The 144,179-nt window shown below is 44.5% G+C and overlaps 1 protein-coding gene and 1 long non-coding RNA gene across 4 annotated transcripts; one reads left to right on the top strand and one right to left on the bottom strand.

Annotated features, from left to right (window-relative positions):
- Nucleotides 1-41,913: 41,913 nt before the first annotated feature.
- Nucleotides 41,914-85,538, bottom strand: LOC147032622 (uncharacterized). Its single transcript, XR_015055258.1, has 3 exons — nucleotides 85,406-85,538; nucleotides 84,679-84,776; nucleotides 41,914-45,341 (listed from the first exon to the last, which is right to left on the bottom strand). It is a non-coding gene; the product is annotated as an uncharacterized LOC147032622 (long non-coding RNA).
- LOC147032621 (sodium-coupled neutral amino acid symporter 2-like) lies at nucleotides 64,793-131,103 on the top strand. Of its 3 annotated transcripts, none has more exons than XM_085870390.1 (16): nucleotides 64,793-65,067; nucleotides 66,403-66,630; nucleotides 78,380-78,446; nucleotides 79,969-80,087; nucleotides 97,468-97,541; nucleotides 106,012-106,104; nucleotides 106,553-106,637; nucleotides 109,319-109,401; nucleotides 110,625-110,683; nucleotides 116,035-116,238; nucleotides 116,363-116,442; nucleotides 117,252-117,352; nucleotides 120,941-121,065; nucleotides 126,803-126,947; nucleotides 127,368-127,459; nucleotides 128,063-131,103. In XM_085870390.1, the coding sequence occupies exons 2-16, from the start codon at nucleotides 66,524-66,526 to the stop codon at nucleotides 128,153-128,155; spliced, it is 1,527 nt and encodes a 508-aa protein (XP_085726516.1). In that variant the 5' UTR covers nucleotides 64,793-65,067; nucleotides 66,403-66,523; the 3' UTR covers nucleotides 128,156-131,103. The 3 variants fall into 3 exon arrangements, with proteins under 3 accessions (XP_085726516.1, XP_085726515.1, XP_085726517.1); XM_085870389.1 differs by having other exon boundaries at nucleotides 64,802-65,200; XM_085870391.1 differs by lacking the exons at nucleotides 64,793-65,067; nucleotides 66,403-66,630 and adding an exon at nucleotides 69,697-69,847.
- The last annotated feature ends 13,076 nt before the right edge of the window (nucleotides 131,104-144,179 follow it).

Here is a 144,179-nt window from a genome sequence, read left to right as displayed (position 1 = left end):
GGGGGCAGAGCAAAATTGAACGGGGGCTGGTGAACAGGGGCAGTTGGCATGGCATGGCAAAGGCAGCAGGCAAACACAGCCCGCAGAAGAAGGCCGCTGCAGGCAAACCCAGCCGGCAGATGAACTGGCCGGCACAGGCCTTGAAGTACCACAGCTGCAGATGATCCGGCCGGCACAGGCCTTGCAGCAACACAACAGCTGCCGATGAAGTGGGCCGGCACAGGCCTTGAAGAAAAACAGCCAGCCGGCAGATGAAGTTGACCAGCCTTTGCCGTTCAGTGGAGGTTGGTGGAGGGAGTGCGGTGGTGCTGGCCACTCGGAAGGCGGGCTCGGACTTACCCTACGGTCTCCCTCCCAACCTATCGCCTTTGCCTGTCACTGTCTATACCCACTCCCTTATTTTGTCAAACCCCAAATTAGCCCCAACTTATTTTTTTTATATTTTTTATTTTTACTTCCCCACTATAAATCGTCCCCTAAACCCCTTTATCGTCCTTGTTCGGCTAACCTATCCTGTCACCTAGCCTACTCCCAACCCCTACGTTCCCTTCCCGGAGGGGAATAAGGGAGAGCTAACGTCCTGTGCCGAGGCCCAACGAAGCCTCAGAATGGCCTCCCCAGAGTTCAGCGATCTATAACCAAAGTGGGTCCAGCGGCCCACAACGAGAGCGAGGGGATGGATGGTGCGGAGGGGTACACTTCCTATTCTACCCTATCCATTTAACTGTTAAACTACCCCGGGGCTTTCAACAAGCGCCTCTCGCTTAAACTATTGGTTCTAACAACCCAGATTCCCGTCGCCTGTGTTGGTGTCCTCACAATTTCGGGCCTCGCCCCCCAATTTTCTCTCCGTGCCCTCACACGGTCTCATGGCTGGGACACGTGGCTCCCTTTGGCAGGCACGACCCTCTGCCGATTCTCCCGCTATGGCACCCCCGGGCACTACACTGCCTCCGAGCCTACCAGCTCCCTAACACCGGGGAGTGCCCCCCATGGCACCTCCCCTGAAACGCACACGTGGCAGGCTGGCTTCCCAGGCCCCTTTCCGAGGGTCACCCGTGCCCACAACACTGCCCACGCGGCTAATGGCGCCCCGGGCCCCCGCACCAAGCAGGCGCACCCGTGCCCACTACGCTATCCCGGCCCCCCATGGGCCCTTGGCCTACCACGGCCGACTAGCCTGGTGCCCGGGGTACCCGCTCAGCGATACTCACCTTTCGCAGCCACGCTCCCAGCCCGTCAACAGGGCTCCTGCACCCCTCCAAACGGGTTTCGAGCCTACATTCACACCAACAACAAAACGACCTCCATTTTTCAATTTGACTAACCCAGCTAACTCACTCTACACTGACCCCGGGGTCCCTTGGGCGGGAGTCACTCCTCCCCCCAGTCACTCATCGCACCATGCATTCCCCATTCGCTCCACACACACAGGCCCGCTGGCCTCACTCACTCATCATGTCACAACACAACTCACCAACTCTTCAACACACACACCGCTGAACTCTGCCATCCTCCTAACTACATCCCCTAACTAACTCGTGCTCCCACGTCGTCCCTTACACTAAAGCACGTTCCTTTTAACACTACGTAGCTAAGCTATGTCCCCGCTACACATCCACAAGTCTGTCACTGTCTCCAAATAATCCCATTAATCAATTTCCCAACCTAAATCTCGCTACAATCCCTCTAACTAAGCCATTCCACGGACTCCATGAGGACTTACCCCTGCCCCATGAAGTCGGTCTAACTATGCTAACCCTTCCCCCTAACTAGTTTCCATCCTGTGCCCTGGTAAGGGGGTCTTCCACCCCTTGCCCAGGAATCCTGTGCACCCGAAAGTGAGGCTTGCTTTTTTCTTTTTCTTTACATGCGCAGCACCTGCGCGGCAACTCACAGCTCGCGCACTTTGCACCTGCTCGTGACGTCATGCAACTGCACGTGTTCCTCGTCCCTCCTTGGACGGTACTATCCGGCAGGGATACCCCTCCTGCCGGATTCCAACCCCACGTACAGCCATGGCGTCACCGTGCGCATAAAAAAAACACAAGCCCCACGTCTCGAGGGGTTCCCCACGCGAACACATGTGCTTTGCCCATTGGAGCTTAACACACACGATCGCGTGGAGAACCCGTCCGGTCCAAATCCATAATCCTGCCTAAACTTTGTCCGTCCGCGGGATCGGCAAATCCACCGCTGGCGTTTCCGGACCGGGACTTCACTCTCGCAAGCGAGCACGTGGGGGCCTCGTGCGTTGCACAGCATGGACCTCGTGCTCACTGCTGGGTGAACCCGGCACGGTCCCCGAAACAACTACAGCCGCTACTCGGCTTTCGTTCTTCTGTCGCCGTCGTCGTCGCCATTCAACACACGCACACCTGCGTGTTACGACGCTCACACTCCATTCCATTACATTCACACCGGGAGACGCGGCTGCGTGCTCCCGCATGCCAACCGACATCTCCCTCACATACCGCTCTCTCACACACACACGGTCCCCCTTGCATAAACCATACCACTCACACGTGGTGCTCCATTCACTCGCGGTTCCTCATCCACACACCGTGCCTCACTCATACACTGTGCCTCACTCACACACGCGGGGGCACTCAACCGCGGTGTTTCATCCACACACCGTCCCTCACTCACACACGCGGGGGCACTCACCCGTGGTGCCTCATCCACACTGGCCGTTTCATCCACACACGGCATGCTGGGAAGCACGTACTCCGGCACCATCGCCACCACACCACTCACACACGGGGTCGCTTCCACACACGGGGACGCACTCACGCCTTGCACCACACACATAGGGACAACCACGCTGGGGATTCGGGTCCCCACAAGGGTCTCCGGGGCCTCTATACCCCCCAAGCTCTCCGTGCACCTGTCCACAGCACCCGTCCTCTCAACCTCGCAAAGCACGACCGAACCCACCTGGTCGTGACTCGCCTCAAGGGGGCATACTCCCTCCCCTCGTTCCTGGAGGAGGCCATCCTGCTGCTCGCACCGGGCCTCCACCCAGTCCACCAGCTCACCCTCATTATCCTCCACTACCTCCGTGTGTGTGTGTGCGTCACTTACCCCGTCTTCATCGTGCAGTCTTCCCTCTATCATTCCCATCTCCCGTGTCTCTGCCAACTCAGTCACCTCTTCACCCTTTACCTCCCTTGTCTCAACTATTATTTCCGTTGTCGTCACCTCGTGTCTCGTCTCGCACGTTTTGGTCTCCCCATTTAATTTTTCCCTTTCGGTCATCGTCACGACCCTCGCCCAACACGCCCCCCGAATTATTTTTTCACCCGCCTCCACCGCGGGCCTGTCAGCCGTTGCACCCCCTCCCAGCTCGTTCGTTCCTACACGTGGAGTCGCCATTTTAAGCTCCCTGCTAACGGCCTTCATGCCCGCCTGCAGGCATCGGCCCATGTTCTGCGTCTCACCCCGCAGCTCTTTCATTTCTTCCCTCATTTGCTTGTTCATTTGCTGTGTATTCGCATCCATCTTTTCGTTCATTCCTTTTATTTCGTTTTTCATTTCATTTGTGTTTGTATCCATCTTTTCGTTTATTTGTTTGTTCATGCCTTTCATTTCGTTTTTCATATCCGCATTTATCTTCGCTGTCATTTCCGCATTCATTTGTGCCAGCATGGTGAATAGCTGGGCCATGTCGGGTGCGCTTGGGTGAGTCGTTTCGGCAGGGGTTGGGGAAGGGTTTTGGTGGAGAGGGGGAGGGGAGGTGTCATACACCGCGGCCGCTGCCGCACCCATTTCGGGCTCTGGGTTCAGTTGGGCGAGTTCGTTTTCCTGTACAACCAACATTTCCTGCACCGGGATTTCATCCTGAGCCATGGATTCTACACATTCTACATCCATTTCTAATACCCCCGGCTCCCGCTCGCCTTGAGACGCCATCTTGCTTCTCTTAAAGGGTTAATTTCACTCGCTCGTAATTTGGGGGGAATCGGGGGTCGCTCCTCTCACCCCTGGACTGATTCCCGTGAATTTAATTGGAGACAGGAGAGCCCGTTTTCCCGTTCTCCGATACCAGTGCTGCGAGGAGGGCAATGGGTTTATATCGCACGACCTGACACCAGTGTTGGTATTCGCGCCCGCCGGCGTGCGAACGGCCACGTAACTCGAATCGCGGCACGTCGCCCACCGGACGGACAATCCAGTCGTGACCCTCTCGGACTAACGCCGGGAACTAGTCACGGGTGGACCTTTCGGTCTCACCACGATCGTGCCAATCGACCCCCGCGTGGGATAGGGTTGCTCGCCAAATTCGACCTACCTAAGTACTCACACGGAGGGTAGACCGGGCGATCGCACCTCGCCGCAGGTTGACTTCGGACACGGGCCACTTTAAGCGACCCGTTCCATACTATCGGGATAACCGAGCGGTGTTATTCGTCGGCCTCGACGGTTCGATTAATTATCGGGCGTTTTAGCCCACGACCAACCCTTTACGTGAAGCAAGATGGAGATTCAATAGAGGAAAAGACGAAGCGAAGCGGGAAAACAGTTCAACACAACTCACATTTATTTCGCGATGAACGGGAAGCACACATATACAATTACACCAAAAGCACATGTAAAAGGGAAACACAATATTACACAAAAAGCAAATATAAAAGAAGAAGACAATGCAGAGCTATCCGACTCCCGAGCACACGGCAACACTTATACAATTTTACTTCACAGACGGCGCCGACAACACGTATACCCAAAGCAAAAGAAAAAGAACCACCCTCCAGGATGAGGGGGGTAGACGGGCCTGGGGCCGAGACCGTGTCGGGCCTACCCGTCTGATGATGAGACGCGGAGCGGCGGTGGCGCCTCAACTCCGCGGGCCTCGCGGAGAGTGTCTGGTAGGGGGTGGGAAAGGGGCCCCCTTGTCGCACTATCTCAGCGCGGGGGGAAACAGGAGGGGGTTGTTGATGCTCGGGGGATGGCGGATATCACCCTGTCTCGGGTCCCGCGACGAGCGTCTCCTCCTCGACCTCGGTCGCGTTGCTGGCCTCTCCCTCTGCAGCTCCCGGCACCGACGCGAGCACCCCCTCGTCCGCCTTCGCCGCCGCCACCTCTCCGCAGCTCCGTCTAATCGCCCTCTCCGTCTCCTCTCTTGGCTCGTCCCAACTCTTCACTCTTGACTTCTCCCCTCCGAACTGACAACTGCCCACTCTTAGCTCCACCGACAACTCGTTCCAACGCACCACTCTCCACTTTTCACTCTTGACTTCTCCCCTCCGAACCCACAACTGCCAACTCCCAGCTCCACCGACAACTCGTTCCAACGCACCACTCTCCACTTCTTTTTACTGACGAACGCAGCCGTTTATATAAGCCCCGTGGCTTCGCTCCTTCACCTTTGACCCTCTGCCTCCGACCCTTCACCTCTCTAACTGGCTCCCCATTGGACCGAGGAAAAGTGGGCATGAATGCTTTTTGATCCATGAATTTGCATATAGCGTCCTCACTCCAACGCCCTGGAGGCGGGGCCAAATCGCCCCAGCTCGCCGATAGGACGGAACAGAAGTGGGCGTGAGTCGTTTTTGATCCGTTTTTCTTCGGAAAGTCTGTAATGTCTCTGAAGACACAGCTCGGTGCGCGCCCCGCAGGAGTCCAGCATCGGCGCCCACAAGTGGCGTGGGAATGACGGTGATGCGATGGTGGCGAGTTGTGACGGTAAAGGTCGTGGCTGTTGTTGTGAAGCGGCGTTGTGGTTGGTGGTTGTTGTTGTGAAGCGGCGTTGTGGTTGGTGGTTGTTGTTGTGATGGCTGTTGAGACGTGGTTGGTGGTGGTAGTAATGGCGGCTGGTCCAAAATAAAGATAGTAAAAGAAAAACGGCTATCCTGAAGAGTCGCAGCCCGACTGAATGACATTTATTCCCTCGAAACAACGGGTTTGGGCCTAACTACACATATACTTACAGAGATATCTCACCTAAGGGACCTGAATGGTGGTTTGCGAATTTGGTCAACCACAACAATATATATATATATATATATATATATATATATATATATATATATATATATATATATATATATATATATATATATATATATATATATATATATATATATATATCTATATATATTGTTACGGCTGTGGAAATTCGCATCCTATATTTATTTATATGAAACATCATATAAAATGATGAAATAACATCATTTTATAGACCCCGTGGTGCGGGGCAGGGGTGACGACCCGAAGCAATGTGTCGTCACCCGAATCGGGCACTCTGATTGGCATTGGGCGCATTGCGCGGCCTGGCCGTGATGGCGGGAAGCGGCTCTACTCCACTTCCAGCAAGATGGTTCAGGCTGCGGAATCATCTCGCTCCGAACCCCATAATATGAATTGCCTTGCACCGAACCCCGTGATATGAATCGCCTTGCACCGAACCCTGTGATATGAATCGCCCTGCACCGAACCCCTGATATGAATTGCCCTGCACCGAACCTCGTAATATGAATCGCCCTGCACCGAACTCTGTGATATTGTTGCGGGGCCGGGACGTCGGCCGCGGGCACGACCGCTGGATGGAGCCGCAACTCGGCTCAACCGATCGCCCGGAATTCAGATCGTAGCCCCGGATAAGTCTGGAGTCGACGGGTCCTCTATCGGACCGAAATTCGCCAATGGATAGACCACGTGGGGTAGGGTCGATTGCCAATTTCAATTTACCGAAATACCCACGTGGTCCACTACCGGGGAATTTCACCCTCAACCGAACTCGTACGAAAACGAGCCGCTTAGCACGCTCGTTCTGTGTGCGATTCTGAGCGGTTTAATCGCCGAGAACCGTCGGTCCAGATGTGCCCTTATGGCGGCACAACGGCCTTGCTAATTTTCCCTTGCACACGACACGCTCAGTCAATGAAAGAAGGGACATGAACGAACTGAAACATTTAACAATCGGGGTATTTATTCAACAATAATGGGGGGAATTAGCGAAGCACATAAGAAGCAGAATTAAACCGAATAAAGCAAGGCAATGATATCCAGCGAGAAAGCACTTATACAGTTCACTACTTACTGACTGGCGCAACAAACACACATACCCAAAAATGGTCGGACCAGGTGGTCTTTATTGAGACCTATCTTGGACCTGCCCGCCTCGTGCGGTCTTCAAGGACCAGGTTCTCAGGACCGAACTGGACCCCCAACACGATCCGGACGACCCAAGCGAGCAAAGTCGGCAAGGCGAAGGCTGGCGGGAGAAGACCCTCCATGCGCAGACACTTTCCAGAACAACCAGAGAACCAGCGGATAACGACAGGAGAACCGGCCACGAAGAACGACAGGAGAACCGGCCACGAAGAACGACAGGAGAACAACGTGCACACTGCGCCAAATCCTGAACAACTGAACGCGTAGACCGTGCCTATAATTATACCCCCGCTTTGGAAGGAGGGGTGGAACGCCTCCCCGCGACCCTCCCTCTCTCACTGGCTGGTTTTGGCGCGCAAAGTCACTCTTCCTCTCTCTCGCTGGCCAAAACGGGCGGCAAGCCCCTTGATTGGTCCGGGGGCATGGTGACGTCACGCGGAGCCCTTTCCTCCTGTTGCGGGCCCGGATTGGCTGAGTGGTGGTCACCCCACCTGATCGAGGGCCGCTGCGCGGCTCCTCCCCAAACTCCGCCTTCTTACAAAGGACCGCCCCTCACACAGTCGTGAAAGTTGAGCAACATGTTTCTGCAGGGGCTCTGCCCACCCCTGACGTCGGCCAGAGCGAGGTGAAGGTGAGGGTGATGCAGTGTCGTCGGCGTTGATGTCGGTGGTGTAAAAATAAACGAAAAGAAAAACTGGCTATTAAAATAACTCCACAGCGCAGGAACATTTAATTACCCATTAGACTAGGGTCAGGACCCTAACTGGCAACATGTACTTACCGATATAACTGATCTAAAGGACCTGTATGTTGTGTGCTCATGGCTTCCAGATTCGCACCAATATTAATCACCTTGCACCAAACCCCGTGCCGTGCCCCGGCGACCCGCGGTTGGCGCTGGTCAATGTGACTGCTCCGTGGTGTGCCACGCAGCCCGAGCGATCCGGCCGCACTAGATACCTCTGCCTGGTAGCAGCTGCATCGAGGAGGAGGTGCGGGAGGATGTCTGCCGTCCACGGGAGACATTTGTGGCCGTCGTGGTGAGCAAAGACCGACGGTAAGACATTATTGTAACCCCATACGCAGATCCAACCAAAGATGAGTGTTATTTGTGCCCTGCTCTGTACGATGATAAAGTATCACGGGCTGCGTGCGAGTCCACCATTGTACACGTGGTCAGCGTGTGGGTCCGCCCACCATCGAGCATGCTCCGTACGGTGCGCGCAGGCCCACCATTGTACACGTGGTCAGCACGCGTGTCCGCCTACCATCGAGCATGCCCCAGACAGTGCATACTGTATGCTAGCATTTGGTGTGTTGGTTATGCCTCTGATCGCCTGAACGGTGGGTGGGGGGGTCGTGGCTGTGGGGCACGTGTTCCATGCAGCGCTGGCGTTTATTGTTGGCTTCTACTGCTGCCCTTGTTCTTTTGTGAGGGCACATTCTCACGTGAAGTGCGCAGCTGTGGTTTTTACAGATGGTTCCTGAGTGTAGCGCCTGCTGGCTCACGTGAGGACCCCTTGTTTGGATTTATCTCAGGACTAGAGAAAAGGGCAGAGTAGGAATGAAGTTCAGAGATTTAATCGGACCTAACTATGAGATTTAAACAACACACTGTCCCATTCGACCCACTAGACAAGAAGGAAGGGACTATCAGAACCTACATTAATGAAATAACTGACTGGGGACCACTGAATGTTGGCTACTATTCGTGTTGGAGGGATGCGGTTTCCAGAACCACAATATATATATATATATATATATATATATATATATATATATATATATATATATATATATATATATATATATATATTTATATATTTCAGGTAACGTGTCTGTAATTAACACTTAAAAAAAATTTTTTTTAATTCTTTCTCGCACTCCTTTATGTTATGCCCAATTTTTATTATTCCAGAATTCACGTCTAACTCAAACGTGCACAGTGTGAGTGGTGGAAAAGAGATTTGTGGTTTATTTTGCCATGTCAAACTGGCAGAGCTTAAAATGCACTGGAACATTGGTGGTTTTGGCCAAACTCAACATATTCTTATTTTTCCATAGCTTCTCTTCTTGGCCTCATCACATTCATTCTGCCTGAGTCGTGGGTAAATGCGATAATTTTGATTATGCAGATAATTTTAAAGCATTTGTAATTAACAGATTGTGGATTTGCAAATGTCATACTCGTTGCGTATATAAAGATGGCAGGGATTTTATGCTAAAGCCCCAGGACCATTAGTATACAGTATATTGTGGGTGAGAAAGACTCTTTCATCAGTCATTAATATGTGGAATAGTTTGCCAAGAACACAAGGATACCTTATGAGTTTCATAAATGATTTTATGAACACCCGGAGAGAGTGAAGAGAGATAGATGCAGGTGGCTGAGCAGAGTGCGCATGTTCTGGTGCTGCATGTGCCTGCGTTTGTGCTTGGGTTGAGAAATGTGTGTCTTTCCCATATCTGTCCTCGGCTCTTTCAGTCCTGCATTTCCCTTCCCTCTTTCGTATGTGCCTTCACTGAGAATATTTGCTCTTAATCCTGAAATTTAGTTTCAAGATGTGATGTAGCATCTGTTGCAGCAGATGCTGCATGCTCAACACAGCAGCATGCTCGAGTGGTGGCAATTTCACAACGACGCATGTGCGGAAGATGGTAGAGAGTTGTGGGTCAATTGGAAGCAGTCCGACAAGATGGCGTCGCTCTCAATGGGTGTTCCAACTCAGGAGACACATTCACCATTCGCTGTCCCAGGTCGTCTTTGAAGTAGCAGGCTTCAATTATGCTTCTCGTTCAAACTATGCTTGCTACACTTGCCATAATCTCAAATGCTGCACTGGGATTATCTGCAACTATACCCATAACAAGTTCAGTGCCTCTATTTACTGGTCTTCTCAATGGTTCAGCGAGCTCGTTGCTTCGCAGATCCTAAAACTACAATCAGCACTTACCCATTCTTCTTGCAGCTAACTCGACACTCCCGCACTGCCAAGTGGTAAACACAACTCTGGCAAGCTGCGCAACCCATGATCTGCTTCCCATGCTTTACACACACAGTTTTTAATGCTGAATCGGTGGGACCATTGGAGTTCTTATCCAATGGACGAGTTGCCCACTTACCTCTTGTTCTTCCAAGCCAATCAGTAAGCTCATTGCCTATTCTCTCAGCATACCATGCATGAATCCACTATAGTACTTCCTGGATATCCAGGAGAAAATCCATTGCTATGGTAAATAGGTCGCATTTCCAATTAAATAGGAGATGCTTGCTGTTAATCCCCTCTGGATATTAATCTGGATGCATCCCAAATTAGTGAGATATGCTATTTTCTTTGTCATCTCTCTTCCTACTGTGCCATCTGGCACAGCAGCACCTGTTGTCGCTTCCTGCGGTGTGCACATCATTGTTATCCAAAACTATGTCTAATCTCTAAACGAAAAAATAATTTTCAGCTTTCGACTTGCTAAAATATTATCTCAATGACATCAATCGGTTTCTGCTAAACAGCGCAAACAATGTATGGTGATAAAAACCATATGAACTCAAGCAAGCCCCATTTTCAAGAACACAGCAAAACATTGTCGCATAATTAACGAGATTTTGACGTTAACGGGAACGTTTATGCTCCCCAGCCCTCTATCTTTCAGCTCTTCAATGCATCAACATGCTTGCATTCCAAGAATGGGCTGAAACTGTGACGTCATCAGGTGAATTAAACAACGTTCAATTTTCATGAAACCATTTATAAATGAAAATTAGTGTTATGAGCAATTTGGGAAAAAAAACAAACAAACTGGTTCCAGTTGGGAAGATCTGTATTTAAAAAATGAAAGCCCCAATAACGATGGCAGCTACATCCCCAGTGAGGCAAAGCCCAGGTCCGAAGCGTTGCCTTGCTCGACAGCTGTGCTACTTGGGCAGGGATCAAAATATCCGACACATTTACATACATAATATTATATCTGGCCAGGTAGGGATCATTATTTAAAAAAACTGGCAGTAAAAAATATATATCCCATGTGGATATAGAAAAGCCTCTTGTTGGTCAATGAGAAGCATCATTTTTGCAACAGAACAATATAATAGCCATCCTTTGTAAAGAAAGTCAATTCTCCTGCTTCATGGGTTTTCATGTTTAATTCTACCTCTCATATTTCATGCGGTTTGGCAAGATACCTTGTGGCGATGCACCACACCTGGCAGGATAGCCGAGAGGTACGCACTCTCACCTCTGAGCCCTCTAGCCTGGGTTTGAATCTCTGGTGGCATAACCAACACACCAAATCCAGTTATAAATTGTCACTCTGGTGTTTCACTTGCAGGACAACAATGTGTGTGCCATCCATCGGATGGACTTAAAGCCAGAGGTCCCGTCTACCAGCACTGGATGTTGGTGGATGCCAAAGATCCTTCTTCATTCAAATGTGGCATAATGGTGTTAGTAACACCATTGGTTGGGGGAACAGCTGTGCTGCTGATGCAACATCCCCTGCAAGTCAGGGAAGGAATTTGCAAGTTGGTCATGGTGCCAGCGACAGCTCGCCTATACTCTTGGCAAAGGACACGGTGGGGGTCTTTAACGTCCACCAACTAATGTCGGGAGATGAGATCCAATTTACATTGTGAATGACACCAGGATGTCAATTTTGTAGCAGGGCCGAGTTTCAAACCCAGGCTAGATGGTTCAGAGTTGATTGTGCGTACCTCTAGGGCCTAGGCAATCCTGCCAGCCCATTAAAGATCCCACAATGTATTGTGCAAAGAATAGGCTCGATAATTGCAGGTACCCTGGATGAATTACAAAAAATTCCTGCTGGGACTGACTGCGGGCAGGCAATGACAAACCACCCAGTATAACCAAACTACCGAGCATAACCACATCACCTTGAACTAGAGAATTCATAGAACACCTTACCCCGCACAATCTTGAGAAACGACGACTTGGGTAGGGTTTGCAAGCAGCGTAAAATGGCGTAACATATTGTCTAATTACTGCTAAACGGAAGGGTTTTGAAAGTGCCTAAAAGGCAATTTGTGTTGTCGTGTTCAAGTATATTATTCATTTGAAACTAGAACAGCACTCAGTAGAGTGCATACCTCCGCCGAGCTGAACGCTTTGTATCCCATTGATAGGACGGATCTGGATCCATACCTGAACCAAAATCCAATCGGCTTGTTCTTGTCACATACAAAACTCATCCACCAAGTTTTGTCATAATCTGTCCAAAAAAGTTTTGAAATATCATGGCACATATCGTTTTTGGCCGATCTCTCGATGGGAAGGACAGACAGACAGACAGACAGAGTAAACAAATTACCTCAATCCTTGCCACGCATGCGCGATTGGGACAAGCTCAGAGCCAAAGTACTGCTAAACTACAGGTTCGTTTTCCGATTCGTGTTCAAAATATAACATTCAGTTGACATCAAGTTGTTCCTCAATCAAACTGATGTTGTAGACAGAGAGACAGAGAAAGTGAACAGATTTGCTTAACCCTGCTTTTCCTTCACATGTATGGGGTAATAACCAAATCACCCAGCGTTACCAAAACCATCTGTAATAACCAAATTATCACGTATAACCTTTGTCAAGATACTGGTTTAGCAGCTTTGACCCTCTGTTAATAGCATGGTAGATTGATGATGCTAATATTTTACACTAAAATCCAGGAAACTTAGTATCCAAGGCCATCTCCACTCATGGCTCACAGACTTCCTCTCCTGTCGCAGTCACCGTGTGGCTCTAAATGGAGTTCTTTCATCCCCTCTTCCTGTCCAGGCTGGAGTTCCTCAAGGTAGCGTTCTGGGCCCTGTTCTTTTTTGGTTTTCATCAATGATCTCTCCGACTCTGGAAAATCATCTATATCTCTTTGCTGATGACTCCACCCTCTGCCAAACCATCTGTCATCCCTTAGACCGGCAAGCAGCAGCTTCTTCGCTCACTGCAGATTTGGATAAAATCACAAACTGGTCCAACATGTGGAACGTGTCTTTCAATCCAGACAAATCTCACACTCTCACTGTCTCTCCGAAAGGACCATTTAGAAAACCCCCCATCCACTTTCTCAACAATCCTCTGGAAGAAGTCCTTTCTTTCAAACTTCTGGGTCTCACTATCTACCATGACCTTTCCTGGGAAAGCCACATTTCAACCCTCGCCTCCAAAGCCAGTCGCCGACTGGGAATCCTCCGCCGTGCAAAGTCCTTCCTCGGCCCACCTGAGCTCCTGACCACTTACAAAGCTTTCGTCCGCAGCCTGATGGAGTATTGCTCTCCCCTCTGGGCTGGTGCTCCTGCCTCCCACCTTTCTCGGATTCACGCTGTGGAAACCAAGGCATTTCGGATCATTGGCATCTTCCGCAATGAAGCTGAGTCTTTGGGCCTCTCACTCTCTCACCGCTGGCTGGTCGGTGGTCTTTCTGTCTTCTACCGTCTCCTCTCCAGCTTCGCCCCCCTGCTTTCTCTGTGATTTCTCCCCACCACATTTCCGCAGGACTCTCAAGGTCCACCAACAACCCCCTTTGGTAAAACTACCAAAATCACGAATCACTGCTCACCTTCACTCTTTCATTCCTCTTTTTTCCCACCTTTGGAATAAACTCCCTCACTCTATTCATTCCCATTCTTCCCTCCAGGCCTTCAAAACAGCTGTTCACCACCACCTCTCATCATCCCCCATCCAAATCCACAATCTTTTCTACCCCTACTAATCCACCCCAAACCAACCTCCTTCAAATTCCCTGCTTTCCTTCCTGAAAGTCCCTGTAATGTCCATCTTGAATTCCCCAAGTTCCCCACCCCATCCCACTCCCTTCAACAGATCTCCTAATGTCTTTGTTCCCCACTGTTTTGTCCCTCCCACCCCCTCCCCTCTTGTCTCATGCCCCCCTTGCTGTGCGTTGTGTGTTAGCTCTCACACGAGCCTCGACAAGGTATACAAAAAATAAAAAAAATTGCTCCAGTTCTCATGGCAACCATCATTAATTTTCTTAATGAAAGAAATGCCCAAGAAAGTTTTGTGAGGTCTCGAAATTTGTAGTCATCAAAGTACGTATGAAGTCAGCTGGTGTTAATGTATGCATACAGCTTTAAAATCATTTTTATTAACACATGACTGGGAGCAAATGTTATGATAGAGTGGTCCGCAACAACAAGGTCAACTCGTCTCCGAACCCCATCTCTCTCCCAGAACTCTCCACTGTGTTCTCACACCACACAAAAGATCGTTTGAGAAAATAAATAGAACAGTTGAAATGTGATTCTGTGACCTGAGCTCAACAAGAAAATCTCTGCTCGCCTCTGAAAGTGACCTTTCTCAACGATGACCAACCATTGGCTCACATCAACAGTGCTTGCAAAAGCCTGGTTGCCACATCGCAGATTCATTTTCAGGGTCTGCTCGACACCATTTTCTTCGCACACGGAATAGATAACAGAAGGGAGTTCCAAAAAAGCCGCTTGGCAATAGTGTACTTGACATGAGGCCATCAAGGATGACCTTGGAGCATGCAAAAGACTTTGCTTATCAATTTTCCAAGTACTACGTCATATTTTTACTGAGCATCTATTCCGTACGCTTTTTATTGTCCACTCCTGTAAGAACCTTTCCCTCCTCATGTCCTTTGTCCTGGGCAAAAAGCTAGTCTTCTCCTCGTATTCCAAACTCTCCTTTTATTTTCTGTGCATTCCTCTTCACCCCTCCTCCTCAACCCCTTACCCACTCAATGCGCACACCTGACTCATTCACAGATTCATTTTGTTATCCTCATGACTTGCCTATCGTCCAACCCTCAGTCCATTACAGGTAAACAAATTAATCCTAAAAGTGATATTCAGTGTCTGGCCTGTCCATAATCGGGGTGGGGGGGGGGGTTGATCCACCAATTTCCATGAGAACAATCTTTTACAAATAATATACCATTGAGGGCTGGTGTCTTCTCTCCATCTTCCTCATCTTCGGCCTGCTAGGTTTGGTTTAATATTTGTGCCTGGTTTTAAGTTTGTAGAAAACCGTCTTTTTTTTGCTACTCAACTGTTACGAAGAATTTCAATGCAGGAGGAGGCCATTAGGCTCATCAAGCCTGTGCAAACATGACAATATCCAAGTATGATACTCCCTATCCTCACTGCTTCTGTATTTAACTGAACTCAAATTTAAAGCTATGTACTGTTTTTGTTGTCACGAACTTGGTGGCTCCGCCGAAGGGCTTCCAGGAGAGCTACTCGACAGTGATTTGGTTCACTTTTTAACAATCCTCCCGGGGCATAATGTACTGATCTCTTGATGTACTTGCAAAAGAATGAATTACATGAAAAAAAAACTTACCAGGGAGACTATTCTATGGAATTACTACTCGGAGTGAAAGATCCCTGCCTTCTGAACGTCCTAACTCTCCTCTTCTTTACTCTGGAACTGGGGTCCCTGGTCCTGTCCCCATCCATTCTGCTGAAAAAAAGTTAATCTACACTTATTTTGTTTATATCCTTCATTATCTTAATCATCTCCATCATGTCCCCTCGTAATCACCTCCTGTCTAATATATAAAGTCCTGTCTCTTTATTCTAGCCAGGCCCAGAATCAATCTCGGTGCTCTATGTTCTACCCTCTCTTGTTTTACTTCTTTGTTATTCTTGTTTGTCTGTCTGTGTGTCTCTCACCATTTTTTCTCAGAAATGGCTGAATCGATCTTTGTCAAGCTATCAGAGGTTAATCAGTGAGTGTCAGGGAGCGTTTTAGGCAAACCCCTCCCCCCCCCCCTTTTTTTGTAATTTTGAAAAAAACAAATTGGATTTTATTTATCGCTCTATGGTGCCTAACTAAGCCTTTGTAGCTATGTGAAAGATAGTATTAAATGATCCCTGACCCAATTCCTTAGTGGGTGCAGGGAAGTGTTTTATGCCCCACAAAAAAAATGCCAACAGGGTTAGAACAGCACTGGGCAATGCCAGGTACCCTTGCTGATTGTTGTTGTTGTTGTTGTTCTCCTCTTCTCTTTGCTAGTATCTAATAATTTTATTTCCTGCTCTTACTTGTAGCTTTAATCCTCCTTTCCTCTGGTAGCCTTTTATTATCATTGTTCTTATTGATTTTATTTTTGGTACATGCTTTATTTTTAGTTCTTATTGACTTGAGTGCAGCGGCTGCTGCCATTTTATATTCCCTTTGCCACTGCCATGCTGAGGGGGTTTTACTGGCACCTGTTGAAACGACGTGTGAGACGCTCGGTATATTTTACCAACTTTTGCCATCATCGCAGACACCGCAAACAAAGGCCTTTAGTCTGTTTTCCATTGTATCAGTTTTCTACTGGTTCAAACCAAATAAATCCAACTATTACCGGGATTCACGAGACAAAGTGCGTTGAACGTTCCACCCACACCATGGTCCATGCCAACCTTGCAATCGTGAAGCCCCCATTCGCTGGCTTATTCTCACACCCATGTGGCTCTTTTTAACGCAAATTCCCTTCATTAAAACTGACAAGTCTCTCACTTCATGAAGAAATTACCTTGCCTAACTCAAACTCAGCTGGCGGTGAAACAACGGCTGCTGATATAACTCCACATGGTTATAACTCTTAGCATTGCCCACGAGAGCGTGGCTGAAGAGGAGGCAAGTCGACTGTTTCAATTCCCATCGACCTCATTAACTCACGTTCATCCACCCAGTGCTTCTACATTTCTGCCGATTCACCTATAAGATAAAAAAAGAAAGATTGAAATCATTACCGAGACCCTAAACGACATACTCCACTTTGTTCCTTGATGATTTCTCAAATTTTGCTTATCTGTGTCCTGGAATTTTTCTGATTGGTGGAGATTTTAATACTCTATATGTGTTGATGACTTGCATGATCTGCTTTCAAAAGAAATCTCCAATTGTTGGATATTTTCGATCTGCAGCAACACATTTCTTGTCCCACCACATGTTCATGGTCAAATGAAGAACTAGTCTTGCTCATGAAGGACAGTGTCTGTCTGCATCAGCGGACAGGTATAACGATGGATGAAATGAACATGATGTTTATCGAGGTACTGTATGTTAACCGCTGTGGCAAGCAAAGAGAATCCGACGTTTCGGGTGTTAAACCATTGTCGAAAAAAAAAAAGCGATGAAAGGTTTTGCTCCGACGAAGGGTGAACGCCTGAAACTTCAGCTTCTCCTCATTTCCGATGGCGGTTAGCAGACCTCGGTCAAAGTTCAGTTGATTTCATACATTGTTCATGATCTTTGGATCACGTTTCATCCAGCAATATTGATCCGATGCGTGCCATTGATTTGAAGATGCTCCCTTTTTCTGACCATTGATTTAAAACTTTAATCTTTCTTTTGCTGAAATCTCTTATTCTCACGTGGAGTGAGAGACAGGTCTCTTATTAAGTTATTAAAGTTTAAAACCCTAAAATACAAAACTAACCCTAACAAATAAATTAAAAGACAGGACAGATTAAAAACTAATCTCTTATCACCATGCAGAGACAGGTCAGGTATGGGGGCATGCTCTGGTCGCCACGTCCACTCTCCGCCAGTACTCCAGCGGCCTCCATCTGACCCTTAACGTTTCTCCATAATGCTTCTTCTCATTGTTCCTCTTGGCTCTTATATCCCCCTAAGTTATGTTACTTTTATCCCCATTAAACCACACTTCCTTACCCTCTTATGAGTATATTTCTCCTATCATCCTTCTCTTCCTTTTCACATTTCTAACATTCACTTTTTACAACAGATTGGAGATAATATCTGCACAGGACAGCTTGGAGATGATGCTGTCGAAGTCCAGAAGCTTCAGAGACTAACTTTTCCCAATTCTGACCAGTGACCAGAGAAATAAATTGGAGGAATTCGCAGCTGATCTTTATCCAGGGACAGACTGAGAGTGTGAGACTTTCCTGCATTTAAAGATGTGTTCCAGGTAGATGACCAGTTGCATATTGAGGAACAGTTCTGCACCTGCCTGACAGAGAAGTGAGGAATAATCCTGCCTGCACAGGGTGGAATTGTCTGGAAGAGGATACAATGGATTTTTCAGTGATGAAGAGATCATTGAAGTAGAACAAGGACAGGAATTGTCCCGGTACATGAGCTTGAGTGACATTTTCAACTAGCAGTGATGGGTGATGAGGAATGCCATTCAATGCTCTGAGCATAGAGGAAATCTGATAGCCAGTCCAGGAAGGGACCTTGGATACCATTAGCTCACAGTTTGGAAAGCAGGGCAGGGTACCAAACAGTATAAAATAATGGGACATGTCAATGTATTTTATTTTACCCTCCAAGGGGACAATTGAGATGCTGCTGACCTTTTGTTTGTGAGTAAGGGCATACATATATTGTTTATGTAGTTGCAGCAGCATGCCCATGGTGTCATGATCTGGGTATGAAAAATATTGAATTTTTTTTGTCAAGGTTGTCCAGTTTGACCACATTTATGACATATTTATTGCAGCAATGATATAATATTTAAGCATTACTTAATTCATGTGAAAATTATGATGATCATCATAAGTTCTGTCAGTTTTGCTTTGCTGGAAATTACCCTTAATGAAAAAACATGACAAAGTGAGGAGACCTCTGATAATGCCAGAAAATAAAGTCTGTTCAGCGAGTTTCAGGTATCATCGACATGGCCAGTAACCCAAGCTACCTTCTAGGATTGCACTACTAGAATTGGCACACAAGGAAACAAGGCTTACGTTGTGGAGCTCATATTGTCCCCAGATGGTTCGAGTGGAATCCTCACTCCTCCTTATTCAACCCTATTGGATTCTGAAGGATATACGATGAAGTGACTAAAAACAAATCATTGTTGCTCACTCTTCCATGAGCCCAGGCTTTGTATCAAAAAAAAGAGTGAACTTGAGTGGAAAAGAAACTATTTGTTCTCCTGATGTCTTCTCTTTACTTAATTGGTTGGAGTAAGCAACATGACAAAAGTTGCATACATTAAATACGAATTATGTCACGTAACCCAAATGGAGAAGGGTTAACTGGCTTTATGTTCCCATTCGAAGGACAGTGTTTTCCAATGTGTGACCCTTGCCAGCACTACAAAAGGACAGCAGATTTTGTTGTTGTTGTTGTTGTTGTTGTTGTTGTTGTAGTCGACCCCACAGGGAAACAAATCCATGACCAAAAAACACAGACGTGACCATGCAACCAACTTTGTGTTCCTTCCATCACTCAGCCGACAACACCCAGCTTTCTATGTTATCTCCTAACCCCAACCAGGCTCTACTCTTCTTTGTGCCCTATATTTTACAGCATTGATCAGATTCAATAAGATAAGTCATGTACAAAATGGCGACTGTATTCTCTACAATATTCTTGGAAAGAATACTGTGGCATCGACAGTGTTGCTAACGCAAAGTACTTCGTGGATGGCCAAATTAAAAGAAACCATGCCTGAGTTGAGTGGAAACACAGTTTCTTCCCCCCGGACGAGATCTGTATCTTGGTGGTCTCTTAAAACGAGTTTATTTAAGCAGCTTATATCTCCCCAGGGACTTATCAATCTGGCCAGAACGATTTGCATGTGCGAGAAGGCATCACGGCTCTTAAGAAATACCACAGGTTTATGAAAAGACCCACAAGATAACACAAACAGAGAATCCCAGGACAATAGATATAAATAACAAATTAAAATAAAAAGACTGAAACAAACAAAATAAATATATTTACACTTATTCAGTAATTTGAGACGTCAGTATACACTTAATACAGAAACATAGAGACTGATGGCATCACATGCACTCATTCACTCATGGAAAAAGGGGAGAATCCAGGCAAGGGTTTGAAGTATGCGGGTTGGAGTCTCCAGAACAAAGCATGGGGAAAGACTACAGGAAGGCACAGGTCAGCCCTTCGGCAATCACGAAGACGAGCTCTCTGCACGCTGACGCTACCGACCCTGGACGGAGAGAGTCCCCGGCTCCAACCAACTCAAATCTCCCCGACTGCTTAGAGTGATTTGACATACCTGATTCCAGAGAGAGCAAGCACCCAACTCGTTGCCTCAACTTCAAAATGAAAGTGTATGTGTGCATACGTGTCTGGCCTTTTACCCCCTCCCCCATGGACGCCCCACACACGAGATAGTTCTTCGCCCATGCATCAGCGAATGAGGTGGCACATCGCTGCCACCATAGTGATGTCATGTCAATGGGGTGTTGCCACCTGCACTGCCCGAACCAATCATCTGACACGTTGCAGCTTTCCAAAGGCGTCACACCCTCAAGGTCCCTCTGATGGCTGGTGCCACGCCAAACTCATTGTACTCAGGGCACATGCGGCGAGGGGGTTTATCAGCTCACACATGAACCGCTGACACATCCAAGTCCACCCCTCTCTTTACCTTGCTTGGTGCCTTGCCTTGTTTTACAGAGAGGACTTGTACGAATTACACTTTCCTATCTAACCCATGTATCAACTTTGATGCCTCTCATGGCTTCCATTAAAAACAGGACAACTTCACTCTAATGGGTCCCTGGTTACAAAAAAATGTTCCAACATACACGAATATATAGACCACACAAACGTAACATACCAGCCAACACATACCTTCAACGTGACAATACATTGAAATATTTGAAAGCAATTTACATTTGCTAATTAATTAAATTATTAAATATTGTTTCATTCATACACTCAAAAACAGCTTGTTCATCCCCAATGTCCTCCTCCCCACCCTGTTGCTCCAATTCTTCCCCTAATCTACTCTTCCTCCAAGTGTCCCTCTATTCATCTACTGTATTGTGTCACCCTACACTGCTGTTGGTGTTGCTCTGTTATGTTCTATGTGTTATAGCTCTTCTAAGAGGTTTGATATTGTGTACAAACCTAAAAAAAAGAGGATACTTTCAGAATGAAAGCAAAAAAAACAAAATTCATTAATTACCTCCTTAACTGCATGTCAACACTATAACACTGACAGCTTTCAAACAAGACATGACATTTTTTTGCTTTCAATGAAATCATTGGAAAAGTTTTCAAAACAATATCTCAGATAAAAGCCGCAGTGTCTTCATTATTATGCTCACTTTCCTTCACCCTCATAGTCCTTGGGATTAAAAAAAAACCCATTTACATTATTCATCTTTCCAACTTTACATGATACGATTGCCTTATTCATTGTGGGCCATCGTCGATGCTGCCACAATTTACTAAAAATGGTGTAAAGGCAACTTAACACCTTTCATGAGCCTGGAAGGCATTTGGGGTTACAACCACATCATGTGCATACCTTCAAGGAACAGCCAACCATTTTACATCCCTGCATGTTGTTAGCTGTTAACTTAATCAAAGTTCCCAAAACATTTTTTTCAACATCTTTTGCAACAATAAAGTTCATAGAACACAATACCCCATGCAGTGTTCAGGTAAATACTTCAATTGTAATAAAATAATGATTTTAAATGTCATCAAAAAAAAAAATCCAGAAGTTTAGTGCTCCTAAAGCAGTCTTATACACTGTAATAAGATGACGTTGAGTCGCAGTTGAGGAGATGGAGGCTTTATTGATCACTATAGAGCGCAGCATCAATCTGCATCATACGTAGCCATTATCGGCGGCCTCTATTCACCCTGATACAGCACCCTCTCATTTGCCATGCCCACTTCCTAAGGGCTGCACTCGACTGCTCCTATTACACACACCACCCTGTAGAACACGTCCAAGAACTGCAAAACTGGAGGTTCTTGGAAGTATATTTTGAAGGTAATTTGTGTTCTACAGTGTTCAAGTATATCATTCAATTTAAATAAATGTTTAAAGAGGTTTAAAGGCATACCCATAAATAAATTTGGGGTTTTACCCAGTCTGTTACATCACCAATGTTACATTAGTTCTTTATGTGACTTCATGTTGCATTATCGTCCAACACGTTACATTAGTTCTTTGTGCCTGTTGTTTGTGTCCATTATAACATCCTTAAAAACAGTAAGTTTCCTGTTTGGAATTATTTTAAATTGTGTTTGACTGCCAGGTAACCAGACAGAGTAAAAATATTATCTCACTCCCCTCTGCACATGTAAGATCGGGACACATTCAGAGCCAAAGAACTGTAAAACGAGAAACTTGTCTTCCGATTTATGTTCCATTACCTGTTCAAAATATAACATTCAATTTAAATAAGTTGTTCCTCCATCATGAACTGACGATCATAAATGATAAGACAGACAGACAGACAGATGGACGGACGGACATGAACCAATTACTTAACCCCGCTTTTCGTTTCGCATGCACGGGGCAAATATCCCTCTGGTGATAATGATGTAGTTAAAGGTACAACATCCACCAAAAGTTGTGAGAATTCCCATAAATCTTTCTTTTGACAGATATTTTGACTTTTTAGTGCATTCATTGATCACGTTTCCAAGGAAATTCCAAAAAGAGGTCGAGATAAACTTGGACCATGTTCTGTTGTGTGCATGCATGGATACTGTTGGCAGTGAATTCAGCAGTACAGCAGTATTACTCGACTGATGTATTACTCCCTGTAACTGGAATCGAATGCAAGAGTGAGGCAGCTCGGATTTGTTCCAGAAGAAACAGCTAAAGTTTCAACGAATTTATTTTCCTCTGACATCCCGAGTCACAAAACTGAAAAACATGGCCTCATGAAACACAACCACAACACTATCTATATTCTAGCCTGCAATGACTGCTTTGATGTCAGTATCCCCCAACAAGGTACACAGTGGTGTTGTAATTAACACACTCGCTTTAAAGATCAGCACGAGTGATATACAGTGTTGCATAATGAATACTTGCTGTATGCCGAACCACATTATTAAATTTTTATTAAAGGAAATAACTTCTACCCATCAGGGCTGTAAACTATTTTATATCATAATGCATTGAGCCCTAGTTTACGATTAATTGACGTCTCGACTACAGACAAGTTGTTTCCTGAGTTTACAACTGAATTATGATGAAGAAAAGTATAACATAAGTTATCTATTTCCTAGAAGTCGTGGCCCACTTCTGGTAACATTCATGATCAGATTTTTCAAAACTTCCCAAACTAATCTGCAATGCTTCTCAAAGCTCTTCCTTATGGAATCCTCTGTGTAGCATCAAGGCGATGCAGCCATTAATAGTAATACGTGCCACCTGCTCCCAATGCTTCATGTGATCTTGACGGTGAGGTTAAAATGGGGGCAGTACACCTTGCCCAAGGGTGGCCCACAGGTTAATGAATGCAAAGGAAACCTCCTTTCAGAAAGATTGCTGCCTTTACCCAGTTACACCCTTCATCTTTAGTTTCAAAACCTGAACCACAAGGCAGCGACAGATTTGGAGTCAGAGTTTCCTTCTCTTAGATTAGTTGCCTACCTACTGAAATGGAAGACGAAGAAGGAACCCAAAGAAGCACGGAGCAAAGATGGAGTCATCAGGAGGAACCTGGATAGGATTCTGGTTTCAGCCGCGACTTCACAACCCTCAAACCCATTCAGGCGCAGCCAAGTGAGACTCACAGAAACTTTTCTGCAAGAATTCACTTCGAGAGAGAGAGAGAGAGAGAGAGAGAGAGAGAGAGAGAGAGAGAGAGAGAGATAGAGAGAGAGAGAGAGAGATATATATATATATATATATATATATATATATATATATATATATATATATATATATATATATATATATATATGAAAGGGAAGAAAAAGCAAGAATTAGAATGAATAAAGAGAATTGTGGAAAAAAATTAGAAATAAATGTGAAAGTAACAAAACAAAGATGTCGGGAAGAACCCAGAAAGATAGATTTCAGCAGTTACTCCCCAAGCTCAAACGCAGCAACATGTACAAGCTACCGGAGGTCCGTCAGTGGGGAAGTACAGTCCACACAGCATCAGGATATGGTACAAACATAATGAAATGGAAGACCAAGAAGTGCATACCTTTCCAAAATGTCCAGGTGAACTGCCCACCTTCCTTTCCTAAATAACATTACTACATTTCCTAAATGCCCAGAATTGAATGAAATTGCGATTTGGCAGTATTTCCACAGCTGTTCTCATGGGTACCATTTCATTCCATTGAAATTATAAAATATTGTCGGAGAATATCACATTATATGAATGCATGATGGGGGGCGGGGGGATCTCACTCTTGTTCTTGAAGGTACTCGTTCTTCATTCGTTGTTATTTGTATTCTTGTTGTAGAAGCAAAACCTGGACTGAAGATACCTTGATCTTGAGAAAACTTTGAATAGGTATCAAGATGTTTAGCAACTTGACCAGATGAGATCATGAACCATATTCTATAAAGAGTGTCGGTGCTACCGAAACAGTTTCTATGATGAGGGTTCCTGGTCGTGAGCACTGATCTAAATATAACTGGATCACTGGTTTGCTGAAATAACTGGTCACCAGCCGCCATCTTGGTACTCACCGCAACTGCAAGGGCGGCGTGCACAATATCAGCGTGCGTTGCATTTGGGTGCAATAACAAACTATTTTGGCTGTGGGAAGTCAGTTCACAGCTAATTACATGTATAACATACTCGCAGGGTGTGCTTACACATTGTGTAAGCATACGAACCATGCTTCCCCATTGTCTCGGGTCACTCACCTGCATTTTATTTTTCATTTATTTATTTTCATTAATTTTTCTCGTTTGTTTATATTTTCATTTACTGATGCTTTTCGACGGTTCTGTAATTTTTCCTGGTGTATCGGCTTCGATGTCCATCGACACACAAAATTACCATGCTTCCCCATTGTCTCAGGTCACTCACCTGCATTTTTTTTCATTTAATTGTATTTTCATTTATGGACGTTATCCGATGATTCTGTGAAATTTTCTCGTGTAGCAGCTTCGATGTCCATTGGCACGCAAAATTTCAACTTTCTACGTCACCTGGAAGGTACCAATCTTTAATATTAGTCAGTCAGTGAGTGAGTCAGTCTGGTTAGAAAGAGCCATATATATATTAGATAGCTGGAACCCCACAGGATGAGTCATAGGTCCCAGGACACGGTTTTAGCTGCTTTTCAAGATTTGCGTATACCATATCTTCCAGGGTGAGCCATAAGCCCCCTGGAGTAATAACATATTACATTAATTGTAGTCATAAACTAGAAGGGCACTTGGGAGAGCGCATACCTCCTCCACGCAATTCCTGATCTACGACAACATATCAGGCCCAATACAGTTTTGAAATATCATGCTGAATATCGTTTTTTGCCCCATCTCTCAATGGTGAAGAATCGCTTAAAAATGAATAAACTCCCGTCACCAGATCCAGATCTTCACCAAAATCTAATCAGTTCGTCCTTGTCACACACCCAGCCTGTGGACAAATTTCATCCAAATCTGACCACAACTTTTTGAGATATCCTGCAGACAGGCAAACAAACAGACAGCAGACAAGGCTGAATATCCTTCCCTTCCCCTCCCCTCCCCTGCACCAAAAGCCTCCTCAACTACGTCTTCCTTAACGGTGTGGACCTCAAACATCCGGGGCCTTCTCACCATCTATCTATAATTCCAGGTGTGTGTGTGTGTGTGTGTGTGTGTGTGTGTGTGTGTGTGTGTGTGTGTGTGTGTGTGTGTGTGTGTGTGTGTGTGTGTGTGTGTGTGTGTGTGTGTGTGTGTGTGTGTGTGTGTGTGTGGTGTGTGACCGCTATTTCTCGACAACCGCTGGCCCGATCTAATTGAAACTTGCCAGGTATATTGCTGGGGACCTGAGGATGTGCCTTTTCAAGGTTTGATATTAATCGGACAAGTGCTTCCCAAGTTATGGCCATTTATTTACCAAACCAATGACAAGACACGTTGTTGCGTGGGCGTGGCCGATGGGGAAGGGAAGCTCAGCCACGTTCCCCATTACGGGTTACAACGTACGGGCTTCCGGAGAGTGATGACTTCGTGTATTCTAATAATTTCTCGATTTCTTATGCGCATTTATAGATAAACACAATGCCCCAAGTTATGATCGTTTTCATATTAGATGGTGCATAAATTTCGGTAACATCAGAGTGCTGGTGTGCTCCGAACCAGGAAGTAATTTTTTTTCTCTCTTCTCTTCTCTTTTTGTTTTTCCTTGCGATGACATTGCGAAAAGGCAAAATACGTTGTCGCTAATTGAATAATTGGCCATTAAAACCTAAATTGCGAATCATCGTAACTGTGATATGCGAACTTCCGCGCCACGCACGTACGGGCACGCGAGAGCGAAGAAACGGCCTGTGTGGTTGTTGTTTGTTGCTCGCGGTTGGAATATTTATTTATTATTATTTTTTATTATTTTCTTTTTTTTACGGGCACCTACTCGTCTATCAATAATTCCAGCAATCTCTGTGTGTGTGTGTGTGTGTGTGTGTGTGTGTGTGTGTGTGTGTGTGTGTGTGTGTGTGTGTCTGTGTCTGTGTCTGTGTCTGTGTCTGTGGCTGTGTCTGTGTCTGTGTCTGTGTCTGTGTCTGTGTGTGTGTGTGTGTGTGTGTGTGTGTGTGTGTGTGTGTGTGTGTGTGTGTGTGTGTGTGTGTGTGTGTGTGTGTGTGTGTGTGTGTGTGTGTGTGTGTGTGTCTGTCTGTCTGTGTGTCTCTCTGTAACCGCTGTTTCTCAACAACCACCGGTCCGATCTAATTGAAACTTGCCAGGTATATTGCTGGGGACTTGAGGATGTGCCTTTGAAGGTTTGATATTAATCGGACAAGTGCTTCCCAAGTTATGGCCATTTATTTACCAACCAATGACATGACACGTTGCTGCGTAGGTCGGTGCGCGGCCGGCCGATGATGACGTCACAGGCCGTGCCGGTTACATGGCAGCGAATCTCATGGCAAGCAAAGACAGGATGGTAAACTTGATTTGAATTAACTCTGTGTGTTGAAATGTGGTTGTCGCGAGAACGCGAGAGCGGCCTGTGTGGTTGTCCTTTCTGGCTCGCGGTTTGTTTGTTTGTTTTTGTTTTTTATTTGCACGTGCGGCCACGCACCTACAGGAACGGCCTGTGTGGTTGTCGTTTCTGGCTCGCGGTTTGAGTTTTTTTTTTGTTTTTTTGCACGTGCGGCCACCCACGGGCACGTGAGAGCAAAGGAACGGCCTGTGTGGTTGTCGTTTCTGGCTCGCGGTTTGAGTTTTTTTTTTTTGTTTTTTTTGCACGTGCGGCCACCCACGGGCACGTGAGAGCAAAGGAACGGCCTGTGTGGCTGTCGTTTCTGGCTCGCGATTTGAAAGGTTTTTATCTTACCAAAACGAAGTTTTTGCAAGATATGTTAGTCAGCTTGTATGTTTTTTTTTTGTTTTTTTTTTGTTTGTTTGTTTGTCTGTAATCACGTATAAAAAATTCTGCAGAGCACAGTTATCATCGGAAATTTTTCTAACTTCGCATATCAGAGGCCTATAGAGGTCCCTTTCAGTGCACAAAGTTTTGAAGGTCAAGGTCAAAGGTCAAGGTCACTTTGGCGCAAACCAGGGGAGTCGACGAAACCCTTATTTTTTGAGTAATTTTGATTGAATCGTCTTCAAACTTCATGGGAATATAGTTAATGGTCTGGCGCTCAGCTGATTAATTTTTGGTGGCAATTGGCCTTGACCTTCATATGTTTTTTTTGTTTTTTGTTTTTTTGGTCTGTAATCACGTATAAATCACTCTGCAGAGCACAGTTATCATTGGAAATTTTTGTAACTTCGCATATCAGAGGCCTATAGAGGTCCTTTTCAGCGCATAAAATTTTGAAGGTCAAGGTCAAAGGTCAAGGTCACTTTGTCGCAAATCAGGGGAGTCGACGAAACCCTTATTTTTTGAGTAATTTTGATTGGATCGTCTTCAAACTTCATGGGAATATAGTTCATGGTCTGGCGCTCAGCTGATTAATTTTTGGTAGCGATTGGCCTTGACCTTCATGGTTAGCACCTGAGGTCAAACATATTTGACCCCAAGGTCAAATTTTCAAGTTTTAGGAACCATATCCTGTAGTACCTCAAATTGAACACCTCGATGAGTGCTTTCTAGATATGTCAAGCTTGAGACATTATGACGTCATTTGGCGACGTTATGAGGCAAAAGCATATTTTTCATGGTTACTCTGTAGAACGATTCTCATCGGAATCTCTCGTAGGCAGATATTCCTCAAGGAGTCACTCCTGGTGGATAGCAGCTCTGTTCATCTCAGTGTGACCTCAAAGAAGTCACACGTGGTCACCTTTTGGCAAGATACGGGTCAACCTGCGGGTGACATTGGTTTATTTTTTTGTTTGTTTGCACGTGCGGCCATGCACCTCCAGGCATGCACTAGTATGAAAAATTACGGTTCGGGTTCTTGAGCGATGGTGGCGGTTCCTCTTCAGGATCACTGCTGACATTCTCAAAGATAAGTTTTCCCTCTTGTTTTTGTTGCGTTTTTACTGTTATTTTGCTTTCTGTGTTTTTCTAGTTCAGTCTCGTGTTATAAAACTTGTGCTATTTGTTGAGTTTTTGTGGTCTTTTCAATCAGGTTTCTTTGAAGCCTACCCTTCTTCCTGTTTCCTTGAGGCCTACCCTTCTTCCTGTTTGTGTGTGGATCATGTTTATTGTATTTTCACCTTATTACCGTCAGTTTTTGTTTTCGCCACTTTTCCCTCCAGCCTCCTCCTTTCCCTCTGTTTCATGTCTTAAAATTTAAAATATTTTAAAAAACCCTTCTTCTCATCTTTACACCCCACGTAACCACGTGACTCCCTGTACCGACTCTTCTTCCTCCTGCGTTTGCCGATCCAAATTCACCAAACACCTCCACAATTTTTTTCTTCAACCTGTCCTTTACCTAATCTTATGTAATCTTAATCAAAAAAAGAAAAAAACGGTCTCTTAAAATGTTACAACTTCCTCTCACACGTTTGGTTCCCGATATTGTATCATAATTCATTTCTACTCTTCCTCTTTAAAAGACCATTTGCAATTCGACCTTTCCTTCCTTCATCCCGTGTCGAAATAGTCCGACTGTTACAACATTTCTTTTTTTCTATTCTCTTCATTCTCCTTGATTGCATCCCTCACATAATGTCTTTAATCACATCTCTGACTTCAAAAAATTTTTAATCCCAGTTTGCAATGTATATTCCTGTTCCATCAATTGTCCCTCGTTTCCAACTTCAGTGCCAATTCACCCCCACCTCCTTACATTTACCTCCTCCTAACCCCTCACGTGTTATACCCTCTCCTTACCCCTTCCATCTTGCCCCTCATCCTACCTCCATTCTTCACACCTCTTCACTGTCTTCTGCTTCAGTATCAGCTCCTCCTCTGTTGTCCCAAACTGTGTGGTGTTCTATCATCTGTGGGCTCCATTCTCACCTAACAGATACCTCACTCTCTCAATCAATACATTCCTCATCATCACAAACATGCGGTTCCTCATCACCTTCCTTCCTCTTGAAAAAAACTTTCGATTCTGGGTTTGGAGCGTCGACAGGTCTCCTTCGGTGCTCTCTGCTGACGATCTCAAAGTTAAGTTTCCGGTCGTTATCTGTCCCGTTTTGACTGTTTATTTTCTCAGCTACATGTTACTGTGTGTTCCTAGTTCGGTTTTGTTTCAAAATCGTGCTATTTTGTGAGATTTTGTCGACCTTGTCTTACCAGGTGTTTGAGGCCTACCGGTTCGCCTTTCTGTACGATCGTGTTTATTTGTTTTTTCTCCCCATTACCTTCAATTTCTATCTTCCCCACTTTCCTATCATCCCCCAACCTTTCATCCCAACGAATCACTCTATGTCTTATCTTAAATCAAATAAAAAAAAATGCTACCTTTCTCCTTGCACACTCACGAGTCTTGATTGTTATTCTTCTTCTTCTTCTTCTTCTTCCTCCTCCTCCACCTCTTCTTCTTCCTCGATTTTTTTTCTCTACAACACTTCCATGACCTAATCTGTTGAAAACTCTCTCAAACATCTTATGTATTATTTCCGAGTTTGTGGTTTCGTGTCGCGCTATCTTCGACTTTGTTCTGCGCTCGAGTAACGTGATATTCGGCTTGCATTATCTCAAAGACCATAAAAGGTACATGGTACAAAAAAAAGTAAATAAAATGGTTCTGAAACAGTGAAATCGTATTCCACTTACTGCATTAAAGTAAAATTACTACTGATACTCTGCATCAGTTCCTTTCTCAAACACACCCACCCCAACATGTCGCGCAGAGCGCGGGTTATGCGAGTTAATAATAATAACAAAAACTATCTCTTATAATGCTTCATCTTCCTCTTTCACACGTGTGGTACTCTTTACTGTATCATAATGCACTACTCTTCTGCTATTTAAACAGACTGCTCTCAATTGGACCTCTCCTTAATACCTTGCCTAAAAAAATCCAACTGTTACAGCGTTTCTTCTCTCCATTCTCTGAATTCGCCTTTATTGCATCCCTCAAGAAATGTGTTAAATCGCATCTCTGACCTAAAACTTTTTAAAACTACAGTTTGCTATGAATGTTCGCTTTCCATCAACCATTCTTTTTTTTTCCAACTTCAGTGCCAACTCACCCCTCTCACCCCTCACTCTCAAAGCAACCATCCCACTCTTCTCCCTCCAAGCCTCCCTCTCACCTCTCTCAAGAACTCCCCCTTCACCCTTCTCCCACCATTCATCCCCCTCACTCATCCTTCTGAAAGTTGCCCCCCCGCCTCTCATCCACAAAGCTGCCTCCTTCCACTGCCTTCTCACCTCCATCTCTTCACACCACTTCCTCAAATCCTCAACTGCCGTCTTCCCCCTCTCTTGTCCCCCCCTCTCTCCCAGCACCACAGAGCCTTTTCTCCTCCTCATTCGGCCCCCTCCCTAGATATTCTGTAATCCCTCACACTCTTTCAACAACCCTCCTTATCTACCCACCTCATCCCTTGCCCTACCCGCCCCCTCCCCCCACCCCTGCACCCAAAGCCTCCTCCCCTACCTCTTTATTAAAAGTGTGGACCTCAAATATCTGCGGCCTTTGCTTAAACCTTTCAGATCTTTCCATACAGGTTGCCACTGACAAACCAGAAATAATCTGCCTAACAGAAACTTTCCTCCCCCCAAGACGTGTCTGACTCCCAAGTATCTCTCCCTGGTTACTCCCTCCTCCGGTATGACAGACCTGAGCCTCGTCCTGGTGGAGGAGTTGCTCTCTTCATCAAAGACTCTATTCCTCACTCTCCATGCACTGCCCTCACTCCCCCACACCCCCAGGAATACCTCTGGCTACGGCTTCCCTCCACTCCCACCTCATGCTTATATGTGTATTGTATTGTCCACCTAACAGTGATGACTCCATTTACACCTCACTATCTGAAAACATGGACCAACTTCTATCTTCTCATCCAAACTCTCTCTTCCTCATATGTGGCGACTTCAATTGTCATCATGCCAGTTGGCTAGGTGTGGGTACCTCTCTCACCTGTCATGGTACCTCAGCAAAAGCTTTCTGTGACTCATTGGTACTGACTCAATCGGTCAACTTCCCGACCCGGATCTCAACCAATGGTTGGTTGGAACAAGTGTGTATCTACCCTGAGAAGAGCCAGAAAACAACATCTTTCTAATCTCAAGTCGAAACTCTCAAACCTCTCTCCCTCCTCAAAATCCTGGTGGCTTCTAATCAAATCTGTTTCTCGTGTATGTTCTCCCTCCATCCCCTCCCTTACCTCGAATGGCCGCACTGCTGATACCGCACGTGAAAAAGCTGAATGCCTAAACTCCGTGTGTGCAGCTAAATCTTGTGCAGCTAAATCTTGTGCAGCTAAATCTTGTGTCCAAAACCAATCACTTTCTCTACCCACCTTTCCCAGTCGCACCCAACTGTCCCTGGACTCTGTGTCCTTTTCTCCTGACAAGGTGGAGAGCTTGCTGTCAAACCTCGACTCAGATTCTGCAATCGGGCCAGACGGGATTAGCCCATGTGTTCTCAAAACGTGCTCTGCTGCTCTTACTCACCCTCTCTCTGTTCTATTCACCCTCTCATTCGCTCAAGGTCATCTGCCATCTGCTTGGAAATCAGCAAACATCACTGCCCTGCATAAAAAGGTGCAAAAACAGATCCCTGCAACTACAGACCAATCAGCCTTCTCCCATTCATCAGCAAGGTTATGGAATCAATCATCACTTCAGACAAATCCTTCCTCTTCTCCAATGGCTTGATTTCCGATCATCAATTTAGTTTCAGACCAGGTCACTCTACCCTGGATATGCTGCTTCTGCTCTCCCAACAATGGATGGAGGTCCTCAATGCCAGACAGGAAATCCGAGCGGTATCCCTGGACATATCACGGTGCTTTTGACACAGTCTGGCACCCTGCACTACTCACCAAACTCTCTTGTGATGGTATCCAAGGCCATCTCCACTCATGGCTCGCAGACTTCCTCTCCTGTCGCAGTCAACGTGTGGCCCTAAATGGAGTTCTTTCATCCCCTCTTCCTGTCCAGGCTGGAGTTCCTCAAGGTAGTGTTCTGGGCCCTGTTCTTTTTCTGGTTTTCATCAATGATCTCTCTGACTCTCTGGGAAATCCACTATATCTCTTTGCTGATGACTCCACCCTCTGCCGTACCATTGGTCATCCCTCAGACCGGCAAGCAGCAGCTTCTTCACTCACTGCAGATCTGGATAAAATCACAAACTGGTCCAACACGTGGAACATGTCTTTCAATCCAGACAAATCTCACACTCTCACTATGTCTCTTCAAAAGGACCATTTAGAACCCCCCCCCCCATCCACTTTCTCAACAATCCTCTGGAAGAAGTCCTTTCTTTCAAGCTTCTGGGTCTCACTATCTGCCATGACCTTTCCTGGGAAAGCAACATTTCAAACCTCGCCTCCAAAGCCAGTCTGGGAATCCTCCGCCGTGCAAAGTCCTTCCTCGGCCCACCTGAGCTCCTGACCACTTACAAAGCTTTTGTCCGCAGCCTGATGGAGTACCGCTCTCCCCTCTGGGCTGGTGCTCTTGCGTCCCACCTTTCCCAGCTTCACGCTGTAGAAACCAAGGCATTTCGGATCATTGGCATCTCCCACAATGAGGCTGAGTCTTTGGGATTCTCTCTCAATCACCGCAGGTTGGTCGATGGTCTTTCTGTCTTCTACCGTCTTCTCTCCAGCCTCGCCACCCCTGCTCTCTCTGTGATTTGTCCCCACCACATTTCCACTGGGTGCTCAAGGTCTGCTAATAACCACCTTCTGGTAAAACTCCCCAAATCACGAATCACTGCTCACCTTCACTCTTTCATTCCTCTTTTTTTCCCGCCTTTGGAATAAACTCCCTCACTCTATTCATTCCCATTCTTCCCTCCAGGCCTTCAAAACAGCTGTTCACCACCACCTCTTATCATCCCCCATCCAAATCCTCGATCTTTTCTACCCCCAATAATCCACCCAAGCCCACCTTCTTCAAATTCCCTGCTTTCCTTCCTGATAGTCCCTGTAATGTCCATCTTCTGTTCCCCATGTTCCCCCTATCATCCCTCTACCTTCCACAGAACTCCTAATGTCTCTGTTCCCCACTGTTTTGTCCTTCCCACTCCCTCCCCTCTTTTCTCATGCCCCCCTTGATGTGCATTGTGTTAGCTCTCACACGAGCCTCGACAAGGTATACAAAAAAAAAAAAACACCTCCACCTCTTCCCAACCCCTCAAATATTGTACCTCCTCCTGCCTGCTCCCTTCTTCACCATACCAGTTCCAAGTCTTATCCTTCCCATCTACCCACCTCTCCCATCACCCCCCTTCCTCTTGGACATGCCTGTCCTCATCGTCTCCCCTCCCTCTCAAAGCAACCTTCACAACCTTCCCCCTCCAAGCTTCCCTCTCACCTTCCTCAAAAACTCCTCCCTCACCTCTCCCCTCTCTCCCTTCTCCCTCTAATCTCCCCCCTCAACCCCCTTCACCAATTCGCCCCCTCTCGCATCCACAAAGCTGCCTCCTTCCCCTGCCCTCTCTCTTCCATCTCATCACTCCACCTCTTCCAATCTTCAACTTCCTTCTGCCCTCTCTCTTATTATTCCCCACAATGCCTCATCCCATCACCACCAAGCCTTTTCTCCTCCTCATCTAGCTCTCTCCCTGAGCTCTTCTGTAATCTCCCACACTCTGTCAACATCTCTCCCCCCCCCCCTCCTCTCCTCGTCCTACCTTCCCCCTCCCCTGCACCCAAAGCCTTCTCCCCTCCGTCTTCCTTAACAGTATGGACCTCAAACATCTGGGCCCTTCCCTCAAACCTGACAGATCTTTCCATACATGTTGCAACTGACAAACCAGACATCATCTGCTTAACAGAAATTTTCCTCCTTCAAGATGTCTCTGACTCCCTAGTATCTCTCCCGGGTTACTCCTTCCTCCGGTACGATAGACCTGAGCCTCGTCCTGGCTGCGAAGTTGCTCTCTTCATAAAAACTCTATTTCTCACTCTCCATGCACTGCCCTCACTTCCCCACACCCCCAGGAATACATCTGGCTACGGCTTCCCCTCCACTCCCACCTCATGTATAGGTGTGTGATGTGCCATCCACCAAACGGTGATGAATCCATATACACCTCATTCGCCAAAAATATAAACCAACTTCTATCCTCTCATCCGAGCCTGGTGTTGGCTTAGTGGTTAGGGTGGCGGCTTGGGATCCCAGTGTCCTGAGTTCAAGCCCCGTTGGCTGCTGAATTAACACCAGGGGGTTGACTCAGCCTGTCATCCTTCCGAGGTCGGCGAAATGAGTGCCAGTGTACTGGTCCCGGTGTATGCCCCGGTTAGAGTAGGTGTACCATATCCCTGTGTGTCGTAAGAGGCGACCAGGGTTGGCGTCAGGAAGGGCATCCGGCCATAAAACATTGCCTCAAGAAAAAGCCAAACCCCTGCACAGAAGGGAAAAATGGCTGTAAAAACGGTCATTATATATATTTATCCTCTCATCCCAACTCTCTCTTCCTCATATGTGGTGACTACAATTGCCAACTTGCCAGTTGGCTGGGTGTGGGTGGGTACCTCCCTCACATTGGGACTGACACAATCTGTCAACTTCCCGACCAGGATCTCAACCAGGATCTCAACTCCATCTCTTCTGGATCTGAAGTTGACCAATTTCACAGAAAACATCTGCTGTTCTTCCTCCGCTCCAATCAGTTTGTCTGACCACATGCTTATCAAAGTCGACATCTCTCTTGCTGTTATGAGAGAACCACCTCATCACCGTTGAGTCTGGAATTTCAATCAAGCAGAATGGCAGGGGCCTCAAGCAGCCATCAAACTTCTAGATTGGTCTTCCATCTCTACTTTATCTGACGTCAACACATCCTGGGATTTCCTTCAAAGAAACTTGCTCTCTCTCATGCACAGATTTATCCCATCTCGTCTTCAGTTGTCATACCCTTCCTCCTGCCCATGGTACACTGAAACTTGTGGCGAGGCAGTTGTCCTGAAGCAACTTGCCTTCGCCTGCCTCATGGAAGGCAAATCCAACTGAAAGCAATCTCAGTAACTTCGACGAAGCTCAGAACAAGTGTGTGTCGGCCATGACGAGAGCCAGGAAACATCTTTCTAATCTGAACTCTCAAACCTGTCTCCCTCCTCCAAATCATGGTGGCATCTAGTTAAGTCTGTTTCTGGTGTATGTTCCCCCTCCATCCCCTCCCTTTACTCAAATGGCCGCGCAGCTGACACTGCATGTGAAAAGGCTGAATGCCTAAACTGTGTTTGCTTCTAAATCTTGTGTCCTGACCACATACAAAGCTTTCATCCACAGCCTGATGGAGTACTGCTCTCACCTCTGGAAGAGTGCTCCTGCCTCTCACCTTTCTCGGCTTCACGCTGTGGAAACCAAGGCATTTAGGATCATTGGTATCTCCTGTGATGAGGCTGACACTTTGCGTCTCTCACTCTCTCACCGCAGGCAGGTCGGTGGTCTTTATGTCTTCTACCGTCTCTTCTTCAGCCTCACCCCCCCCCCCCCCGCTCTGTCTATCTCTACCACTCATATTTCCGCAGGGCACTCAAGGTCGCCAGCCACCCCCTTCTAGTAAAACTACCAAAATCAAGAATCACTGCTCACCTTCACTCTTTCATTCCTCATTTCCCCCACCTTTGGAACAAATTTATACACACTCATCAATCTCAATCTTCCCTCCAGGTCTTCAAAACAGCTGTTCACCACCATCTCTTATCTTCCCCCAGCCAAAACCACAATCTTTTCTTCCCCTACTAATCCACCCCAAACCAACCTCCTTCAATTTTCCTGCTTTCTTTGTTGAAAGTCCCTGTAGTGTCCATCTTGTTTACCCCATGTACCCTGCCCCATCCCGCTCCCTTCCACAGATCTCATGTGTCTCTTCCCCACTGTTTTCCACTTCCCTCTCCCATCCCTCCTGTCTCCTGTTCCTCTTGTTATGCGTTCTGTGTGTAAAGGCCCGGTCACACCTTGACGTTTTAGCCAGCGATGGCAACGTATTAAAATGTATGTAAAACGCTGGCTGACGTTGAACTTTTGATGTTTTCTTTTAAAGATTCGGACGTATTCATAGCGACTTGGTCTTATGTATAACGCATTGGTAACGGACACAGAACGTTTCGTTGTGTTATAGATAACTTATACCAACGAATGCTGAACCTGTTGTCGGCCTACACAACCGATGCCCAACGATAGTCTAACTTAGGCATAGCGCGTTGCACGCATCGCCGACGATGTCGTGACGTAGCCTATTAAAAGGCTGACGCACAACGATTCGAATCATAACTGCCGTAGAAATGGAAGTGACAACATCGTGGTCACACCTTGGCGATCTTGCCAGCGTATGCCGACCTAAGAAAAATGTATCTAAAACGTTGGGGCACGTCAAATACGGAATGAGTAAGTTTGGTATACGTGAGTAGAACGCTAAATACGCTATCATACGTCGTAGTAAGTAGAGTACGTCAAGAAATTTTAAACATGTTCAAAATTTTTGGTCGTACTCAGCGTATGACACACGTTCCGCATGCGATGGGGATAAGTTTTACACACGATATGTGGACGCATACACACGTCCACAAACGCTACTTATAAGCTACTCATAAGTCGAAACACGTCACGGTAATGTCTTTTTTACGCGAAACTTATTTCTAACTTATGTTTGACGTGCTTTGAACCAATTCTTTACGTAGTCCCAACACACATCGACGTATGTAGACGTATTCCAATGACGTCTTCCGGTCGACAAAAAAAAATAAATTAACGTGTTTCTAGGTTACAACTGCCATATAAAGATGTGTTCCCAGCGGTTTTGGGAATTGGTAAATAAAAATGGTGTTCATTAAAGGGGACCCAACAGTGTTTTCGAGTCCTTTTTGAGTCGATGTCCATGTCAGCAGTAACAGTATCAGTATCAGTATCAGTATTAGTATTAGTATTAGTAGTAGTTTGTTCATGTTGGCAGTAGTAGGTGAGTGTGAGGGGGAGGGTGTGGGTTATGATGGATCGTCCTTGCGTCCGCGTGTCCACGGGTAGGAGACATCTTTTCACCATTGTTCGAAGTTCTTCGCGGCTAATTTTTTATGGGGCTTTTTCAACAATGAGCTATAGCTTGTTTTTACGATTTAGGTCTATTCATAACAGGTTGGACAAATGCACAATGAACTAATAATGTGCATAGAGCACTTTGATTACTTATAGATACGATATACCAACGGATAATTATCGTGTAGCCGGCGTTCACAAACTATGCCCAACGATAGCCTAACTTATCCATATCGTGCGGCAGTTTATCTTTGCCGGTGACGTGGGGTTTGCTATTCATGGGCTGCCACTCAACGATTTAAATGGCTGCATCTCCACTATTGAAAGTAGACGCTTGCGCTCAACAATTGGATTTTTTTTACACTCAACGACTTTTAAACGGAACCACTCAACTATTTTCATTGTTTACAATGAACGATTTAAATTGCTATCACTCGCCTTTGTTTTTTGATGCTGGGGTTTTGAAATTTGAAGCGTTTCTTCTGAACGTGTTAAAATGCTCAAACTCGACTATTTTAAATAGACGCTGCCGATGGACAATTGGAATCATAGCCAAGCTAGACATCGAAGTGTGAACATCCTCGTCATGCCGAAGAAAAGTTTGAAGAATGCTGCAAATAAGTGTCCTGGCCGTGGCCATGGACGCTGACGCAAGGACGATCCATTATACCGACGTCTTTCAGCCTATGAGTAACTTAAAAGTAACGTCTGTCGATGTGTGGCAACGATCGCGCAACGTGCCAACAACACGTTAATCATAGGTTAGAAATAAGTTTCGGGTACGCTAAACATTACCTCGGCGTGTCTCAACTTATGATTAACTTACAAGTAGCATGTGTTGACGTCTGTCAACGATCGCAGACCGTGCATACAACTTGTGGCCAGCGTAGCGGAACGTGTGAGTCATACGCCGACATACGTCGTGAAATTTCAAGCATGAAAAAATTTGAGGACAACCAAAAAGTACAACGTTTAAAGCCAGCGTACAACGACGTATGGCAGTGTTTTTCAGCGTGCTCTCAATGTTATCAAAACTTACCCATAACGTATTCAACGTGTGCCAGCGTTTTAGAAAAAAAATTCAAAAATCGGCATACGTTGGCTAAAACGTCAAGGTGTGACCAGGCCATTTGCTCTTATGCGAGCCTTGACAATGTATTAAAAAAAGGGTGAAAACGTAACCTCCTTCCACCGTCTGTGACGGAGGTAATAATAACAGGAGTAATACCAAGATATTGCAAAAAAAAAAAACAACTACAATACCTCCTTACATATTTATTGCACCCATATGCAATTTTGTCTTGTTTGTGTTTGTCCTCTCATGGTTATACTGTTACGAATCTGGAAGCACACTGCACACAACAGCCAGGTCCTATAGATCAGTTATATCGGTATATGTTTCGAGGTAGGGTCCTGTCCTATGTTTAATGGGTGATTAATTGTACGTGCACTGTGGATTATTTTATAGTTAGGATTTTTACATCACTTACAACAACGACAACAACACCCATCTTTGCTTTCACAACAACAACACTGGTCGCGGCATTCTTCATGTGCTCGCCGGCGAGCGCGTGCTTGGGCAGAGTTTCAAGTGGGCACGGCCAGGGAATCGCGCGATTGGGTCTGACCAATCAGGAGGCAAGTGGCCAGGAGAAGAAGCGGCTCCCTCCTAAAGATGAGAGAGTGGTGGTCAGGACGAGCGTGGAGAGACGGAGATCGTGGCGATAGCGGTCTGCAGTCTTGGTGCTGGCAACGCCATGGTCGTGGGTTCGAGACTCACCGTGGAGGTTCGGGTCTGTGTGACCGCACGAGGCGGGACAGGTACCCCTGCCCGGTTCTACTGATTGAAGACCCACTGAGGTCCATTTTCTGGGTATTTGTGTGTGCGTGTGTGTTCCTGGGCCCTGTCTTCAAGTAGAATCGTATAAGTGCTTCATTTTGCTTGCTGTGCATTATTTACATTTCTTATTCAGATTCTCTGCTCTTTGTGTGTTCCCTTCCCCCCATTGTAAATTAATTCCCCTCTTGTTGAATGTCCCAGCTCATCCTTGTCCTTTCTATCATTGGTTTTCCGCGCTGCGAACGGGAATTAGGAGGCCTCATTGTTGCCGTAGTCGTGCAATTGGCCCGGCAGAGTCCTGGTACTCTCCGCTCGGGGTACAACTCGGATCCGGCTCGGTAACGGCCCGGATCGTGCAGATCCTGCCGAGGGTGAATTTCCCCGGTAGTTTGGACGATGTGGGTATTTAGGTATATTGAAATTGGCAATTGACCCTATCCCACGTGGTCGACCTCTTGGCGATCTTCGGTTCGATAAGGGACCCGTGACCTTTTGGATTTATCTGAAGGGTATGACCTAAATTCTGGGTGTTCGGTGGAGCCGACTCAACTGCTCCGCCTAGCGGTCGTGCTCGCCACCAAGACCCGGCCCCACAACACGACCACACCACTGCTACCAGCCTCTCTTCCACTGTAAATAGAATGGTGTCTGCCATCTTGGTTTAATGTATTATTTGTATTAGAAGCACCCGCTCCCTACGCGAGCCGTCAAGGGGGTCATGTTATTATATTTATGCCTATTTTACTCCAAGGAGTCCCAGGATTACACACCCAAAAAATGGTTGCGATCGGTTCAGCCGTTTTTGTGGTACCTAGGGACAGACAGATGGTAATTTATAGTTAGATAGTAAGATTATCTCAAAATAAAGAAAACAGGATAAATAAATGGTAGAAACAAATATTGTATAAGCAGCTAAAACCATGGCCTGGGACTTATGACTCACCCTGTAGATATGGTGTAGCTTTACTTTAGCCGCTGTCACACCTTGACGTTTTAGCCAGCGTATGGCAACGTATCAAAATGTATGTAAAACGCTGGCGTACGCTGAACTATTGATGTTTTTTTTCAGTTTTTGGCGTATTCATAACGAGTTGGACGTATGCATAACGTACACAGAACGTTTCGATAACAAATAGATAACTTATACCAACGAATGCTTAGCGTGTCGTTGGCGTTCACAACCTATGCCCAACGATGGTCTAACATATGCATAGCGCACGGCAGCGTATCGCCGACGATCACGTGGCGTAGCCTATTAAAAGGCTGCCGCTCGATGATTCAAATCATAACCGCACTAGACATCGAAGTGTCAACATCACCGTCATGCCCTGTCACACCTTGACGTTTTAGCCAGCATATGCCGATGTATGAAAAATTTGCCGAACCAAGCTGGCACACGTCGAATACGTTATGGGTAAGTTTTGTATACGTTAAGAGCACGCTGAAGCACGCTGGCATACGTCGTCGTATGCCGAGCACGTCGACAAGTTTTAAGCATGCTCAAAATTTTTCGACGTATGCCAGCGTATGACGCACACGTTTCGCATACGCTGGCCATAAGTTGTAGGCACGTTATGCGATCGTTGACATACGTCGACACACGTTACTTGTAAGTTACTCATAAGTCGAAACGCGTCGAGGTAATGTTTAGCGTATCCGAAACTTATTTGTAACCTCTGAGTAACGTGCTTTGAACCTATGTGTAACGTACCTCCAACGCATATTGACGTATGTAGACGTGTTTGATTGACGTCTTCTGGACGACCACAGAACTTACTGAACGTGTTTCTAACTTACAGCTACCGTATAATGGCGTTTTGGCAGCGTTTAGGGGAATTGGTATATAAAAATGGGGTTCACACAGGAGGAACCCGTCAGTGTTCCAGACTCCATGGTTTTTTTTTTAATTTATTTATTTATTTTTTCTTCGGTATGACGGTCATGTTGACACTTCGATTTCTAGTGCAGTTATGATTTAAATCATTGAGCGGCAGCCTATTAATTATATTATATTATAACCGCACTAGAAATCGAAGTGTCAACATCACCGTCATGCTGAAGAAAAAGAAAAAAAAAAAAAACCCCAAAAAACCATGGAGTCTGGAGCACTGACGCTAAACATTACCTCGACGTGTTTTGACTTATGAGTAACTTACAAGTAACGAGTGTCGACGTGTGTCAACGATCGCATAACGTGCCTACAACTTATGGCCAGCGTATGCGGAACGTGTGAGTCATACGCTGGCATACGTCAAAATTTTGAGCATGTTAAAATTTGTCGACTAGCTCGGCGTACTACAACGTATGCCAGCGTGCTTCAGCGTGCTCTTAACGTAAACAAAACTTACCGATAACTTATTCAACATGTGCCAGCGTTTTTTAGACAAATTTTTCATACGCTGGCTAAATCGTCAAGGTGTGACAGCGGCTTTAATTATAATATTGTGGAAATTTGGTTTGTGCGAATTGTTGGACTCTGTATGCTGTGATATTGTTGGACTCCTTTGCGTCGAGTCACTGCATTGTGCCGATGCCCAATGACGAACTCGTGAAACAATTGTGACGTCAGTTTATCGATAGTCATCGATTTAAATAAAAAAAAAATTATATATCAGAATCACGGTTATTATCGAATATTCTCGATGTGAAAAGCCGGGGAAAAGCCAACCAGCTCGGCAAAGTTAACAAGAACCAGAACGAGGCAGAATGTTAGTTTGGTTAAGTCAAAACCGAATGTTCAAACCAAGAGCAAGAAGTTCCCGAATCATTTGCTTTATGAAAACAATTAAATGATACGTGGATTTGCAAAGAGAATCCTGTTGTTGCTGGTTGCATATATGAAAAAAAGGCACCTTATCCTAAAAAATTGCTACAAAAGGTTTCTCAATGGTTTATTGCAGTATCAGGTGTGCTTAATAACATATCAAAAGTCGACCACAGTGTGACCACTGGAAAGGTCTAATTTTCAAGATGGCGTCCAAGATGGCCACCAAATCCTTAAAATACCCAACTCCTTCATTATTCATCCTAGGCAAGTAATTTTGGTCTGCAATGTTTTTTGCCTGGTCTTTCCGTTTGAATGAGATCCCAAAAACGGGTTTTCCAACCATTTTTTCAACGATCTCGCTCCCAACAGTCTCAAACTCATGCACCTTCACATCATCTTTGGCGACTATACCAGTAACGATGTTTCTCAGAGATGGGTTTGGAGAAAATGGCGTGCGAGTTGAAAGTTTTTCCTTGATCTTTTCCAGGTCAGAGTGATCTCGTTTCATCCTTGCTTCTGTTGATTCTCAGTGTTGCTCGTTGGTCTTGTCGGTGAGGTCATTGAATTCCTGCATGGCGTTGTTGTACTCAGATGTGATGGGTGTGGACATGGTCCACAACGCGTGCATTTCTTCGGTTATTCCACTTCCATGAGTCAAGCCTCCACTACTCTTCAAGGATCGCATCAATGTCTGCTCGATGACAAGGTCAGAGCTCAGGCCTGCCCAGAACTGCTTGCTGCAACAGATCACATGGAAACCCCTGGAAAATTTAACATGTACATCAGGATGTCTGGGCTCGAGTTGGCACATTTCTTGGATGTAGAAATATGCAGATTTCACATTTCAGATAGCCCAGCGGCAGCAAATATTGGCAGGCAGTCCGACACTGCGCTCAAGTGCATCATCCAAGATCCAGCGCGATCCGCTTTGATCACCGCTCGGGCAGTCTTCAGCATTCTCTGATAGTTTATCCACAGCTGACTGGTATTTTGACCTTGTACTAAGTTCTGCCTTCTTTTTGAAAATCTTTTCTTTGATTTGGATCAACATATCCGATGCTACAGCACTCTGCAAAGTCGTTTCTTTCGCCACCAAGGATGAGTACGTTTCTCCCGCATGGTCGACCAATGACTCGAACTGTGGGTTATCCTCCAGCAGATCCGACACAACCAGGTGATTGAGATCTGTCCACCAGCAAATGCCCACGGAAAGCTCTTTGCACTGATTTTCCAGTCATCATATGCTGGACGGCATTTCCACCATAGACAACTTCCATGATGTTCTCGAATCCTGTGCCTTCCATCACTGTGCCTATTGCACCAAGTAGGTTCATGAATGTGTGAAAACATCCAAGCATCAAGACAATGCTTTTCAAGTGGCTATTCTGTGGTGCACCCATGATGATCTCTGCAGCTCTCCAATACAGGGGTTGATCGAACGTAATAATGGGCGGCGCATGCTGTTTGATAGCGAGATCACAAACGAAATCAAGCGTGGACAGAATGCATGTCTTGTCCCCAGAGTGCAAGTCAATCATAGGCAAGAACACACTTGATGATTGGCCTTGGTGTTCTAATCCTTGATGAATGATATGCATCATTCCCTGCCACCCAGCGGTTTCCTCTTTGAAGTTTAGTGAGAGCTCCCACAGTACATCAATTGTCCTATCACAGTTGACCAATGTCGGGAGTTGTTCGAACACGATGGTTTGGCGCACGTGTTTAGCGAAGTGATGTTCGATGATTGGAATTTTACTTGGCACTGAAAAATCAAGGTTGGTAATGTTTCTCCTTGGACACGACATGATCCTTCTTTTGTCTTGGGGTAAGTGCTGCTGCGATCCCCATTCCGTGGAAGGTCCCCCTGCCATCTGTGGTAAGGATATTGTGGTCAACATTGTCCCCGGCGAAAATAAGTGCCATGTCCAGCAAATCAATGTCATCCGCTAACATATCTGGGGCAACTGAATCCGCTGTGTTCTTTTCAAAACGCATGACTTCTTTATAAGAAGAACTAAATCCCATTTCATGAAGGGTATCCACGAGGAATTGTGACCGATACAAATGATGTGCCTGCATTGCAAGGCCAACTTGTAATGGAGCTACAATGGCACGTGGTCGAACTGCCTGGACAATTGCGTGTCCTATTCCTGCAACCTTTCGTCTTGTCTCCTTACCCATGAAAAGACCATTCAACAATGTCCGCAGAGAGTGAGGAACAAATGAAAGGGCAGAATCAAGCTTGAGCGACTTTGCACGTCGATACTGATTTGTAAGGGACGGCACATTGGACTTGATTTCACTTTTAATGAGTCGCGCCGCTGTTTCTGTGATTCTTCATCCTTTGCTTGGGTGTTGAAATAAGATCTCAGGATCTGTGATGTCTCTTTCCCTCATTGTTACTATGTCATGGAGGCCTTCCCCTTTAGAAAAATGAACATTGTCCCCATACTGTTCCTTCAATTTTCCCTTGAGGTGCTGATTTCCAAATGGTACGGAATCTGTATTTGTCAGAAATTCCTTCATTTTATATCGTAAATGTGAAATTGTCAACTGTTCTTCATCATCATTCTCAAGGTAAGAGCAAACGTTCATGATTGCCTGCGCCTGATCTTCGTTTTTGGGCCGGCCAGACTTTCTGCGCTTTGCCTCTGGGACATTCTGGAACTGTAGTGGTGTGCGAAGCCCAGACCGGATATTACCACTGCATGAGTGATGGTAAATACAGTCCGCAGCATGTAGATCACAGCAGTAATATTCAATCCTGCCTTTCACAGTGAAGGCCCATTCATCTGAACGACTGTCGCAACACTCAAGAATGGTCTTCACGAACGTATCGGTCTTTACATAACTAAAGCCTGCACTTCCTGGTGTTACCGTAGTCCCACAGAAAAGGCAATCCGTTTGGCTGTTGAAAGGACCGGATGATACTCTGGCACTTCTCTTTGGTGGCTCACCCTTCTTTCCTTTTTGGCTTTCAATGTCTTTAGGATTGATGTACCTCTTTCGACATTTTGAGTGTACTTTTTCACCAGCTGAAACGACGACGTCATCCCCTCTTTGCACACACGCACTGTTGATTCCATCATCTCCCTTATGACGAACTTCAACCACATCAGAAGCATCTCTTAAGTCTTCACGGCAGATGGGGCAAGTCTCTTGGTTTACGATGCTAGCACTCATGGTCAGGCCTGAAAAGATGCAAAACAGAAGGTCATTAATAAAGTCAATAAATAAATAATGTGAATAAATGTTAACAAATCGTCACACAAAGCAAATTGTATCTTGCATTTCACAATTATGTAATCATGTCACTGCAACTGTCAACTGCAAGTCCGTCTTTTAAGTAGGAATTGTTTAAGTGTTTTTATTTGCATCGTTGTAAATATTCCTTGCTTATATATTCGCTTTTAGTCTCGCTTCTCTTGTCTTTTATTTTCTGTAAATAAAATAATTGTTTAAATGTACCAACTCGTTTCTGTGTTTCTTTCATTGGCTTAGCACGGTGCATGTTGAGCAATAGCGAAGCAGTAAATTGTTCATTTGGACCGACAGGCCTCGGTAACCATCCGCTCGGGTTGCACACGGTTTGAGCACAGTAACGGCTCGTTCCGCTCGAGGTCTGTCGAGGGTGTGAATTCCCCGATAAGCTTTGCCTCGTGGGTAATTAGGTATATTGAAGTTTGGCAATTAACCCTACCCCACGCGGTCGAATTATTGGTGATTCATGGTCCTGTAAGGGGCCCATGCCTTTCAGACTTATCCGAGGGTCACGACCTAAATTCCAGTGTGTTCGGTGGAGCCGACTCTACTGCTCCCCCTTGCGGTCGTGCTCGCCACCAAGACCCGGCACCACAACAATATTGCTCAGTGGTCACAGGTCACCATTCCGACACAGGAAGTCAGGGCAGGAATTTGTAATTTGGCCAGGACACTGTGGGGTCTTTAATGTCCACCACCTCTGTTTGGCAGGCAGAACGCCAGTTTAACGTCCATCTGAGGAACAACACACACATTGATAAAACACCGGGATGATAGTTTATAGCTGAGTCGGGATTCAAACCCAGGCTAGCCAGCTTAGAGGCGAGTGTGCATACCTCTAGGCCTCCGAACCATCCTGCCTTGGTGTTAATAACAACTTGGGAATGCAAAATATCAGAACAAAATTGGAATTGCCAGCATTGGACAACACATAACGTTAGAAAGGTTTATGTCTTAATAAAATACAACATAGAATGCGATTAACAAATTATCAGTCTATTTTTTTGTACAATAACTTGGTACAACCAAAGTGTTGAATAATTTTTTTGGTTTATCACAACAATGGAGTCATGGAGATGACAACTATTGTCGTGGTGCTTTGTCATCACAATTACATCAATGATTCTGTGTTAAAATGCATTTTAATACATTATTTGTGACTAAAAGAACAAGAGTAACTTATTTGTGAAATGTGTAGATCTTAGATTTTACATTGAAATAGCTGAGTAACTGATTAAAGAAATACAAATAAAATAATTAATGACTAAAGGTAAAACTTGTATAAAGAAATAATTAATGGTGGTATGTCAGCAATGGTGATGGTAAAGTGTACATCTATGCTTGTGTGTGTGTGTGTGTGTGTGTGTGTGTGTGTGTGTGTGTGTGTGTGTGTGTGTGTGTGTGTGTGTGTGTGTCCTCCATAACTCCAAAACCATGAAACCTCGTAGCCTGAAACTTTGCTTGCATACAAAGAAAACTCCAAAGACGTACATGACTGAAAATTGGGTGTTTGGGTTAATTAAAACGCCCCTTTTGAAGATAATTGACGGCTTTATTGAATTATATCCTTTATCAGGCATCATCCTTGGCCACCTCACTCTCTGGGGTCTAAAGGTGTATCCTGGGTTACCTCTCTGGGGTCTGAAGCCGTCATGTTTTTTTTGGCCTGCTCAAACATGCCTTGACTTGGAACAGGCCACAACAATTTCTTTATGATAAAGTTTTTTTTTTCACTTTCTTCACTCATATTATCGAATGTCTGTTCATCAGAGCTACGAATCGCTGTGTTCATCGCTTTTGTACTTGCTATTGTTTTCAAATTCGGAGCTTGGAGTGATTTCATGCATTATATGATGTAATGTTCCATGATCTCCTCTCACGGACTAATTAAAATATATCATCGAAATATGATTTCGGCTTTGTGGATCGGATATCGTCCGGACTAAATAAGTGTCAATGTGGAGTGAAATCTGACAATTTAAAGAAATGACGAGTCTTATAACTAAGCCGACATACCTATTTACTTTAAGCAAGTCCCTCCTTCTCCACACATACAAAATAAAATGTGAAATTTCCAAAGTAATAAACGTATATTTTGTGGTGTTTGCAGAATTGTACTGAGTGAACAAAATATTTAGAAATGTGCCAAAATTAACCAGCTTCATTGAGCTGGTTTCATTGAATGCAACAAAAATAATTAACCAGCGGGATCGACGCGAAGGTGGCCATGCCTGGTTTTTCCGTGGGGAATCTCTGGAGTTAGGAGAGTAAAACGACCCACTCGTTCAGGGTGACGGAGCACAAAACGACCCACTCGTTCAGGGTGACGGAGCACGACCCACTCGTTCAGGGTGACGGAGCACGACCCACTCGTTCAGGGTGACGGAGCACGACCCACTCGTTCAGGGTGACGGAGCACGACCCACTCGTTCAGGGTGACGGAGCACGACCCACTCGTTCAGGGTGACGGAGCACGACCCACTCGTTCAGGGTGACGGAGCACGACCCACTCGTTCAGGGTGACGGAGCACGACCCACTCGTTCAGGGTGACGGAGCACGACCCACTCGTTCAGGGTGACGGAGCACGACCCACTCGTTCAGGGTGATGGAGCACGACCCACTCGTTCAGGGTGACGGAGCACGACCCACTCGTTCAGGGTGACGGAGCACGGACCATTCGCTCAGGGTGATCGAGCATGACCCACTCGCTCAGTGTGACTGAGCACAAACCACTTAGTCAGGGGAACGGAGCATGAACCACTCACTCAGGGTGATGGAACACAAACCACTCGCTCAGGTTGACGGAGCGCAAAACACTCCCTCAGGGTGACGGGGCACGATGCACTCACTCAGGGTGATGGAGCACGAACCACTCTCTCAGGGTGACAGCACGAACCATCACTCAAGGCGATTGAGCACGAAACAGCTGGTTAGGGTGACGGAGCACGAACCACTCGCTCAGGGTGACAGAGGAATAACCACTCACTCAGGGTGACGGAACAAGAACCATTCACTCAGAGTGATGGAGCATAAACCATGTGCTCTGAATGACATGACGGGCAAAAGTGTCCGCAGTGATTGAACGATTTGCTCAGAAGGACGTAGCGTGGTACTGCTATCAATTGTCAGGTGTTCGGAAAGTGGCTTAAGCACTCATGCAAGCACTCCAATTAAATGGTTGATGAGGAACACAAACACAAACAACTGATGGAGGTTGAGGCCAGGCTGTCCCGGCATATCATATAGGATCCCTTTAACTTAATTCCGGTCTTCACCACACATGCAGCAATTAATGAAATAAAATGAATTTGTTCAAATAATGACTTTATCCACAAAGAATTTGCAGCTTAATGCAGAACAACCCTGGAGACATCGCAAAGTTCAATCGCCCGTGAAATAAACATTGCAGATAATCCGCCATCTTGCCTGCTCGTCTGTGCATGCCTCACGTGGTACATCGGTTCGGGGTCCACGCAAACGTTTTAACTTTTTTTAACTTCTCTTTTTTTACCAGATTTGCTTTGATTGCCTGTAGATCACCTCACAAAACCTCCGAAAATATTGACACAAATCTGGCAGACTCTATGGATCGACAGTCCCTCTGTCTCTCCCTCTGCGAGGTCTTGCAATGAATGCTCAATGAAGCTGGTTAATTTTGGCATGTTCCTTAATTTTTTGTTCACTTAATATAATTCTCCAAACAGTAGAAAAAAATAAAGTTGAATGCTTTGGAAATTTCACATTTTGTTGTGTGTATCTATCGTAAAGGAGAGAACATAAACTTGCTTGCTTAAAGTAGTGTTACAAATTTGGGAATTCGATTGCACACAACATACAGGTTCCTTTCGTCAGCTATGTCGATAAGTGCTTGTTCCCTAGATAGCTCACCTTTCATTGTTTAAATGTTCAGAAATTGATTAGATGTGCTGCGGATCGATTTAATAGTTAGGGAACGAACAATGGAGACATCCCTCCCCCTCTTCTGCGAAGAGGAAGAACCACCCTGCTGTCCCGTGACTCTTGATGTCAACAACTCCCTCCCACCCGTGGCTGAGCGGGGGATGGAGTACGAGGGCATGAGTCATGAGTCACGCCGGGAAGGGCGGGAGAAGGGTAAGAGGAGATCTTTTCTTTTGTTCGTGGGCAGAGTTGGAGTAGAGAGTAGCCATTCAGCAGACCTTCAGGTCCTGTTTGGCTTGGGTTAGGGTGGAGGCCTTCGGAAGCTTTTTGCTTCGGCTGGCTCAGTGAGCTACGGCTGCGGCCTGGCTCGAGAGGAGGCTTTTTGCTTTGATGGTTCCATGAGCTTTGGCTTCTGCTTGGCTCGGGAGAGCTTTTTGCTTCGAGCTGCTTTGCTTGGAAGGAAGTTGAGCCGGTCGCTCGGCTCGAGCTGTGAGTGGTGGCTTCTTCTTCTTCTTTGTCCTCCATTTTGGTTCTCGGCTTGGTGCGACTCATCGACCTCTTCTTGGAGGTGGTTCCTCGGGGAAGCGACGCATCGACGGGAAGGATCGGCGCCTCGTCTTACCAGCACGTGTTGAGAAGCGCGGGAGGATTCGCGGGAGCTTGGGAAGGATCGCAGCTCACGGCGATTGGATCCAGCTCGCTCTCGCTGGAGCCCGGGTCCGAACAACTTGAAGACCACACGAGGTGGAGAGGTTCGAGATAGGTTCTGGGTTTCAGCTCACCTGTCCTCCGAGCTGGAGCTCGTTATTAAAGGCCTCTGCCACCATTTCTTGGGTGTGTGTGTGCGTACGTGTGTCCGTGGGCCCGTCTAATAAGTAGGAACTGCTGTTAAGTGCAAGTGACTGTACATAATAAGTAGACGGTTGTAGTTCTTTTGTCGTGCTTTTGTTGCTTGTATAATTGCATACGTGTTTTGCCTTGTTTAATTGCAAACGTGCTTTATTATAATAAATGTCCTTGTGTGAATGTAAACCTGTTCGTTGCGTCCATTCCCTCATTGAACTGCCCCATCTTGCACTCGGGATATAGTTGGTTTTTAAATAGCCGGTAAAGTGATCGGGTCCAACGGAACTGCGCGATAATACCCCGCTCGGTTATCCCATAAGGAAGCTAGCTGCTTAAGCCGCTCGTTTCCAAGCGGTCCTGTTGAGGTACAATCTCTCGGTAACCTACCTGCGCAAATTATTAGGTAAATTGAAGATTTGGCGATCGGACCCTGTAGCGCGCGTAGAGTGCGGACAAGGTTGTGATGTGGTTAAAAACACACCCGTGGCTGGTTTCCGGCGTTGATCCGGAAAGCCGCGACTGGATTGTCCGTTCGGTGGGCGAAGCGGCCGCTATTGGTTAGACGCAGTCATTCGCACGCTGACGGGCGGGAAATTTACAACAGTATATAGGTATATCGGTTTAGTTTGAGACTCGTTATTTCTTTAAATTATTATCAGTTTTCACAAAAGATTTCGACACTTATTTAGTCCGGACAATCTGCCATCCTCAATTCCAAATAAGATTTCAATGATGTACTTTAATTAATCAGTGAGAGTAGATCATGGAAAATCCTATCATATAACGCATGAAATCGCTCCAAGCTCCTAGGTTGAAAACTGCAGGACTTACAAAAGTGATGTACCCTGTGATTCATAGCTGTGATGAACAAGAATTTGATAATATGAGTGAGGAAAGTGAAAAAAAAAAAAAACAAACTTTGTAGTTAAGAAGTCGTTGTGGCCTTTTCCAAGTCGGATGGTTGAGCAGGCCAAAAAACATGGCGGCTTCAGACCCCAGCGAGGTTACCCAGGAAACGCCTTAAGACACAGACAGTGAGGTGGACGCGGATCGCCTGATGAAGGATGTAATTAAATAAGGCCGTTATTTAACTATCCAAAACACCCAATTTTCAGTCAAGCACTTCCTTGGAGTTTTCTTAGTATGTTTGCAAATTTTCAGGCTGCTAATTTTTTTGTGGTTTTGGTTTTGGAGTTATGGAGACACACACACACACACACACACACACACACACACACACACACACACACACACACACACACACACACACACACACACACACACACACACACACACACACACACACACACACACACACACACACACACATTTATTCGCATAGGTAACACTTTCCCTAATCCATTCCTTTTCAGAATAAAATTCTGGAACAAATACTGCAGTGCATGTGGAAGTGTGGAGAAAAAAGGGCCATTTTCATGAAACTTAAGGCCCGGTCACACCTTGAAGTTTTAGCCAGCGATGGCAACGTATTAAAATGTATGTAAAACGCTGGCTTACGTTGAACTTTTGATGTTTTTTTATAAAGATTCGGACGTATTCTTAGCGACTTGGTCTTATGTATAACGCATTGGTAACGGACACAGAACGTTTCGTTGTGTTATAGATAACTTATACCAACGAATGCTGAACCTGTTGTCGGCCTACACAACCGATGCCCAACGATAGTCTAACTTAGGCATAGCGCGTTGCACGCATCGCCGACGATGTCGTGACGTAGCCTATTAAAAGGCTGACGCACAACGATTCGAATCATAACTGCCGTAGAAATGGAAGTGACAACATCGCGGTCACACCTTGGCGATCTTGCCAGCGTATGCCGACCTAAGAAAAATGTGTCTAAAACGTTGGGGCACGTCAAATACGGTATGAGTAAGTTTGGTATAGGTGAGTAGAACGCTAAAGCACGCTATCATACGTCGTAGTAAGTAGAATAGGTCAAGAAATTTTAAACATGTTCAAAATTTTTGGACGTACTCGGCGTATGACACACGTTCCGCATGCGATGGGGATAAGTTTTACACACGATATGCGGACGCTTACACACGTCCACAAAGGCTACTTATAAGCTACTCATAAGTCGAAACACGTCGCGGTAATGTCTTTTTTACGCGAAACTTATTTCTAACTTATGTTTGACGTGCTTTGAACCAATTATTTACGTAGTCCCAACACACATCGACGTATGTAGACGTATTCCAATGACGTCTTCTGGTCGACAAAAATAAATAAATTAACGTGTTTCGAGCTTACAACTGCCATATAAAGACGTGTTCCCAGCGGTTTTGGGAATTGGTATATAAAAATGGTGTTCATAAAAGGGGAACCCAGCAGTGTTTCCGAGTCCTTTTTGAGTCGATGTCCATGTCAGCAGTAACAGTATCAGTATCAGTATCAGTATTAGTATTAGTATTAGTTTGTTCATGTTGGCAGTAGTAGGTGAGTGTGAGGGGGAGGGTGTGGGTTATGATGGATCGTCCTTGCGTCCGCGTGTCCACGGGTAGGAGACATCTTTTCACCATTGTTCGAAGTTCTTCGCGGCTAATTTTTTATGGGGCTTTTTCAACAATGAGCTATAGCTTGTTTTTACGATTTAGGTCTATTCATAACAGGTTGGACAAATGCACAATGAACTAATAATGTGCATAGAGCACTTTGATTACTTATAGATACGGTATACCAACGAATAATTATCGTGTAGCCGGCGTTCACAAACTATGCCCAACGATAGCCTAACTTATCCATATCGTGCGGAAGTTTATCTTTGCCAGTGACGTGGGGTTTGCTATTCATAGGCTGCCACTCAACGATTTAAATGGCTGCAACTCCACTATTGAAAGTAGACACTTGCGCTCAACAATTGGATTTTTTTTACACTCAACGACTTTTAAACGGTACCACTCAGCTATTTTCATTGTTTACAATGAACGATTTAAATTGTGTCACTCGCCTTTGTTTTTTGACGCTGGGGTTTTGAAATTTGAAGCGTTTCTTCTGAACGTGTTAAAACGCTCAAACTCGACTATTTTAAATAGACGCTGCTGATGGACAATTGGAATCATAGCCAAGCTAGACATCGAAGTGTGAACATCCTCGTCATGCTGAAGAAAAGTTTGAAGAATGCTGCAAATAAGTGTCCTGGCCGTGGCCGTGGACGCTGACGCAAGGACGATCCGTTATACCGACGTCTTTCAGCCTATGAGTAACTTAAAAGTAACGTCTGTCGACGTGTGGCAACGATCGCGTAACGTGCCAACAACATGTTAATCATAGGTTAGAAATAAGTTTCGGGTATGCTAAACATTACCTCGGCATGTCTCAACTTATGATTAACTTACAAGTAGCATGTGTTGACGTCTATCAACGATCGCGTCACGTGCCAACAACACGTTAATCATAGGTTAGAAATAAGTTTCGGGTACGCTAAACATTACCTCGGCGTGTCTCAACTTATGATTAACTTACAAGTAGCATGTGTTGACGTTTGTCAACGATCGCAGACCGTGTATACAACTTGTGGCCAGCGTAGCGGAACGTGTGAGTCATACACCGGCATACGTCGTGAAATTTCAAGCATGAAAAAATTTGAGGACAACCAAAAAGTACAACGTTTAAAGCCAACGTACAACGACGTATGGCAGTGTTTTTCAGCGTGATCTCAATGTTATCAAAACTTACCCATAACGTATTCAACGTGTGCCAGCGTTTTAGAAAAAAAATTCAAAAATCGGCATACGTTGGCTAAAACGTCAAGGTGTGACCGGGCCTTTACCAAGAAATCAAGTCTTTCCAGTTTCTTTCACCATTATTACTATCGCCGGAGAGGGTATGAATTTGGGTCTGTTTGTTAGTTATCTTGCCAAAACGAAGTTTTTGCAAGATATGTTAGTCAGTTTGTATGTTTTTTTTTTTATTATTTTTTATTTTTATTTTTTGTTTGTCTGTAATCACGTATAAAAAATTCTGCAGAGCACAGTTATCATTGGAAATTTTTCTAACTTCCCATATCAGAGGCCTATAGAGGTCCCTTTCAGCACATAAAATTTTGAAGGTTAAGGTCAAGGTCACTTTGTCACAAATCAGGGGAGTCGACGAAACCCTTATTTTTTGAGTAATTTTGATCGGATTGTCTTCAAACTTCATGGGAATATAGTTCATGGTCTGGCGCTCAGCTGATTAATTTTTGGTGGCGATTGGTCTTGACCTTCATGGTTAGCACCTAAGGTCAAACATATTTGACCCCAAGGTCAAATTTTCAAGTTTTAGGAACCATATCGTGTAGTACCTCAAATTGAACACCTTGATGAGTGCTTTCTCGATATGTCAAGCTTGAGACGTTATGACGTCATTTGGTGATGTTATGAGGCAAAAGCATATTTTTCATGGTTACTCTGCAGAACGATTCTCATCGGAATCTCTCGTAGGCAGATATTCCTCAAGGAGTCGCTCCTGGTGGATAGCAGCTCTGTTCACCTTCATGTGACCTTAAAGAAGTCACACGTGGTCACCTTTTGGTAAGATACGGGTCACCCTGCGGGTGACATTGGTTTATTTGTCTGTCTGTCTGTGTTGTTACTTGTAAAATCGAAGATTTTTCAAGTATATTGGTTAGTCGATTTTGTTTTTCTGTCTGTTGGGTCGCCGAAATAGGTGACCCTTATTGTCAGTAATTCTGTCTGTTTGTTTGGATGTTTGTTCGTTTGTCATCAGCATAATTGGTATAGTCCGGGAGCCAACCGATCAAAATTAAAAAAAAATTGCCCGGTCTGCTATAAAATTTTTGTGTTGATTTTCATAAAGAGACACCCTTTGAGTATATGAAAACCAATGTTGGCAATGGTGAAACCCTTGCGCAACAACACAGTCAACACTTTTGCGAGCCCCCTCTGATAACAAAATGTTGGCAAAAGCGAAGATGTAGGATGGGGGTATGGGTAATTCATATTGTCCTAAAATCATAACCACTAAACCTATATACACAAATGACCCCTCATATTAAAGAGGAGTTCATTTCCTATATCACAATTGGTGTAGATTTAACCTAGCTACAATTGACAAGGTTATATGTCAAACAACAAAAGATTTATGCAACTCAGAAATGCTTGACTATCAATGGGGTCAGGAACAAGAACATACTTTTACATGCCATGGTTTTAAGGAAGATAAAATTAGAAATGGATTAACACAATATTGTGACATGAAACATCCTCTTCAGAGGAAGAGTCACTCTCTGAAACAACTCCACCACATGAACCTCTCTGACCAAGGCATATGCATGTCACTCAGCAAGGCACAGCAGCGTTTTTGCATGAACATCGTTTCAGACATTTGGATAATTTGCACATGCAAGACACCGTTTTGTCTATGTTTGGCTTGGCTGGCTTAGACATGAGAATTGGGACCAGTTTTCCATTGATAAGGGTTCTGCCAAATGTTGTGGCTGGGGGAAGTGCTCGGTCACTGAGATGTGCACGTCTATACAGAAGCAATTGATACAATGCTCTTAAAACAAGGAAGTAAAACGCATCTTCTGTTGCTGGCAGTGACCTAAGGTCTAATTTTGAAGAGACAAACATATGCTGCCTGAGGGTATCCAAACAGCTGAACCCTTTTTGGCCATGCAGAGCAGTCCAGTATACTCTGGCCTCATCAATGACACATTCTGTTGCTGCCATTTCACTATCTCTTCCAAAATCAACAAGGTGGGGAAGGTTTCCTATCAGTCCCAGAGAAACCTGTGCCGCTCTTCTTTTCACAGGAACACAGGCATCATCCCAACTGACTGGAAGAGGGGCCTTGTTGTCCCTCTCTGGAAAGGGAAGGGTGATCGCCAAGACTGCAACAACTACCGAGGGGTGACGCTGCTCTCAGTGCCGGGCAAGGTCTTTGCTCGGATAATTCTTGATAGGGTTCGCCACCATCTGCTTGAGCACCAGCGTCCAGAGCAGTCAGGCTTTACACCAAAGAGGTCAACGATTGACCGTATCCTTGCACTTCGTGTCCTCGCCGAACGCAGACGAGAGTTTTGGCAGGGGCTGCTTGCAGCCTATGTTGATCTCTGTAAAGCGTTCGATTCAGTGAATCGGGATGTCCTCTGGAGGATTCTTGGTCTTCGTGGGGTGCCACCGAAACTGATCGATCTGATGTCTGAACTCTACTCTGGTACTGAGAGTGCTGTGAAGTGTGGTGGTACCATCTCTGACTTATTTCCAGTTGTTACTGGAGTTCGTCAGGGATGTGTACTTGCCCCCACACTTTTCAGCACTTGTATGGACTGGATTTTAGGGAGGATGTCGGAGAGATCAAGTTGCGGTGCATCGTTTGGGAATGTCAAGATCTCAGACCTTGATTTTGCAGACGATGCAGTCATCTTTGCGGAGACTTTAGACATCCTCTTGGGGGCCCTCGATGTGCTGAATGAGGAGTCAGAGCCGTTGGGATTACGGATTTCTTGGGTCAAAACTAAGATCCAGGCTTTCGGTGACATCTTGGATGCTGCTGTCCTGTCTGTGTCTGTTTGTGGTGAGGATGTTGAGGTCGTGGATAGATTCACTTACCTTGGCAGTGATATTCATGTCTCCGCAGGTTGTGAGCCGGAGGTCAATAGACGTCTGGGTCGGGCCTGGGGAGTCATGGATTCACTGGATCATGGGGTGTGGCGCTGCCGGTACCTGTGCGGGAGGACGAAAGTCCGAGTCTTCAGGTCCTTGGTACTTCCAGTCTTGCTCTATGGGTGCGAGACTTGGACTTTGACCAAGGATCTGAGACGGAGACTTAATTCCTTTGGTACCAGGTCTCTTCGGAGAATCCTTGGCTATCGCTGGTCGGATTTTGTGTCCAACGAGCGGTTGCTGAGAGAGACTCGGATGAGATTTGTTACCTGCATAGTCCGTGAGCGTCAGCTGCGGCTGTATGGACATGTGGCTCGTTTTCCTGACGCTGATCCTGCTCACCAGATTCTCTCAGCGAGGGAGTCTCATGAGTGGGAGGCCAGTGGGCCGACCACGTGCCTCATGGTTGCAGCAGGTTGACCATCATCTCAAGGAGATGGGGATGGGCCTGGCATCTGCCTGGGGGATGGCCAGACGGAGGCCCCTGGAGTACCGGCGGAAAGTGGACGCAGCGACGCGCTGTTCTGGCACATGCTCCCATACCTGACCTGACCTCTTCTTTTCCCCTTCTGAATGGGTAGCTCACTGTGTCACATCCACACAACACATATGTGCACAGAAGTGTAGTGCGACATCAAGAGGATTTTCTGGTACTTCCTGCTCAACACTTCTACCAGCTCATGAATAGGTAGGTATTGATTCTGCCGTTGTATCCAGAGTTCTTGCAATGTGTTCAAGCAGCAGAAGTGATATATACACAGCATAATTATGTCTGTATCTGTTGCATGCACAACAGCTCGATGGTGATCAAGATATTCCACACAATATGCAAGATGAGCAATAATCCTTGTGTCTGCCTCTTCATGTTCTTCACAAGGTAAGTCCAGAACTGAACTTGATGCTGATGTGATGGAAAGAGTGTGACCTTTGTTTTCCATCATACCACCAATAATGATGGTCACTCCATCTGGAATAGCTTCAGGACTCTCACAAAGGGAAGTGCCAATGAAGTTCTGAAGATTTCCTTTATTTCTTGGATTCTTCATGAATAAATTCCAGTCCGGAATTTCTAGACTCTTGGATGGTGAGAATTGTCTTGCCTGGTCTGTCTGGTTTCTCCTCTGCTGCTCATCACCCTTCAAAGTATGGCTATCATCAAAATCATACTGATCACCAATGATGTTGACACAGTTGCACATTTCAGGTTTCAACTTCAGGATACACCTGCTTGCGAAGATACAGCTGGGGAAGTTCACCAAATGTTTTCGCACCCATTTTTTGGTATTTATTTACAAATGCCATTGTGTCTACCAGATAAACTGTGTATAGGTCACTCTGTGGTAATGATGGCAGCTGTAAAACAACATCCTGCTCAGCTTCAGCAATTAGCACTGCCACGAAATCAGACTTGTTGCCTTTGCGCATTACAACCCCCTGTGCTAAGCGTGGATCAACCTCAAACAGGGATGATGGATAGTCTGTCCACTCATGGGAAAATGCAATCTGTCTTGTGACTGGGTCGGCATCTCGATAGAAACACAGCACACGTGTAGTTGCAGTCTCATCTTGATAGATCCTGATTAAACTCTGTTTCCTTGATGGTTTTGATTTCTTCTGTGAGGAGAAAGTTACCAGCTTCAGTGGTTCAATCTTAATAGAGACCACCTCTTCTGCTTTCATAATGGCTTCCATGCCCTTAGCTTGAGCATGGACCAAGTCTTTTGAAGCAGCCTTCTCACTAGTTGCTCTATTGAGCATATCCACTTGGTTGTTACACTGGAATGGGTTTATCATCTGCTGGCATATCACTTTCTTGATCTCCTCAACATGCATATGTTCTTCTGTTGCCTGCTTCTGTGTTTCTCCATGATGAGTAGATTCCTGTTGGCCTAGATTAGCCATAGACTTTATGTTCTCTGATACAGCTGTGAGAAATGGTGCTGTTTTCACATATTTATCTCGAGCAGCTGGTGCCTGAGATATGCGTTTGAACAGCGATGTCTTCCCTTCATTGTTGTATGTCTGCTCCAGGGCCATGGCACTCCAAACACCATTGAATTTTCCTTTGGAAGAGTGAACTGTGAAGTACCCAACCTGGATCCAGCAAACCTTAACCGAACTGTGTTCAATAGAGTAAGAGGATTTTGGGGGTAGGGGTAACTTTGGTTGACAAAAATGTTAATTTTCTCTTTAAAAATTGATAGAACTCAATCAAATTTGCTGTTTTAATTAGCCATGGATACCATGTTCATATCACATTAAGAGAAATTAGTATTCTAATGCAGCATCTGCCTATGATAAGAAAAGTTCTAAAGGCCATCTTCAAAAAACGTTATTTTTAAGGCATTTTTCACAAAATTATGTACTTTTACGAGGTTTACTTTCACAAAGGCAATTTTTTTTTGTCATTTTACAATGCACTGATTGAATTCTTACATTTAGTTCACATTTATTTTTCATGAATGTGATTTTTTAATTTTTTTAGAAATTTTATTGACAATTGCTGTTTTATCAAATTTTTCAAATCTTCCTCAAACAAAAACGTCCGCCAAAATTTTTCGCAAGAGCTTATGAATTGCCAACATTGGTTTTCATGAACTGCAAACATATATCTAAACATCCTGGGGGTGTAAAATTTTATAGCAGAGGCTGTAAGGTCCAACCCTAAAACAGCCTCGTACACAGGTTGGCTCCCGGACTAGTAGTAAACGTGGGCAGATTTTGACCAAACTCGGGTGGTAGGTACATCTTATAACCGAGTGCTTTGGAAATTGTGATGGTTGCTAGGGACGCTTTGGTTCCCTCGCAACAACCGAAAAACCTTCAAAATCGGTACCGTTCACGCGAAATCAATTCCGAAAGCCATTATCCCACGTAGGGTTATGAAATTTGGCACGAATGATCTACAGGTGATGCTCTATCAAATATATTCCAGTTTTTGTGATTTATGGAATACTTTACCCACAGCGCCCCCTACAATTAGGGTATGCGCGAAAATTGGCAAATTGAAGGCCCCCTAACGACCAGGTGAGTACATCGATACAAATGAAACTTTGCAGGTTCATGGTACTCAATGAGTACTACAACTTTGCCTCAGGACATATTGACCGATTTCGCTTAGGTCAGGGGTCAAAGGTCAATTCGTGCAAAAATCTATAATATGCGAGAGCTGGAGGTGCCTTCGCGCCAAATGCTACTCCTCCTAGGGTTATGGTCGGATGGTCAGAAAATTCACACCAATCGTCTGGAATACATTGTGCACAAACGATCGAGCCGGATTTTCGATTTTGATCGTTGTTCACCCACAGCACCCCCTCGAACTTTGGGGATTTCCAATTTCAAACCGCATTTTCGGTACTTTTCATTCAAATGGATACCGAGTCGTTATCAATAAATGGAACTGGATGAGATTTGATATGCGTAATCTTAAGGTGATTCCCTATCCGCTATATGACATCCATTTTGCTCTATGTCTTATAGTTTCCATGCTCGGCGACCCATCGTCGCCTACCGGCTTGTCTATCCGCTATATGTTTGTATGTCTGTTTGTCACCGACAGGTCACAATTTTCTACCGATCTTCACAAAACCTCACCACATGATAGAGTTTGTCATAAGAAAGAAGGCTATTGTTTTTGAGGTCAAAAGAACAAAAGATCAACAACTTAGCTGAGATTTCTAAATTCCTCAATTTTCATCTGATTGACTTGAAATTTGAAGAGGATTTATATTTCAGGTCACTGAATTCAACTAGCCAATTGTTTTTGAGGTCAACATCGACCCAAAGGTCAACATAGGCCCAAGGTCAACAACTTGGCTGAGTTTTCTAAATTCCTCAATTTTCATCCGATTGACTTGAAATTTGAAGAGGATTTATATTTCAGGTCACTGAATTCGACCACCAATTATTTTGGAAGTCCACATCGGCCAAAAGGTCAACATGGGCCGAATTTCTAAAATTGTCAATTTTCATCCAATTCACGTGAAATTTGAATAGGAGTTGCATATTTGGTTATTGAATTGAACTACCAATTTTTTTTTTCGGTCAAATTTGTTTTATGGATTTTGCAAGTATCGCGCTTTGCACGACGGTCTCTTCTTGTTATTCTGTGTTCATTCGTCTGTTGGGTGGTCGCTAGAGTACCCTTATTGTCGGGTTTTCTGTGTGCGTGTGCGTGTGCGTGTGCGTGTGCGTGTGCGTGTGCGTGTGCGTGTGCGTGTGTGTGTGTGTGTGTGTGTGTGTGTGTGTGTGTGTGTGTGTGTGTGTGTGTGTGTGTGTGTGTGTGCGCGCGCGCGCAACGCGAGGCTCCACAGCACAAACCAGCAAACCGATTTTGATGAAACTTGGCGAACAGGTGCTATATGGGCTGGGAGTGTGCACGTTTGAGTTTCGTTGCTAAGCAACCACCCGTTACTATGCAGTGGCCGAAAAACCGCGTTTTAAGAACCCAAATGGTATTCAATACTTGTCCTACAGTTTTGAATGTGGAGAAACGAGACTTCGGAATTAAACACTTCGAGATATTTAGAAAATTTTACTCGAGCCGATTTTTGATTTAGGTTTTATTTTTCAAATGGTCGTCCTTCAAAAATCGGGTGTCTATTTACCGTCATTTTTTTTTGTTTGTATGTAATGGACAGCTCTTGAGGCCAGAGGAGTCAACCGATTTTGATGAAACTTGACAGGTAGGTTCATACCAGGATCTAGTTCTATGCTTTTGATCACCATTGCTATGGCCACCACCGTTGCCCAGCAACGGGACTTTGAAATTTTAGAAAAATCCTAAAAAAATTATTTTTTCCAAAATCAAAAATCGTCTTCCAGGCTTTTATGCGCACTATAATCAACTTCTTTGTCAAAAATTTTCAGCCCGATCCGTCAAAAACTGTATGACTAGTATGCAATTATGTCGCCAACCGGCTTGTTTGATTCTCTGTTTGTCTGTGTTTGTCAAATACAAGTCACAATTTCAAACTGATCTCCACCACATGGTGGAGTTTGTCATGAGGAAGGAGCCTATTGTGTTTAAGGTCAAAAGGTCAACATAGGCTAAGTGGGATTAGGTGTCAACTTTAATAGGTGAGATTTCTAAAATGCTCAATTTTCATCTGATTGACTTGAAATTTGAAGAGGATCTTTATTTCAGGTCACTGAATTCAACCACCAATTATTTTTGAGGTCAACAACGACCAAAAGGTCAACATAGGCCAAAGGTCAACAACTTTGTTGAGATTTCTCGATTCCTGAATTTTCATCCGATTGGCTTGAAATTTAAAGAGGATTTATATTTCATGTCAATTAATTCAACCAGCCAAGTGTTTTTGAGGTCAACATTGACCAAAAAGTCAACATCGGCCAAAGGTCAACAACTAAGGTGGTATTTCGAAAATTATCAATTTTCATCCGATTGACTTGAAATTTGAATAGAAGTTATATTTCAGGTCAATTAATTCAACCAGTCAATTATTTTTGAGGTCAATATAGGCCCAAGGTCAACAACTAAGGTGGTATTTGTAAATTCCTCAATTTTCATCCGATTGACTTCAAATCTGAAGACCATTTGCCCATCAGGTCACTGAATTCAACCACCTACAAATTTTGAGGTAAACATAGGCCAATTTGCGCCAAATTTTCTAAAATCCTCAATTTTCATCCGATTGAGTTGAAATTTGAAAAGGATTTACATATCATGTCACTGAATTCAACCACCTATTATTTTTGTGGTCACCATAGGCGAAAAGGTCAACATGGACCAAAAGGTCAACAAAGGCCAAATTTCAAAAATCCTCAATTTTAATCCAATGAACTTGAACTTTGAAGAGCATTTGCATACTTTTTGAAGAGCACAACTTTTTGAGATCTCATGCGATGCATAGTTTTTGGCCCAATCTCTCAATGGTGAAGAATCAATTGAAAAACTCTCGGATCTAGATCCGGATTCAGATCTTCACCAAAATCGAATCAATTTGTCATTGTCACACCCCCAACCTGTCCACCAAGTTTAATCCGAATCAGTCCACAACTTTTTGAGATATCATGCAATCTCGTTTTTCGCCTCATCCCTCAATGGTGACCAATCACTTAAAAAAATTAATAATTCTCGTGTCTTGATCCAGATTCGGATCTTCACCAAAATTGAATCGATTCATCCCAGTGCACTCCCAACCTGTGCACCAACTTTCTTGTGAATCCATCTTTAACCTCTTGAGATATTGTGCTATATTTCGTTTTTGGCCCCATCTCTCAATGGTGAAGAATCACTTTATAAATTCTCAGACCTGGATCCAGATTCGAATCTTCACCAAAATTGAGCGTCGCTGTCCTTGGCCAGTCAACTACTATGCACAAACAATTTCAGAACGATTTCTTGAAAACTGTGGCCAAAAATCGTGTGACAGACAGACAGACAGACAGACAAATGCTGCAGACCAACCTACTTGGCAAAAAGAAAATTTTCACCAAGTAACAAACAGACAGACGGACGCTAAAGACCAACATACTTGGCAAATAAATGTTTTTACCAATTAATGAGGCACATATCTTGAGAGATTTTCGCCGTTCTTCATGGAGAGGTGCTTGAAATTCAACGCGTGACAGAAGCTGTCATGGCACCTTAATCATAGGTCGATAAGGACGTGCAGAACAAGGTAAAGCAGACAAAGATCACCTCGTTCTTCACAAAGTCTGATGACCCTGACACCATTAAGCCAGAGACGTCGACTTCATCTCAATTACCTCCAACATCCTCCATCATCACCATCACCAAAAGTAAGTACAATTTTAAGTGTTTTTCATTTTTCACTAGTTGAGGCCAAAAAGTCTATAAATTTTAGAGTTGGTTCCCCTAACCCTATTTTTTCCATAAGGTCTTAACTTTGCGCATCGTGGTTTTGCCCAATGAGGGGTTTTTCAAGAACGGGGACGGTCTGTTGTACGATGGAAATATCTAAACTCCAGGGTTCTTTATGTGTTGAGTTCAACTCCCTGGGGTCTTTCCAAAACCGCAACAATATTCAATGCAGTATATATTTGGATTCTGATTAACCAGACTCTGTTACAGAGCATCGGTGTTGCCGAAGCAGTTTCTTGGCAAGGGTCTTCTTCTTTTGTTACATCATTGGCTGGGTACTCATCATTGTCAGAGGCCGTAGCTGTGCCGCTGATACAGTGCCCCCTGCTAATTGTGGCAGGAATTTGGAATTTGGTCATGGCGCCGACAATAGCTCGGCGACTGTTTGCAGAGGACACCGTGGGATCTTTAACGTCCACTGACTAATGCCGACAGACGGGACGCCCAGTTTAACGTCCATCCGAGGGACGGCACACACATTGATGAATCACCCTGCCTGTAAAACACCAGGTTGGTAGTTTACAGCTGTGTCGAGATTTTAAACCTGATTGGACAGCTCAGAGTGAGTGTGCGTACCTTTCGGCCATCCTGCCAACCTCGAACATATATATATATATATATATATATATATATATATATATATATATATATATATATATATATATATATATATATATATATATATATTGAAAAGCTTCAATTCCACATGACAATTAACAGCAAAAGCTAAACATTCCTGCAGATGGCAGTTGCATCCACGAAGCATTGCATCATGTGGGAATCATGACACAATGACAATGAAATAACGGAATGGTCCGGGACACCAGGCTGAGAATCTGCGCATCAGACACCATCAGAACACATGAAAAAAACCCCATAATGATGATGTAGAAAGCCGGATGATATCGACACCATGGAGGCGTATTTCGAATTGGGACATTAAACAGGTCTCATGGACATCTTGTATATTTCCACGGACACACCCCCAGGAATTTGTTCCAATGGGGCAAGAGTGGGGCGGGGGCCAATGGACGCAGCAGGCTGCTGATCCAATGGCTGCTGTTGGAGGGCTGGAGGTGGAGTCATTGCATTGAATTAGAGTCATCTTTGTCAACTCGAGTGGGGCTTTGCAGGAGCGTGCTGTCTTTATAGCACAAGGTTTTGCTCTACGACGTTGTAGCAGTGATACTTAAATATATCTATCTATCTATCTATATATATATATATATATTTATATAAAGATAAATAAAAGAAACCAATCATTTCTTTTATTTATTGGAGCTGAAGGTCAGTAGGTTAGGTGGGACCAGCGGTGGATCCTCGTGAATCATTTTATCATCTTGTTCCGGAGCCGAAATCAAGGTTGGGTGGAGGGAGGGTTGAAAGGTGGCCACATCCGCCGGGAGATCTGCGCAAAGTGTTCCATCAAGGTAACGGTACATTATATCGGTTCTACGGGGTCTTCTCGATCAAGCAACAGAGCTATATAGACCCTCCCACTCCTTTAGAGTCTCCCAGACTAAGCAAGAGGGACCCTCCTACTCCATTACCCAACACTACAAGGTAATGTTTATGAGAGTGAATACATGACCGGAGACTTGATCTCCTAAATTTGCTCCAAACTGTTGATGTTCCTCTTCTGTGTGGGTAGATATATCTGGGATTGGGGGACAAAATGATGCACTCGGATATTGTATGCATCTATATATATATATTAACACCTAACGACGGTGTAATATATCATCAATATGACTGATCATCCCATTTTTGATCATGATATTTTGTAGGAGGTGTCGTGCGCGGTTATTGAGTGACCCCGTTGGAATGTAAATATTGAGGTGTGGTCAATCCGACCGCTGACGTCTCTCCAACTCTTGGCTCTGGTTCCAAATCGCATTGCGATATGTTTAACATGTATTTTGGAGCTTTTAAGAGGATGCAGTCGAATGTTTGTCATTTTTATGAATAATCTTTATTTTGTTATTATGCTTGTTGGGGGAAATATGAACCCCATGATTGCTGTAATTCGGCTCAGGACCTGAGCAGACGACTCGAGTTGACAAAGATGACTATAATTCAATACAATGATTGCGAGTGTCGGTGTATTATATTGATCTACGTGGTCGTTCCTACTCCTAATTCACTAAAGCCAAAACAAAATGTCACGAAACTGTCCCGTAAGGCTGCAAGGACAATTTATCTCCTTTTATTTATTACCTCCACCACCGAAGGTAGATGGAGGTTATGTTTTCACACCTGTCTGTCTGTTTGTTTATGAACAAAATATCTCAAAAAGTTGTGGACAGCTTTGGACGATATTTGGTCGAGAGCTTGGGTATGTGACTTGGACGAAATGACTACAATTTGGTCATCATCAGGATCTGGATCCGAGAATTTAAAAAAAAGTGATTCTTCACCATTGAGTGATTGGGCTTAAATGATACAAAACACGATATCTGAAAATATTATTGACATATTCGGACGAAACTTGGTGGATGAGTTGGTTAGATGACGGAACAAGCTGATTCGATTTTAGTTCAGGTCTGAATTCAGATCTGGCCTTTTCAGTGGGCTACAAAACGTAAACGAATCAGCCTGACGGAGGTACGCGCTCGACCGAGTGCCCTCCTGGTTCCATTGGTTCCCCTTACAGAGACCAATTTATTTGGTGAATATTCCAAACAAACTCTGTTCGACATTACTTAGGGGTGACTGTGAGAATTGGTGCTCTCTGTGCTGAATGTTTTCACCCTTCCCTGCACCAGGATATTCTCACCTCTGGCTGAGTGACTGCACTTGAAGGCTGCTCAGACAGGACAGAGGATTTTGATTTTCTTCATCAGGCAGCACAACCACGACATCAAGCTGGCACATTTCGAGTACACCATGGCAAGGGATGAGCTTGAGCTCAGGCCCGGACTTTTCACCAATGATGATGATAGTCGAGATGAAGATACAGAAACCTTGAACACCGAGAAAGGAACGATCAACAGGTAAATAGGATATACTCATCATGTAACCTGGATGGGTCTTGCATCCAAAGGGAATTTCATCGCGTTGTTTCTGTTTTATATTCACTCGGCAATTGTAGCATTGAATGTCAGGTTATATATTTTGACTCGAGCACAGGCATGTAAAATCCCAAATCTCCGGCACTTGTCCACGTGCCAATTGAGAGCTATATCTAGCTTCTGCATGTACGGCTGGCATTCAGTGACTGGATCTACCAATGCCCCCTCCCCATTCCCCTTGTTCTTTCTCCGCTACATCCACCAAAGCCTGAGCTTTGGGTGTGTTTGTTTGGCATTCCTTTAACTGTTAAATGCATTTTTGTGGTCTGACAACTTCCCTTGGGCACAGGTCATATCCTGCCTTGTGAATGAACCTTTGAATGTTTCAGAGGTCTGATGATGAGTGATCTTGCCGCCTCAATCTTGCGAGATACTTTATTGGCAAAGTTTATTTTTGTCATTAATTTCTCCTGGAAAATTTTGCCAGAATGCTTCACCTCCCTGAGTGCAAGCTTGTCAGCCATAATTGTCAGATCTTTTGTTAAGTCGTCAGTACTTTACGCTTATTTGAATGAGACAAGTATATGCTCTTCTGCTGGTACTGTATGTATTGGCATAATGCTGTCTTTAGTTTTTGTTTTTATTCAATTTGCAAAACCACAACACAAATTGAAACAAGAAAATATAATTTGACACAAATACGTGAATATATATATATATATATATATATATATATATATATATATATATATATATATATATATATATATATATATATATATATATATATATATAAATGGCTCCACCCATGTTCGATGTAAACGCACTGTAAGGTTTGATCTCAATTAATGGTCACATTATAAATTAAAGCTCACATGAGGAAGAGAAGAGACATCGGATGTTTCTAACTCGAGTTATGGTCTCTGAAATTAATTTCAAAGGGCACATGACCCACAAATTTAATTATTAGTTCATCATTGTATTACAGTCCATACTTCTCAGCCAATTATGCTACTTTTTAATTTTTTTTTTGTAGTATACAATGTTGAGGCTCTTGCAAGAGCTAACACACAGAACATATAACGAGGGGAGCAGGAGACGAGGGGCGGGAGAGGGAAACGCAAAATAGTGGGGAAACTAAGACATCAGAAGGCATCTGTGGAAGGGAGAGGGATGGGGTGGGGTACACGGGGAAATCGAGATTGTACGACAAGGACTTTTAGGAAGGAAAACAGGGAGTTTGAAGGAGGTGGATTTGGGGTGGACTAACGTGGGTAGAAAAAATCAACATTTTGGCTGAGGGAAGATATGAGATGTTGGTGAACAGCAGTTTTGAAGACCTGGAAGGAGGAGTGGGATTGAAGAGAGTGTGGGAGTTTGTCCAAGAGGTGGGAAAAAGGAAGAATGAAAGAGTGAAGGTGAGCAGTAATTCTTCATTTTGGTAGTTTTACCAAAAGGGGGTTGCTGGCGGACCTTGAGCGCCCTGCGGAAATATAGGAGGGACAGAGCACGGACTGAGCGGGGGAGGGGGGAGGGGGGCAAGGACGGAGAGGAAACGGTAGAAGACAGACCACTGACCTGCCCGCAGTGAGAGAGTGAAAGACCCAAAGACTCTGCTTCATCGTGGGAGATACCAATGATCCTAAAAGCCTTGGTTTCCACAGCGTGAAGCTAAGCTCGGTGTGAGGCAGGAGCACCAGCCCAGAGGGGAGAGCAGTACTCCATCAGACTGTGGACGAAAGCTTTGTTTTTGGTTCGAAGCTCAGGTGTGCCAAGGAAGGACCTTGCACGACTTAGGATGCCCAGTTGGCGACTGGCTTCTGATAATGAGATAATTGTATTGCATTGCATATGAGCAAAGCCTTGTGCTGCATACGAATGAAGAAGAAATCCATACTTCCTCATCACGCTTGTTCTTCTTCCTGAGTTAGTTTGTGGGAAGGGTACAATAATTTTGAGATATCCTGCACACAAACAAACGAACAAACAAGATGTTGCGCAGAGCACGATACTTGCAAAATCCATAAAACAAATTTGACATTAAAAAAAAAAAAAATTGGTGGTTGAATTCAATGACTAAATACACAAATCCTCTTCAAATTTCAAGTCAATTGGATGAAAATTGAAAATTTAAGAAATTTGGCCGATGTGACTTTTTGGCCTATGTCGACCTCAAAAATACTTCTTCGTTGAATTCGGCGACCTGATATGCAAGTCCTCTTCAAATTTCTCGTCAATCGGATAAAAATTGAGGATTTTAGAAATTTGACAAATTTGTTTACCTTTGTTGACCTTTTGACCTCATAAAGAATAGGCTTCTTGCCCATGACGACCTCTACCACGTGGTGACGTTTTGTAAAGATCGGTTGAAAATTGTGACGTGTAGGCGATTTGACATACGAACAAACAAACAAACAAACAATCAGACAAACACAATAACACACGCAACCAACCAATATACTTGAAACGTCTTCGATTTTTCGCAAGTAACAGACAGACCAGGGGTGAAAACATAACCTCCTTTGACCTTCGGTGGCGGAAGTAAAATTGTGAATGTGGCCGACCCGCCCAACAGCTCTGTGCTTGCGCTCTCTGAACTACCGCTTTTGATGCGTTCTTGTAAGTCGGGAAATGAATGAAGCAACATAAAATGTCGAAACAAGATCTTCATTCAGGATCAAATAAATTTTAAATTTAATGTGCACAATGGCTTTGGTCGACATGTAGAAGGATGTGATTCTGAACCTTTTCCAGAACTGCTTGAAGGTAATTTCTGTTGTTATTATTATTATTATTATTATTATTGTTGTTGTTGTTGTTTATATATTCCTCCACTGTAATGAGGAATAAAACATCCATTTTGTTTGTACCGCTTCCTCCCTCCTCCCTTGACGTGTTTTCCGAAGGTCAAACAGGGCAGTTTAGTTTTCTTTTCTATTTTTTGCATCACTTGCATCTTGCACAAAACTTTGTACGCAATGCAATCACTTCAGATACTATCGCCCCTCCCTCGGGCTGTTTTTATTTATTAATTTACATTTTGTATATTTAAAATCGAGGTTCGTAGAGGAGCAACGTAACGGGGGAAAGGGGCAATGTACTGATGGGCAGTGGGACCGCAGTTGGAAAAGCAAGCAAGGGACTGAACGAACAAGATAAGAGGAGCGTGAGAGAGGAGTGAAGGATAACGCTGTAACCTGTAAGTACAGAGTGTTAGTTTGTGGGAAGGGGTGGGGTGCTTGAATGGGGTTAATGGGGGTATAGAACTCTACAAGATTGTGGGTTGGGATGCAGGAAGACATGCGACGATGTTTAAGGAAATGTTGACTTTTGAAACCACTCCGGCATGTCCTCCATTTATACTAGGAAGAAATGTATTTCTGATGGTTTTTTTGGTTAGTTGTTACCTTAGAATAGCAGTGTATGCCTGGTGTTGGCTTAATGGTTATGGTGGTGGGCTTGGGATCTGGGGATCCTGAGTTCAAATCCCACTCGGCTGTTGAATTAACACCAGGTGAGGTTGACTCTGCCTTTCATCCTTCCGAGGTCGGCAAAATGCGTGCCAGCTTGCTAGTATACTGCGTCGGAGTGGCGACCCGTCCAGGATTGTGCCCAATCACCAAGGAGACTGCTTATGCAGCACCAGCGCTCTGCACAGATAATGGTCCCAATGGATGGATGGAATAGCAGTGTCATTCCATGTTTGTCATCTTCGAATACGAGCTGGTCTTGATCCATATGTGTTGGTATGATTTGCCTGTTCCCACATTTATCTGCTTCGCAATTGCAAGCACTGGGACAGATCAAATTGTGGAGCTTGCACAGGTAACAGCCACCTGAACACATCTGACATCTGCAGTGAACACATTCGAGCACAGCCTGTGGTGCTGCTCGGAGACCCATACAGTGCAGAAAAAGGACTCCATTAACCTTCCATGCATGATTCTTCTTGTGGGGAGTGGGCACTGAGCTGGTCTTGCATCGAAGCAATAGCACCAAATGGCTGCCTGGTAGATGGTGTGCTTTAGCATGTGTTTCTCACACGCAGCATTGCATAGTGACATCACGAAGTCAGGTGTTCATGACCCAAATATCAGATGGCGCAATCATTTGCGTCACATTCACGTCCGTACACCTATTTAGAGCCACACGCAGCCACTTCACCATATGACCAATAAAAGCACCGGTGAAGTCGTAGCCATTAAATGCATGATACACAGTGAGCCTTTGCGTGCATATATGATGTCAGATTAGATTCAACGTCCACCTGTGAGTTGTGGACGTCCACCTGTGAGTTGTGGACGTCCACCTGTGAGATGGAAGTTATGTTTCTGTTGTTTTGTCACATCGTAAGTATCTTATTTGAAGGATTGTGATGACTCATTCTTATGGGCATCGTTTCAACATCATTGTTGGGGGGGGGGGGGTGGGGGGGGGAGTCTTCAGAACTACAGTGGTAAAAGCATGCAGCTATCTCCTTCCTTCGTGGTTGCAAAAGAGCTCTTGAATTGGAGCAGAGGTTATCCAATTTCTCTGTCCTCCAGTTACTTGGAAAAGGTGGTGATCTCTCCATTGGTCACACACACACAGATCATATATTTAATTATTATGCAGAGGTGGGTTGTTCCCATGAGTTCACAATATACTGCGCCAATTCTTGCTTGAACTCTGAACTTTAAAGTGACATTGAATTAATGCTTCTGGTAACTCTTTTTGCGGACGTTGCAGTTTTAACCTCTGTTTCTGTGAGTCTCCATTTTGTTTATAAAAAGTCATGACATGGCTGAGGAGTCATGACATGATAACATTGTAAAATATACAAAACCGGCATACTCCTGCAAATTATTCAGAAGAAAGGTTATTCAATCTTTTAATTAGAATAGATACTTAGAATTTTGGTTGGGCTAATAGTTTGAAGTTATCACTTTCAGGTTCGCATCGAAACAACTTTCGATTGACGGCCTATTTCGGAATTGAATCCATGGTTGCCAAACTATGGCCATGAACATTTGTGGGCATCCTCTTGTTTGGGGTGGATTATGCTCATTTCACCAGATTCATTTTGAAATAACTATGGATTATATGTGACTGAATTCGGATTAAGCAGAATTGAGATCAGTTATTACCTCTGCCACCAAAGGTGGACGGAGGTTATGTTTTCACTCCTGTCTGTTTGGCTGTTTGTCTGTGGGCAGGATATCTCAAAACGTTGTGGACGGATTCGGGTGACGTTTGGTGGATAGGTTTGGGTGTGTGACAATAACGAATTGGTGCGATTTTGTTGAAGATTCGGAAACTAGAATTTAAGTGATTTTTCACTATTGAGATGGGGCCAGCAATGATGTATAGCACGATATCTCGAAAAGTTATTCACGGATTCAGACTAAACTTGGTGGACAGGTTGAGTGTATGACGACAACAAGTTGTTTCAATTTTAGTGAACATCTGGATCTGAGACTTTAAATTTTTTTAGTGATTCTTCACCATTGAGAGTTGGGGCCAAAAATGATATGTAGCATGATATATCAAAAAGTTGTGGACAAGTTATGACAAAAATTGGTGGATGAGTTAGGTAGGTGACAAGAATAAGCTAATTTGATTTTGGTTAAGGTCCTGATGTAGATCGGGCCGATCAGTGGTATACACCAGAGTTGGTGTCAAAGCCACCCAATGCTCACCTGTTTATACATTTATCGTTTTTAAAAGACTCGTCTAATAATTAATTTTTTTTTTTTTTATCAAGCATTGCAGTGAATTCTGAACCAAATGATTTTAAAGCAATATATGTATTTGTATATTGTAATCAGTAACAAGAGCGCAAGTGAGCACAATATACGCCCGAACAAGAAGGTACATACAGAATTGTGCTACTGCATGGAAAACAGCATCCTGGTTGCCATGGCAACCACTTTAGATGACTAACGTATGTCGCTACACACCGTCTCCACAGTCTGTACCTATGTACCAGATATGAAACGTGAAAGTTGAAAACTTTGGGAGTTAGAGTGCGGACAGGAACGGATGTAAAACAGCATCCTGGTTGCCATGGCAACCACTTTAGATGACGAACGTATGTCGCGACACACCGTCTCCACAGTCTGTACCTCTGTACCAAATATGAAACGTGAAAGTTGAAAACTTTGGGAGTTAGAGTGCGGACAGGAACGGACAGACAGACAGACAAACAGACGGACGGACAGACGACCGGTATCACATAATACACCCCTATATATATATATATATCTATATCGGGCATATAAAAAAATAGTGTGGTGGATAAAAACATAAGAAAAGAAAAATTAACTTGCACTAAAAACTTTAACATTTTCACGCTCACGCCGGGGGTATCGCTCTAGCTCTCTGTTCTTCGAACAGGCGAGCTAAAAATGGAAACTGTCAGCTTGGCCGAGGTATGTGCTCTACTGAGTGCTGTTATAGTTTATAGTGTGAGTTGCATTGATACTATGATAAAGGTACTAATGTTAAATTATGTTGCATCCTATAATGATGCTTTCATGCCCTCCCCCCATACCCCCAGCCTACAATTCAATCTTGTCTTTGCATCCATTCTATTGTACTTTGATACCTCTTTACTGGCTCAAGGCTTGTGTGACGTTAAAAAAAAAAAAAACAGGTGAATGGATGTAAATTTATCCTAATTGGTGACTTAATTCGTTTTTTGTATAGAAAATGGAGGTTTATGGAACAGCGAGGTGAAAGAGGGTAAGAATGTAATGTACTGGCAGGAGCGCCACTGTTGGATACAAGTAAGGGAATGAGCTTACAGAGGAGACAGAATAGGAGTGGAAAAACACTAGCTGTGATGCAAAGTCTTCGTATTGGTGGGTGTGTATATTGCCTGGCTTGGTTCATTTAGACGTGTTTAAAGCAGCTTCTCATTGAAAACTCCGTAAAAAATACTTGTACTCTTGTTCGAATGAGTGGTCCATGACAAATGGTAGTCGAACAAATGGTAGTTCAAAAACAAAGAACAACAAAGGCATTGATTGTTTGAAACAAAAGTCACAGGTATAAATACCTAAGGTCATAAACATTCAAGAAAGTGTGCTCAAGGTGGTAGGATATGCTCTAATCCCATCTCCGACCCTCGACAATCACAACTCCAGTGCCTCAAATAATTGGAAAAGGTTTGAGTGGGCATGAAGCAGCTATGCACTTGCAACCGAATTTTACAGTAAAGTAGAACTTATTCAAGATGCCTACCTGCTGTTAACTAATTGGCGAAGAAGCGCAGGAAGTCTGCTCCATGTTTTTGGGCTGGGTCTTGGACTGGGCCTCGTCTCGAGACCAAGACAAGATGGTGCTGGCATTGTTGAAATTCACGCAGTATTGTCATCAGTGCAAGGACATCCCTTTTGAGCAATGGAAGTTTAATTACCTCCACCTCCGAAGGTTGGTGGAGGTTATGTTTTCACCCGTCTGTCTGTCTGTTTGTGAACAAAATTTTTTGGACGGAAAAAGTTTGGGACGGATTCAGGCGAAATTTGGTGGGTGTGTTGGGTATGTAACAAGGAAGAATTGATTAGATTTCGGTGAAGATTCAAGTCCAGATCCAATAATTTTTTTTAAGTGATTCTTCACCATTGAGTGATAGGGCTAAACGATATATAGTACGATACCTGCAAAAGTTATGGACAGATTTTGACGAAACTTGATGGATGAGTTGATTAGGTGACAAGAACAAGCTGATTAAATTTTAGTTCAAGTCCAAATCCAGATCTGGCCTATCATTAGGCTACAAAATGTAAACTAACCAGCCTGGCGGAGGTATGCACTCCATCGAGTGGCATTCTGCCGAGCTTACAAAAAATGTACAGATGTGGGAAGGTGAACCACCTTTTTTTTGTATACAAAGTCTTGGCCTGTGGAAGAGCTAGAACACACAAATGACCAGGGCGAAACAGAACGAGACCATAGTGGAGGAGGGGTGGGAGACCCTTGGAGAAAGAATGGCCAAGGGGAAGAACTAGAGAAGAAAGAAGGCAGTGGTTGAGCAAGCTGGAAAGTACCAAGGATGAGACAAGTCAGTACACTGCCAAAACAGCCTTAGCAGTTGATGATGGGGAAAACGAAGAGGTACTCACCATAAATGAAGACTATGGAGTGTGTTTGGACAGCTAGCACTGTGTGACGCTGAAGTTTGAGGCTGGTAATCACCTAAAATTCAAAATTGACTCAGGTGCACAATTCAACCAATTATCATGATGCCTATAGAAGTGACCAAGAACATCAAACTGATGCAGGTTGAACCACTAAGGTTGTAATTGTCACATATGGAGGATCCAGACTCCTAGTTATTGGACGTAGTGATTGCAGATGTTAGCTGGACTGCAAGCTCGTCAATATAAGACCGTTCACCATTTTCTCACCAGAGTGGCCTGTCTGGGCATGAAAACAATGATAAACGACGACAGGCGAAATTAACGGCGATCTAACAGAGCATCATTATATACATTGGACCATGATGCATCGTTGTTCAAGGAGAGTCTCATTAAGCAGCAACCAAGGGTTTTCAATGATGGTGCAAGGCAAGTGGATCGCTTTATCCCATTGGGCTTGACAAGGCAGTTGACCCAATACAGCATGCTCTGCATTGAGAAACAGAGATTCTCAGAAACAGACTGGAGGAATCTCTTGATTCTATGCTTCAATAGAATATCATGCCTCAATGCAAAAGCCCGGATCTGGCTGAAGGTAGTCATGCCGAAGAAGAATGGCACACTATATATCTGTTTGGGTCCCAAAGATTGATCTCACTGGCAGCAAACTAACTCCTTGGTTGACTGACTACAAAGGATCAAAGTTATAGCAACCTACTTCACAGCCATGGTCTAAGGTGACATCCTTGAATATAAGCAACAATTTGAATTAAACAATTAAGAATTAATTAACAACAATAAAATTAACAAAAACAAAGAACAACAATTAAAAAGCAATTTCAATCACAGACTTTGCGCTGGTATTGGCAGGTTAAAAGTGCCCGGCGTGCCGAACCAAGTCGGTGTAAACAAACACAGCGAATGCGCAAAAGGCCTCGTTCAGCATTCATCCATCATTTTGAAGATTACATATTGTAAGTTGTTTGCTCCATACATTGGCCAACCAATGATACCTGGAGTGACAATTTGGATTCAGACCAGGTCACTCCACGCTGGATATGCTGCTTCTGCTCTCCCAACAATGGGTGGAGGTCCTCACTGCCAGATATGACATCAGAGCCATCTCCTTAGCCATATCACCTGCTTTTGATATGGTCTGGCACCCTGCCCTGCTCACCAAACTCTCTTCCTATGGTATCCAAGGACATCTCCACTCGTGGCTCGTGGACTTCCTCTCCCGTCGCAGCCAAGGTGTGGCCCCTTCCTGTCCAGGCTGGAGTTCCCCAAGGCAGCGTTCTGGGCCCTGTTCTTTTTCTGGTTTTCATCAATGATCTCTCCGACTCTCTGGAAAATCCTTGTTATCTCTTTGTTGATGACTCCACCCTCTGCCGTACCATCTGTCATCCTTCAGATTGGCAAGCAGCAGCTTCTTCACTCTCATCCAGATCTGGATAAAATCACAAGCTGGTCAAACACGTGGAACATGTCTTTCAATCCTGACAAATCTCACACTCTCACTCTCTCTCTGAAAGAACCGTCTGGAAACCCCAATCTACTTTCTCAACAATCCTCTTGAAGTCCTTTCATTCAAGCTTCTGGGTCTCACTATCTGCCATGATCTTTCCTGGGAAAGCCACATTTCCAAGCTGGTCTCCAAAGCCAGTCACCGACTGGGCATCCTCCGTTGTGCAAAGTCCTTCCTCGGCCCACCTGAGCTCCAGACCACGTACAAAGCTGTTGTCCACAACCTGATGGAGTACTGCTCTCCCCTCTTGGCTGGTGCTCCTGCCTCTCACCTTTCTCAGCTTCACTTTGTGGAAACAAAGGCATTTAGGGTCATTGTTATCTCCTGTGATGAGGCTGACACTTTGCATCTCTCACCGCAGGCAGGTCGGTAGTCTTTATGTCTTCTACTGACTCCTCTCTGGCCTTGCCCACCCCCCCCCCACTTTGCCTGTGATATTTTGCCCCCCCCCAATATTTCTGCAGGGCGCTCAAGGTCCGTCAGCAACCCCCTTCTGGAAAAATACCAAAATCAAGAATCACTGCTCACCTTCACTCTTTCATTCCTCTTTTTTTTCCCCCCACCTTTGGAACAAACTCTCACACTCTTTTTCATCCCACTCTTCCCTAGCAGGTCTTCAAAACAGCTGTTCACCACCACCTCTTATCTTCCCCCATCGAAGACCATGATCTTTTCTACCCCCACTGATCCACCCCAAACCCACCTTCAAATTCTCTGCTTTCCTTCCTCAAAGTCTCTGTAGTGTCCATCTTGTACACCCTATTTTCCCCACCCCATCCCTCTTCCTTCCACAGATCATCTCATGTCTCTGTTCCCCACTGTTTTGTCCTTCCCCCTCTCGCCCCTCTTGTCTCTTGCTCCCCTTGTTGTACATTCTGTGTGTTAGCTCTCATACGAGCCTCGACATTGCATTCAACAAAAAAAAATTGCTAATTATTGAAAATGCCTGTTTTCATTTAGTTTTCCCAGAACGGTGGGATACCCTGAATTTGTTGCAATGTTTTTCTGAAACATGTTACAATGTTGAATGTATTTTGATGCAGCCAGCTGTTTTGAGCCACTTCCATCAGGCATTTCAAAACTACTGCCCGGTTTAAGATGTTTCATGCTCTTTCTCAATGTTGACAAATAGTTCACTTCGTGCTTTGACCAACAAATGGTTTGTGCGGCTGTTTAAAGATTCCAAAGGGAATAGTTTGCTTTTTGTATTTCTTTTAAACATCGTATGATATGGGTTGACAAAACAGAGCATGATGTTCCATAACCCACATAAGTAAAAAATGTGAGGAAGTTGTTAAAAAGGATTCAATGCTTTGGTTCATTTATGTTACATTTTAGTGAATTTGCCTTTTTAGTCTTTTTAACTAAATTTCCCATAATTTCATCTTCTTCTTCTTCCTCTTTCGGCTCGCTCCCGTTAGAGGTCGCCACAGCGGATCAACCGTCTCCATTTCGCTCTATCCTCCACATCTTCCATTGACACTCCAACCACCCGCATGTCCGCCCTCACCGCATCCATGAACCGCTTCTTTGGCCTTCCTCTTCTCTGCTTTCGCTTTCCCATAATTTTCATTTCCCATAATTTCATGTTTCCTGCTTTAATGCAGGAGTCGAAAAGCAAGATGGCGGTGTCAGATTAAAAAATCAAAAAAAAAAATCGGATCGAACAGCAAATAATTGAAATATCTCGTCAAAGTAAACCTCAAGGCGTAAATGTCCTGATGTTCGACTGATAGATGATTTGGTCGGGAAATTGCAATTTGTTATTGGTGCCAGCAATAGCTGAGTACTCTTTGAGAAAGGCACCGTGGGATCTTTAACGTCCAGCACCTAATGCTAACAGACGGGACGCCAAGTTTAACGTAAATCCGAGGGACGGTGCGCTTTGCGATGCAACGCCTTGCCTGCGAAGCATCAATCCGACAGATTATAATCGTTGGGTCGGGAATCGCACCCAGGCTAAACGGCTCGAAGCTGTGCCACCCCTGGCAGATAATTTGTGTACTCGCATTACGTATAGTATTTTGAAATGTTTGAATTTTTTTTTTTCATTGTTCTCTTGACAATCATTTCAATTTTGTTGCAGCCAATATGATGAGCTGATTGAGACAGAAAATGAGAATTTTCTGAACGGTGGCATGAAGAAATTTGAGGTAAGTTGGACGCTTGGACCCAAACTAGATTCGAAGCTTACCACCGCCGTAGAGCCACTAACTAATGTCAAATGTACTTTGGGAAAGTCTTTTAAATCATCAGCTGATTACCGTGATGGCTGATTTTGTAACTTTTGGAAGTCTACAGCTGACAATGGTAGCCATAAATGATAAGTTTGTGAAATGTTGTCGGAAGCATGAGTATGTTATATAGTTTAGCTTTCGATTTGTTCCATGCCGGAAAGAATAACAAAGAATTTTGCGACAGCAAGGGGGATATTGATCTGAAAAACGTCGGTCTAGCGAGAGTAACAAGCTTTTGTTGACTGCCATGTTGAGATTTTCCACGTGAGCGGTAGAGCGTGAGCAGGCGCCATATTTTCCATGGTGCAAGGTGCAAGTTTGAACAGCCTGTATATGCAGCAACTCCAACCCTCATGTAAACGATGTTTGCAAACCTCCTCTCCGCATTTGTGATGTCAAATCCTTATTGATCGTATTTTACCCCTCTCTCGGGGAGAAGGAGGAGGTTTAGTGTGGAGGTTTAGTCAAGTTACAAAAAACATTGCTTACTTAAGGGTTAGTGCAAAAACGAGTTTCATTCGCATCCCTAAGTTTTTGGGGGTTTTTTTTCTCACCGTTGCATATACGTGAGCAGAAATACATCGACGCTCTCCACAATTACTTTTGATCCAAAGTCTATGAAATTATGGTGCAAAACTTTTCCGAAATTCCTGAAATATCATGTTTAATTACGGTTCTGGACAGTGGACAACGCTACGGAATACGAGTGAAATGCATCACACTGCTTGCAAACACTGATGGTCCCTAAGAGAGAGATTTAGATTGGATTTAAAGGCAGGTTTACAGAGGTGATTGATGAGCACAAGTGAACAGTTAGTGGAACTGAAAAAACACAGTGGAAAAGAAGTGTGCCGAAGGGTAATTTTTGGGCACATCAAATGGGGTTCGAGGTCAAACCACCAGCAAGATGGTGTTGCGTTCGGGAAAAATTCTGAGCAAAACGGTCTGTTTTCGGAAACTCGATGTCTTTGGTATCCATTGCTTATTGCACACTCACAAATAGGGTCATTTGAGGACATTCTGATTTATTCAATGGATCCTGGGATTCTGGCATCTTGAACTGTGTGCTCGCATGGGAATGCTTAACAGGCCAACCTCATTTTTTTGTTTTATTAATATTGGTTTAGAAATTCAACGTGGTTCGATCATTTTGTATTTTTAATGGAGGGAATCACCTGTATGTTGATATCCTGCACTTCAGCTCAAATTTTCATGGGCTTCCTCTTTTTGCACTCATGCATTTTTGGGTAGCATGGTAATTATAGATCTTCTGAAAAGAAAGTACTTACTTGCAAGTACCATGAATATCGAAATCATTAGCAAAAAAAAAAAAAAGGAAATTAAATAAATTGTAGGCTTGTCCTCTAACCATTTGAGATTTCTTTGGTGACATTTCCTTTTGAACCACTCCTTTGCCTTTTGTCCTTTGAACCCGTAGAAACATGAAGGGAAAGCCTCTTTTGGAATGTCGGTGTTCAACTTGGCAAACGCCATCATGGGCAGCGGTGTGTTGGGTCTTGCTTATGCCATGGCGAATACGGGCATTCTTCTATTCATGTGAGTCTGAAGGGGCTTTAAAATAAATGGAACTTCGACTCGTGTTTATTTCCCTGACTCTCGATTCTTTTCTTCCAAACCCCTCTCTTTATTAATCACGGTATTCATGGCTGTACAGCTTCCACTTGAATCTCAGGTGGAATATTTTTACATGTTGACTTTATCGGGAATTGTTGTTAAATCTTCATCATCTTCATCATTTTCCTTCTCATCCTTGTCGCCCCTTTCTCATCTCTATTTGGTCTATCTGAGTAAAATTGAAACCGTGTAAACTTTAGAGGAAGCTATTATACTGGTACACTAAATTTGGTAGCTTGTACTCTTTCAGTGACTTTGCTGTCTCTAAACATCCTCGAGGCACAAAATTTGTGGTTTTCATCTGCCCTGGAAGTGTCATAAATTATCTCTTTGTGATCTTTAAAGCAGATCCTTATGTGCATGCCTGGCTAACTTCCAAATTCACACCTGGTTTGGTGTGTAATTAATATACCTGAACTCTGCGGTTTAACTAAACATGTTTGTCCTGGCCTTGTGAAGATGCCTTTTGTGTTTATGAAAAGGTTTTATCTGAGGTTGTTTTCATAACAATGGAAATATTGTTTGCAAAGGCACACACACATATTTCCAGATATATATGCATCAAAATGTAGTCTGGAGGATAACAAGACTCTGTTCTATGACTGCTTGTATGGAGAGACTCGATTCTCAGCCAAATTTCTGGAGCGCCAGCGCACGGTGTCCCACAGGCCACGGTCTGTTTTGCAATCACTGCAAATGCAGCTACGCTGACAGCATTTGAATGTGGAGGTTTTTTTTATGCTGGCAGTCCTGCCGTGTTTGGCTGTGTGTACCAGATCGCATTCTTGTAATGCGTCTTTCGTGGTGGACACGTTTTTAGGCAAAGCCATAATCTTTCCGACTCATCTTTGCAAAGTTGCATCATGCACTCCTCGAGCGTTGGTGGGTGTACTTCCAGAAGAGCGAGTGCTTTGCACTTTGACCTTTGGTTTTGGGGGACAGCTGGGAAAGAGTGAGAACTAAGAGGATAGGGCGAAAGCTAGTAATGCAGGCTGGTGCAAACATGAAATTGGTCAGTTGAGTTGGCCTTTTTAAACTTTTGTTTGTGTGAATGTGAGCTGAAAAAAAATGCATGTTGCAAGTATGAGGCCTATGCATAGGGGAGTTTGGCAGTAAAATGATACAATTGCTGGTGAAAGCTGGTTAGGAGAATGATATGAATAGTTTATTCGGAAGGATCTAGTTGAGCATAGTGTAGGGGAGTGAAACTTGTATTTTGACAGCAGCACAATTTTTGGTTGATCCAAACAAAGGAAGCTTTTGTTTGGAGAATTAATTTTGATGTTGAGTTTGTCATATGGAATAGCTGAATAATATAAGGGTTGTTGACATGCTGGCATTGGATTGGGTAGGTAACAGATGGACATGCGGCAGACAAGGTAGAAGACACAGGAGGATGTATGGCACTTCCATAAATTCTGGAACATGTCAAGTGCAAGTTGGAATCTGGAGTGCCACCAATTTTAAGCTTGGCTATTAGTGAATGGGATGGTTGACTGAGCTCTTCCTCAACATGTTTGATCTTCTCTGCAGCCTGGTAACCCAGGCCCATTGCCTAGTAACTGTTTGCTCAGCTTTCAAAATGGGCTGCGTGGAACTCGATGTTCCAAATGGGAAACCTCACAGTTGCGTCTTGCATTCCAAATGCTCAGCTCAGCTCAGCTCAGTCCAGCTCGTGTGTGTGTGTGTGTGTGTGTGTGTGTGTGTGTGTGTGTGTGTGTGTGTGTGTGTGTGTGTGTGTGTGTGTGTGTGTGTGTGTGTGTGTGTGTGTGTGTGTGTGTGTGTGTGTGTGTGTTATTTTTAATGGGACACACACATACCTACCAGTCATTGGCACCCCACTGATAGTGAGTGGTGAGGTCCGAAATGCACCCGGGGTAGCATGAACTATCTGCCGTTCAAGAACATTATCTTTCCTCGCCAGACCCCATCAGGAAATTCATGCTGTTTGGTCAGTTGTTTCACCTTTTCAGCCACTGGTGGCACTTGCCATTTGAACTGCTAGCTTGCAGTCAGGTTGAAATGCGTTGTTAGTTTACAACGAAAGAAAGACGCCATGATGTTGAAGAGTCACAACATGCCTTTAAATCACTTTAACATCATATAACATACATATATATATATATATATATATATATATATATATATATATATATATATATATATATATATATATATATATATATATATATATATATATATATATATACGAGGTGTGTTCAAAAAGTATCCAACCTTAATTTTTCGTGCGTAAACAAATGAAGCTAGGGAGGCGTGGTTTGGTGCACGTATGTAGGCGATCCTCATCCGTATGCGTGAATATTTTCCCGCCTGCAGAAGCTGTCAGTCGCTGACAGACCGCCGATGAGTGAGGAAGTGTAAGTGAGCACCGTCAGATTTTCGTTTTTGACAAAATGACGGATCACTGTGGTCTCATCGCCAGTGATCACTGTGTTGAATAAGTTGGGATCGCTGTTCACAGTCTCCAGCATGTCCTGTGCGATCTCCAAACGGAGTTGCTTCTGCTCGATCGTTAGCAGCTTTGGCACGAACTTCGCTGAGATTCTCCTTAAGCCCAAATCCTCAGTCACAATGGAATGAACGGATCCAATGCTGACGCCCGCCTTGTCTGCAAGTTCTCTGATCGTGATTCGACGATCCTGCATCAGCGGGGTCTTCACTTTGGTCAATGACGATCTCATTTCGGGATGTTGAGGGCCTACCAGAACGTGCTTCACTTTCCACTGATGTGCGACCATCTTTGAAGCGGTTGTACCATTCTTATCTGTGTGGTGCCCATTGCTTCGTTCCCGAAGGCCTGCTGAATCTTGCGGATCGTTTCCACTTGGGAATCGCCAAGCTTTACACAAAATTTAATGCAGTGGCATTGTTCAAGTTTTTCCGTCATTTTGTCAAAAATGAAAATCCAACGGCGCTCACTTACACTTCCTCACTCATCGGCGGTCTGTCGGCGACTAACAGCTTCTGCAGGCGGGAAAATATTCACGCATACGGATTAGGATCGCCTACATACGTGCACCAATCCACGCCTCCCTAGCTTAATTTGTTTACGCACGAAAAATTAAGGTTGGATACTTTTTGAACACACCTCGTATATGCACATATGTGTCAGTATGTGTGTCTTCCATAACTAAAAAAACAAAAAACCATGAAACCGAATGGTCCAAAACTTTGCATGCATACTAAGGAAACTTCAAGGGAGTGCATGAATGAAAACTGGGTGTTTGGGTAAATGTAAACGCCCCTTTTTAAGATAATTTAGTGGAGCTCATCACAATAAAAAACAAAATAAGCAAGACCAAAATGGCAGCATGCCATCTTGGTCAGCCCTCTGTCACATCGCTGGGTTCTTACGCTGCCATTTTGTGGACTAAATAACTGTTGAAATCTGGAGTGAAATCTGAAAATTTAAAGAAACCAGCGATTTTTATCACTGAGCATATTTATTTATTTATTTAAGAAAGACTGTCGTTGCCTCCTGATCTGTCATCTTAATTCATACCTCCATAGAATAGGGTGTTACTCTACTGGGATGTGCGGTACTTGTAGAAAACCCAAACATTTGAACCATGTTTTTAAAATCCCCTCTATATGATGGACCCAGATTGCATCTATTTCAAAGTATTAAAGAGGTGGGGATTGGCATGTCACACCTGCTGAACATTTTCGGCCATTTGAACCAGAAGCATTCCCGACTCTGCACGGCAGTTCTGAGATTTTTTTTAATCAGAGCAAGAAATCCATATAGTGTTATGGATTACCTAAAGACTCCTTCGTTCACCACTGTTATGTCTGGGTGTGTAGTGTACATAGAAATCCGTAGCTCTGAAAACGCCAGAAAACTTATAAAGAAGAAGAAGAAGATCCCTCCCTCCTCCATCGTCACCGAAGCTGGAGAAGGAGCATGGTCTGGCAGCCAGAATTATTTAATTTTTTGATCTGGGTTCTTTTTGATGTGGATTTTTTTTTTTGGTTTTTGAATAAGGTTCACTTGGTTGTTCCTGGATGGGTTTGAGGGTAGAGGAGTAGCAGCTGAAATGCAAATCCTATCCAGGTTCCTCTTTACTTTTTGCTTGCTTGGGTTCCTTCTGATGACTCAAATGCAGGACTGTTCCGATTTGGTCTTCCATTTGATTTGAATTGAATTTATTTTATTCTCCTTCTAAACACCACATAAAACAGGTTCTGGTGAGGGTCTGCAATCTTTGATTGCTCTTTCTAGTTGTATATACTGTTGCGGACCCGGGGTTGGGGGTGATGGTCATGAGGGGTGAACTACCTTGGGTGCCCACCAGACTCTCCAGAATCGCAGACCGTTGCACATGAATAACTTCATGACACGGCGCGTCGCTAATCGACCGTGAACGCCAAGAACTTGAACGCGTGACTTAGGCTCCTCCATCTCATGAATACCGTTTACCTAAAGGTCACGCGATCTAATTACCGGGGGACACGCCCTCAGAACGCACTTGCTCAAAACAGATCACCTTACCACATCAGATGCAGCCAAGCAGGACTGTCAAGCACGTACAGGCGAGGAAAGAGATTGTTGGGGGATAACGTCCCGGCCAAACTTGGGTGCAAACCATGCTGGACCAACGGAGGAAAAGACAAAAATGAACTGGGAACATTTCTATACAAAGGATTTGTTTACAATGGTGAGGCAAGTTATGTGGCATATTGAATGGGGTTTATTTGTATGTACAGCAGGGGAAAGCAAGGAATTGTGGAGTATGACAAAAGGCAAGCAATCTTACAAAAGCAGGAACAGAGCAGACTGAGCCCGTTATAACTTCTACAATCTTAATTTATATGAGGACAGACGCCATCACACACACACACACACACACACACACACACACACACACACACACACGGAAGATTAGATATAGCCCAGAGAGAATGAGAGCAGATGAGGATAAACGACCTCTCAATACCTGGCATGGTTGGCAGACTAGCGCAACCCAGAATGATTATGGAGAGGTAGGTGGGAAGAATACTGGTGGTGTCTAAGGTGTGGGAGTGGGAAGTGTGGTGTCATGCAATGTGGGGGGTGCGGTGTCATGCCAGAGGAAAATGGGATTGCAAGTCAGTATTGATGCTCTTTGTGTGTCCAAAGAAGACGGGATAGAGAGGTGGATAGAGAAAGAGGAGAGAAGATGCATAAAGTGAAAGATCCATAACCTAGCCATGTATAGGTCTGTTTGTGTAGCATGTACCTCTGTGGGACGCTCTGCCTGAGCGTTCCCACCTCGAGATGTGCCGTGTTATCTCTTGCTTAATCCCTTTGCCGGGGCTCATGGCAACGTGCACTCCGCACTGTTCCATCTGGCTGCATGGGGGTGGCGGAATGTTAACAGCATGGCAAGAAGTCTCGGCAGTCACCCTGGATCAGGCTCTCAAGAAGAAGCACGTCCTGGCAATTGCACACCAATAACGAGACAGCGAGCGAAGAGCCAGTGAAGTGCAGGCAGAGAGAGAGAGAGAGAGAGAGAGAGAGAGAGAGAGAGAGAGAGAGAGAGAGAGAGAGAGAGAGAGAGAGAGAGAGAGAGAGAGAGAGAGAGAGAGAGAGAGAGAGAGAGAGAGAGAGAGAGAGAGAGAGAGAGAGAGAGAGAGAGCGCGCCCTAACAGCTCCGTGCTCCCCCTTTTATAAGCCCCAGGCGAAGGGTGGAGTGATGACCCAAAGTGATGCGCTGTGACCCGAATCTTGCTTCTCTATCGGGCCACAGTGGCTCCAGCCACACCCTGCCAGGCAGGATTGGAAATTGTCTCAGTTGCTCATCCACTTCGGCACGGGTCAAAGCTCCTGACTCAACATAGGGTATGCTCCCTGAGTCAGCACCCTGGCCCTGAACGTGCTCCGAGTGCACTCTGAACGTCGAATAGCAACGGACTTTCCCCACCACTCATGAGCCAAAATGCACACCCAGGCCCCGTACCAAACTCCCAGATCGCCTTTCTTGTGACCTCTCCTCGTTGCCCCTGTCTTTTCGTGGTCTGGTGACTGGATGAGGGTTGTATCAATTCCGCGAGCTTACCCGGAACATCCCTGGTGAGATGTGGTCGACCGATTCACATCTGTTGCTTGGCTCAGCATCCCGCGGTGCCGAAGACAGCTCGAGTCGTGCAGTACTCCTCAATATACAGTGGCCAATTATAGCGATGCAGAGGTACGAGGAGGTGTGGAAATATTTTTCCTGTGTGCGGGAGGCGTTTGTGGTCGAAGTGGTGAGGTTTGGTGAGCAAGGTGCGAAGCAAGGTGAGATGCTGGTTGGAAATTGGCGCGCAGATTTGAACGAAATAATGGCACGCGATGCCCATGCGTGGGATGTGTAGCGTGTAGTGGAGGGAGTTTGGTGGTCCCAAGCCACGGGAGGCATTGTGGTGTACTTATTATCAATCACATATTGAATGGCGTGTGTGCTTGCTTGCTTGTTTTGTACCATGGCTAAAAGGAAAGTGTTGGAGTATAAATCAGAACATGAGATAGAGATAGTTAGTAGACCTAACTACAAGACCCACGCAACGCACTTCATCCTGTTAACCCACTAGATATGAGGGGAGGTCAAACTGCATGAAGACTAACAAAATACCTGCCTGGGGATTACTGTATGTTGGGTGCCATTGCCTTAGAGGCATGCGGTTTTGTAGAACCGCAACAATACTTTTGCTTCTGTCGGGGATATTTATCAATTATCACAAGATCATACTCATAAATATATGTGGAAAAATTACGTGCCCAGACTGGGAATCGAACCCAAGTCCTCTGGCAAGCCATCCCAGTGCTCTGCCATCTGAGTTATCTGGGTGACCGACCAGCTGAGTAACGCAATTCTTCCACAGATACAAGTGCCACCCTCTTTCCCCCACTGCTTCCGGGGCACTCGCTGCCATCCATAGGAGTAGCGAGGGCCTGCTCTCGAGAGGGTCTTGCCCCTCCGCTATTATGGATTTTTCGCTTGTTGAAATGATCACATCTTGTTCTGTGCATGGGATGTACCATGAGATAGTTGCTTGAAAGTGAAATGGAGGTCGAGAAGCCATTTTTATCTCGGGTTTCGAGGCGAGAAGGAAAGTAAATCTGTGGTGAAAGGGTGAGCGCCGAGGTGGGGATATGTTGAATGAGTTGCTTTTCTGGTTAATTTTCAATTCCAATAAGTTATTTTCATGCTGCATCATAGTTAGACAGGATGGTGCAGAGATACTACACTTAGCTATAGCTGTGTAATCTAGGTTCGAATCTCGACTGAGCTATTAACTGTCACCCTGCTGTTTTCCATGCAAGGCAACTCATCAATGTGCATGTCATCCATCGGAATGACGTTAAACTGGGTGTCCCGTCTGCTCGAATTAGTGAGTGGTCGTTAAATATCCCAAGGTGTCTTTTGTGAAGAGTGGGCAAGTTATTGCCGGCAGTCTGAACAAATTCCAAATTACTGTCCTGACTGACTGCTGGGAATACAATGGCAAACCACCCAGCACAATGCGAGACTATGAACTGCATTAGCAGCACCAATATTCTGCAAAGAGTTTCTGGCGATGATGATTATTATGATGACTGTGGTTGATTTCCCACCCCCCAGAAATTATGGCCGTTCACATCCAATTGTTGTGATGTACAGCACTTAGTATTTTGACCATGTATTTGTTTACAGTTTTTAGGTCACCTGAGCACTCCCCCATCTACCCCATCTCCCCCCCCCCACCCACCCACTTTCTTTTCAAACAATACCAGTGAGTACCAAAAGGTCCCTCTTATGTTGTCTTCACAGGCCCTTGAGATATAATGACCATAATTTTACAAACAGATGTTTTCTATCTTTTTGCACGACTATTGACAGAAAGACATTGTGGCTGAGTGATTGTGTTTTGGGGATTCAGCAAATTTGTAGCACCTCATTGGTTGGTGGTGTGTGTGTGTGTGTGTGTGTGTGTGTGTGTGTGTGTGTGTGTGTGTGTGTGTGTGTGTGTGTGTGTGTGTGTGTGTGTGTGTGTGTGTGTGTGTGTGTGTGTGTGTATAAAAATGTATATGTGTGTATAAAAATGTATATGTGTATACATATGTATATATGTATATATATATATATGTATATATGTATATATATATGTATATATGTATATATGTATATATATATATATATATATATGTATATATATATATGTATATATGTATATATATATATATGTATATATATATGTATATATGTATATATATATATGTATATATGTATATATGTATATATGTATATATATATATATATATATATATATATATATATACATATATACATATTGTTACGGAAATGGCCCTTAGCAGGCTACGAAATATAGGATTAGCTCAGATCCCCCATTAAATGCATGTTTAGCTAGGTTGTTCGGTAAAATGGACGTTACATGTGTGTAGGGAGATGCAGGATGCATGTTTTTATTGTTCGTACAGTGGTGGTGTGCCAAGGGCTTCTTCTTCCTCCCCTCTCCGGACGATAGGCCCCGCCCAGTCGGCTGAGGGGGAGTGGCCTGGAGAGGGAGGTGGAGCTAAGGGGAGGAGTTTGTCGGCTTCGTAAAGGGGGAGGAGCCAGTGGCTCGCAGCGAGCGAACGAAGACCTCGTAAAAAAGGGTTCAGTTTTGGGGAAACAGTCGGTTCTCGAGGCGTGCTCGGGTTTCGAGGAGAGAAGGAAAGTAAATCTGTGGTGAAAGGGTGAGCGCTGAGGTGGCGCCGATCGGCTGTACACGGGAAAGCTGTGTCTGTTTTTCGTGAGGAACGAGCCGAAAGAAAGGCAGGGAAGGCAAGAGAGAAACGACGAGTGTCTGTCTGCGATCTACTTCGTGAAGTAGGCAGGAGAAATGACTCGAGGCGGCCTGCACGTCAAGTCGGCGATCGACTCTTATGAGGAGGTGATTCTGCCGTGAGAAAAACGGCAGTCGGCTTTGAGAGGCGAGTGTAGAAAAGGAAAGAAAAGGTGATTCTGCAGAGAAAGAAACTGAGAGGACGGAGTTGAGAAGTCGGGCGTCGAGGCGGGAAGGCAAGAGAGGAAACGACGGAGCCTCTGACGGTCTCTACTCACCTCACGGCTCGACGACGTCTTGGAATCCCATGGACCCAGACTGCGGAGCTCGGCACCTCGATTCGGCCTTGTCTGGTGAACAGGCCAGGCCTGGATTTGTATGCTTGACCTTGAGAGAGATCAGCTGAAACCCATCGTCGATATAACGGTCTTGTGCCGTCGACATTGCGCGGAGCCAGAATGCACTGAGGAGGGCATGCGCACGCGGTGCCGAGAGAAGAAAGAGTATGGCGCGCCATCTTGCCACGCGGCATGTTCGAGCTGGGGGCTCGAATCTATGGACGTCCGCTTGTTACGAGCGACATTCGTGCTTTTGACACTTTCCTCTCGTCCATGAAACATCACCAAGTACTCTGTCTTGCATGCATGCTGTCTGTCTGTCTGTCTTGTTTGCATGTTGTTAAAGGCATATCTCAGTAGGGACCCCCTCGAAACCTGTAATCTGTAGTTCCCTTGTTAAGAACGGGTTAAAGATTGTTAAGAAAAACATTGTCGTGAATGTTTTGCTTGTGTCGTGTTCCCCGATGTTCCCCAATAAATCTGGTTGGTTCGTATGAAGTTGCCGCTATGGATCAATTTGTGTCGCGTTGAGGAACGATCCGTTCAATTGGTATGTAAAACCAAAATGGTTACAGACTGGCAGAAAACGCTCGGCATCTGACACAACCAGTCTGTAACCGGAGTTCTATTTCTCCAACTGGTAAGGTGGAAGGATTACGTTGGTATCGCGATTGAAGACGCGTGACCCGAGGCCTGTGCCGAGCCAGCTGGCGTTATAAACCCTGGAGACGGCCAGAGTGGGGTGAGAATACCTCCGTCGCTGAATCCTTAACAATATATATATATATATATATATATATATATATATATATATATATATATATATATATATATATATATATATATATATATATATATATCCCTGTGTCGTAAGAAACGACCAGGGTTGCGTCAGGAAGGGCATCCTGCATAAAACATGTGCCAAATCACTATGCGGATCATACGGATGATCTGCTGTGGCGACCCCTAACGGGAGCAGCCGAAAGAAGAAGATATATGTTTATTTATATATATATATATATATATATTGTCGCGAATTCGCGCCCGCCGGCGTGCGAGCGGCCACGTAACTCGAATCGCGGCACGTCGCCCACCGGACGGACAATTCTGTCGTGACCCTCTCGGACTAACGCCGGGAACTAGTCACGGGTGGGCCTTTCGGCCTCACCACGATCGTGCGAATCGGCCCCCCGCATGGAATAGGGTTGTTCGCCAAATTCGACCTACCTAAGTACCCACACGGAGGGTAGACCGGGCGATCGCACCTCGCCGCAGGTCGACTCCGGACACGGGCCGCTTTAAGCGACCTGTTCCGTACTATCGGGATAACCGAGCGGTGTTATGGTCAACCTCGACGGTTCCGATTAATTATCGGGCGTATTTAGCCCACTACCAACCCTTTACGTGAAGTAAGATGGAGATTCAATTTAAGAAAAGACGAAGCGAAACGGGAAAAACAGTTCAACATGAGGCACATTTATTCCGCGGCACACGGAGAGCACACATATACAATTACAACAATTATGCAACAAAAGAAACACAATGCAGATCTACTACCGACTACGCGAGCACACGGCAACGCTTACACAGTTTTACTTTACAGACGGCGCCGACAACAAATATACTCAAAAGCAAAAGAAAAGGGGCTACCCTCTACGACAAGGGGGCAGACGGGCCTGGGGGCGCGAGACTGGGTAGAGCCTACCCGTCTTGTGATGAGCCGCAAATGTCGCGGCGGTGCCCCGACTCCGCGCTCCTCCGCGGGTTTCGTTGGCACTGCTTGGAATGGGGTGGGAACGGGCCCCCTTTTCGCACTATCTCAGCGCGGGGGGAAACAGGGGGGTTGTTGCTCTGGGGAAAGAGGATAGCTGGCTTGCTTGGGTCCTGCGACGAGCGACTCCACTGCGACCTCGAACGCGTTCCCGGCTTCCCCTCTCTGCAGCTCCCCGACAGACTCCGAACCCCGACAGACCGACTCTCCTCCAGACCCGTCTTGACTGCTGCTGCCACACTCCGCCACCGCCACACCTCTCCAACTCGCCCGAGCCCAAAACTCCGACTGCCTCCAACTGCTTCCGACCCAAAACAAAACTGCCGCTGCCACACTTCGCCGCCGCCACACCTCTCCAACTCGCCCGAGCCCAAAACAGAAACTGATTGAATTCGCCCCGCGCTCGGCGCTTTATATTACGGCAGGAGAATCCATATGCAAATTTCCAGATCAGGATGGGCTCGGGGGCGGAGCCACGCTCGCCCATTGGATGGAGGAAAAGTGGGCATGAACCTCCCCTGATCCTCGAATTTGCATATATCGATTTACTCTGACGCGCCTGGAGGCGGGGCCAAATCGCCCTGTGCTTAATGATTGGAGGGATCGGAAGTGGGCGTGTATCATTCCTGATCCGACCTTTCCTCGGAAAGGCCGCTTTTTGCACCCGCGGCTCAGCGCGCGTCCCGCACGAGGCCAGGACAGCCTGACGCTCGGTGCCCACAAGCGGTGCGGGAATGGCGGCAGAAGGAGGAGAGGTGAAGGTGGTGGAGGGTTTATTGTGGCGGTGATGGCCATGGCGACACTTGGAATGGCGGTGATGCGATGTTTACGGGAGCGAGCCGTGATGGTAAAGGTCGTGGCTGTTGGCGTTGTTGTTGTTGTGAAGCGGCGTTGCGGTTGGTGGTTGTTGTGTGATGGCGGTTGAGACGTGGTTGGCTCAAAATAAAGATAGAACAGAAAAACAGAAGATCTTAAAGGGTCGCAGCCCGAATGAATCACATTTATTCCCTCTAAACAATGGGTTTGGGCTAACTACACATGTACTTACAGAGATATCTCACCTACAGGACCTGAATGGTGGTTTGTGAATTTCCTCAACCACAACAATATATTTATATATATATATATATATATATATATATATATATATATATATATATATATATATATATATATATATATATATATATATATATATATATATATATATATATATATATATACATATATATATATATATATATATATATATATATATATATATATACATACATATACGTATATGTATATCTTTATATAAATATGTATATGTATCTGTATGTATGATTTCTTTTTTATCTGCAATTGTTTATTTATTCTATGCTTTAATTTCAGAGTACATTGAAACATTAAACTGCTTAAATTTGAGTAAACACTGGAAAAATAGGGGTGTTCTAAAACTTTTGACCGGTAGTGTATATATGTATATATGTGTATACGTGTATACATATATATATTAGGGTGGTCCAAAAAAGTCGAAAAAAAAACAGAATGTTGCTCCACAAGCTTAAAATTATTCTAATATGATCCAGTAACGCGTATAATTTTTTTTTAGCTAGATCGGAGGTGATTTAGAGGTCGCTCCATATGACGACTTTTGTCTCATGACTTGAATAAATTAGGGTATGGTCAGATACGATTACGGGTACTTCTGGATGTCCGAGGTGGAAATGGAGTGCATTTTCGAACTCTATGGGGTCGATTGACTCTAAGAAATGACTGCACCGACATTGAATTCACTACCATTTCGAAAATATGACCTAAAACAAGATTTATCATTACTGGAGTTGAGTAACTAATCCTACTCATTTCGATATTTTCTAATCTATAATTAATTTGTTGTCCGTCTAAACATTTCTTGGAGTAAATCGACCCCACTGAGTTTGAAAATGCAGTCCATTTTCACCTAGGAAGTTCAGAAGTGTATGGATTCACATCTCAACATACCCTAATCTATCTATAATTCCAGCAATCTCTGTGTGTCTGTCTCTTTGTCTGTTTGTCTGCGACCGCAGTTTCTCGACAACTGCTGGTCCGATCGGATTGAAACTTGCCAGGAATATTGCTGGGGACCTGCGGATGTGCCTTTTCGAGGTTTGATATTAATCGGATAAGCGGTTCCCAAGTTACGGCCATTTATCTGTCGACCAATGACAAGACACGGTGATATGACATCACAAATGACATCACAATTGATGTTTATTTATTTATTTATTTATTTTATTGGTTTGCACGATTGACGGTTCGATCTGATTGAAACTTGCCAGGAATATTGCTGGGGACCCGCGGATGTGCCTTTTCGAGGTTTGATATTAATCGGATAAGCGGTTCCCAAGTTACGGCCATTTATCTGTCGACCAATGACAAGACACGGTGCTATGACATCACGAATGACGTCACAATTAATGTTTGTTTATTTATTTATTTATTTTTGCTCGATTGACGGTCCGATCTGATTGAAACTTGCCAGGAATATTGCTGGGGACCCGCGGATGTGCCTTTTCGAGGTTTGATATTAATTGGACGAGCAGTTCCCAAGTTACGGCCATTTATCTGTCGACCAATATCTGCGAGAGAGGGGGATGGTAGAGGGGGGGATGAGAGTGGGGGCGAGAGAGGAGGGGGAGAGATGAAGGGCGAGACTAGGGGGGATAGAGAGGGGGCATGAGAGACGGGGCATGAGAGAGGGGGGATGAGAGTAGGGGGGATGAGAGTAGGGGGTGAGAGAGGGCTGCAGATACTGGCACGCCCCTACGGGCCCGTACTAGTTTAATATAATAATAACTAAATAATTAACTGTCATATTTTTCGTGAATCATTGAATCTAAAACACTGGATGTTGGGCCGGCTAGAAATAAGTTCAGGCGGGAGTGGAGACAGCAATAGAGGCGGAGATGATAGTGGTATTTGGTAAATGAGACGAAATATTCTAATAGTTTGTAATTCCATTGATTGAAAAATTAGGGTATGGTCAGATACGATTACATGCACTTCTCTACTTTCTCGGTGAAAATGGACTGCATTTTCGAACTCAGTGGGGTTGATTGACTCTAAGAAATGTTTAGATGGACAACAAATTAATTATAGATTAGAAAATATCGAAATGAGTAGGATTAGTTACTCAACTCCAGTAATGATAAACCTTGTTTTATGTCATATTTTCGAAATGGTAGTGAATTAAATGTCGGTGCAGTCATTTCTTAGAGTAAATCGACCCCATAGAGTTCGAAAATGCACTCCATTTCCACCTCGGACATCCATAAGTACCCGTAATCGTACCTGACCATACCCTAATTTAACCAACTCATGAAACTAAAAGTCATCATATGGAGCAACCTCTAAATCACCTCCGATCAACTTAAATTTTTTATGCGCGTTATTGAATCATAGTGGAATAATTTAAGGCTTGTGGAGATAACATCTGAATTTTTTATATTTTTTTTGCTGTTTTTGGACCACCCTAATATATATATATATATATATATATATATATATATATATATATATATATATATATATATATATGTATATGTATAAATGTATGTATGTATGTTACTATTTTCCCAATGGGTGAACATAATGTATGGCCTAGATTTGCCATGCTGGTGGAAACTTGAAAAAGGTACCAACAACATAAGGTAATAAATGTTTTAGCTTCATTATTGTTCACAATAATGTTTGCATGAAAGGTATAAATAAACACAGAAGGCCACAGATCCATGATGAAAGACCAAACTATGAAACAAATTAATATGAATAAGTACCCCCACGATGAAACTTTGTTTCTGTGAATCTATGGCCAGGGTGTTCAGAATTTCACAAACACGGAGAGGTGATGGAGAGGAGAACTTCAAGGAACTTTGACGTAGGAGGAAGCCATTTGACCCATCATGCCTGTGTTGCATCACCACCATATTCATTAAACTTATCAATTTAAATTGGGTGGGGGCGAGGGTGAAACTTATCAATTTAAATTGGGTGGGGGCGAGGGTGAAACTTATCAATTTAAATTGGGGGGGGGGGGTGTGAAACTTATCGATTTCAATTGGGGGTGGGGGTGAAACATCAATTTAAATTGGGGGGGGGGGTGAAACTTATGGAGGAGAGGTCGGTCAGAGAACAGTGGTGCAGCAGGCCTTGATATCACCAGTGTGATGTGTGTGTACATTTATATATTACTAAAACTCTCATCTTGTTTGTATGTATCTGTATGTATGATTTCTTTTTCATTACTAAAACTCTCATCTTCACTGGGAAGAATCACATAACCCTCAGAAAGTATCTGGAAATTAAAATATCCGAAAATAAGTGCAGTCTTTTTGTGCTCACTGCAGATGAGCGACCCGAGACAATGGGGAAGTACGGTTCATTATTGCTTGCAATGTGTAAGGATCCTCCACTGGTGTGTGTGTGTGTATACGTGTATATATTTCATAAACAGGAATAAATTCCTGTGTGGGGTTTGTGTGAAAAAAATTATGATTCAGCCCAGGACTCAAACCCAAGGGCTGCACCACTTAGACAGCCCACTGAGCTATTGAGTCTTCGGATGTTGTCAGAAATTTCTCGCACCAACACTGCAAGCGTGTGTGCGCGCGTGTGTGTGTGCGCGCGCGTGTGTGTGTGTAGATGTGAGCGACCAGAGACTGAGGAAGCACGGTTTAGAAATACCATGTTGTTAGTGTTAATAAAACATCAAAACGTTTTTTTCCTGAAAGACCATTTATTGCCGTTTTGATGAAGCTCCTGTGTTCTCAGCATTTTATTTTATTTTTTCAATCGTTTGACAACATTTTCCACTGAACACCAAAGAAACTCCTCTGGCAAATCGGCAAAAATATTGTGGATATAACTTTCAAATTCGTTGGAACTTAGCGGGTTTGTTGGCAAACACATTACACTTTTCCTTTTGCCCATCTCCACAAAGAAAAAATTTCACCTCGGGTTAAATCAGGCCTCCTGGCATGGCCACTTTTTTCTGCCTCATAACCCCATGTATCTCAGCTGTGGAAAGTGGGTGTCCAACCAATTACAAAGTTCATTGGAGAAGTGCGGAGGGGCACCATTTGCATAAAAATCATTTAATCTGTGCTGTCCCATTGCTTAATTTTTGGAAAAAGGAAATTTTTAAGCATTTCCGAGTCAAGTATACCTGTCCATTCGTTGTATCGCGGAGGATGTAAGATCCAATGAGTTGGGTTGAATCCCGCATAAAGGAACTTGGACACAGGGGCAGGTCATTTGGCTCATCATGCCTGTGCTTTATCCACATCCCCATTCATCTTGTATATTTATTCATTGCCTATAATAACTAACCTATTCTTTACTATTCACTTAATTTTACTGGGAGGGAGGGGAAGGGGGTGGGGCAGTGTTTTAGGTCAGAGTTTGGGTAGGAATTTGTCATTTGTTCAGGGTGTCAGTGATAACTGCCTCCTCTCCACAAAAGACTCTTTGGGATCTTTATGGTGTACCAAGGAGCATGGATAGCAGTTGATTCGTCTGGCTTAGTGTCCATCCGAGAGACGGCACACACATTGATGCATTGTCCTGCCTGCAAAACACAAGGATGGCAGTTTATACTTGGGTTGGGATTCAAACTCAGATTACACAACATGGATAGAAGTACCCATACCTATGCGCTATTGTGCCATGGTAATTCACAGGAATGGTCCCGTTCCATGTGAACCACCACGAAATTTGAAAGCTCCCTTCTAAATGACATTATTTTGCTTGGTTATGATTCAATTTGTTTATTTAATGCCTCCAAATACTTTGAATTCCTGTGGCTTGTGGTCCCTTTCATTGATTGGACTTGCATGTACTGACGATCTGTTAATATGCTACCCAAAAACATATAATAACCATCCTCTTACTATACAACAAATGTCATGACGCATCACTTAATATTTGTGAAATGGTTTAAAGTACAGCTTCTAAGCAGTATGTGCATGCATAGTGTATTTGCTGTGCGCTTCGAAACAACTATTGTATGTGATTGTGTGTAACAATAATGATTGAAACATCACACCATCAGCATATAGACTGCTGTTTGAGTTTTGTGTTCAATATTGTCATTTACAAGGTTATTTATAGAATCTGTGTCATCAGGAAAAGGCTTAGTTTTGTCTGATTGTTTCCCTTTAAGCCAGTCTTTTTTCTGTGATTAGACACAATGTACTGACACATACCACCTGCTCATGTATTAATTTAATTATTTACACGTAATGTTGGTCTGAAGCACACGAACATTCGAATGCACAGTTTGTACAAATCAATGAAATGTTTGAGAACACCATTCACAGGACACAATATATGCGTTTGAACATTTTAATTTATTTTCCAGCATTTTGCTGGTAGGTGTGACGATACTGTCCTGCTACTCCATCCACCTGCTGCTGGTCACCTCGGATACTGCTGGTGAGTGTGCGCTGCCAAAAGTCGTTAAAACAGATGAAATATTAACACACAATGAATAAGTTACTGTGCCGTTGTATCCATGTGGTAGTGCTCTGTGCAGTGTTGCTGTAAGTTGTGGAGTAAAGTACACCACGTGCTTTAAATAGAAAACTGTTCATGTTAATCCTGCCGTCTGTTTCCCAGCTTTTCAGCCTAAGTGCTGTTGGCGACACCAGCATCTGCCCGAGTGCAGGAAATAGGTTTTTAAATTAACTGGCTCGCTTGTTACCATGTGCAATGTTTTGGTTTTGCCACTGTTGTTGGGAATGTAGTGAAAAGGTGGGAACAAAGTGGAATTATTTTTGTATACAAAGTCCAGATTCAAGGAAGCGTGAGTTTGTTAACCTTTTGGTTCTCATTGCGGCATCAGAGGCGGCATTAGATTTGCTCAGGCCATGCTCTTTCACGGGACCCCGAGACAACAAGGGGCCCCACACGACCGATCGTGGTTCATAATCTTTTGAGACGCAGTCCCCGAGTGTAGGGTCTCACTTTGCCGACAAAACATATAAACTTGTGAGTGGTGATAAACACAGCACAAAGGGAATGCTCCATCTCAAGGAAAGAAAGCGGTCACATAATGAATCGATTTTAAAATGTTTTCCCCTTGATGTTTAACTGGACAGGACTATTACAAAATTAAGGAGTGAGGTTAGTGGAGAAAGCAAGTGGAATAATAATTATGTTTAATGTACACAAATGCAACAATAATCACAATAAAATTTGTACAATTCCTCATGTTAATACATATCAATATTGTTTCGGAAATCCACACTACAATTTATTGTACGATTACACGATCACAAAACAAACCCTCATTAGTAAATGGACTAACACATGCGCATGGTGGAACGTTTAGGTTTTTAAAATCAGAGTACCTGTCCCAAAGATGAAATGAAACTACTGCAGCGGTGCTGAAAACCGGAAAAAGCCCAAGAACTGTGAAAATGGTTGAAAAATCACCCGAAATTAACTTTTTTGTTTCACAAACAGCAGAACCACAAAAGGGTTCTTGGCTTAGCACAAGTGCTGGGATGTGTTATGATACCCATCAGCTCATAGAATCCTCGCCAAGTGGCTTTAGGCACTCCAACAACATGGTTGATAAGGAACGGCTAACTCTGCAAGCAAGAGCAAGCTGACCGGTAATGAAACACACCCTTGGATCAGTTTTTTTGCATGAGTTTGTGTTTGCGGCTGGTGGTGAAATTAAGGGACGTTAAGTGGGGGAGGGGGGGGTTATTCATGTAAAATAATTTGAAATTTATCAATAGGAGCAGGGTATCACATTATCATCCTTTTTATTACTGCAAATTATATACATCGACGTCAGACACAGACAGACAGACACCAAATTGCATGTTTTTGTGTGATGACAGAGCTCATGAGGACCCCACTGGGCCACTTTGCCTTTTGCATTGCGCCCCCAAATGACTAACGCCGCCTCTGATTGCAATGTCGTTTGTGATGTGTTGAAAACATCTGATCTTTCAGTTGCAAAAGGAAAAGTTGTGAAACATCTGCTGATATTCGCATGCCACGGATTGTTATGTAACATTAACAAACTTGATACGAGGAAAGCTTGGAGATTGGAAAGCTTGGAATCATCATGCTTTTGTCATAATGCACTTTCAGCATTCCCATGCATTTATTGTCCCCCGCCCATCCAACAAGGTTGGAGACTGGGGACATTAAAACGAGCTCCATCCAACCGATCATCTGTCCATGTACTTTTGTGCATGTGATATTTCAAAAACCGTTGAACATTTAGCTTTCATATTGCAAATATCTATTCCCCATAACATTATCTCAACCTGATTAGATTATGGTGGTGATTGGCTGAATTATTTTCCCATGACAACCATCTTAGTAACGTGGCTTGTGTACGCGATATTTCAAAAACCATTCAAAATTTAGCTTTCATATTACACAGATCTATTCCTCATACCATCCAAAAGGCAGGGGACCGAGAATACCATGTTTCCTTGTTTTACTAGAAGTACCCTCCTCCTGAGGGAGCGGCCAGGGCAGGTCATGTTGTTATCCTTGATATTAATGCCAATTAATATGACTTATTAATTATTGGTAATATTGTTATTACCGAACATGCGAAGTGAAAAGTGTGTTTAAGCAATTGGTTTGTCTGTCTGTCTCTCTGTCTGTCTATGGATGTTAGATTATGATCGAGAAACTACTTGATTTCAATTGAATTGTATATTTTGAACACTGTAGAACATGAATCAGAACATGAACGGAACACGAACCGAAAGTTTTAGCAGTATATCAGTTCTGAATTTGGTAAATTGTATGAAATCTCGTCCACACATGTACACAGGGGTAAGGTTGTTTTTTTTTGTAACTTTGCCTGCTTGTCTTGCAGTCAAACTAAATTGAAAATCATTACAAACGGGAGACGTACTGTGTGTGGGGACGTCATAACGGATACAAATAACAGGCATGAATCACGAATTTAACGTGTTAAAGATAGAATATAAACGGCGAGAAATTTCCGAATTTGTTTCACTGCAGCCTTTAAAACTTTCATTTTATTTCAATAGTATTATATACTTGAACACTGGAAGCCTGGTGTTGGCGCAGTGGTTAGGGCAGCAGCTTGGGATCCAAGAGGTCCTGAGTTCAAGCCCCGTTGAGCCACTGAATTAATACACCAGGGGGTTGACTCAGCCTGTCATCCTTCCGAGGTCGGCGAAGTGAGTACCAGTGTACTGGGCCGGTGTATACCCCGGTTAAAATAGGTGCACCAGATCCCTGTGTCGTAAGAGGCGACCAGGGTTGCGTCAGGAAGGGCATCCGGCGTAAAATATGTGCCAAATCACTATGCGGATCATACGGATGATCCGCTGTGGCGACCCCTAACGGGAGCAGCCGAAAGAAGAAGAAGAAGTATTATATACTTGAACACTGCAGAATACAAATCATTTGGTTGGCACTACTTCACAAAATGTCCAGTTTAGTCGTACTTGGACAACATTTTACACCATTTTATGCCATCTTGACCAATCAAATTTGCTGCTTTTTGCCGCACCCTGAATGCTCTCAGCATTTGGGAATATCGAGATTCAGACAAAATTGTGGCTCCTAGGAAATGCAGATCTTTCCAAAAAGACAAAGCAAGAGTGTGAAGACTTTTCCCATATCTTTTTTTCTCAAGGCTGCGTGGGGTAAGGTGTTCTGTGAACTATAGTTATTAATATTATTTTATAATCATGTGAATATTATTACTGTGCCATTATCATTTTTGTTGTTATTAACCCCCGTTGGACTTAGTCCGAAACGGGGGCTTATGGATTTGGTCTCGGTGTGGGTGCGTGCATGTGTGCGTCCGCAACCATATCCCGGACTTGTCCGGACTGATTTTATTTGTACTTGGCAAAAAGACAACGCATGATGGTATACATATGCACATCATTTTTTGTCCGACATCAGATCCAAGATGGCCGACTGGTGGCCATTTTAGTTGTTAAAAAAAAAACCGTGTCGATCACATGCTCAACAATTTCTCAGACATGCATTTCCTGATGTTGTTCCAACTTGGCACACATATAAAGAAAGATCGCTTACATAAGCAGGCAATTATTTTTTGAGATCATATCCAAGATGGCCAACTGGCACCATTTTAAGTTGTAAAAAAAACCCGATGTTGAACATGCCCTCAACCATTTCTCGGACATGCATTTACCAATATTGTTCAAACTTGGCACACCGACAAAGAATAATGGTTTACATAAGTACATCTTTTTTTTTTTTGAGATCAGATCCAAGATGGCCGACTGGCGGCCATTTTCGTTTTAAAAATAAATCCGATGTTGAACACGTCCTCAACCATTTCTCAGACATGCATATACAGATTGTGTTTAAACTTGGCACACAGATAATGTGTGATGGCAAAAAAAATTTCAAGGTCAGGTTCAAGATGGCCGACTGGTGGCCATTTTAGTTGTACAAAACCCGATGTCAACACATCCTCAACCATTTCTCAGACATGCCTTTGTCGATGTTGTTTAAACTTGGCAAACAGATAAAGAATGATGGTTTACCATGTTTCCATCGTTTTTTTTTTGGTTTGAGATCAGATCCAATGTAGCCGACTGGTGGCCACTTTGTTACTTAAATGTGTCCCCAAACATTTCTCCGACATGCATGGTCCGAATTTGTTCAAACATATCAAAAGCACATTACACAATGGCACACACTTGCACTTAACTTTATTTTGCGATCTGATCAAAGATGGCCGACTGGTAGACTGGCGGCCATTTTAGTTGTACAAAACCCAATGTTGAACACGTCCTCAACCATTTCTCGGATCTGCATTTACCGATGCTGTTCAAACTTGTCACCTGGATAATGAATGATGGCTTACATATTTACGTCTTTTTTTTTTTCTTCCAATATCAGATCCAAGATGGCCGACTGGTTGCCATTTTGTTGCTTAAATGTGTCCCCAACCAATTCTCAGACATTCATAGTCCATTTTTATTCAAACTTGGCATAAGCACAGCACATGATGGCATAGATGTGCTCCTCACTTTATTTTGCGATCTGATCAAAGATGGCTGACTGGGAGACAGGAGGCCATTTTCGTTGTACATAAATATGGGCTATCCCTTTAACTTCATACAGCAAAATTACCTAAACAACATGTCTCTGACAATTGATGTCTTTTTCACTTGTTACTTTTGTTATTAGAAGTGGGTTTGGAAAAACTCCACGATTAAAAAAAACAAGGATAGAGCATGAACAAACCATTGGTTGGCAACCATGATGTTGGCATAGACGGGCCCAATGGCCTCCTCCTGTGTTGGTTCCTTGTAAGGGAACATAATTATATCATTAACTGAGGAGGACAACTCATTCCAAAGTCTATGATGAAATCGCTCGACGGTGAGCCAGAGGCTGAAGGCTGTTCGTAATTGAGCTGTTGCCAATCTATCACAGGCCTCACCTGGGCTTTGTAAACAATAAGAACTTGCCTCGATGTAAAATACTTCCTGGCTCTAAAGATGAAGCCAAGCTTCCTGGAAGCCTTTCTTGCAATGTTGATGATATGAGGGTTCCATGAAAGGATAGATGAAACCTCGACACCAAACATGTCATTGGCCGAGGATTAGTTAAGTTGTTTGCAAAGTATGTGAATCGGAGGAATCTTGGTCTTATTAGAGATGAGAAGGGACTGCATTTTTTTTTTTTGGTTGAAAGTTATGACGTTATCTGAGCCCTATTTCAAAATGTAATCCAAATCAGAGTTTCGTGAGTTCGAGGTTGCGAAGTGGTCAGCAGGACGTGAATGGGAGAAAGCTGCCTCAGATTTGTAACCAGTAGAGGAGTGGATAGTGGAGTCATCAGAAAATTAGTGGGTAGGGTTAGCTGTGGCAAAACGGTCATTGATGAAAAGCAGGAATAGGGTGGGTGAGATGACTAATGCTTGGGGCACACTGCAGTTTATTGGGAGACTTTTATAAAGAGCACCATCTACACTTGCAAAGATGGAGTGCTTCGAGAGAAAGCTGTTGACCCACATGATCAGATTGTGATTAGGCAGTTTGGAAAGAAGGATTTTGTGCCAAACCTTGTCAAAAGCTTTACTTATGTCGAGTGTAACCACTTGACTCTCCCCAAAGGATTTGAAAGTTGAAGACCACTCGTGCATAACTAAGGTCAGCAAATCTTCTGTCGGCCTGGCTTTTCAAAAATGATATTGTCGTCAATGGAGCAGAGAGGAGGACTCGAGGTGAGAAGGAAGTTTCGTGTTTATGATGTTTTCCATGACCTTGGCGATTATAGGTGTAAGAGCTATTGTGCAGTAAGTACCTAGCAGGGTTCAACAAATTGCCCTTATTTGGTACTGAGTACACAGAAGCATGTGGGGGGATAGGGTCCTGAGAAGTAGGATAATCTGTACAACTTTGCAAGGACAGTAGCCAGTTCTGTGGCACACCTTTTCAAGAATACTGCAGAAACTCAATCAGGTCCACCAGCTTTACTGATGTAAAATACCAAAAGGGTTTGACACATTTCCGGTATGGCATGTTCATAGCAGTGGCAGGATAGCTGAGAGTTTTGTGAGTAGTGACGAGATTTGAGCTGGCTCCAAATCGGGTGACAAATGTGTCCGTTTTGGACTTCAGATAACTGGAGACAGAGCTGTCTGCATTGATGAGCAGAGGAAAGAATGATTTTGAAGTTGTGAGAAATAGGTTTGCCAAGGACCAGAAATAAATACTTGAAGAGCAAGATGCCAACTTATCTGATATGTATTGGATCTTATCTGAAGGTTGACAGATACGTTTGCTTTGATTATACTGTATGTTGAAATGGGTATTCAAGGTTTTCTTAAAAGGGGCACACTTCCCAACATTGTGATAGAGATTTGTATGATTTATAATAGCAGGACATTGGTGATCTAAGCATTTGGGAGATAACAGGCTACCTTATCATTTGGGGGCAGCTGGCAAGAATGTCAAGAGGTACACACACTCTCCTCTAAGTTGTCTAGCCTGGGTTCAAATCCTGACCCGGCTCTAAACTGTCATCTTGATGTTTCATAGGCAGGATGGTGATTCATCAATGTGTGTGCGTCCCTCGGATGGACGTTAAACTGGTATCCCTTCTGCCAGCATTAGTTGGTGGACGTTAAAGATCCCACAGTATCCTTCGAGAAGAGTAGGCGAGCTGTTGCCGGCACAATGGCCAATTTTTAATTCCTGCCTTCACCTACAGAGGACACTGCACAAGCGGCACAGCTGCATCCTCAGCCAGTGATGCTACCCTGCAGCCTTATGCTGCATACTAAAGAAGAAGAACCATTTGGGATCAGTGCTCTAACGATTTGGGAGATAACAGATGGCATGTGGTATGTACAAGGTCATACCTGGGAGAATTCCTGCTATGATTGCGACAGCAGTGAAAGAAGCTTCTGGAGAAAACATGTCTTTCTATGGATATTCTGAGTAAAACATACATAGGCCAGCCCAAACAGCAGAGACAAATTGACAAAGGATGCATAAATGAGCAAGTGTGGCTTGGTATTAAAAAAAAAGGTCTGTTGGTGATGATACAATGGTCAAAAGGGCTCAGTGGTTCAATAATAGAGGCTTGGTTATAGAAATGGGCCTTGGTGTTGACAAATTCAGAATGTCAGGGTGATCTTTCGATTGGTCTGGAATGTGTGGGGTCTTTCATGAGCTGTGTTGGGTCATTAAGGGTAGCAAAGGTTTCAGCTTCCATGCAATGCTGATCTGTAAATGAAGAATGCACAATCCAATTGGAATTGTTAACATTGAAGTAACCAAGTATGATGTTACTCAGAGGCAAGGATTGCTGTATGGACTCAATTGAGGTAACTAAAACGGCACTCGGTAGAGTGCATACCTCCGCCACACTGGACAGTTTACGTTTTATAGCCCACTGATAGGCCGGATCTGCATCTATACCTGAACCAAAATCGAATCGGTTTGTTATTGTCAACTACCAAACTCATCCACCAAGTTTTGTCATAATCCATCCACATCGTTTTGAAATATCATGCTATATATCGTTTTTGGCCCAATCTCCTAATGGTGAAGATTCACTTAAAAAAAAAATATATATATATATATATGTCGGATCAGGATCTGGATCTGCATCTTTACCAAAATCGAATCACAATTAGTCCTTGTCAAACACCCAACCTGTCCACAAAGTTTCATTAAAATCCGTTCATAACTTTTTGAGATATCCTGCTCACACACAGACAGATAGATAAACGTGGTGAAAACATAACCTCCGTCCACCTTCAGTGGCGGATGTAATCAGATGATCAAAGAGTGCAAGATGTTTGTCCCCATTCTGACAGCAGTAAATCCAGCAGATGCATTTTGTAGAACCTCAAATACAAACTTTTAGCCAGAGGAGTTAAAATCTTGATTTTGGAAGGTTCAAGATTGTGGATCCCAACAACTGGAATGTCAGAATGGATATATGAGCAACGTTGCGAGACAAGCTTGCAAAGTCAATGAACAAAAACAGACGAATTCCTTGAAATATATGTCAATAGTCAGAAAAAAGTTGGATTTAGACCAATTGGAGAGTGAGATGAAAAAAAAATTTGTTATAATATAGTTGAACATTGACAATCATGAGTGAAAGTGAATTCATTTCCATGAGATCGATACCGGATGCATTAAATTTTTAAATTAGAAACTGCAAATCGCAACATCATGAATGTGGATTAAAGCAATTGATTCATCGCTACGTTCAAAAACCTTTAACGGGAATTTTGAATATTGTTAATAGGCCACACTTTGCCGACAACTCTATTTTAAAATGTATGTTATTTAACGAAACGAATACTTGATATTGTGTTGATTTTTAAACAGTCCCTGACCTACCTGTGTGTATATATTTAGCTCTTTTCATTTTATTTTTTTCCTAGGAACAAAGTCGTATGAACAGCTTGGTTACATTACCGGAAGACGTCCAGTTCAGCTCATCTCTGCCGGAGCTATCATAATGCAAAATATCGGAGGTTGGTTCGTACCTTTAGACAACAGCTTTTGCAGGAGATTGATTCACACTCCCTTTTTTCTTTATTCTTCGACATTTCCCTCTCAAAACGTTTACCTTTTAGTGCTGTGTTAATTTGTGTTTCTAATATATTACCTTGAAATAAATTTATCAACCAGGTAAACTTTATCCTCCACTCCTCTCCTCTAAACACACCTTTTTGAGATTGCATCATTGTTCCTTCTAAGTATAAACGGCTGTATAAGACTGTTGGCCATCTAATGCAGGCTCTTTGGCTTACAGCAACATTGGCTGGGAAATAGTGGTTCTGCCATAAAAGAAAGGTGTAACTCGATGACAGTCCTTTTGAAGGTTCCTCTCCTACGGGAGATTTAACTACTTGACTTGCCGCGTTCTCGGTCTCAGCCTGTCTTTGACTCTCTGTCTCTCTTTCTCTCTCTTTCTGGCAGCGATGTCCAGCTACCTGTTCATTATTAAGTATGAACTTCCTGCCGTCATTCAAGGCTTCTGCTCGGATGACGTCATTCAACAACAGTACGTCGTGCCGCTATAAGGCTGTTTTATTACATTTCCTGGTTTTATCTAATGGTTCAAAAATAACCAATAGCTTCATAAAAAGCTATACCTGACATAAACTAATTATCAAAAGTATTGGGACAGTAAGGAAATGTGCAATGCTATTAATTGACGATTGCTTCCTTGATTCATAATGGGGTATAACTCAGCAACACTTGGTGTGAATGTTGGTTGGTGTCAAATGTATTATTGCAACTTTCCTCCCTCAGAGCATTTCCAAATCAAAGTTCTGTGTTGTGTTGTGCTAACTCTGGCCCTCGGGTGTCATTCCAAGATGTTTTCCAGTAGTTTAAGTGGGTGCTATTTAGGATACTGAGCTGGTACCTGCATATTTTCAATTCCTCTGAGACAGCGGTATGACATGATTCACTGGCATGCTCGTCGATGTCATGACCCTAATCGTTGTATTGCATTAATGTCAATAGTGCACTGGTGGCTAAAATATCATCATAAAATGTTTTTATCGAGCACATTATGTTTTGCAGGCTGGATTTTAAAAAATGCACATGTAGATCGGAAGAAATTGCATTTGTCACTTCTTTGATTTGAGGGCTATACATGTAATGTATTCAACAACGACAATATCTCTCTCTCTCTCTCTCTCTCTCTCTCTCTCTCTCTCTCTCTCTCTCTCTCTCTCTCTCTCTCTCTCTCTCTCTCTCTCATTCTCTCTCTCTCTCTCATTCTCTCTCTCTCTCTCATTCTCTCTCTCTCTGTCTCTCTCTCTCTCTCTCTCTCTCTCTCTCTCTCTCTCTCTCGCTCTCTCATTCTCTCTCTCTCTCTCTCATTCTCCCATTCTCGCTCTCATTCGCTCTCTCTCATTCTCCCATTCTTTCATTCTCGCTCTCTCATTCTCTCCTGTCTCTGTCTCTGTCTCTCTCGCTCTCTCATTCTCTCTCCCCAAACTTCCTGAGCCACTATTTACTCTACTTCCACTTCCCTCATATCTTCGCTTTTTTTCACTTAATCTCCCTCCACAATTGCACATAAATACTCTTACATGGCATGTACCAAACCATATTGTACTTTCTTTATTATAAGATTGTAAAATATTTTGAGAGTGGCTTCATGGTGATGTGGGTAAAGCCTCGATACAGTGCCCTCATTGGTGTGGGTTTGATTGTCATGGCTGATAAAGACAGAAATTCCTGTAGCCTATGATGACAATGTGGTGACCGATCCAGGATTGGATTCCGATGGCTACTCGAGGCAGGAATTTCTGTACCATGTGGCAGTGGTGACCCATCAAGGACACGGAAACATTTATGACTTGTGAACGTCCCATGCACTGTAAAGATTATGGGCTTCCACCACCAATTATTATGGGCTGACAATGTATCTCAAAAGTATCAAACATGCCTTTGAGTCTCCACGTTCCTTATTTAATCCCTGGCAAGGTCACATAAGCTGTAACTTTATGTTCTGAATGCGGTACTAGCTGGAGATGCTACATCTCCGAATGTGCTGTCTTTTGGATGCAAAGCAGATGTATTATCTGCACGTTGGCTTGGTGAGTTATGACCTCTCTGAGTAGGCCACTGTGCACTAGTACTCAAGGCAAACTTTCTGCTTGTGTTAATCTTTATAATTTACACTCAAATCTAGTAGATGGGAGTGCTGGGTTTGAAGATGGCACAGGCTTATTGGAACAAATGGTCTCCTTCTGCCTGTTTCCTTGTTGTATAGCTCATAATTTCACAATACAGTGTAATTTTCAGATCACTGTATTTTAAAAAGAGGGCTCGCAATATAATATTGAATGACGAACTAATCTTACTGATGAAGACTGATTAATTATCTATGCTGGCGGACAGGTAGAGCAATGGATGAAATGAACACGACATTGATTGAGGTATGCTCACTCCCATGGGAAGCAAGAAGAAGCTGACGTTTCGGGTGTTAACCCTTCATCAGAACAAAAGAGTGCCCTCAAAAGAGCCCTTTCTTGCTCTGACGAAGGGTTAATGGCCGAAACCTCAGCTTACTCTTGCTTCCCACGGTGATGAGCATACATCGATCATTGATTGTCCTGTTGATTTCAACCCTTGTTCTACATGTCTGCCAACTCGGATCGACACTATTCTTCACCAGCAAGACCAGTTCGTCATTCTACATTGAGTGTCCTGCGACCACCAATCCCAAGATGCCTTGCAACATGATGCTTTGACTTTTTTTTTTTTTTTTCTGGATAACTTTTGAATATCCAATCGAAAGAAATATTTTGCAAACACCTTTGCAGTGAGATCCATTTTAAACAGCGATATTTACATGAGCAAGTAGAAGAAGCAAGAATCAAATGCAAAACTTATTTCCAAACGTTGAAGTTTTTTGGGTTTTTATCCCCCGCCGCGTGGCGGAAGGGGGATATTGTTTTTTTTTTGCAACCTCTAGGCCCACAAGAAGTGATGTAATATGTAGAAGATATGGTGATAATTATTTATCTTCCCATTCTATCTATCAATATTCTTTTTTTCCACCACATATCTTCCCTTCATTCGATTCTCTTCTGATGTCCTGCTTCTTCCTCGAACACACTTGCACGTAATTCAAATTTGGGAGCTGTGAAATATTACATGGGAAAATGTTTACTCACGCAGGACAATTTGATTTTTCAAACTGGCCGTTCCTGTTGTTACCAGACCTTGGTTTCTCACTGGAGACTACCTCGTTATCCTTGTGAGCATCGGCATAATTCTGCCTCTCTGCTGCATGAAGAACATTGGTAGGTTTGCATGCGGAAACGGTGCAAACTGTTTCAGATGTCGTGTTTAATATCCCTCGGGTCTGATGTGCCTGCATGTGACAACATCCTCACTCACACGGTAAAATGATGTGGTTTATTAATACGGTGGAACGTTAGGGAATGTTATTTCCCTTGTAAGCAGATGGTCCTCAGTTGAAAACTTGTAACCTTTGACCCTAATCCTCACCCATTCATGGGGGCTGGGACATCGCGAAACATGCTTGCCTGTGGACCGTGCCGTAAAATCAGCCGTCTCATTTGCATTTCGATTCTGGGAATTAAAGATCCCATGATATTTCCCATCTTAGGCCTGGAGGAATTCTGCCCTTCTGATCCAGTGTCAGCATGGCGGAGGGGAGGGCAGACTGTGTCTTTTTAGTCGTTCCATGTAATGTCAAAATGTTGCAGTCATTCGGAGATGCACAATGCCTGTATATGGCTACCCTCAAATTAAAAAATAAAAAAAAATTGATGGGGAATTCAATAAAGTTGAATTAACCTTTCACACGATGACTTGGTGAAAAGTTTGATTTGATCACCATTTTATTTTGTACTGTTTTTCTAATATGTTTGGTTTGCTTGTTAACTGGTTCATGGAAGTTTTGTTGTTTTTTCCTTCTTTTTGCTGATGCCAAAACACGAGCAGCTGGAGTTGTTTGGGGGTGATTTCATACAAAAAGGTCCATTTCACAATTTGTACAATTTAATTATTGCTTTTGTGTACATGCTTGAGGAGTTAGTTATCGTTTTCTTTTTTTTCTTTCTTTCTTTTACTTCTCCCTGGGATGTAAAATATTCTATATTTATAGAACCTCATTGCGCAAGTGTCTCGAAACAAACAAACAAACTTTAAAAATTGCACAGCTGAGACTACCTCATCATCCTTGTGAGCATCGGCATAATTCTGCGTCTCAGCTACATGAAGAACATCGGGAGGCTTGCATGTAGAACTTGTCCATTTTGTCACCATTTTGTCCACCAGTGATGGCTTCCATTTAAAACGACGCTGACATTGGCTTTTGTCGTTAGTTCGAGGTTCAGATTTATGTCCAACCAGTGAAGATTTTTCATCCACAATGAAGCATGTCAAATGAGCTAATATCTCTCATTTTAATGTTTGGGAACCTCATGTGCAATCTCATTAAATAATTGTTTAGTTCCGAGGTCCTGTTTTGGGCCTAAGGTTGCTTTTGTTTCTTCAGGTTACCTTGGCTATACCAGCACCTTCTCTGTTTGCTGTATGGTTTTCTTTGAGGCTGTGGTAAGTCATAATGATCACATGGCTATATTGGAGAGCAGTCACCTGACACTCTTGGTTGTTTAGCTCTTCTATGAATCTTGATAAATGCGTTGGAATAAATGTCCATCTGAATGCTTGAAACTGTTTTGATTTGGGGGTAAACATTCCGCTTCTTTAAAACGAGAGGCTTACAAGGAAAGTCAGATTATTCTTCCTTTTTAAATGATGAATATTTATAAAAGGAAGAGTTGATGAAACTAAAATTAATTTTTTTAAAAAAAATAAACTAAAAGATGTCCACAAACGAAACACTCACAAAAGTTCAAGACGTGTGAAATAAAAGTATGATGTAACTTATAGATAAATAAACATATTTTCTTGCTAATTATTTACACTTGTAAAATGAAAAATATGATATTGTCGCATGTGCGGCCTCCGCCCATGACGGCAAACGATTAGAGGTGTGAACTGCACGCGCCGGTAATGAATATCCCAAGGATCGTCGGCTTGTGGCCCAATTTAGACAGCGTTACTCCTGTGCAGTACACCCTCAACATGCGTGTCTAACACGTGTGACTCGCCAAACAAAGGGAACACCATAATTGATTTATTTCCCTCCAGAGGTTTCAAATTTACCGAGACGTTAGTGTCGGAAAGACGGCAGGAACAGACACACACCTGTGGTTCAAGAAATATAAATAATTTAATGAAGGCACAGGACAGTACGAAAATGGAATCCTAAATGAAAACACAATTAACTAGAATGGCAGTTGAGAGAGTGTATACTTCCGTCATGCTGGACAGTTTACATTAGTATTCCACTGATGGGGCAGATCTGCATCCGGATCATTCGTCCTTGTCACCTACCCAACTCATCCACAAAGTTCCACAACTTTTTTTTAATATCATGCTGAATATCATTTTGGCCCCATCTCTCAATGGTGAAGAATCAAAAAAAAAAAAAATTCTTGTATTTTTTTAAATCTTCACTAAAATCGAATCAATTCATCCTTGTCACAAACCCAACATGTCTACCAAGTTTCGTCAGAATCCGTCCATAACTTTTTGAAACAGACAAACAGACAGGAGTGAAAACATAACCTCCGTCCACATTTGTTGGCGGAGGTAACAAGCACAATAACTTGATAAACAAGCAAACAAACTAACCCCAACAACAGATCGATCGACAAACACAACAACCATACACACAGAACCAGGCGAGTAATGAAAAAGCAGGCAAGGGGTGAATGCAACACGTGGCACCCAAGTAAGTAGAAATGCATTTCAGGCATGCACAGGAAGGCTGCAAGAGAGAAGAGACAGAGAGACACCGCCAGCATCCCAGAGACTATAAGAGAGTGAGAGCAATGTGGGTCGCTGCTTTCATTGTCTGGTCCCCTCTTTTTCCCTCTCCAACTGTTTATACTGGTTCCTAAAGGATGGTGGCTAATGGTGTAATGCCCTTATTCATGGCAACAGCATCAGCCAATGAACAGCTCCGAGCCCACTCATGAGCTGCCTTGCTCATGAGCAATCAGGGTTAGTCAAGCAGGAAGGCCCATCCCTTACTGGTGGAAAACGAGAGGGCTGGTGCTTCTTCCCCTTACCGTGTGTGTGTGTGTGTGTGTGTGTGTGTGTGTGTGTGTGTGTGTGTGTGTGTGTGTGTGTGTGTGTGTGTGTGTGTGTGTGTGAGAGAGAGAGAGAGAGAGAGAGAGAGAGAGAGAGAGAGAGAGAGAGAGAGAGAGAGAGAGAGAGAGAGAGAGAGAGAGAGAGAGAGAGAGAGAGAGAGAGAGAGAGAGAGAGAGAGAGAGAGAGAGAGAGAGAGAGAGAGAGAGAGAGAGAGAGAGAGAGAGAGATAGATAGATAGATAGATAGATAGATAGATAGATAGATAGATAGATAGATAGATAGATATAGAGATATAGAGATATAGAGATATGTGCCATGGCATTGATATGGGAAACACCTGAAGCACCCTCCACTTACCCGGTTCAACACAATACACGTGACAGGACATTCTTCACCTCATCTAAAATGGACAAGGCCCGTTTCTCGTACAATACGCGACTTTTGAAATTGCGTATGAATGCTAAATGAGAGCGTGCGTGTTAGCATGAAATCCGCAATTCAAATAATCATCTTTAAACAAACAACATTTTTAGTATTTAAACGAAAGTGGCAATTTCAGTATAGTTAACCATAATCATTCTGTTCCTGAATGAAAATCGGACTCATGGAAATAGAGGAAATACGACAAATATCCTTTGAGATTGAGGTGTTGATTTCCTAGAATTTCGTGTTCATATAATTACATTTCCTGCCGCAGTGAATATATATTTAGAAAAACACCCTCCCCCACCTTCTGACATGATTAATCATAAATATTATCATTTTAAACTTACCCTGTACATTCACAAGCCCCAGATATCTCCTTCCGATTGGTGTTCCGAAGCACCCAAATCAGATACACAGTGGATCCGAAGATACACGAAGCACCCAAATCAGATACACAGTGGATCCGAAGATACACGAAGCACCCAAATCAGATCCGAAGCACCTTACAGCTTGGTAGCGATCCGTCGGGGATTTGTGTAGCAACCACCCTCCACCCGGGCCTTGCCGGCCCACATGGTCAGGAGTGTGCAGTACGAGCAGCTTCCCGTTCGGCAAGCTGAGAAGGTTTTCCAAGTCTTTTGTTGTGCAGAGGCACAGCCCTTTCTCTCAAGTACTTTTCCAAGTATTTTCAGCTTATTTCAGAAACTTGGTCAGCCATTGTAACTAACAATCCGTATCTACCACAGACTATATGATGCCCTGAACGCCGGCATTTCCTGTGGTTTTTATGAATGCGTGCGGAGCATTCTGGGGCGGAATACATCATTTAGAAAGTTGTGTATTATCCTATATACATGTTCAAAAGTTCTATAAACAACATGAACATAAAATAAATATGACTGGTGTTGGCTTAATGGCCTGGGTGGTGGGCTAGTGATCCTAGGATCCTGAGTTCAAATCCCACTTGGCTGTTGAATTAATACCAGGTGGGGTTGACTCTGTCTGTTATCCTTCCGAGGTCGGCAAAATGAGTGCCAGCTTGCTGGTATCCTGTGTCGGAGTGACAACCCGTCCAGGATTGTGTCCAATCGCCAAGGAGACTGCTTCGGCAGCACCAACGCTCTGCACAGAGTATGGTCCCTGATGGATGGATGGATGGATGGACACAAATGGTGCTAAGGCCTTAAATTCTAACTATTGCCCTGACATCATAAACCTAACACAAGCCCCTCCCTTAGATCTTAGTCTCCTTCAAAGGCCAAGCCTTACCACTTAACGTTTCATTCTCTAATTATCTTAACTCTTCAGAGGAGCCAGTGGAAGATGAGGCCATCTCGAATTGAACTAAACACACTTCAACACATATTTAAAGTTCATGATTTCAAAAATAAATCCTGTTCTCCTCCCCCACTCACCCTCTTCCAGGTCTTTTGGAGGGAAATAATCGTCGGGGCGGGGAGAGAAAATTGGCATCAAAACACAAACATTTCTTTTTTGATGTACTCGAATCTTTACAGAGCGTTGGTGCTGGTGAAGCAGTTTCTTGGCAAGGGTTATATTGGGTAAGCCTGGTGTTGGCTCAGTGGTTAGGGTAGCGGCTTGGGATCCAAGGGTCCTGAGTTCAAGCCCCGTTGGCCACTGAATTAATACACACCAGGGGGTTGACTCAGCCTGTCATCCTTCCGAGGTCGGCAAATTGAGTACCAGCTTGCTGGGATAATTGAGCCATTCGAGTATTCTGCGACGGAGTGGCGACCTGTCCAGGATTGTGCCCAACAGCCCAAACTGCTTTGGCAGCACCGACACTCTCTGTAGAGAGTATGGTTCCAATTATTATTATTATATTGGGTGGTTTGCCATTGCCTTCCCAGCATTATTTGTCTGTGCTCTATCTTTTTAATGCCGAGTGTCAAGCAAAGAAGCAGCACGTACCATTAAAAAAAAATCTTTGCTATGACTCAGCCGGGGTTTGAACCTCCCAGGCTCAGACGGTCACGATTATGCCACCCAGTCTGGTTAACAAAAACCCAGACCCACTTTAATGATAATTTAACCACTGCAAATCCGATTTCAAATTGACCGCGTAACCCAGTCAATGCCATCACAATCTGTTCCGGCTTGGTTCGGTCGAGCCGAAATCCCATTTGAAATCTTCCCCAACCAATTACATGGGCTCCATTCCTTCCAAAGCACGAATAGAAGTTCATGTAACCGAATGTAACCTTTGATATGCAACACATAAACATATTTCAATTGTTCTTTATTCCTGCAAGGCCATGGCATTCATTTTAAAACTGCATTGTGGTCACTACCTAGGCAGCCAAGAGATCCTAAAATTAGGTGGTGGGCATGTGACGTGTGTGGCATCCGCAGGGCAAAACAAAGTCCCAATTTGAGGGAAATCACAAGCTCCCCATCCATCCCATCTCCCAACACCAATGCAGCTCCGTTGCTGTGTCCTCAGAGGGGTCATCCAAATGGCCTTCCATGGTTGCCAGGCGTCTCCCTATCCTGTGGCCAATCGAACCCACCCCTCCCCATGACGGATTCCCCATTTACAGTCAAGGGGAGGAGGCAAGGCATGTGAAGGCGTGCCCCGACATGGATGTGGGGGATGACTGGAGCCCGTCCCTCTCGTCTGGCTTTCGCCCGGTTCAACATGATAGAGTGACAGGACATCCTTAACTTTTTTAGTTGAAAAAGGACAAGACCCATCTCTCTAAATGGGTCACAAGTCAGACAATTATCCTGAAAACACATTATTAATACATGGTCAGAAGTCCTATAAGCTTCATGAACACAAACTCTGCTATGGCCTTGAATTTCAACTACTGCTTGCTTCCCCATAGAACATAACAATATGAACGTTGGTGTGTCTTGGACAATTGTGAATATCTTGTACAGAGGAATTTAACACCCATCGTAATACTCATGGTGATTTTACATTATGTTTTGTGGAACTTGAATCATGTCTTACTACCAATACTCAACGTGTCATGGAATTGTTGGAACAAAGTTTTGGCCCGAAAATGGTGCACGACCTTCGCTTAAGCCATCGTTCTGATGACCCACATTGACATTCCTGTGTAATTTTTCATTGGCGTGTGAATAATCTGTGAATTGTTCTCAGGATCATGTAGCTGTTACAAACTCAGACTAATGTTCAGGCAAACCTGGGTATTACACATTTCTAATATTACGGTCTTCATTTTCACATTTCCAATTTTCGCTTGCATCGTTTTCAGTGCCACCAAAAATCAGATGTCATTTTGATTCTGCTTAAATTGGGGCTCAATTGCTGCATCGCTCTTTCTTAGATCATCTACAAGAAGTTTAATATTCCCTGTCCCCTGGGAGACCTGATACACCACGCAGACTCTTTCAATACTTCAGGAAGTTTATCGATGGCGGGAAATCACAGACCGCCGCCGGCCACTCTTTACAGCGATGTTCACAATCACAGCACCAACCATGAACTTGAACAATCTTGTATCGCAAGATACATCATCTTCAACTCTCAGGTGTGGATACTGAGGATAACCTTTATTTTATGAGTGTAATTCTTTGTATTTAGCTATTGTAACGAATGATCAGGTACCAGGTGGACGTGCAATTAATTTTGTCGTCACGCTGGTGCTTTTGCAGACCGCGTATGCTGTACCCATCCTCGCCTTTTCTTTTGTCTGTCACCCTGAAGTTCTTCCCATTTACACGGAGATTTCCCAGTAAGTCTGCTTGTTTGATGTTAAGGCCGGGAAGGGTTAATCGTCCTGTTTTGAAGCGTGATATTGTGAGCTCCATGAAGAAGGAAACTTCATCCGGTGACGTTTCATCATTCCTCGTTACGATTAATATGGCAGCATTTGATCGATGTGTCAAGTTTGCAATTTTCTTTAAATGGACGAGAAAGAATCATTCCACACATTTGTGTTAACACAGCTGAGGAATGAAAGGGTAAAATAATAAACGGTTCGATGAAGTGATCTGTTAAACTTGAGTTGAAGTGCAAAAGGTGTCTTTAATAATTTGGTATAATCAATTACCTTGTTGATAAATGTGATATTGATTTTATTGGCTTGGTCGATTGGTTAAGCATGTAGATGGTGGCCATTCCAAATTGCCTGGGGGCATGAAGAGTGAACGAACAACATACATAAAGCAGTCCAGGTGGGGAAGGTTTATTATCTTCTCCCTTAAGGTCAATAATCCAGTTACGTTTTTACTAACAATCAACTAGTAACATGGTGGTAACTCTGCTGGGTTTAGCTTTCATTTCACAAGATTAACATCCAAATCCTGAAAACTGCTTTAAGCTCGATTTGGTCCTGAAATCTTGGGAATCTCAGTGTCATGTACGAACCCCGACACCACCGCCATACCCCAGAAGAGAAACTTCGAACCAGGGACTCTCCTCTTGATGGACCGATCCGTGTCGCTTTTTGTAAAGTGGTGATGTTTTGTTCTTCAATTCTCTTTCCTTACTTTGTTTTTGCAAATGGTGGTGATCTTGTTAAAATATCGTTGTCTCTGACAGACCAACACGCCAGAGGATGCAGAATGTTTCCAACATTGCTGTTTTTGCCATGTTTATCATGTACCTGCTCACAGCAATCTTTGGATATCTAACTTTCTATGGTGAGGAAGCAGCAAAGATGCACCAACCGTCTGTCTTGTCCGTTATGAATTTTTTTTTTTTTTTTTTTAACAAACTCAGTCTTTCCTTGCAAACCTCTTAATTGTTCTGTTTAATTATTTTATGTTTCATTTAATTCCTTCTTGTATTCTGAACCAACTTTTTTTTCAATCTCCTCTTCACTCCCCCTTCAAATGTAACTTCTCAATTCCTCTCACATACATTGTCATCTCGTTTTCCTTTATTTCACTTCCTTTTCCTGCACTTCACTCACTCTTCACTCATTTTCCTGCACTTCACTCACTCTTCACTCATTTTCCTGCACTTCACTCACTCTTCACTCATTTTCCTGCACTTCACTCATTTTCCTGCACTTCACTTACTCTTCACTCATTTTCCTGCACTTCACTCATTTTCCTGCACTTCACTTACTCTTCACTCATTTTCCTGCACTTCACTCATTTTCCTGCACTTCACTTACTCTTCACTCATTTTCCTGCACTTCACTCACTCTTCACTTATTTTCCTGCACTTCACTTACTCTTCACTCATGTTCCTGCACTTCACTTACTCTTCACTCATGTTCCTGCACCTCCCTCCCTTCTCCCTCATGTTCCTGTACCTCACTCCCTTCTCCCTCATGTTCCTGTACCTCACTCCCTTCTCCCTCATGTTCCTGTACCTCACTCCCTTCTCCCTCATGTTCCTGTACCTCACTCCCTTCTCCCTCATGTTCCTGTACCTCACTCCCTTCTCCCTCATGTTCCTGTACCTCACTCCCTTCTCCCTCATGTTCCTGTACCTCACTCCCTTCTCCCTCATGTTCCTGTACCTCACTCCCTTCTCCCTCATGTTCCTGTACCTCACTCCCTTCTTCCTCATGTTCCTGTACCTCACTCCCTTCTCCCTCATGTTCCTGTACCTCACTCCCTTCTCCCTCATGTTCCTGTACCTCACTCCCTTCTCCCTCATGTTCCTGTACCTCACTCCCTTCTCCCTCATGTTCCTGTACCTCACTCCCTTCTCCCTCATGTTCCTGTACCTCACTCCCTTCTCCCTCATGTTCCTGTACCTCACTCCCTTCTCCCTCATGTTCCTGTACCTCACTCCCTTCTTCCTCATGTTCCTGTACCTCACTCCCTTCTCCCTCATGTTCCTGTACCTCACTCCCTTCTCCCTCATGTTCCTGTACCTCACTCCCTTCTCCCTCATGTTCCTGTACCTCACTCCCTTCTCCCTCATGTTCCTGTACCTCACTCCCTTCTCCCTCATGTTCCTGTACCTCACTCCCTTCTCCCTCATGTTCCTGTACCTCACTCCCTTCTCCCTCATGTTCCTGTACCTCACTCCCTTCTCCCTCATGTTCCTGTACCTCACTCCCTTCTCCCTCATGTTCCTGTACCTCACTCCCTTCTCCCTCATGTTCCTGTACCTCACTCCCTTCTCCCTCATGTTCCTGTACCTCACTCCCTTCTCCCTCATGTTCCTGTACCTCACTCCCTTCTTCCTCATGTTCCTGTAGCTCACTCCCTTCTCCCTCATGTTCCTGTACCTCACTCCCTTCTCCCTCATGTTCCTGTACCTGACTCCCTTCTCCCTCATGTTCCTGTACCTCACTCCCTTCTCCCTCATGTTCCTGTACCTCACTCCCTTCTCCCTCATGTTCCTGTACCTCACTCCCTTCTCCCTCATGTTCCTGCACCTCACTCCCTTCTCCCTCATGTTCCTGCACCCTTCTCTCCTTCTTCACTTTCCTGCACCCCTCCCCAATTTATTTCCTGCACTTCACTCCCACACTCTTCCCCTCTCTTTTCTACACCTCATTTCCTCCCCCATTTAAAAAAAAATTTTTGTACTGCACTCCTCCACCCCACCCCCTCCTCGTTTTTCCTGAACCTCACTCCTTCCCCATACATTTTTAACCTTCACCATCTTCGAAGATGGATGGAGGTTACTGTTTTCACCCCTTTCTGTTTGTTTGTTGTTTGTTTGTTTGTTTGTGGTGGTGGGGGGGGGTTAGGTATGGTCCAAGGATTATGCCATTAAATTTTGGACTTGGTCCCCCCCCCTAAAAAAAAAAATATTAGAGAAAAAATTTTTTTTTTTTGCATTTCTTCATGTTTTAAGTGATTTCCAACCCCCCCCCCAAAAAGTTTTTGCATTTCTACATGTTTTAAGTGATTTCCAACCCCCCACAAACTTGTTACCCCCCCCCCAAAAAAAGAAATTTTTTTGCATTTTTACATGTTTTAAGTGATTTCCAACCCCCCAAAAACAATTGTTACCCCCCCCAAAAAAAAAAAATTTAGAGAAAAAATTTTTTTTTTGCATTTCTCCATATTTTAAGTGTTTTCCAACCCCCCCCCCAAAAAAAAATTGTTAGAGAAAAAGGTTTTTTTTGCATTTCTACATGTTTTAAGTGATTTCCAACCCCCCCCCACCCCCCCAAAAAAAGAAATGTTGGAGAAAAGAACTATAACTCAGCACTGTTGACATTTAATGAATAAGATATAAGGGTCACTTGAGTGACCCAGCAGTATTGGCGGCGGAGGTTTTGCACTCTCCCGAGTGCTCCCCCTCTAGTTTTTTTCTTGTTTCCACTGACTTTATTTAATCACTTGTTTTAGAAGTGGATCTATGTTTTTTTTCGAAGTCAGACCAATAAGTATTTAAATGGTTAATTTTTCATGACCCAAAACCTCAAAGGAGTTCAGCTGTGCTTGTTATCTCAAAAAATTGTTTCCCATGCAGGAAATATGTAGATAAACGTTAAACGGAGTTCTTTTAAAACAGCATGATCTGTTGTGAATATTAAAAAAAATAAAAACTTGAAGGGCACTCGGTAGAGCGGATGCCTCCGCCACACAATGCCTGATCCAGAACATATCGGGGCCAATAACCTTTTGAAATATCATACTCTGATGTCAATGGTGAAGAATCGCTTAAAAAAAATTTATCGGATTCGGATTCGGATCTTCACCAAAATTGAATCAATTCTTCCTTGTCACACACCCAATGTGCCCACCAAGTTTCGGCCAAATCCGTCCACACCTTTTTGCGATATTTTGTTCACAAACAAACAGAGACAGACGGGTGAAAACATGACCTCCTTCCACCTTCTGGCGGAGGTAATAAATCTTTCCAGAATATTCTTATTGATTTGGGGGTGGGAGGGAGCAGTTTTTAAATGTGACCTTCAATAGGGTGGTCATTCTATCTTGGTAGGTTGTAAAAAACAAACTTGATGTTGCCTTTCCATCAGAAATTTTGGTTTAACATAACCTCTTGTTATTTGAGCCAACGATTCCACATGCCATTATGGAGTATGCACGTCTCTTTCTGAATTGGGAATTTTCATTCAATATTAATCCCACACTCCAAAGAAATTGTGCATTCCTTCTTCTTTCTAAATTTTAAAAATCAGGGGAATATTATTTTCTGAAAATTCAGCTGTAAGACATCTATCCAAGGAAGTAGTGCTTACGAAGGGGGGGGGGGGCAGCTCTTACAGATTATATCGATATCTGTGATGAAGATTGCCATTCAACGATGTGACATGAAAATGATTTGAGCGCTACCTCCTGATTCAGAATTGGTGGAGGCAGAGCTCCTGCACACATACATGCGCACAGACCCGCATGGACGGCTCATTCAGATGGTGCGTTGTGCTGTACTCATCGCTGTTACGCTCACAGTGCCCATCGTTCTGTTTCCGGTACGTACTACTTTCTCACCCTCCAATAACCTCCCCGTGATGTCATTTATCTCTGCCCACTCTGCCGACCAATCGCTTTCCTTCTCTTGTATTTCACCATACACCCAACTCACTTTCTTTGAAACCCCTTTATGAACTCCCACCTCCGCCCCTTTGCAACATCTCACTCACCATTTCTCTCACACCAGTTCTGCCTGTGGAATGAGTGACCTTTTATCTTAAAAAAAAATACAATTTTAGGGATACTGCTACATTGTTGAATCAAAAGTATTTGGCCTGGTTGTTGATTCGTAAACTTTTTTTTGTGTGTGTGTGAGAAAACATGCGGCAGGGAAGTGGCAGTTTGCTGTCAAAATGGGGGTCCGAATAAAGACTGTTGTATTTTTAGGTTTGGCATGTAGCACAGACGTGTGTAATATCAGCCAACCATGATGGCAGGTTATCTATTAACCCTTATGGATGGTCTCCGTGTGAGCTGGCATTCCATGAATAAATATAGTGGAAAGAATGGTCAGCATGACCGTTCTAGCCGTCTGGAAACTTGTTGGATGAATCTTTAGTGGTGGAAGCTTTAAGATTACATCCACATCTAGTTTTGATGGTTGTATAAAGTGCTGTTTTGTATTTTCTTGCACAAGCTGAATTTGAACTTTACGTAAAACGCTGCAAGGTATCATTCTTAAAATCGATAATTTCTCCACATGTCAAGTTGTATCAAACTATGATAAGATAAGGTTAATAATTGCCACAGGTGGCATCATACTGTTTTATTTATTTATTTAAATACGTGATTCAAGCAAATTTTTATCATTCTGGAGAAACGAGTAAATGAACATGACTCGGTGAATAGAGAAGCTGAGCTACGTATTTTTTTTTGTAGTACGTATCGACTACGTATTATTAACAATAATACTATTATTAGCTGCATATTAACAAAGTATTTTTTGTATTACGTATCGACTACGTATTATTCACAATAATACTATTATTAGCTGCATATTTACAAAGTATTTTTTGTATTACGTATCGACTACGTATTATTCACAATAATACTATTATTAGCTACATATTAACAAAGTGTTTTTTTGTGAGATTCAGGTACGTTTTCTTGAAAGAAAAAAGAAATTGCACTTACTGTTTTAAGTCAGGATTTTTTTTTTTTTTTTTTGTACACATGATCGAGACTTGTGGAAAGCTTAGAGAAGAATGGAAAGGGGGGAAACACTAACGTCAGAGTATAAGTGAGAGCGACATCAAGGAGGATGGGAGAAGGACACTTGGGGGTGAACAAGCTGCACTCAAGATGAAACGGCACGAAGAGGAAGGGGAAACCAGAAATGAAACAGAAAATGAACAAACCAACCGACAACTTCTTCTTCTTCTTTCAGCTGCTCCCGTTAGGGGTCGCCACAGCGGATCATCCGTATGATGCGCATAGTGATTTGGCACATGTTTTACGCCGGATGCCCTTCCTGACGCAACCCTGGTCGCCTCTTACGACACAGGGATATGGTACACCTATTTTAACCGGGGTATACACCGGCCCAGTGCACTGGTACTCACTTCGCCGACCTCGGAAGGATGACAGGCTGAGTCAACCCCCTGGTGTATTAATTCAGTGGCCCAACGGGGCTTGAACTCAGGACCTTTTGGATCCCAAGCCGCTGCTCTAACCACTGCGCCAACACCAGGCTCCAAACCAACCGACAACTATCAAACGAAAAGAGGTGAATCAAACAAATCACAATAACCTGGAAAAGTGAAGTGCTTGGGAATGGGGTAATTTGGGGGTAAAAGAGATCATGATTATGGATGGAGATGACCTGAGGTAGTGGTGAATAGCTGTCTTAAAGTCCTGAAGGAAAGAATGGGGCTGAAGAAGACTGGGGAACTCAGTTCCACAGGTGAGAGAAAAGAGGAACAAATGAGTGGAGGTGAACAGTGAGCCTGGATTTTGGGAGTTCAACAAGAAGAGGGTTACTGGCAGACTATGTGCACCCTCCAGAAACCTGGGAAGGACAGAGCCAAGAGAGGACAGAGGGTACAAGACCAGAAATAAGGTGGTAGAAGACAGAGAGACCACCAACCTGTATGCGTTGGTAAAGTGATAGGCCCATAGACTCAGCTTCATCATGGGAGATTCCAATGATCTTGAAGGCCTTCATTTCCACAGCGTCAAACTGAGCAAGGTATGAGGCAGGGATGGGGGCACCAGCCATTAGGGGAGAGCAGTACTTCATCAAGCTGCAGATGAAGGCCTTGTCGGTGGATAAGAGTTAAGATGTGCAAAGGATAGATTTTGTACGATGGAGGATGCCCAGTCGGCGGCTGGTTTGGAGGCCAACTTTGATAAAAGAAATATCATGGCTGATGGTGAGATTCAAGAGTTTAAGTGACTGAACTTCTTCAAAGGATTGTTAAGAAAGTAGATTGGAGCGTCTGCCAGATGGTTCTTTCAAAGAGACAGGGTGAGTGCGTAGGATTTGTCAGGGTTGAAAGAGATATACCATGTGATGGACAAGCTCCAGTTTCTGTCAAGGTCTGCAGAGAGGGAAGAGGCTGTTGCCTTCCTGTCTGAAAGATGGGTAATTCTGCAGCAGAGCGTGGAATCATTGGCAAAGATACCAGCTGGATTTTCCAGGGAATCAGAAAGATCATTGATGAAGATGAGCAACAAGACTGGACCCAAGACTCCAGCCTTGACAGGGAGAGTAGATGAGAGGATGTGGCCTTGGATGCCATAGGCAGAGAGTTTGGAGAGTAAGGCAGGATGCCAGACTGTATCCAATGCTCGAGATATGTTCGGAGAGATGGCCCTGATCTCATGTCTGAGATTGAGCGCTTCCATCCATTGTTGGGAGAGTAGAAGCAGCATGTCCAGGGTAGATTATGACCGGGCCTGAAACCAAACTGGTGATCAGAGATCAGACCGGTGGAGAACAGGAATGATTTGATATCCACTGCAATGATAAATTCCATAATCTTGCTTATAACCTTGAACCAAACTAATAGGATTTCTTTATAGATGACATTGCTGATATGTAGCTTTTTTTGTCCTTAACATCAAGTGCAAAAGTTTATATTTTGTTGATGTCACCAACTTGAATTTTAGCTGTGAAGCACTGAAGATGACCGGAGAAGTCTGATGATATGAAAACACCCACCTTGCAAAGTGTTTGTCCCTGTGACGTATTGACTGTCATTGTGAAGCATGTCCGTTTAAGGAATTTCCTTTGTACCATCTTGAATGGGATGATCTGGTCTGACAGAGAGATGGGAATGAAAAGCCGTTTTCCTCTGACGAGCTCAGCGGCTATAACCTGGAGATGAAGGGCAGTGATTGCGTTCCTGGATCCATCACAATGACCATTCATTGGGTCACAGTTTCTTCGTAACAAAATCACCATCCCGACTCTCAAGATCAATACATGTGGTGGCATTCCAGTGGGGCAGAGTGTGTTCAATATTTTTTTGGGTACAGGTGGGCATCTGTGTCATCAAGGATGTGATCAGAGCTCTTGTACATGTGGGCTTCTACAGGGAATTGTCACGTACAGATTAACTCTGTCTACTTCTCCATTTGCTATGCAAAGGATAGCATGTTGGCATAACTAATCTCTATGTGTTATGTTGATGCCAATATCCAGATACACCCATTCATAAAGAGCTTCCATAGTGCTGCCCGAGTTTACGAGTTGTAAGTTTTGTTGAACTTTGAATTCCCCTTGTTCTTTGCGGTATGGTAGCTTCCCTTCGCCAACATCCAGGAGGTACTTTAAGAACTCATGACTGAAACTCTTGCAGGTAACTCAACTCTCATGTTCTTGGTCAGCATGACTTCCACATGCTCCCATAAATAGGAGCTCTTCAAGCAATCAGCATATAATCTGTATTCGACCTGTTTCTCACAGCTTGCAGTATTTGACGCCAGTCTCCACTGTGTATAATAGTGACCCCACAGAATGGACGATTGTCTTTTTGAAGGTCCAAAAGGTGCGGTCATCTGCTAATGGTTGACCTAACAAAACATTTGGTTTCGGTTTAGCGATAGCAACAAACAAATCTTTCTGAAATTGTTCATGTCAACCTTTTTTTGGAATTTTTCAACTTTGAATAATTTAAAGAAAATGATTGCTCTCAAGTCAGTGGCATGGGTATTCCAGTGTGACCACTCCTTGGCTTTTTTCACAAGATCTTGGCTATTCGTTGTTCACCTTGGTGTCTTGGTTTTCTATAGGTTTTCTTGGCGTATAGGTTTTCTATTATCATCGCTTTTCCGAATCCTTGTGAATTCTTGGCTTTTTTCATTGGCTCACCTTGGCATTTATGAAAATGAGGAGTGGTCACACTGGGGTATTCTTGATACGTCCAGCTCAGATTTTGGTCCTTTTGATTTGTAAAAGTGTTAAACTTTGCTTAAACTGTGGCATATTCAGATGCGAGTACATCTGAAATGCTATGCAATATTGGACAAGAAAATATTTTCTTTTTTTCCAATGGATACAATCACCTTCTTCATCTTCTTTCATATGCAGGACAAGGCTGTGAGTAACGTCATTGGCTGGGTGTGCGACTGTGATTCTGATGCAATGTCCCCTATAAGTTAGGGCAGGAATGTGGAATTTGTTCAGAGTACCGGCGATAGCTCGCTTACTCATTACGACGGACGCCGTGGGATGTTGAACATCAGCTGACTAATGCTGGCACATGGGATACTCGTTCGACGTCCATTCGAGAGACTGCATACACACTAATGCCTCACCCTATCTGTGAGACACTAAGATGACGGTTTGTAGCTTGGCCGAGATTTAAACCCAGGCTAGATGGCGCAGAGGCAAGTGTGCATACCTCTTGGCCATCCTGCCAGTCCGATACAATTACATGACACGCATTGAAAGGACTGTTGGGATAAGCACTTTTGGTTGTGCATTTGCCACTGAGTTATCCAATGTCATTTCAAATTTCTGTTCAGCTGTTCATTAAAACTGCTCAGATGCTTCTTCTTCTTCTTCTTCTCTCCTCCTCCTCCTCCTCCTCCTCCTCTTCCGCTCTAAGGGTGGAAGTGCCCTTCTCAGTTTGCTGGATGTGCTAGAGTATGTGCACTGGAGTAAGGCTAACATATGTGCTCGTCTGCTCTCCTTGGGTGGGGGTGAGGGGAGGGGTGGACTTAAGGCCAGTATTGGGGTTGGAAGGAGAGGTAGAACTGAGTTTGCAACCTCTGCGTAGGCCCAAGAACTGTCAAATGTCAATTTTGAAGTTTCGGTGATATCCATGTTTGTTCCATTATCCTAAGAGTATTATTATTATAAATTATTTTGCAAGTTACATCCTCAGAATTGAAAGTTCACTCTTAAATCATCTAGAACCTGCATCCTTGACACCATTACGTAGTCATGTCATATTTGCAACTGCAGGGTGAGGGGAAAAGGTCGGGGTGTCAAACATTTACCCTGGTCACGAAGCAAAACTTGATGTGGGTCTTTTCTACATACTTTCAAACCGTTCTCACGCATTTTCCCAGCATTGTGAGAGTTTACTGATACCGTTGCAATACAAGTCATGTTTATATGTCCAAGTTATTACATTGTTGAAAAAGGTTTTGACTCGCCGTCATATCGAAGATGCAAGACGGAAAATATAGAATGAAATGCTTTCTTGGGATGATGGCTATAGCCTTTTAAAAATCTCTGTGTGCGCAAGTCACTATCGCTATGTTCATGAATGCATTCCCTACCAGATGCGAACATCTGTGGAGGAGATATTCTTTCACAACAAGCGCTTCAGCTGGATCCGCCACATCGCCGTTGCTGTCTGCATGCTGATTTTCGTCATCTTACTTGTCATTTATGTGCCTTCGATCCGTGACATATTTGGCTTTATAGGTTGGTCCTCTTGCATAACGTCAGCGAATACTTGAGATATAGATGGCATTTTTGAAATAGGATGTTGAATTTCTCCAAAGCAACCTAAAAATCAATGTTTCTTCATGGAGTTTGGTTGTCATCAGGCCTAATCTTTCACATCATGATTTAAGGTGCTTTTGGTAATACTGGGTTGATTGAGCTCCCTAAAATGATTTGATCCAATGAGTGGCCAGCACGTGTGGCTTTATATGTCCTTTGAATGGAGTAAGTTACCCAACTCAACCAGTCCAGTCTGGTAAAATGAAAATCACCTTTGTTAGATGATATAAACTTCTCTGTTTTAGTGCCTTCGATCTTTCCCACATTGTTTGCCCGTTTAATGTGCATGAAGTGGGTGTAGACGAACATCTTAATGTCTGTGATCATTTTATTTTGCAGGGGCTTCTGCTGCTACCCTTTTAATCTTCATTCTTCCAGCCATGTTCTACCTGCGCATCGTTAAGAAACCACCACGCAAGCACAAGTTGATGGTACGATTGCTGAGCTTTTACAGAAATCTTTTCTATAATTCTCTCTTGCTCTAACCCTTCCTAGTTGAGTTAGTTTGGGAGTATTTTAACAAACTTCAAAATGAGTCGTAGATGTAACGGAAGGGCTGTAAGATTTTTATTCCAAAGAAGAAACATCAACATTGCACTGAATTTTCCAATCATTTTTTTATTAACAAATCCAACTAACCAGAGGCAGTCATTACCCCAATACATCGTTGGACTTTGTTTTTTCCCCCTGCTTTTTCAAGACAGCTCAGATGATCAGAAGTGAACGAATCACATATTTTGAAGGACATTCAGATTACATTTGTTTTGGTTCATTCATTTATTGAAAAATGCTGATGGTGCTGGTCAAGAAGAGACTGCTCTCCAACCAAAGTTGATTATAACATGATATTTTAATAGCCAATGTGACAAGCAATCTGCCAGGTTAGCAAACCCTTAAGCCATTCGTAGTGAGCCTGCAATAGAATGATTTAATGATCCAATGTACATATGGTAAATGCATTGCATCGTGAATCATTCAATGAGAAATTGTATCGTTTTTTGACACTTCTTGATATTCCTGTTTTAACTTCTCAGGCTTACATCTTCATCATAGCTGGGTTTATCTTCATGATCTCCAGCATGGCGCTTATCATCGCAGACTGGGTCCAACACTCCGGACACCACTGAGGCCTTCACTGTCCTTCTATCCCTTTCTTCTGTCTGGCGCAGCATGATCTTGTCAGTATCACGGCATGAGCATGGAAAGAGGCCCAAATTAAGTAGCCATACTTCTCTTAAAATGCAGTAGAAAGAGAGAGAGAAGGAATAGCAGAAAGTGAATGGTGCCAAGAAAGGGTATTGAAGTCAATGGCCAGTGAGTCTTCCTTACTCTGGACAATACCCACGTATATTGCTGTGGCGAGGCACCTTAAAGTTTCATGCGATGCCCCAACAAATCATGGTGAAGAAGTACACACACACACACACACACACACACACACACACACACACACACACACACACACACACACACACACACACACACACACACACACACACACACACACACACACACACACACACTTCATCTTCACATTGTCCAGCACACAATGTTGAACCACACATGTTTCCATAAGTTATTATTGAGCTTTTTGCCATTTTCTGCATGATACCAGCTGGATCTCCAAGCTGTGTAAGGATATTTATTGACGCTTTAGTTTATCTAAAGTATTTCACCTCAATCTGGTCATCGTCTCCGGCGTTAGCAAGTCAAACCTGCATAGAGAACGGCAACCTGAAAAGAATTTCAGAATATTGCATTTGGCTTCCTCCTACTTGATGACATGCATGGAAGCACGAAACCGAATACAAGGAAGCATTGCATTAACTTCACCAATCGGGTTTTGGAGTGTTATCCAGATGGTAAAGTGTCCAAAATCGAATGAAAATCAGAATCTATGCCGGCTTTCAACCCGTACGTAGTATTAATTCTTACTTCGCTGGCCAGGATTGGTTGAGGGAGGCAGTTGAGAGAAAATTCTGACATCTAACTCTTATTTCTTATTGTTTAGAAATTGTGGGCTCGTCAACCTATCAACTTTGTCAATCATAGTAAAATGCAGTTGTAACACGAGTTTAACAAAACCAAATGCTTTCTGGTATAGCAAAGTTCAATATTAATTGCTTTTCTCGATCGACATTAGAAAAGCTTTTGAAATTTAAAGGATAGATGCCAAATCATTTATTTCAATGCTGTTGTTCAACCAGCAATGAGACACAAAATGATGCTTTTATCAGGTACATATACTGTGGGTTTACGGTTCATAGAACCGTTGTAATTAGGACATCATTGCTTCTTCGAGTGAATTTTTTGGGTCGACAGAAAAGTTAGATCGATTGACAACATTGTACAAAGTTTTAGCGACGATATGTTGTATACGATGAAGCATAGCCAGCCCACCTTGCAGTGATGTTTACGCAATCTATCACCTTACATTGAAGGGGATAATTACCAATTTCAAATAAGTTTTGGCAACTCTCTGGTGGCAAATGATAAATTGTGGAATTTTTTTTTTCATGTAAAGTTTGTGGAGTTTTTGTTTTTAACCTATTTTGTGGTTATGTTCAATGACAGAGGAAGGGTGTTCAGGTTTCTATTGCTTTAACACCCCAATTTGAGTTCAATGTTGGCTTGTCATGCAAGTGTACTATTAACTGTAGGCTTCTTTGAAGAAATGTTCCAAAAATAATAATCTTTTCGTGATTATCACATAGAGGAGAGTATTTTTCAATCTTTTACTCCAAGCAATGTTTATCAGACGTCCTGAAGTTTAATTTGGTAAAAGTCACTCCAGTGCACGCTCCTTCGCTAATGTTCAAGGTATCCCAGTAGGAATGTGAATTTGTCATGATGTAACAGTATGGAGAGCCATGTAGATGAGGAAATCGTGAAGGGTGTTTCACCTCACAAGCTCATACATGTGCAGTTTGGAAGGAGCCGTGCAAGGTGCGGACTCGTGTGGGTCGGTTAAAAAAAAAAAATTTAAATTTATTTTGAAATGATCTGTATTCTTTGACTCCTTACTCAAGTACTTCAGTTCTAGTTATTTTACACTACATTTCTCAACACTCCAGGTCAGTTCATGTTCTTGTTGTGCTGCCAATAATGTGCTATATGGTATTACGTTGCATGTTGCACTTCATGCCAAACTGACTCGTCAATTCTTTGGTAGTCGAGATGAGAAAAAGCTGTTACATGCACTGCTTCATTAATAGCCAAAGCTTTCGCCAGGCTAGAGAGGTGATGCCTATGAATGCTCGGCAGTTTTGATGGCTGGTTCTTGCAGTTTGTATGCACCATATATTTTATTTTTGTCAATTTATTTTGTCGATGGAGTATATTATGCTGCAGTGCTTCAGCCTCATTTGAACACTAGTGAAATTGCTCAAGGCACTACATGGCTATCTCCTCTGCACAAAGCAACATCAGGGTCAGGAGGTGGGAAGGAGGGGGGGGAGGTTTGGGGGTCACAGTTGTATTTTTCTTCTCTACCTATCATACAATTATAAGCCAGACTTGCTGATTCTTGATTGAAGGGGAATATTCTCTGAATCTCTGTCTATCCATACTATCCCAGGCAAACTGTTGCTAATGCAATCTCAGAGCAGCCCATGTGGGTAGTTGGTGCCATTTCACAAGTGAACCTTTGAAGCTCCAAAGACTGAAGCTCACAACTGCACTACCAAAGTGTGCACGTGATCTTAAGAGTTGTATGCAGAGAAGTCAACTGCTCTATACATAAACTGATTTAGTTAAAACAGCCTTGTTAATTGGATAATTTTCAGACATATACATATATTTATGTCTATGTTGCAGCTATAGTGAATTGCTATTTATTCGTTTATATTGTAAATATTTTGATTGTGTCCATTGACAATGTATAATTTTAAGTACTTCTTAGCTTTTGTGTTGAAATCATGATTGGGCAGTAAAAGAGCTCTGGATCGAGAGTAAGTGACTTTGCCTTTAGCCTGGGCGGAAGATGCTGTATTGTACATACGCTTAATGTTCACACCTTAGGGGAGAACCTTTTGTATAAAAGTGCTGATAAAATAAAAAACGGATAAATAAACCAGTCCGGAGATATATGATGTCATGAAAACGCTTCACATTCATGGTTTCTCTCCACAGACAATCACTTCTGACTTGTCATGTTCCGAAACATTTTTTTTCGACTGTGCTTGCTGAATTATGATTGGTTCAAAAAACAAAATTTCAAAGCACATTTGCTCTCTTGTTCCGTCCTCAAATGCAAGCAAGGTTTCAGCAGTTTAAGTTGCTCTGTTTAGAGGAGAATTATCGAGTGAAGCCATTTGGTGTTGAGGACCAACCACGCACTGATGTTGAATGTTCTGGACTTACCTCTCCCAATTCCTCGGCAGGTGCGACTTAATCTTACACTTTTTAGAAAACACAATGACTGTGGAAAGCAGGAAGCCGTTTTCTTTTATCACATAACAGGTGGAATTTTGCGGGCCCAATGGAGTTTTATTTTAGGGCCAGCTTTGCGAGAAATGTGATTGTCTTCATACATGAGGGAATGGTTAGACATGATTTGAGTCACGTAACCACGATGGTTTACACATTCAAGTTTCGTCCCATCCTGATTGCCTGGTATATCGATAACCTTCATGCACATTGCACAAAGTGCCAGTGAGTCTTCCACCTGTTATTTTGCAGGTGTTATTACCTAACCCTAACCAACCCTAACCCTAACCAATAATGATACATTGCACAAAGTCCCATACATTCCTCTTCAAAATCTTTTCTTTCCCCACTTCCCTTTCATTTTCTCCCCTCTGAGCATTAACTTTGCTCTGCTCACAGAAATATAGATAGCTTTTTTTCAACTGCCAGTTTTTGGAACAACCTCATCTACCTCCAGATATAATGTCATTCTAGGAGGAAGGAATAGGAATGGTCTTGGTTGTGATTTAAATCATACTTTTATTAAGTCAAATTGAAATGTCGAATCTATCATATAGTCACCTGTACAAAGCAGCAGCACACATCACTCCAACTGTCCACATGAAGCTACACCCAAAATAACAGACCTTTTAATGCCCTTGCGGTTGACGAACGTATAAGATTTATTAGGCCGGTTCACACACCCCTATGACGTACGCATTACACAGTGAGCGTCACTGTCCCACCCCTTGGAAAGTTTGGCCACAGATCTGCCTCAAATAATGATATACAGCTGTCTGTGTGTAAATATACACCCAGGAACTACAACAGCTGTTGATGATTGTGCCAAGGTTTCTCAAAGTCATGATGTGGTGGTGATGCACAGTTTGCAGTTTCATGTTGTATTTTGGGCACAGATGTTTTTATTCATGCAAGTTCAACAAGGCCAAGGGGAGTGGGTTGAAAGGGGTTCCTCCACTACCCCTACCCCTCCCCCTCAACTTTCAAAACTAACATTTGTGACAACTATTTTTATCTATTTGTTTTCTAATGAGTCTTTGTCCTGACTTGAAACTCCCTTCAATTCAAACTGTTTTCTTATTGGATTTTAAGCAAAGAATTTTGTTACTTTTATATTTTTCAAAAAATGTGTTATCAAACCCCCCAAAGGAAAAGAAAGGTTTATAACGGGTGAGGGCGGCTGGAACAGTTAAGCAGGAATGAGGATAGGGAAAGTCGGATGGAGGTGTTTATAGGTGTGCTTGTCCTCGTAGCAGCCATTGTCCATCTTTTCCTTAAGCTGCTTCCATGAGCATTTGTTGAAATAATACAAGCTCCATAAAAGAAGGTGTGACAGGACAGGTGGCTCTGTCAGTGGTGGACACAAATCTGAAAAAGCTGCTTCAAAACAGAGGAAAGAGAGATGACCCACGTTACCCAGGTCTGAGGTCTCAATTACACTAATTGGATGTTTATTCTCGGCAGCGTCATTTGATGGAAAGTAAAGACATCACCAAGCGTTATTGTACTGGTCCGTTAGTTATGTGTCTGCACCGGGTCTAATCTGTGGCCAGAAGTAAAGGTCATGGTCCTTTTAAAAACAATTATTTTATTTGTCATTAACTCTGAGACCTGCAGCATATGCTTCACTCATTACATGTTTGACATCTGCTTATAGTCTGATAGTTGAGTAGCATGTATTTTTTTTTTTTTTCAAATATGTCCATTCGGTGGGAGAAGACTCCACTGCTCCACCTCGTGGTCGTTTATCGCCACCGAACCCTGGCCCACAACAAATTGGTGATCAGGAGTGCGATTCGGCCCCTCCGCCTCCGTAGAGAAATTCACGGGATTCGGATCAGGGGTGTGCGGAGTAAACCCACCCCCCCCCTCGGTTCCCTCCAAATTACAAGCGTCAAAATTGTTCTTAAATACGCACAATGGCGGCCCAAATGAGCTGGAGCAGGTGGGTTTAGAGGTAGGTTTAGAGGAACTGATGGCTCAGGACGAAATTCCCCCACAACCAAACCCAGTAGTTTTGGGAGTGGTTGGGGCGGCGCATGAGCGCCCCCCACGTGCAATTTTCCCCATGGACCAGATGATGGAAATGATGAGACAATTGATGCAAGATGTGCGAACAACAAAAAACGAATGCGCACAAAATGGATGAGATGAGGGGTGATATGCAAACACTGAGGGGAGATATGTGAACACAGTGAGGGGAAAGGCAGAGTATGGGGTTGAACCTGCAGGCGAGTCTGGAGGAGGTGAAAGGCAAAATGGCAGAGGAGATCGGCACTGTACGTAGGAAGATGACCGAGTTGAGAGGGAGTGTTGAAGGTGTTTGGTCCACGATGGAAGCGGGTAAGGAGGACGTAATGGACAAATAATGACGGTTGGACAAGAGGTAGACAAACGAGGGCAAAGGGTGAAAGAAATTAAAAAAGGACAAGGGCAATTAAAGAAAGAAATGGAAAAGAATACGACAGCGAAAGAAAAGTTCAAAGAAGGCCAGCAGGACACTAAGGGTGCATTGGAAGCCGTGAAAGAGGGATGTAAATTAAGACACGAGGAAATGATGGGAATAGTTAGAGAATTGGGACGGAAGGCAGAGACAGAGACAGAGACGGAGACGCAGGAACTGGGAGAACTATTGGAGAAACACATGGACGAGACGAAGGAAGAATTGGCAGAGACACAAGGGGAAATAGAATTGGTGAGGGACGAGTTAAATAAAGTGAAGGATGAGCAGGCACAGATGGAGGGGAAGGTAAAGGAAATTAAGATGGAGCTGGTGGAATGTATCGAGACCTGATGCAAGAGGCAGGATGGCCTCCTTCAGGAACAGAGGGAGAAAATACGCTTCCTCGAAGCAGATCGTGACCAGGCGAGCCTGGTGCGACCGAACGAGGTAGGGTGGTCGAGTGATGTCAGGGGGTGCATGCCGAGTTTGGGGGGGGGCAGAGACTTCGGGGTCTCTTGGCCTAATACAGGCCCCCAGTATGATTGTTCTGGAGTGTATGCGGAATGCGAGCGGGATGGCATGGGGGAGTACGCAAGACGGTGCGGGGAACGCACCGACCCAGACGGGGTTGACAAAATGTCCGGGCGAACGGCTCGGGCTCCGCGGGGGTAGGGCACCGCCGGAATCTGGCGGATCCAGCCCTCCATTTGTCCCTCTGGGACTGATGAGTGGGTCACGGAACCCGGGAGGCCGGACGGGGCTGCTGGCTCCGTACAATGGAAAGACCGACCTGAGGGCGTATTTGGCCCAATTTGACCACGTGGCCAGGGGTAATGGCTGGAGCACGGACGAGAGTAGGATCCATCTCATGGCGGCGCTGCGCGGCGGCCGAGGTCAGACCACAATGCCCCCGGGAGGGATAACATTGGCAGGCCTCCGTTTGGCCCAAAACAACCGTTTTGGAGTAGAGCAGCAGAGCGAGCTTGCTTAAGCTCAGCTCAGTGGAAGTAAACGTCAGCCCCATGAAAAGATGGGGGATTTGGCGTACAATATTCGCCACGCAGTGGGGATCGCGCATGCAAATATGGTGCCGCTCTACCGGAAGACCTTGCCCTGGACGACTTCATCCAGGCTCTTGCGGGCACCGACACCGGGGCCCTGCCAACAACATTTCGGCTGGAAAACCTCCAGAAGGTGGTCGACGCTGCCGCCCGATGGGAGGCAGCGAAGCCGCTGGCTAGAGGACCCGAGTGACATGCGATAGCTCTCCGGCAGGTGGGCCCCGTGGACAACCGTGTGCCGGGAGTCGGGGCTGGAGGGAATGGTCGACCGCCGGTTAGCGGGGTCTGGGCCATGGCTGTGATGGTTTTAAAACCATCCTGGTTTTAACTGTGGTCAGGTGGGCCACCTGCAGCGGTGGTGTAGGGCCCCATGCAGGGAAAGGCCCCGGCCTCCCAGACCACCAACTCCGCCCCGTACAAACCTGAATAGCCGGCCTCCAACACCACCCCCCCCCCAGCAGTCCCAAAGAAACTAACGAGTGCTGAACATATAGGGCCGTGTTCGGCAGACCCAGATGGGGAAGAGCCCTCAGAGCTGCGACAGGTCATTTATTGTGGCCAAATTGACACTGGTAGTTTAACAATTAGGTGCAAAATTGCCGGCGTAGGGGTAGACGCCATTGTGGACACAGGAGCAAGTGCCACGATCATCAGCCCTGTGGTCCTTAATTCGAGTGTGGACGGGTGGGATGAGATTCACCGTCTGCAAAATCATAGTTTGCAGCGAGCTACCGGGGCAACGGCCCCCATCATAGGGCACGGTTAAAAGGAAAATAGAGGTTTGGGTGACGGAGGTGTGCGACCCATGCCTAATAGGGTTGGATGTGTTGACCGCCGGTGGTTGTAAAATCGACTTGGGCCGAGGAGTCATGCAGTTGGGTGGTGAGGAGTTGCCGTTCGGAGGCATGAGCACGGATGAGAAGGTAGAGCTGGAGGCTCCCAATACCGTGGTCATCCCCCCGGGTGCCGAGGCAGTAATTCCGGCACGGTGGCAGGCACACCCAACCTGGCAGGGCTTCTGCGACTTGGCCGAACTACTGGCGGGGCAATCAACCCCAGGTTTAGTCGTGGGCCGCATCCTGGTAAATACCAATGGGCCTCTCGTGCCCGTCAGGGTAATAAATGTAAGCACAAAATCACGCACTATTGGACGGGGCACGAAGGTGGCAGATTGCACCCCAGTGGTACAAGTCGCAGAGCTGAGGGATGATAACATCGAGTCGGACCGGCCCCAGAGGGGGTCTCCAGAGTCTGATAGGAATTGGCCCGATCCCATTTGTGAGATGGTAAATCGGAGTCGTGTAGATTTGGAGGATGCCCAGCGGAAGGCCTTACACAAACTGGTCAACCGACATATAGAAATCTTCTTGTCACACGAGGATATTGGACGTACGGGCCTGGTGAAACATCATATCCACACTGATGTGGCCCGGCCTGTCCATCAGCCCGCTCGACGGATCCTTTGGAGCAAGAGAGAGGAAGCTGACGAACAGGTGGAAAAAATGCTCAATGCAGGTGTCATTGAGCCTTCGGGTAGTCCTTGGAAGTCACCGGTTGTGTTGGTCAAAAAGAAAGATGGTACCACGCGTTTCTGCGTGGACTATCGCCAGCTTAGGCCTAAGTCACATTTGCTCTACGGCTAGGATACAGCGGCTGTACCTCCCCTGAATGGACAGAAACGTGCGGCGGCCGCAGAGTTTCTGAGGTGGCCTGAGGGTGGCCCTACGCCGTATGGCAATATTTTACAGGCCGTGGGGGTTGCTGTGGAATTATAGCGTGGAGTTATAACTTTTTTCATTTCTACGTTGGCTGTAGCAATTCGACAAGCCAAGCTGTGACGTAGATGTGTTCCACGTCGACCATACGTAGGGCGTACGGTGGGTTGCGTTATTCGTGCGGCTGCCGTAGGCTCTTATCAATGAAAAATGAATTTTGCCAACCCTCAAAAAATTACGGCGGCTGCACTATTTCCACGGTCGCCGTAGGGTAGTCCAAAGGCGTCCCTGTGTTCAACGTACGGTGGCCTTGCGGTCTGTGTGACTACCTGCGGGCAACGCAGGGTCGATGCACGGTTCCCCTACGCCCGCCGTGCGTCCTACATACGGCCTCCGTGGCAGTCTGCGTCCACCGTGCGCTACCGCGAGAGATCGGAGTATAGGTGTTTGCCTATACTCCGAACTGGTATATTCAGTTATATATATTATAGTTCTAGTATATTCAGTTATATATACTGGCATATTCCGAACTGTTATTTTTATTTCAGCAAAAAACTGGTATATATACCCACTCGTTACCGTCCGTCTGGCCGTACGTTCGCTTTGGGGCCCCCCCTGCAGTCGCCTTGTGGGCACCTTGAGGCTACCTTGAGTCTGCCTTGAAAATTCTCTGGCCGCCCCAGGGACGCCCTAAGGTCACCGTACGACATCACATCAAAGACCGTACGGCACCCCCCACGTTTTCGGTCTCAATTTCTAAATACCCCGTGCGGCTCCCCGAAAAATAAAAACATATGTGACTGCGACATTGTGTGACCGTGGAAATACTGTGGCCGCCCTATAATTGCTAGTGGCCATAGATTTTGTAGACCTTACGGCCGCTGTGCCAAATGTGAATTAGGCCTTAACAACGTGACACTCAGACTCCGATCCCCTGCCGAGAATTGTCGATACCCTCGACGCCATTTCAGGCTCTAAATGGTTTTCAACTTTGGACCTCAAGAGTGGGTATTGGAAGGTGGAGATGGATAAAATGGGGAAGGAGAAAATGGCATTTTCTACAGGGAAGGGACTGTTTCAATTCACTGTGATGCCGTTCAGTTTGTGCAATGCCCCCACCACCTTTGAGCGATTGATGGAGCGTGTGCTGGGCAGCATGCCATGGCAATCATGCCTGGTGTACCTGGATGACATCCTGGTACATGCCAAAACATTTTCCCAGGGAATAGCTAATTTGGACCAGGTGTTTGGGCACCTCAGACAGGCAGGGTTGAAGTTGAGCCCGGGGAAATGTACTTTGTTTGCAAAGGAAGTGGCCTATCTCGGACACGTGATCGGCCATGATGGGGTGAAAACCGACCCAGGCAAAATTACAGTGGGAGAGGAGTGGCCCATACCTCGTAACGTCAAACGGGTATGGATTTTGTTTGGGACTCTGCTCCTACTACCAGCACTTTGTGGCAAAATTTGCGGACATAGCCAGACCCCTTCACCGGCTTATAGAGAAGGGGTCGAGGATTAATTGGACGGGGGAATGCCATCAGCCGTAAGCTGCATCGTGCAATTTCGTTCCACTCATCGGGGGGGGGGGGGTGGGGGGGGGAGGGTAGACAAAACCTTGATAATATGACAGTTTATATCCAAATACTTACGTATCCAAAAGTTCTCCACTCAAAGAGCTGCAGTTCTTGTGTATTTCTATCTTGAAAATCGATGCATTCTCCACACTCTTTCATTTGAATTTTCTCCACACGGATCACATGACGCCTCGACAGCCAAGAGACGCTTCCCCGTGTATAATTCACCAGGACAATGTAGCGAACGAAGAAGTCAAACGTTTTACGTCTGTAAGATGAGATAAATGGAGAGAAAGTGTCAACAAATGGCTCGTCATAGACGGTCACGAACGACGTTTAGCCGAGAGTGCCGGTGTAAAGATTTCAAGCTACCTCCCCCCCCCCCTTTTCAAGTTACCTCCCGATAATCTGAAATCGAATTCAAGTTACCCCCGGGGGAAGCTTGAAATCGATTTCATCCTATCCCCTACGATTTCAGATTACCCCCCTCAAAACATTTATTTATGTATGTTTATTTACAAAAAATAGTAATTTACTTGATATTGAAAACTAATTAGGGAAAAACTATTGACCACGTGACATCCTTTAAAGAGTTTGCAATCAATTTTGATTTTATTTTAATATTGTTATGAATTGAAATCAGTATTTCTCATGCAGTTATAGTTTTTGCCACATTTTTATCAAATCCTTCTTTGATATAGTTGATCCAAATAGACAAACTGGGATATCTTTTTAACCAACTCAGACTATACTTACAATTATGGAAACAAAGCAAAAAAATCAATGCATAAGAAAGGCAATGAAAACAACTTATTTAAAATTCACAATTTCGTTGTGGTGGTGGTGGTGGTCGTATGGCAGGCAGCTTAACTGCCGGGGTAGCTCTCATTTCTTGAAGCACGACTGTGTCGCTGATGCAGTGCCCCTCCACCAGTACACACACTGGAACTGGTACTCATTTCGCCGACCTCGGAAGGATGACAGGCTGAGTCAAACCCCCGGTGCATTAATTCAGCGGCCGACGGGGCTTGAACTCAGGACCCGAGGATCCCAAGCCACCACGCTAACCACCACTCAAACCACTACTCAGGACCCAAGGATCCCAAGCCACCACCTTAACCACTACTCAGGACCCGAGGATCCCAAGCCACCACCCTAACCATTACTCAGGACCCTAGGATCCTAAACCACCACCCTAACCATGACTCAGGACCCTAGGATCCCAAGCAACTACCCTAACCACTACTCAGGACCCTCGGATCCCAAGCCACCACCCTAACCATTACTCAGGACCCTAGGATCCCAAGCCACCACCCTAACCACTACTCAGGACCCTCGGATCCCAAGTTACCACCCTAACCACGACTCAGGTCCCTAGGATCCCAAATCCGCCACCCTAACCACAACTCAGGACCCTTGGATCCTAAGCCGCCACCCTAACCACTACTCAGGACCCTCGGATCCCAAGCTACCACCCTAACCACGACTCAGGACCCTAGGATCCCAACCCGCCACCCTAACCACTACTCAGGACCCTTGGATCCCAAGCCGCCACCCTAACCACGACTCAGGACCCTAGGATCCCAAGGCACGACCCTAACCACTACTCAGGACCCTCGGATCCCAAGCCACCACCCTAACCATTACTCAGGACCCTAGGATCCCAAGCCACCACCCTAACCACGACTCAGGAACCTCGGATCCCAAGCTACCACCCTAACCACGACTCAGGACCCTAGGATCCCAACCCGCCACCCTAACCACTACTCAGGACCCTTGCATCCCAAGCCGCCACCCTAACTATTACTCAGGACCCTTGGATCCCAAGCCTTCCACCCGAACCACGACTCAGGATCCTAGGATCCCAAGCCGCCACCCGAACCACTACTCAGGACCCTCGGATCCCAAGCCACCACCCGAACCATTACTCAGGACCCTAGGATCCCAAGCCACCACCCTAACCACAACTCAGGACCCCAGGATGCCAAGTCACCACCCCAACCACTACTCAGGACCCAAGGATCCCAAGCCACCACCCTAACCACAACTCAGGACCCCAGGATCCCAAGTCACCACCCCAACCACTACTCAGGACCCAAGGATCCCAAGCCACCACCCTAACCACTACTCAGGACCCAAGGATCCCAAGCCACCACCCTAACCACTACTCAGGACCCAAGGATCCCAAGCCACCACCCTAACCACTACTCAGGACCCAAGGATCCCAAGCCACCACCCTAACCACTACTCAGGACCCTCGAATCCCAAGCCACCACCCCAACCACTACTCAGGACCCAAGGATCCCAAGCCACCACCCTAACCACTACTCAGGAACCTAGGATCCCAAGCCACCACCCAAACCATGACTCAGGACCCCAGGATCCCAAGCCGCCACCCTAACCACGACTCAGGACCCAAGGATCCCAAGCCGCCAACCGAACCATTACTCAGGACCCAAGGATCCCAAGCCGCCACCCTAACCACAACTCAGGACCCTCGGATCCCAAGCCACCACCCTAACCACGACTCAGGACCCTCGGATCCCAAGCTACCACCCTAACCACGACTCAGGACCCTAGGATCCCAACCCGCCACCCTAACCACTACTCAGGACCCTTGCATCCCAAGCCGCCACCCTAACTATTACTCAGGACCCTTGGATCCCAAGCCTTCCACCCGAACCACGACTCAGGATCCTAGGATCCCAAGCCGCCACCCGAACCACTACTCAGGACCCTCGGATCCCAAGCCACCACCCGAACCATTACTCAGGACCCTAGGATCCCAAGCCACCACCCTAACCACAACTCAGGACCCCAGGATGCCAAGTCACCACCCCAACCACTACTCAGGACCCAAGGATCCCAAGCCACCACCCTAACCACAACTCAGGACCCCAGGATCCCAAGACACCACCCCAACCACTACTCAGGACCCAAGGATCCCAAGCCACCACCCTAACCACTACTCAGGACCCAAGGATCCCAAGCCACCACCCTAACCACTACTCAGGACCCAAGGATCCCAAGCCACCACCCTAACCACTACTCAGGACCCAAGGATCCCAAGCCACCACCCTAACCACTACTCAGGACCCTCGAATCCCAAGCCACCACCCCAACCACTACTCAGGACCCAAGGATCCCAAGCCACCACCCTAACCACTACTCAGGAACCTAGGATCCCAAGCCACCACCCAAACCATGACTCAGGACCCCAGGATCCCAAGCCGCCACCCTAACCACGACTCAGGACCCAAGGATCCCAAGCCGCCAACCGAACCATTACTCAGGACCCAAGGATCCCAAGCCGCCACCCTAACCATTACTCAGGACCCTCGGATCCCAAGCCGCCACCCTAACCATTACTCAGGACCCTCGGATCCCAAGCCACCACCCTAACCACGACTCAGGACCCTCGGATCCCAAGCTACCACCCGAACCACGACTCAGGACCCTAGGATCCCAACCCCCCACCCTAACCACTACTCAGGACCCTTGCATCCCAAGCCGCCATCCTAACTATTACTCAGGACCCTTGGATCCCAAGCCTTCCACCCTAACCACAACTCAGGACCCCAGGATCCCAAGTCACCACCCCAACCACTACTCAGGACCCAAGGATCCCAAGCCACCACCCCAACCACTACTCAGGACCCAAGGATCCCAAGCCACCACCCTAACCACTACTCAGGACCCTCGGATCCCAAGCCACCACCCTAACCATTACTCAGGACCCTAGGATCCCAAGCCACCACCCTAACCACGACTCAGGATCCCAGGATTCCAAGCTGCCACCCTAACCACCACTCAGGACCCAAGGATCCCAAGCTACCACCCTAACCACGACTCAGGACCCTAGGATCCCAAGTCACCACCCCAACCACTACTCAGGACCCAAGGATCCCAAGCCACCACCCTAACCACTACTCAGGACCCAAGGATCCCAAGCCACCACCCTAACCACTACTCAGGACCCAAGGATCCCAAGCCTCCACCCTAACCACTACTCAGGACCCTCGAATCCCAAGCCACCACCCCAACCACTACTCAGGACCCAAGGATCCCAAGCCACCACCCTAACCACTACTCAGGAACCTAGGATCCCAAGCCACCACCCAAACCATGACTCAGGACCCCAGGATCCCAAGCCGCCACCCTAACCACGACTCAGGACCCAAGGATCCCAAGCCGCCAACCGAACCATTACTCAGGACCCAAGAATCCCAAGCCGCCACCCTAACCATTACTCAGGACCCTCGGATCCCAAGCCGCCACCCTAACCATTACTCAGGACCCTCGGATCCCAAGCCACCACCCTAACCACGACTCAGGACCCTCGGATCCCAAGCTACCACCCGAACCACGACTCAGGACCCTAGGATCCCAACCCCCACCCTAACCACTACTCAGGACCCTTGCATCCCAAGCCGCCATCCTAACTATTACTCAGGACCCTTGGATCCCAAGCCTTCCACCCTAACCGCAACTCAGGACCCCAGGATCCCAAGTCACCACCCCAACCACTACTCAGGACCCAAGGATCCCAAGCCACCACCCCAACCACTACTCAGGACCCAAGGATCCCAAGCCACCACCCTAACCACTACTCAGGACCCTCGGATCCCAAGCCACCACCCTAACCATTACTCAGGACCCTAGGATCCCAAGCCACCACCCTAACCACGACTCAGGATCCCAGGATTCCAAGCTGCCACCCTAACCACCACTCAGGACCCAAGGATCCCAAGCTACCACCCTAACCACGACTCAGGACCCTAGGATCCCAAGTCACCACCCCAACCACTACTCAGGACCCTCGGATCCCAAGCCGCCACCCTAACCATTACTCAGGACCCTCGGATCCCAAGCCACCACCCTAACCACGACTCAGGACCCTCGGATCCCAAGCTACCACCCGAACCACGACTCAGGACCCTAGGATCCCAACCCCCCACCCTAACCACTACTCAGGACCCTTGCATCCCAAGCCGCCATCCTAACTATTACTCAGGACCCTTGGATCCCAAGCCTTCCACCCTAACCACAACTCAGGACCCCAGGATCCCAAGTCACCACCCCAACCACTACTCAGGACCCAAGGATCCCAAGCCACCACCCCAACCACTACTCAGGACCCAAGGATCCCAAGCCACCACCCTAACCCCTACTCAGGACCCTCGGATCCCAAGCCACCACCCTAACCATTACTCAGGACCCTAGGATCCCAAGCCACCACCCTAACCACGACTCAGGATCCCAGGATTCCAAGCCGCCACCCTAACCACCACTCAGGACCCAAGGATCCCAAGCTACCACCCTAACCACGACTCAGGACCCTAGGATCCCAACCCGCCACCCTAACCACTACTCAGGACCCTAGGATCCCAAGCCACCACCCTAACCACTAATCAGGACCCTCGGATCCCAAGCCACCACCCTAACCATTACTCAGGACCCTAGGATCACAAGCCACCACCCTAACCACAACTCAGGACCTCAGGATCCCAAGTCACCACCCCAACCACTACTCAGGACCCAAGGATCCCAAGCCACCACCCTAACCACTACTCAGGACCCTCGGATCCCAAGCCACCACCCTAACCATTACTCAGGACCCAAGGATCCCAAGCCACCACCCTAACCACGACTCAGGATCCTAGGATTCCAAGCCACCACCCTAACCACCACTCAGGACCCAAGGATCCCAAGCCGCCACCCTAACCATTACTCAGGACCCTCGGATCCCAAGCTACCACCCTAACCACTACTCAGGACCCTCGGATCCCAAGCGACCACCCTAACCACGACTCAGGACCCTAGGATCCCAACCCGCCACCATAACCACTACTCAGGACCCTTAGATCCCAAGCCACCACCCTAACCACTACTCAGGACCCTAGGATCCCAAGCCACCACCCTAACCA

Source organism: Eptatretus burgeri, chromosome 2, assembly GCF_056783735.1.
Source record: "Eptatretus burgeri isolate ZD-2024b chromosome 2, Ebu_testis_v1, whole genome shotgun sequence".
Taxonomy (NCBI): Eukaryota; Metazoa; Chordata; class Myxini; order Myxiniformes; family Myxinidae; genus Eptatretus; species Eptatretus burgeri.
Note: the sequence above shows the minus strand (reverse complement) of the source record. Positions and strands in the feature narration are given on the sequence as shown.

Coding starts and splice junctions, on each gene's coding strand:
- LOC147032621 (XM_085870390.1), top strand. CDS start 66,524: ATGGCAAGGGATGAGCTTGAGCTCAGGCCCGGACTTTTCACCAATGAT. Junction 121,066..126,802: donor TGCCCATCGTTCTGTTTCCG/GTACGTACTACT, acceptor ATTCCCTACCAG/ATGCGAACATCTGTGGAGGA. Junction 127,460..128,062: donor CACGCAAGCACAAGTTGATG/GTACGATTGCTG, acceptor TTAACTTCTCAG/GCTTACATCTTCATCATAGC.